Consider the following 144,179-nt stretch of genomic DNA (forward strand, 5'->3'; position numbering starts at 1 on the left):
GATTTTTAAAAGGGGCAGGGTAAAAACAGGTCGCAAAACACCTTTGTGACTCCAGATAAGATGCAAAATGTGTTCCAAAGTTGTATAAGTCAGTGGCGCAATGGAATTTTAGGCTTTGCACTTTTTTGAAAATACACTCGCATTACAGCTTGTTAAGCAATTGAAATTCATAATTGGTTCTACTTTGCAAATAATGCCTTATTTTCAAAAGGTGCAAAATACCAAAATACACTCGCTAATTAAGACGCCCCCTCTCGTGTGTTATTTAAACTGAGACCGCTGACAGGGCTACTGAGCTGTAATCTACAACGGAGGATATCGAAGCGCGGCCAATTCTTCCACTGCAGCACGAGAGGGAAGGGAGGGAGAAAAACCAACCCTACACTAAACCCAGAATATTTCGTCCCCGTCAGACATTTCCAGATCTAACTCTAAAACAAGTTATGTGTAGATACAGGTTGGATATAGGCACTGTAACAGAGCTGGGTGATCTGCTTAAGTCTGATTTAGAATCACAAACAGCCCTCAGTCACGCTGTACCTGTAACGGTTACACCAGCCCTTCATTTTTATGCAACGGGTGCCATCCAGACAACAGCTGGGGACAGATCAGGCATCTGTCAGACTTCTATGTCAAAGATACTGACTGATGTCACAGATGCACAATTAAGGATTGTTTTTTTTTCCTATAGACTCACTATATTATTATTATTATTATTATTATTATTATTATTATTTAGTCATTTAGCAGACGTTTTTATCCAAAGTGACTTACAGAGACTAGGGGGTGCATCACAACTTTAGGTCCCAGAATCTTTTTTGGACTTCTTTATTTGACCTATTTATGAAAGAAGTTTTATCGGTTATATACTTCCGTATTTTAAATTTAGCAGTGGCTCCAGACCTTTTGCTGAAAATAACAGTTTTATGTGCTAAAACATCATTGAGCAAAAGCTCAACTTGGGTGGCTAGAATGTATTTTTCCTTTCTTTTTTCCAATTGATGCGATTACATGTGCACTGCCTCGTTTTTCTCTCTAAAATGCGCCTTCTGAAAATCAGGCTGATTGTGTTGAAAAAAAAAGAGAAAAGATTGTATGGTATCTTATAATGTTCCCCAGATTGTTCTGAAAAAATGACACCATTTCCTAGATGCTACTGTAAAAAAATGATTTTTGGTGAATTTTTATAGGAAGAGAGTCAACTACAGCCAAAAACAGTCTGGTCCTAGGGGAGCCTTTTGGACTGATTAGTTTTCCATAAGCACATCGTGGTTGCTTGCCAGGCCAGGGAAAGGAGGTCAAGGTGAAGAATGTTGAACCAAGACTGGGGGTTCTTAATGGGATACAGTTCAGTTACATACCACCAATCTTTTTTAGCAAGTTTTCTGGGTTAAATTTGATTCATTGGCATTTAAATTTGGTGGTGATGTTCTATGATGTTTTAGGCAGGACCTCTGTCTATCCATGGTTCAGTTTATATCCTGAAATAGCATCACAATGCTAAAGGGCAGAATTGGTGGACTGGGTGGGAGTTCAGTGGGGTGGTGTGACAAAGAGAGAGTGAATTCTTGTTTTAGATCTCCCTTCCGACCGGTGACGGTGCTGGGGAGGAGGAGCAGACATCCCCAGGAGAGGTGGAAGCCGGCCATCTTGGAAGGGGGGCGGGTCCACGGTGCGCAACGTCACCAACCCAGACGGGGAGCGCTGTGGCAATCGTGCATTGGTCAACGGCGGTTGCCCGCGCTGCCCAATGGGAGCGGGACGGAGCGTACAAAAGGGGGCGTGGCCCGGAGTTCTGTTCCTTCTGGCAAGGTACTGCGTGAGAGACGGCAAGAGAGAGAGAGAGAGAGAGAGAGAGAGAGAGAGAGAGAGAGAGAGAGAGAGAGAGAGAGGAAGTAAACGGACGGAGTACAAATAACGAGGGGAAGGGAAATAAGAAGGAAGGTTGTGTGGCACGGAGGTTCCCTGTTAACCCCTTGTTTTATTGCACCCATTAGAGCACTAACGGGACGCTCCGGAGCGAGACGGGAGGAGCGCAAACCCGGAAGTGCTGCACTGGTTCCGCCCTGTGTACCTGGGGGAAAGGAGGAAGGACGGACTGTTGTTTTGTTTTGGTTTATTGACATTCTTTGTTGTTTTTGGTTTTTCCAATTTCCCCCTGTTTGTTTTGCTTTGTGGTTGCCGGGTTACACATCGTTGTGTATCCCGGTTCCATTATTTTTCTGTTGTGGCAAAATAAAGCCGCGGATTATTATAACTAAAAGCCGGGACTGGTCTCTTTTATTCTTCCCACCACCCACTCAGTCATTCCTGTCACACGTGGTGTAAGAAGTGGGATGGACCCCACCACTTTATCCGCGATTCTGGAGGCGTTGGACAGCCGGAGGGAGGCTGAGGAACGGAGGAGGGAGGAGCGGTACACAGCCCTCATCGAAAGGGTCGGGATGGGGATGACGTCGGCGGCAACCGGCCCCGTGATGGTGGCCCCGAAGGCCCGGGCTCAGAAGATGACGGCGGAGGATGACCCCGAAGCCTACCTCGTAGCCTTCGAACGGCTGGCTACCACCGCAGCATGGCCCCGGGAGTACTGGGCAAGCCAACTTGGCCCCTGCTTGATGGGAGAAGCGCAAGCAGCATACCGGGCCATGACTGATGAAGACGCCAGCCAGTACGAGTTAGTGAAGCAGGCTATCCTCCGCCGCCTTAATATCACGGGGGAGACCCACCGAGTCCGCTTCCGGGAGTTCCAGCGACCAGCAAACACCCGGCCCAGGGTGGTGGCCCAACGATTGTGCGACCACATGGCGCAATGGCTGAACCCCAGCCAGAAAACTGGGATCCAGATGGGGGAAGCCATTGTAATGGAACAATTTTGCCATGTGGTCGGGGCGGAGACGCAAGCGTGGATACGCCGGCACAATCCCACCACTCTGGAACAGGCCGTGGCCCTGGCGGAGAATTTTGAGGACTCCCTCGTGTCCGCCCGCACCACATTGCTGGACTGCACCCCTCCCTCCTCTACCAAAGGACCACCACCGAACTTCGCTCCCGGACCACGACCCAGCAAATCACCAGTCCCGTCGGGTCATCCAGCCCCCTTACCGTGGAGGCAGAGGTTGGCCCCCAGCTGGGGTAGAATGGCTCCCCCTGCCCCGCTGACATACCAACAGCGGGACAGATAAGTACCATCCTCACCCTCTGCCCCTCCAATCTGTTTCAGGTGCTAGCAGTCGGGACATATCGCGAGATACTGCCCGGCCGCTATGGAATGCGATGTGGCTGCATGTCACCTGGCGTCTGAGACAGGCAAGAAATGGGGAAATGGTCGGGAGGGCCCGTGTATTGTTGATGTGGCGCTGGGGAATGTGAGTACCCACGCATTAGTGGACACAGGGTGTGAGCAACCTCTGATTCGAACAGCTCTCCTTGGCGGTATGTCGTGGCAGCCACAAGGCCAGGTGGCGATCTCCTGTATCCATGGGGATACGGCGACATACCCCACTCTAAAAGTATACTTATCGGTAGGTCCGATAAAGCGCCACCTAGTAGTGGGGGTGGCCGAGAAGTTACCACACCCAGTTATTCTGGGTCGAGACTGGCTGCAATATAAAGATTTACTAAAAGTATCGGCAGCCTCGACCACACGTGTAAACACGGAAGATTCCCGAGGAAAGGAAGTCATTGGCACCGTTTTTCCTTTCCACGCCGAACTGTTTTCTCCCCTTTTCCGTCCTAGGAAAACACGTAAGGAGAGACGGAAGGAAAAGTGGGAGGGCGCATCGATGAGACACGGATGGGGACTGGCGGGGGAAGGTTCTGATGGTCCCAAACGCGAATCGAAGGGAGTGGGGACACAGTGTGACCGGGCGGGCGAGGTTACTGGACCCTCGAGGGCAGAGACTGCTCCAGCCCCCGTCGATATCCCGGACGTGTGGGCCTCAAGCGCGGACCTAGTGTGGGAGCAAAACAACGACCCCACACTGGTGCACGCTTGGGAACAGGTCCGGTCTATTGAGGGTAAGGATGTTGATGGCATTGGGACGCTGGTATATCCTCATTTCGTTGTAGAGGGGCACTTGCTATATAGAGTAAACCCCGCCCCGGGCACAGGACAGCCTGTCAAACAGTTGATGGTTCCCCCGTCCTGTCGACCAGAGGTCATGAGGCTGGCGCATGACGTCCCCTTTGCAGGACATCTTGGTGTTGACAAGACGAGGGACAGGATACTGGCTCGATTTTATTGGGCAGGGCTCTACACCGAGGTGGCGAAATATGTAGCTACCTGCCCGGACTGTCAGAGAGTAGCGCCGGGTCGAGTGCGCCCCGCCCCTTTGGTCCCACTGCCCATTGTCTCCATTCCCTTTGAACGCGTTGCAATGGACATAGTTGGGCCAGTGCTGCCTTCTGATTCCGGGTACACACACATATTAGTGATGGTGGATTATGCGACGCGGTACCCGGAAGCAGTTCCGCTGCGGTCCACTAGTGCCACTGCAATTGCGAAAGAGTTAAGTCAGATTATGGCTAGAGTAGGGATCCCAAAAGAAATATTAACTGATCATGGAACGAACTTTTTATCGAAAACGCTACAGCAAGTGTATAAAATTCTAAAAATACGTCCCATTAGGACGTCGGTTTATCATCCCCAAACGGATGGACTGGTGGAACGTTTTAACCAAACTTTGAAGCAAATGTTGAGACGGTTTGTGAGTCAGGAGCAGAAACATTGGGCTACTCTTCTCCCTTATCTCCTCTTCGCAGTGAGAGAGGTGCCTCAGAGCTCAACGGGATTTTCCCCCTTTGAGCTGCTGTATGGCCGGCAGCCACGGGGCATCCTCGACCTGTTGAGAGAAGGTTGGGAAGAACACAAGGGCTCCTCTAAAAATGTAGTGCAGCATGTGCTTCTACTGCGGGACCGCCTCGATTTAATTGGTCGATTGGCTCAAGACAATCTTAGATCGGCTCAACGTCGGCAACAGCAGCATTACAATACTAATGCACGAATTCGAACTTTTCGGCCCGGAGATAAAGTAATGCTGCTTCTCCCGTCATTGGAGTCAAAACTGTGTGCTAAATGGCAGGGGCCATATGAGGTGATACGGGCTGTAGGATTAGTGAATTATGAAATTAGACAGCCTGATCGCCAGAATAAAACAGAAATTTATCACGTCAATTTATTAAAGCCCTGGAAGGCAAGGGAGGTCTTATTCATAGCCCCAGGCGAGATGGAGGATGACTTTGGACCCTGTATAGAGGCCCCTAGCCCCAGCCAGATTTCAATGGGGGGACAGTTACTTCCGGATCAGCAAGTAGAATTACGTAAGTTAATCGGGAAATTTGGGGATGTGTTTTCTGATGTGCCCGGCAGGACTAACCTTACCAAATATGCTGTTATTACTCCGCCAGGTGTCACTGTTTGGGAGAGGCCCTACACCGGATCCCAGAAAGTCGACGGAGTGGCGTCCAGAACGAGGTGAGGGCGATGCTTGAACTTGGGGTCATTGAGCCTTCCAGAAGCGAGTGGTGCAGTCCTATTGTTATCGTGGCCAAGAAGGACGGCACTAATCGCTTCTGTGTCGACTTTCGAAAGGTCAATGCTATCGCCAAGTTCGATGCCTACCCCATGCCTCGGATTGACGAACTCCTCGACCGACTGGGAACGGCCAGGTTTATCTCAACTTTGGACCTGACGAAGGGATATTGGCAGATCCCTTTGACTCGTGATTCATGTGAGAAAACCGCATTTTCAACTCCGGATGGTCTGTTCCATTTTAAAACCATGCCGTTTGGGCTACATGGTGCGCCCGCCGCCTTTCAGAGACTGATGGACGAGGTGTTACATCCCCATCGTGAGTATGCAGCAGCGTATATTGACGATGTGGTTATATATAGCTCCACCTGGAGAGAGCATGTAATTCGACTGGAAGCCGTCCTTCAGTCTCTAAGGGCTGCTGGGCTAACAGCTAACCTGAGGAAATGTGCGTTTGCTAAATTAGAAACACAGTATTTAGGATTTATCATGGGGAATGGATGGGTGAAACCCGTAGCCACCAAAGTCCAGGCTTTGGTGGATGCGGCTGTCCCCAAAACCAAATCCCAGGTGAGGTCATTATTGGGATTGGCTGGTTATTACCGCCGCTTTATCCCCGAGTATGCCACCGTGGTCAATCCTTTGGTAGACCTCACTAAGAAATGTGCACCAAATTTAATCAAGTGGTCAGAAGAGTGTCAGGGGGCGTTTGAGACCATTAAACAAAAACTGTGCCAGGCTCCTGCGCTAATAGCACCAGACTTTAGCAAGAGATTCCTCTTCCATACTGACGCGTCAGAGGTCGGTTTGGGGGCGGTCTTGTCCCAGAGAGTTAACGGGGTGGAACACCCCATTCTGTATATCAGCAAAAAAATGCTTCCTCGGGAGCGCAACTATTCGGTTGTGGAGAAGGAGTGTTTAGCCATTAAATGGGCAACTTACTCCCTTAGATATTACTTGCTGGGACATTCATTTGATCTGGTCACGGACCACGCCCCACTCAGATGGTTAAGCACTATGAAGGATAGCAATGCTCGAATAACTCAGTGGTATTTGGCATTGCAGCCTTATATGTATCATATGGTGCATCGTGCGGGGAAAGATCACCAAAATGCGGATTATTTTTACCGGGAGGGGGGAGTAATGGGGATGGTAGGTTTGGCCGAGTGTTCCTTCGGCTCCACTCTGAGCGGTATGTGACAAAGAGAGAGTGAATTCTTGTTTTAGATCTCCCTTCCGACTGGTGACGGTGCTGGGGAGGAGGAGCAGACATCCCCAGGAGAGGTGGAAGCCGGCCATCTTGGAAGGGGGCGGGTCCACGGTGCGCAACGTCACCAACCCAGACGGGGAGCGCTGTGGCAATCGCGCATTGGTCAACGGCGGTTGCCCGCGTTGCCCAATGGGAGCGGGACGGAGCGTACAAAAGGGGGCGTGGCCCGGAGTTCTGTTCCTTCTGGCAAGGTACTGCGTGAGAGACGGCGAGAGAGAGAGAGAGAGAGAGAGAGAGAGGAAGTAAACGGACGGAGTACAAATAACGAGGGGAAGGGAAATAAGAAGGAAGGTTGTGTGGCACGGAGGTTCCCTGTTAACCCCTTGTTTTATTGCACCCATTAGAGCACTAACGGGACGCTCCGGAGCGAGACGGGAGGAGCGCAAACCCGGAAGTGCTGCACTGGTTCCGCCCTGTGTACCTGGGGGAAAGGAGGAAGGACGGACTGTTGTTTTGTTTTGGTTTATTGACATTCTTTGTTGTTTTTGGTTTTTCCAATTTCCCCCTGTTTGTTTTGCTTTGTGGTTGCCGGGTTACACATCGTTGTGTATCCCGGTTCCATTATTTTTCTGTTGTGGCAAAATAAAGCCGCGGATTATTATAACTAAAAGCCGGGACTGGTCTCTTTTATTCTTCCCACCACCCACTCAGTCATTCCTGTCACAGGTGGATAGCAGTGTTTTGACATACCTAGAGCAGTGGTTCCCAACCTGTGGTCCACAAACAACTCCCAAAATTCAGTTACGTATTTCTAAGCAACACAACTGAATCTATTCAGTCTTGAATAAAGAAGACTACACAGCGATCTGATTCAAGCATTCAAAATTCTAACCTGAAAAAAGAAACAAGGACCAGGGGTCACAAATGGAGATTAGATAAAGGGGCATTCAGAACAGAATATAGGAGGCATTTTCTTACCCAGAGAATTGTGAGGGTCTGGAACCAACTCCCCAGTAATGTTGTTGAAGCTGACACCCTGGGATCCTTCAAGAAGCTGCTTGATGAGATTCTGGGATCAATAGGCTAGTGGCCTCTCATTTGTAACCTTTCTTATGTTCTTATGTTCTAAACATCATGAAGTGTCATTCTGGAACCGTGATAATAAAGTGTAATTCTGGGGGCCTGATAATAAACATGTATTATGTCATTCCAATCACACAGGTGAAAACAAATATGTCTTGCAATTTCTCCAAACATCAATTATTATTATTATTATTATTATTATTAATAATAATAATAATAATTTGGACTGCATGGTAAGTTACAACAATGAACACATAGGAAAGAAGAGAAGGTAAGTGGGTATGACATTGTAGCAAAGTTAAGCTGTATTTTCTATATGAAAAAAACAAAAAACAAATGGGAATATTTTTTTTAGTACATAGGAAGTAAATCCCTACAACACAAGTTATCTTAAAACTTGAAGATATGGCAACATCTTTCCAACACCATTTAAAATAAAAAATAGTGCAAATGCAGAAAAGTTATGTTATAATATTACGTGGACTTTTTGATAACACATTGGTGTGTGCTTCCTGCATTTCTCTTTGATCGTAGATAATACTGTGCGTGAGTACAATATGTTATTTATTTCATTTGGTAATTAATAGAAGGCACTGAAATGATTGAAAGTGTGGTCAGACGATGTTAATACCTTAGTTTATTTAAAATCTTGAATATTTATAGTGCCTTGTTCTTGCTGATATTTTTGAGTTTATTTGTTGCGTGTGTTGCATTTGCTGACAATCACGTTTGCTGGTTAGTAGGACAGTTTATATTTAAACAATCATTGTTTAGTAGGGCAGTTTATATTTATTTAATATTCAACTAAGCTGCCCATTGACAGAAAAGTAGTGCTCAGAGAAGTTTGTAGTCCGCTCAATACAAAAAAAAAAAATTAGAGGGAACATTGGTTGTGAGGTCCCTCGGGTTATGGAACAACATGTTTTGATCTCTAAGCAGAATACATGATAATAAAAAAAAATTGTTTAAAAAAATGAAATTTAAAAAAGCCGAAATACCATGTTTATATGGTTTCTGAAGTACTTCATGGTGTTCCCCAGAGTGTTCTGAAAAAAGGACACCCATTCTAAGATGCTACTGTAAAAAACTGATTTTTAGTGATTTTCTATAGGAAGAGAGTCAACTACAGCCAAAACAAACCTGGTCCTGGGGGAGCATCTCACTGAAAAGATCCTTAAAGGGTTAACCACATTATATATAATTATAAGATATATACGTAGTCTGCCTTTTTCCCCTTTATCTGTTTTCTGTAATTACGTATGTGCAATAGTTATTGGCGACTCAGTGAGTGCAATATGTTGCGTTAGTAATGGATAGATTAATTCATGTATTAATGGATCTGAGGACGACCCAAGCTCCAGTGCATTATTTGTCAGCAGGTTTTGTCAAAATTGAGATGCCATTTACTGTATCTACAAAGCATTCAGAATGTGAAAATAAAATAGTTTTTTTAACAAAAGAAATAGTAACTTTGCCATCAGCATTTCAAAACATTAAATGATAACATTCCTTGATGAACTGGTAGTGAATATTCAAGCCTAGGAATCTCATTAAGTTAGGTACCGTGGCAAAGTGGTTTGCAGTGCGCAGGTGTAGACGTGATGCAATGTGTAAACAGATGACAAACAACAAAGTTCACGGTCCAAACAATTCTTTATTTGTTTTTAATCCAAGTCATTTTGGCGACCGTAAATAATAATCCCTGGCAACACACAGCCACCAGGGAGATGGAAGCTCTGTCAAGTTGAATGGGGACCGTTGGTGCAATTTTCAAGTCTTGCCACAGATTCTCAATTGGATTAAGGTCTGGGCTTTGACTGGGCCATTCTAAGACATTCAGGTTCTTGTTTTTAAACCACTCCAGTGTAGCTTTGGCTGTGTGTTTAGGGTCATTGTCCTGCTGGAACGTGAACCTCCGCCCCAGTCCCAGGTCTCTTGCAGACTGAAAAAGGTTTTCCTCTAGAATTTCCCTGTATTTGGCTCCATCCATCTTGCCCTCAATCCTGACCAGTTTCCCAGTCCCTGCAGATGAAAAGCATCCCCATAACATGATGCTGCCACCACCATGCTTCACCGTGGGGATGGTGTTCTCAGGGTGATGAGCAGTATTGGCTTTGCGCCACACATAGCATTTTGCGCTAAGGCCAAAAAGTTCAATTTTGGTCTGATCAGACCAGAGAACCTTTTTCCACATGTTTGCTGTGTCTCCCACATGCCTTTTGGCAAAATCCAAACGGGATTTGATATGGGTTTTTTTCAGCAATGGCTTTCTTCTCGCCACTCTTCCATAAAGCCCAGCTTTGTGGAGCGTCCGGGTTATAGTTGTTCCATGGACGGTTTCTCCCATCTCAGCTGTGGATCTCTCCAGCTCCTTCAGAGTTACCATTGGCCTCTTGGTTGCTTCTCTGACTAATGCCCTCCTTACCGGTCACTGAATTTTGGTGGACGGCCTTCGCTAGGCAGAGTCGCGGTTGTGCCATATTCTTTCCATTTTTTAATAATGGATTTAACGGTGCTCCGGGGGATGTTCAAAGTTTGGGATATATTTTTATAACCCAACCCTGATTGGTGCTTCTCCAGAACTTTATCCCTGACTTGTTTTGATAGCTCCTTGGTCTTCATGATGCTGTTTGTTTAGATATGCACTCTAACAAACTCTGGGGCCTTCCAGAAACAGGTGTATTTAATCTGAGATCATGTGACACTTTAATTCCACACAGGTGGACTCCATTCAACTAATTATGTGACTTCTGAAGGCAATTGGTTGCACAAGAGCTTACTTAGGGGTGTCACAGCAAAGGGGGTGAATGCTTATACAATCAAGACTTTTCTGTATTTTATTTGTAAATAATTTAAAAAAATATGTAGATTTTTTTCCCCACTACGACATTATGGACTATTTTATGTAGATCAGTGACAAAAAATCCTAATTAAATCCATTTTAATTCCAGGTTGTAACACTACAAAATGTGGAAATGTCCAAGGGGGGTGAATACTTATGCAAGGCACTGTACAGTCCTGAAATAATAAACACAGTATAAACACACACAGAACATAAACACGATCACAAGTCCAGAGTGAGTGCTTTGGTACAAGCGATGAAATACAATTTATTTGTGAACAGTAGTGCAGTGCTGTCCGGGTTAGTGCTGGCCTTTAGCTACAGCTCCCGAATGGGTTACCCGTGTAATAATGAGAAATGTGTACAAGTAGAATGGCAAACAAACAAACATGAAACACTCACGTTTACTCTATGGTCCTTCAGCGGTTCTCTCGCAACCATAACAAAGGAGCAGTTCACTCGGCCACATCCCCTTTTGTACCTTCAACCACGCCCCCCTTGGCTAGCGAGTGCAATCGCTTTTCCGCCAATCCTCAATTGCCACATCGCCTCCCGTCTGGGGCGATGACTTGATGTACTGTGGCTCCGCCCCCTTTCTAGATGGCCAACTTCCACCTTTTTCCGGAATTAATTGCCAGACCATCCAGTCTGGGGCACACTGTTCCCTGTACACAGTGCCCTCACAGGTTGGTAGGGAGATTTATAACCAAGATTCATTATTTCTCTGTCACAGGTACGTATATAAATACTTTACTTTCTACATGTACTTACACATATACATATAGAAATGAGTTTCAAAATGCTGTTGTGGTGGTCCCTACATTAAGAACATAAGAAAGGTTACAAAAAAGAGGAGGCCATTCAGCCCATCTTGCTCGTTTGGTTGTTAGTAGCTTATTGATCCCAGAATCTCATCAAGCAGCTTCTTGAAGGATCCCAGGATGTCAGCTTCAACAACATTACTGGAGAGTTGGTTCCAGACTCCCAAAATTCTCTGTGTAAAAAAGTGCCTCCTATTTTCAGTTCTGAATGCCCCTTTATTTAATCTCCATTTGTGACCCCTGGTCCTTGTTTCTTTTTTCAGGTGAAAAAAGTTCCCTGGGTCGACATTGTCCCATCCTTTTAGGATTTTGAATGCTTGAATCAGATCACCGCGTAGTCTTCTTTGTTCAAGACTGATTAGATTCAGTTCTTTTAGCCTGTCTGCATACGACATGCCTTTCAAACCCGGGATAATTCTGGTTGCTCTTCTTTGCACTCTTTCTAGAGCAGCAATATCCTTTTTGTGACCAGAACTGAACACAATATTCTAGGTGAGGTCTTACTAATGCATTGTAGAGTTTTAACATTACTTCCCTTGATTTAAATTCAACACTTCTCACAATATATCCGAGCACCTTGTTGGCCTTTTTTATAGCTTTCCCACATTGTCTAGATGGAGACATTTCTGAGTCAACATAAACTCCTAGGTCTTTTTCATAGTTCCCTTCTTCAATTTCAGTATCTCCCATATTATATTTATAATGCACATTTTTATTGCCTGCCTGCAGTACTTTACACTTTTCTCTATTAAATGTCATTTGCCATGTGTCTGCCCAGTTCTTAATACTGTCTAGATCATTTTGAATTACCTTTGCTGCTGCAACAGTGTTTGCCACTCCTCCTATTTTTGTGTCGTCTGCAAATTACTACAAAGTACATTGTGATATTGAAATAAATTAAGGATTGTTTTTTTTTTCTATAGACACACTATATTATTATTATTATTATTATTATTATTATTATTATTATTATTATTATTATTATTATTATTATTTAGTCATTTAGCAGACGTTTTTATCCAAAGTGACTTACAGAGACTAGGGGGTGCATCACAACTTTAGGTTCTAGAATCTTTTTTGGACTTCTTATTTGACCTATTTATGAAAGAAGTTTTATCGGTTATATACTTCCGTATTTTAAACTTAGCAGTGGCTCCAGACCTTTTGCTGAAAATAACAGTTTTATGTACTAAAACATCATTGAGCTAAAGCTCAACTTCGGTGGCTAGAATGTATTTGTCCTTTCTTTTTTCCAATTGATGCGATTACATGTGCACTGCCTCGTTTTTCTCTCTAAAATGCGCCTTCTGAAAATTAGGCTGATTGTGTTGATAAAAAAGAGAAAAGATTGTATGGTATCTTATAATGTTCCCCAGATTGTTCTGAAAAAAAGGACACCATTTCCAAGATGCTACTGTAGAAAAAATATTTTTAGTGAATTTCTATAGGAAGAGATTCAACTACAGCCAAAAACAGCCTGGTCCTAGGGGAGCCTTTTGGACTGATTAGTTTTCCATAAGCACATCATGGTTTCTTGCCAGGCCAGGGAAAGGAGGTCAAGGTGAAGAATGTTGAACCAAGACTGGGTGTTCTTAACGGGATACAGTTCAGTTACATGCCACCAATCTTTTTTAGCAAGTTTTCTGGGTTAAATTTGATTCATTGGCATTTAGATTTGGTGGTGATGTTCTATGATGTTTTAGGCAGGACCTCTGTCTATCCATGGTTCAGTTTATATCCTGAAATAGCATCACAATGCTAAAGGGCAGAATTGGTGGACTGGGTGGATAGCAGTGTTTTGACATATAAGAACAGAAGAACATAAGAAAGTTTACAAACGAGAGGAGGCCATTCAGCCCATCTTGCTCGTTTGGTTGTTAGTAGCTTATTGATCCCAGAATCTCATCAAGCAGCTTCTTGAAGGATCCCAGGGTGTCGGCTTCAACAACATTACTGGGGAGTTGGTTCCAGACCCTCACAATTCTCTGTGTAAAAAAGTGCCTCCTATTTTCTGTTATGAATGCCCCTTTATCTAATCTCCATTTGTGACCCCTGGTCCTTGTTTCTTTTTTCAGGTCAAAAAAGTCCCCTGGGTCGACATTGTCTATACTTTTTAGGATTTTGAATGTTTGAATCAGATCACCGCGTAGACTGAATAGATTCAATTCTTTTAGCCTGTCTGCATACAACATGCCTTTTAAACCCGGGATAATTCTGGTTGCTCTTCTTTGTACTCTTTCTAGAGCAGCAATATCCTTTTTGTAACGAGGTGACCACAACTGAACACAATATTCTAGGTGAGGTCTTACTAATGCATTGTAAAGTTTTAACATTACTTCCCTTGGTTTAAATTCAACACTTCTCACAATATTTCCGAGCATCTTGTTGGCCTTTTTTATAGCTTCCACACATTGTCTAGATGAAGACATTTCTGAGTCAACATAAACTCCTAGGTCTTTTTCATAGATCCCTTCTTCAATTTCAGTATCTCCCATATGATATTTATAACGCACATTTTTATTGTCTGCGTGCAATACTTTACACTTTTCTCTACTAATTGTCATTTGCCATGTGTCTGCCCCATTCTGAATGCTGTCTAGATCATTTTGAATGCCCTTTGCTGCTGCAACAGTGTTTGCCACTCCTCCTATTTTTGTGTCTTCTGCAAATTTAACAAGTTTGCTTACTATACCAGAATCTAAATCATTAATGTAGATTAGGAATAGCAGAGGACCTAATACTGATCCGTGTGGCACACCACTGGTTACCTCGCTCCATTTTGAGGTTTCTCCTCTAATCAGTACTTTCTGTTTTCTACCTGTTAACCACTCCCTAATCCACGTGCATGCATTTCCTTGAATCCCTACTGCGTTCAGTTTGAGAATTAATCTTTTATGCGGGACTTTGTCAGAAGCTTTCTGGAAATCTAAATAAACCATGTCGTATGCTTTGCAATTATCCATTGTCAATGTTGCATCCTCAAAAAAGTCAAGCAGGTTAGTTAGACATGATCTCCCTTTCCTAAAACCATGCTGACTGTCTCCCAGGATATTGTTACCATATAGGTAATTTTTAGGTCATTTACCTGGTTCGGTTTTGTCTCCCTTTTTGTGGATCGTTATTACGTTTGCAATTTTCCAGTCTGTCGGTACAAGTCAAGAGACTGTTGCATGATCTTGGTTAGCGGTTTGTAAATAACTTCTTTCATTTCTTTGAGTACTATTGGGAGGATCTCATCCGGCCCAGGGGATTTGTTTATTTTAAGAGCTCCTAGTCCCTTTAACACTTCTGCCTCTGTTATGCTAAAGTTATTTAAAACTTGATAGGAACAGGTCGACATGTGGGGCATGTTGTCCGTGTCCTCCTTTGTAAAAACCTGTGAAAAGTAATCATTTAATATATTTGCTATTTTTTTTTCTTCATCTATGATTTTGCCATTTGTGTCTCTTAGACATTTAACCTCCTCTTTTGAATGTTCTCTTGCTGTTATAATATTGGAAAAACATTTTGGAATTGGTTATAGCCCCCTTAGCAATATTGATTTCTATCTCTCTGTTGGCCTTTTTGTCAAAACTTCCTTTTTGACTTGTGTTTGCAGTTCCAAGTACTCTTTCTGTGTACTTGGTTTTTGGTCCCTTTTAAACACTCTGTAAAGTGCCTTTTGTCGCTGAATATTTTTTTTAATTGATCTATTAAATCATTTTGGCCATTTTGTTTTAGATTTAGATTTGTCTACTTTTGGGATGTAATTGTTTTGCGCCTCTAGTACTACATTTTTAAAAAACAGCCCTGTGGATGTTTTCTCTATTTTACTCCAATCTACTTCTGTTAGTCTCTGTTTCATACCTTCATAGCTTGCTTTTGTAAAATTGTATTTAGTTATTCTCTATTTTAGTTATTCTGTCTTCGTTATTTGAAAAGACTAAATCAAGGCATGACTTCCCTCTAGTCGGTGCCTTGACAAATTGCGTTAGGAAGCAGTCATTTGTCATTTCCACCATTTCAATTTCGTCCGTCGTGCTCCCCACCGGGTTTTCCCATTTTATATGGGGGAAGTTGACTATTTCTTATGTATAGCGCTACCCCTTCCGCCTCTTCTGTCCTGCCTGTCTTTCCTATACAGTGTGTACCCACTAATATTATATTCATCTCCATCACTCTCAGACAACCAAGTTTCTGTAACACCTATCACATCGTAGTTACTTGTTAGTGCAGTAGCTTCATGTTCTAACATTTTGTTTCTGAGACTTCTAGCCTTAAGATAAATACATTTAATAGTTGTCTTACCTGAGTTGTTGCCCTTGTTTTGATGTGGTCTCCCTTCTGTTTTTTTGTTTTCTGCCCCCTTCCTTTCTAGTTTAAATGCTTCTGGACCTCCTCAAGGATCCTTTCTCCGAGTAGATTGGTTCCCTTTTTGTTTAAGTGCAGTCCGTCCCACCTGTATAGATAGTCCTTGTTGTAGAATGTGCTTCAATGTTCAAGAAAGGTGAAGCCTTCCTGTGTGCACCACGATTTCAGCCATGCATTTTGATTTTGTATTTCCAGCTGTCCATATGGTCCTTTGCAAGGTGCCGGCAGTATCCCAGAAAATACCACAGTTTTGGTCTTGTCTTTTAATTTCCTTCCTCCATTTGTGACCCCTGGTTTCTTTTTTCAGGTCAAAAAAGTCCCCTGGGTCGACATTCTCTATACCTTTTAGGATTTTGAATGCTTGAATCAGATCACCTCGTAGTCTAATTTGTTCAAGACTGAATAGTTTGTCGCTGGCACGTAGTTTGCTGGACCTGAAAAGTAGCTACTGGCAAGTGGAGCACACCCCTACAGCCCAGCTAGACACTGCCTTCTCCACGGGCTGAGGGTTCTGGCAATTTAAATTCATGCCATTCAGAGTTTGCAATGCTCCTGCCACCTTTGAACGGCTGATGGAGAAGGTACTAAAGGGGTCCTGCCTCAACGCTGCCTGGTGTACCTGGACGATCTGCTGGTGCACAGGCGCTGCACTCACTGCGTTAGGTGCTATAACAGCTGGAGGTGGCTGGCTTGAAGCTCCATTCAGACAAGTGCCGCTTCATGCAAACAACAAATGGCTGTATTTGATATTTAATGTCATGTGTTTTTGGCAAACAATTCATAGATATAATTTAAAAAACTACATTTTTTGTTCTTATTTATGTACGTGGTTGAAATTACTCCTTGACAAACTAAAAAATAATTAATACGGTTTCAATATTGATATATAGACTAATTGCAACTTTCAACTGTATTGAGTAGGGGTCATATAAATTCCTGTTCAATTTTTATAAAAAGATAATACATTTTAACATGAATATAATAGCACATAAAAATAAATCACATGATGAATGCATGATTAATCACTGTGAAAGGGTGTGGGGAATTCAGAAAGTTTCTTTGAAACACCTATGAGGTGCACCGTTTTATTTATTCCCGTAGAGGGCGCTCTTATGGCGTGGCCCAAAATACCGACAACAGTAAATGGGGTAGCACACAGCGATTACCAACAATGGTATATTAAAACACAGTTCAGATTGCACTTGCAGGTGCTGAAAATAATATTCCAAAACCAAAAGGCAAAAGCAAAAAGGAAAATAAAACACAGTAACAAAACTACAAATAAAAGGTGCTGCTTCTTGCAGCGTCCCGCAGCCTGCGCTCTCCGGTACGGCTCGGGTTTCAGAGGCACTTTGCTGGTCCCTCACGAATACTCACAGGGTTGCCCAGACTTCCCCCAGTTAAGCTAATAATGTCCCATTAGGGGTACATGGAAACAAATACACTATTTATGTGCAGCGTCTGTCTTCTTCCGCCGGGCTGGCTTGCCCCTTTCTCTTTTTCCAGACACTGACATTCCATTATGGTTTGTAATCCAGGTTTTCGAACAGAGCTCCCACTGTCATTTCTCCTAGAAGGGCAAGACTGGGGGAACAGCAAAGCATCACTTTTATTGGTTGAGCAACCCCCCAAGACCTGCCCCCCGACCACTCAGAGAGAGAGAGAGATGACACACCCTCACACAACCTCTCTGTGTCATTGCCATGATTGGCAGGCGGATCCCATGGGGCTCGCAACCCCCCCCCCCCCCCCCGCAGGATCATGCAGGTGTCAGATAGCCAGCACAGACCTCACCCTCCTACAGTCACATATACAAAATAATGTATTTATTAATTTTATTTTAATATTTGTACCGTGAAAAATGATAATATACAGTTCCCGGAGTTAAGAAATGTAACTTTTCCTTACCACCCTTTGTAAACAGTATAGTAAAGATAACAACAAAAAATACAGCCTATTAAAATATTAATTAATTTAACGGTATGTCATATTACAAAGTGTTATTATTGAAACGTTGTGATTTATGTCTAGCGTACATTAGCTAAATATTTGTTACTTAAAATGTAGCTTTAAGAAAGATTCTGACATTTTTAAGTTTAAAACAGTTTGCTATATTTTACAATTTTATCGTAACTAATTTAAAAGAAAAACGTTTATATACAGGTGTGGCAGGATGGCTCGCAGTGGTGAGGTGTGGTGACGTCACGTACCAGGAAGTAACTGAATCACAACAATGGATGGGCGGGTGAAACTGAACGCAACGGCGTTCAGCTGATTTTATTAATAAACAAAACAAAAGATTTAAACAAAACAACAAAACAGAAACCAAAGGGCACGAGGGCCAAACAAACCAGACAGACAAACAAGTAAGTGTCGTGCTGGCTAATCCAGCACGTTTTAGCAATTGTTATTTTAAAGTCTGTCTCCTCTCTATCTCCCCGTACCTCCTCTCTGTACACCCAACCCTGCAGCACGGACAGCTGCAGGTTCTTATACTCTGGCCGAGGGGTTAACTAGCTGTTAATTATCTTATTACCCCTCGGCCACAGTCTGCACGCGTTTGGTAAGGATGCGCGACTGTCAGCTAGTTAAATAATCAGTAGCTGATCAGCCACGCATCCTCACAGGGTTCTAAATTATAAATAATAAGAAATACGCTGCGCTGTTATCCGCGCCGCAAACAATAATACAAATAATAATGAATAGGGGCGGGACACTCCGCCACAACAAAGAATAAAGTTTAGATAGAAAATGCCAACTGGCTGAACCCTCCCTTTACCCTCCCTCTACTTTTTCACGGTCTACCAATTTCCTGTGACACTGCGACGAGGAGCAGGAGCAAACAGTGCGAGGGAGCCAGGCGACTTCAGTGACCTGCAGGGAGCTGTATATTGTCATTGTAGTGGAGTGGAGGCGGCAGCAAGACCGGGATCCTGACCTGCAACCAGTGCTGCGCTGGCTGGAAGCGCACCAGCAGCCACCCTGGGACAAGATCGCCCTGCAGTCTACAGCTGCCAAGGGACTGTGGTCACAGTGGAACAGCCTAGCCATCAGAGACGGTGTACTACAGCGGCGGTAGTGAGAGCCAGCGGTCCGGGAGGTGATGTGGCAGGTGGTGGTACTAGGCTCTCTGAAAATGGCAGTGCTGCAGGCTCACGGCACCCCTGATCCGGGACATTTTGGAGTCATACTAAGGCAGCTCCAACAAGTTTTTTACTGGGGGTGCTGCCGCCGGGACGTGGAGGACTACTGCCGGTGCTGCGACAAGTGCGTGACACAAAAGGGACCAGTGGGCTGGTTGCATCGACTGCTACAGTTGAGAGCCCCATGGGGGTTAACATATTGGTCTCCTTCCCTTTCTCTTACCAGGGAACCGTGAGCGAGGGGCCTAAACAGGGTACAATGGGGAACAAATCCCCCTCCCCAGCCGTTCTACATTCATTCATCTGTCTCAGCAAGAATTAGCAAGAATTGTGTGAATCTTGGGCCCCAGCACCTTTCCAATTGTGCCTATTTGCTTGATGCTTGACAAAATTGACCTAATTGCTTCTCCTAACTTCGAGTTTTGTGTTTGATATCACCCCTTTAAACGGCTGTTGCATTTTTCTAACTTGTTTTTTTACATTGACAATGTTTTTGTTATAGATATCACTTCTTTTTTTTACTTCATCAAATAATGAATAAAGCGAGTGAAAGATATTTGAGAATGTCTATGGTAAATAGACAGACAGACATTACAAAAGAGTAATAAGTAGAGTAATATAAGAGAAATGAGAAAAGATTTAAAAGTAAAATAATGGTATGTATTTTAATTAGTAGAATTTGCCTAGTGGTTTGGAATGCTCCTGTCTCTGAGAGCCTGCAGGGTGTCAGTGTCGTGTTAATTATTGTACATTCCCTTCCTCTCAACACACCCCTGTAGTTCAGTCAATGCCTGTTAGCCCCAAGGTGGTCCTGGCCCCGAATCAACATGAGCAGAGATAGAAAGTATTTGAGCTGCAAGCTGTGACAGACCCTTCCTGAGCCTGTGCCAGACCATTTTTATAAACACGACACAGAAGGAGGAAATCTTGTAATCACCAAAGGGAATCCTTTCCATTTGTACCTGGAGAGCCTGCTAGCCTTTGCAGTGGTCTCTGGAGAGGCAGGGCGTCTCCTTTGTGTTCTGATGAAGGTCTCATGGGAACAGGATTGTATCAGTCAATCAATCAATCTTTATTTTATATAGCGCCTTTCATAATGGACCACCATCACAAAGTGCTTTACAAGATAAGTAAAAGAACAATGCATAATACATTAAGTACAGTAAACAACAGCTAATAACAGATATCAGGCTTAAAGAGCATGGAAAGCAAGAGAGAACGCAGCTCTCGACGTGCCAGATCAAAGGTTTTGACACGTAACCCCCCCCCCCCACACACACACACATACAGTGAAAACTAGGTGCTCATGATATATTCAGGGATATTTAGACATGAGGTAAAATATTATGGTATGGGGTGAAATGTGCAAATAATAACCCAGCCCCAATGACCCACATACCATGAAAGTTCATAGAGTACTGTAGTTATTCTGTTGTATACAGCTATACACATGCGTGAAATGACTCGATGTACATTCATGGGGTATTCAGTTTATATATATACAATGTTTATAAAGAAAGCATGTTTAAACCTATATTTAAAAGGTGATATCCTGCTTAGCAGTGAGGAGTAATTTGGAACAGTGCGATTCGCAGTCATTCTGTCGCTGGATTTGAATAAATGCCTTCACTGCTTCAACATTCTTTGGCTTTCTTACAATCGTAATGTGTGTTTTTAAGGGATGCTAAGTTGTATGTGTCCTTTAAGGCCTCCCATCCACTTAACCGCTTGACTGACATAATGAACCGAGACCAATGCAATGCTTTGATCTTTACCAAACAGCTGTGTCATTTAAACATGGTGCTGATCACTTCCCATTAGCGTCCCAGACCTTGCTTCCCATGATCAGCTGTGTCTTACAGACTCCCTGGAAACCTGGTTAAAGTGTATTAGTTCATGTGTCTAGTGTTTATTTTTTTCCTGCTGTTATGTCTGGATGTCTGCCAAGGTATAGTCTTTCCAAAAGTACAAGCTAGGTCTTATCACCTCCACCTAGCCCCTTATAGCTGGGGATGGGGGGTTTGGAGAAGGGGGCTCTCCAGCACTAAGGGAGGAATGGCTCCTGTCTTTTCTGTTTTTAACAGCTTATAAAGCATGCACTATTAAATTAGAGAGCTTGGCAAACGGTAATAACAAAACAGGGCATGCATCTACAGGGGGTCCTCGTAATCACGCAATAATCGCACAGTACTGAAGGGCATGCATCTACAGGGGGTCCTCGTAATCACGCAATAATTGCACAGTACTGAAGGGCATGCATCTACAGGGGGTCCTCGTAATCACGCAATAATCGCACAGTACTAAAGGGCATGCATTTACAGGGGGTCCTCGTAATCACGCAATAATCGCACAGTACTAAAGGGCATGCATTTACAGGGGGTCCTCGTAATCACGCAATAATCGCACAGTACTAAAGGGCATGCATCTACAGGGGGTCCTCGTAATCACGCAATAATTGCATGGTACATAAAAGTTACAAAATATTTGTATAAAATCGAATTCTAGGTAAATGCGAGGCGGTTAGGAGTGTATGATAAAAGTCTGGTGAAGATGACAGGGATGCTGGTAGATGAATAAGTCTCCCCAGTATTTGAATGAGGACCTAAAAACACCTTACCACAATTAGTAGTTATTATAAAGTACCTGTATTTTGTAAAGAACTACCTTTCGTGATTTAACAAATACATTTTACACACAAACACATTCGTATTGCAATAACTATTTACTTTCTTAGTTTATCATTTGTTATTATTATTATTATTGTTATTATTATTATTTATTTCTTTGCAGATGCCCTTATCCAGGGCGACTTACAATCGTAAACAAAAATACGTTTCAAGAATCACAGTTGTTACTTGTCAGCATTATCTTGACCTAGACTAGGTTAGAGCCTGTTTCATTTACATTTACTTTTCAATGTTTTTGTAGAATTATTGTAAAAGGATGTGAATTTTCCAGTGACGCAACAGCACATGTTAAGTGAGGGCTTAGGACAGAGAGAAGGAGACACTTCTTCACACAGAGAGTGGTGAGGGTATGGAATGGGCTGCCTAGTCATGATGTTGAGGCAGGAACACTTGGATCCTTTAAGACCCGACTTGACAAAGTTCTGAGATCAATCAGCTACTAGGAACAGGATGATTAGATGGGCCAAATGGCCTCCTCTGGTTTGTAAATGTTCTTTTTTTCTTATGTTTCTTAAAAATGTCAACATCAGTGGTCAGCTCTGAGTTGATCTTAGCTGAGATAATAGACATAACTAGGCCATAAAAACTGAGATGAATTCAGTTGTGAATCACAGCACTCATTGTGGTAGAAAACTCCTAGTCCTAGACTCCTAGTGGAGGGGCGGTCCAAAAGCATGTCTGTCTCTCTCTGTTAGAAACCCCACAGATTCGGAGTTCCTCAGCCTTCAACAACAGGAAGACAGGCAAAGCAATCCCCATGGCCTTGTTACTTCCACCACATGTTTTGCATCAAAAGGTTGTAAAATTGATTCTTGGCAGTCTCTTTTTATTTTCTCCATGTGATTATGAACTATTATTTCTGCACTTGCAATACCTGTGGACTATACCATTGTTGGTAGCAACCCTGAGAGTGCCCATGGCAAGAAGCAGCTGTGTGTTTGTTCCCCACCCCCTAGGGATACTATTGCTGATACTCTAGTGGCAGCCACCTCAGAAACACTTTCTGACTCCTGTGTAAACAGTGAACCACCCACACACCCTCTTACAGCATCTGTTATGAATCCAGTTTAAATACGAAAATTCAAGTATTCTTGAATTAATCTGAAAAACACTGTTGGCTTTGTCTAGAGAGAGAGAGAGAGAGAGAGAGAGAGAGAGAGAGAGAGAGAGAGAGAGAGAGAGAGAGAGATGGGGGTAATTAGAGGGCTGTTAAAAACAAGTAAATCAACAATGTATTTTACACGCAAAGCCTGTCAGCATGTTGTATTATATTAGAGTTGAATTACAAACATGCCCATCTGCCTCTAATTAGACATGAGGGGAAAAACAACCTTTCCCTGAAATTTATTTTTTAAATTCCATTTAATTCCTGAGTCATTCCCAGATACTTATCTGATGACAGAGTGATTTATATGCTTGAACTAGCTATAGACTTGAAGACCATAACCTTACAGCTCACTCCCCTCCCTTTCCTTAGACATTGTAATTCTGCCCTGTTTTAAAGTCTTGTTAAATGAGTCAGGGGCTGGGCTTCGGGTTTCCTGCAGTATTAAAGACATGTGCAGCTGCCACAGCATTGCAGACGAGCACTGCTGCAAGAGGACTAAGGAAAGACAGACGGATTTGGCAGTTCTCTTATCAGCTCCTCCTAAATACTTCTCCAGCTTTCTTGTTATCTTTGATATTCAAGCAGGGAGTGCCTTTTAAAGAAAAAACAGAAAAAAACTAAAAAGTATAAAGATAGCCCTAAAAAAGCTGGGGAAAATTGCTAGAACAACAAATAACTGCAGACTCTGCATAAACTGGAACTTTCTCTACTTTTCTCTGCAATATCTGCCTGGATATCTCCCTGCCGCCATTTTAACCTGGAGTCCTGCTGTATTTGGGATTATTAAACTTTTTTTTAAGAATCTTAAGCCTAGTGCATTGCAACAGAGATTTACATTTTCTTTTCTTTCCAACTATAGCCAACACCTTTACTTCAAGCTTCAGGAATTTCCTTGGAGTGAGCGCTCGGGCGACAGTGATTCATTTAAAGTTCTGGGGAAAGTTGCAGAATCGGCAGATTAACTACTTTAATTTCCCCAGGGGTCTACACTGTATTGTCACTAGAGATCATATCATAGTCTAAGCATTTGACTCCCACCAGTCTGTTTCCTTTCCCAGCTTTCGCTCTGACTGTTTTTCCTGCTGGTGTGGACTACTATAGGAAAGCCTCCAGAACCACCAGTCTTTAGTCACACATATTGACTGCTTCCAAATGGACTTTGCAGGACTGCTGTGAGGGGCTTCGTCGATCTGTACCAGTGTGTGTGAGAAGTTTGGGGTCATCACATCAGTTGGTATTGTATATATATATTTTATAAGTGAGCTGCCTTATTTCATGTGTTTGAAATAAGTTTACCTGAAATGATATTTCATAGAAGTCTATGATATCAGTCCAATTTATGTTCAGGGATTGTTAGTTGATTTTTTCTTTTTTCTTTTTTAATATGCATGGACTTTATTTTGAGAGTGAATATTTAAAGTACTGTTATATAAAATATAATACATTGAACATACAGTTGTAGTCTAAAGTTTACATACCCCAATGGAAATTTATAATTTCTAGAAATTTCTTGAAAACATATAATTATAGGAAAAATCTTTTGTAGCAAAAGTTTGCTTTTGTGGATGAAGAAAAAAGTTACAAAAAATAGATATCTACAATTATTATTTCAGCAATTTCTTTCGCAAAACTCCAAAAATGCTAATTTAAAAGTATTCATACCCTGACAAGGAAAATTAAATTAATAGCTTGTTGAGACACCTTTAGCAAAAATAACTTATTTTAAATGATTAGAATATTTGTCAATGAGCTTTTGGCATGATTCTTTAGTGATTTTTTGACCATTCCTCAATGCAAAATTGTTCCAGTTCATTCAAATTCCGAGGACTTCTCTTGAGCACAGCCTTCTTCAACTCATACCAAAGATTCTCAATCGGATTTAGATCGGAACTTTGACTAGGACATACAAGAACCTTGATTTTATTTTTCTTTAACCATTCTGAAGATTTTGATGTGTGCTTTGAATTGTTGTTGTGTTGGAACGTCCAGTTGTGCTGATTGGCCAATATCTTTTGGTATGCTATGGAATCCATTTTACCATGTATTGGAAATACATTTCCTGTGCCATGAGAGGAAAAACAGCCCCATAGAAGGATATTACCACCTCCATACTTGACAGTCGGTATGGTGTTCTTTTCTTTGTACGCCTCACCAGACTTTCTCCAAACGTAACGAATATCAGCGTGACCAAATAGCTTGCATCACTCCACTAATCCATAATTTAAATGCCATTTTGCAAACTTTAAGTGTTTGTCCTTGTGACATTTTACTAAGAGTGGCTTTTTCCCTGGCCTGCGACCATTGAGACCTTCACCATGCAATACTCAACCTATGGTTGAAATGGAAACCCCAGTCCCACTTGCAGCCAATTCACTTTGAATATCTTTGGCAGTCAATCTCAGAATGTTATTAACCTTCCTCACAATTCTTCTACTTCTCGGTGAAAGAATCTTCTTTCTTCCAGACCAAGGGAGCGTTGACAGTACCATGAGTCTTGTACGTCTTGATAATAGAAACAATAGTTGAAATTGGGATACTCAGATGCTCGTAATGTTCTTGTATCCTTCTCCAGCTTTATGACAATAAATCATTTTCTGCCTAGGTCTTCAGATAGCTCTTTACTTTTTTCCCATATTGACTTATTGGTAATGACAGCAATCATCTTATGCCTAACCCTTCTATACTCTAAGAATGTTCACCTACAATCCAGCATCTTCTAGACTTTTCTAGAATTAGATTCTGCACTTCATATTGAAATTTCTAGCAACTTTTTTCCCTCATCCAAAAAAGCAAAACTTTTGCTACAAAAGATTTTTCCGAAAATTGTTTGTTTTTGAGTAATTTCTAGAAATTATAAATTTCCATCGGGGTATGTAAACTTTTGACTACAACTGTACCGGTATATTGAAAATTACATTGGTTTTACATGATAATAGTGTTAGACAATATTTAAGTGTTGAATATGTACATGATTGGATCATTCACGATTCAGTTCATTCACAGTTAGGCCATGTTGGCAGCAAGTTGTACAGTACATGTATTATCCGGTACTGGAAAGGGCCCTGCACTTATTCACGGTTTTCAGTATTTCACTGTTATTTTGATGTCAAATCAGTGAGATAAAGAGTTAGTATTTATATAGCCATATTTTCCCACAATCTCAAGGAGTGTTAAAGTGAAGATGGAGTGGAAAGCTACAGTGTGCACCTGTGCCCTGCTCTGCCTCGGGGTCCTCCTGACATGGAGTGCTCCTGCTCGCTCGCAGGCTGTCCTCACAGATTATGACATCACAGAGTTCCAAAAGGGCTTCCTCACGGAGGGGACGGAGGGGGAGGTCCAGGAGTATACCGGCCTGGACACTGGGGAGAAGGCCATGAAGACAAAATCTAAGAAGTCTCCCGAAGAAATCCTTGCAGGTAGGAGAAACTTTAACTTGAGATCTGCTTACTTCTGGTATTAGGCTAATCAAAACTCTCATTAAACGTTGAACCATCTATTCAAGTAATAAACATCTTGCGTTATCTTTCAAATGCCTTAAGCAAAATTAATCAAACAGATGTTTCCTGTGTGAAAATATAAGCCTGTTTGATGCCAAGTTTGAGCACAAACCTGCTAACTAGCTCACTAACATATTAACAGCATTAATAAATACTAGGTTTAGCCACATTGTCATACTTCCCATATCACAGTAGTGAAGCATTGGCAAATAATGATGCTTGCAGTATAATTAATGCAATAAAATGCAGTACTATGGGATAGACCTCTCAAAATATGTATCCAATTTCTAGGAATGACAAACTACTGAGGAAGGGTCATGTATTCCCCTTTTAATATGTTGGTGTCCCTGAATAAATTATGACCCCTCATCAAAATAGACAACAGATTTGAATAAGCTAGATGTCCCCACAATAGAAAAAAGACAGCATGGCCTTGAAGAGAGCAAAGAGCAGCCAGACTAATCTCAGGGCCTAAAGGAATGAGCTTTGAAGACAGGCTGAAATAACTGCACCTTTATCCTGGAACAAAGAATAAGGGGGGACTTGATTGAAGTTTAAAATGTTAAAAGGAGTTGAAGTTAACCCCAGTCAATACGAGCAGAGCAGACACCAGGGCTGGGGGGGGCCCAGTTGGAAATTAGGTGGAGATGGAGAACAGGGTATGGGATGAATTACAGTACCTAGCCATTCAAAAGATGTTGGAGACAGGTGAGCCTTTTGTTTATTCCTAATTACTGGCAGGTCAGGATCTTTCCTGTGCCTACAGGCTGTGAGGTCTATAATTCAGCTCCATTGTAAAATCCATCCTGACAGATGGAATCTCAGGAGGTCTTGCCACTGACATGTGGGTTCTGACTGGGTGGACACTCTGCTCCAGGGTCAGTTAGTAACCTGATAGTCCATTAAAACACTTACAAACATTTCTCATAGTAAAAGCATGGTAAAGTGTAATAAAGCATAGCGAAAGCATGGTAAAGCATAGGTAACCTCTGTAACGCACAGATAGGTAGGTATAGTAAAGCCTAATAAAAAGATGGCAAATCATGGTAAACAATGGTAAATGCATGGAAAAACAGAAAATGACCATGCTAATTTTCTGTGGTAAACTTTTAGACTGGAAGTATGATTGTTTAACCTCACAACGATTTTTAAAGTTTTTAAAATCCTGTTATAGTTTTTCTTTTATATGTTTTATTTCTGGATGCCCACAGCAGTACCTTTGCAGTAGGCATGCTGTTTGAGTATTTTTTGTATTGAGGAGTAATCATCACTTCTAGTCACCTGCCATAGATATATGTAATGTAAGCTAGATCAGCCAGTGTCTTTATAGTGCTTGAGATAAAGAAAGGATAGGGACTGCACAAGGAAATCCATTAACTGCACGACTCTGTGTGGCTGGACAAAAAAGGGCATTATTAACATTTGTTTGTGTTTTTCTTTTTAATAATACTGTAATTGCATGACATTTTCACTTCAAATATCACATAAATCAATTGGTTTTTATATCATCAAATTATTTTCTGCCAAATACAGGAGCCAACTTTACAAACATTCAACTCATGAGTCTGGAATATTGAAATTAATATGATCTTTTCATACTTTAAAACACATTCCTAATATAATTTACAAGTTAACACACTCCCTGGCTCTTCATAATAGCCCTTCAGCTGGCATAAGGTAACTGGCTGCAGTTCTTTATAAATACTCAAAGAGGGATATGATTTCTAATATATTACTCTAATAATAAACAGATTTTTGGTTCATGTGCAAATCTAAATGCAAGCTTGTGCAATAACGAATATCATCTGACCTTCAGTCTGTTTTGTGATTAATGTTTTTTAGCTGCAGATTGAACGTTATGGACGGGCTCTTATATGATACGTAGCGCAGATAGTATTGTGTGCTGATTCTGTATGTCGCATCCCTGGCATTTATTGTGTAATATATAAGGGCTGCATCTCCCTATTAAATGTCGGTTTCAGTCATGATGGGCAAGACAGCAGATTTCAACAGTGTAGGATCTGGAAACACCTGCCAATTAATATGTAATATTAATATTAACCTACTTTTGGAGCCAGTAATCAGTATTCCCAAGTAATATTAACATCTGTCATGTTATACATAGTACAGCCAACATATACAGAGCCTGCTTGCTTTAAAGCGTGCTTGTCTTTACACTTTTTCATAAGTTTTCACCAGAACAAACAGCTTTAAAATTGCACAAGGTAAGGCAAACGTCTGCATTAGCTGAACATTAGTAAAATTGCTAGTTTATTGTATGTTACATGAAACAAGAACAAACAGGCTTAGTAGTCACTGCAACTCACTGATTTCATAATTGCATAATTGCATAATTGCATACATTATCTCTCCATATGGAAATGCTTAAACATGACAAACGTGGAACACTGCTGGAAAGAAATGTCTACAATTGTTAGTTTTTTTAATTGTCTAAATAGATTTTCCTTTGTGATTTTTTTTTACTATTATTATTACAATTGAGGTTGTTCATGTGCTTATAATGTAAAATACCATTTGGATACTGTGGAAGGGTGGTGAGTAATTCACTGCACACATGGGAGACAGAAGTTTTATTTGAAAACACCGCACTGGTGCCCAGTTTTATTATTTCAGATGTTTTTTTCTTATTGCCCACAGAGGGCGCTGTTGTCCGTGGCCTGAGTACCGACAACGGTACACAGGACCACAGGAATACCAATACTAGTAAACAGTGAAACACTGGCGCACTCACAGGTGCTCAAAATAATAATGAAAACAAAAGGCGAAATGAAAAGGAAAAATAAAACACAGTAATAAAACTACAAAATAAAGGTGCTGCTTACGCAGTGCCCCCACTGCCACTAAGCCGGTCAGCTCGGGATCTCCGTCCTACGCTGTTATGCACTATACACTGGGGTGGCCATGGTTTCCCTATCACTACACATGTCCCCTTGGGTACGTAACAAGATATTTTAATAAAATTGTTTATTTATTGCTGGCTGTCTTCCTCAGCTGTGCTTGCCTGTTTTGGTCGCTTGTTCCAACCACTGGCCTTCTCAGCCAGCGTCTCTGTGTGTTTCTAATCACAGCCACCCGAATGCATAACCTAGCGCAGTACTTATAGGCCGAGCAATCCCCCAAGGCCCTCCTCTCAGCTACTCAGAGAGAGGGAAAGCCAACACACCCTCTTCCCCACCTCTCCGTGTCACTGCCATGACTGACAGACAGATCTACAAGGCTGCTGCCCCCTTCCTGCAGTACCACGCATGCGCCAGATAGTCAGCACAGATCTCCCCCCATTACATATCCTCCTCCTCAGAATGGCACCACCAGTCCATTAGAAAAATCCTACACCCCCATGCCTTCCCGAGAGAAAAAATCTGCGTTTTGATGTAGTTTCCCTGCTCTGTGGACTACCCTGAAGGCATAGGGCTGCAGGGCCAAGTACCACCGCATGATTCTGGCGTTGTTATCCTTCATCCGGTGAAGCCATGCTAAGGGGGCATGATCTGTAACCAGGGTGAAGTGTCGCCCCAGGAGGTAGTACAGGAGTGACTCGACTGCCCATTTTACTGCGAGACACTTATTCTCGATGGTAATATAGTTTTTCTCGCTGGGAAGGAGCTTCCTGCTGATATACAGGACCGGGTGCTCGCTTCCCCACACCTCCTGAGACAACAGTGCCCTGAGACCAGGCTCTGACGCATCCGTCTGCAGGGTGTACCTCCTACTGAAATCAGGAGTGCATGGTACTGGCTTGCTACACAGCCTTCGCTTCAAAGCGAGAAAGGCTCTCTGGCACGGCTCTGTCCACTGAACCATATTTGGGGCAGCCTTCCAGGTGAGGTCTGTCAAGGGAGCAGCGAGCGTGGCGAAGCTCGGGATGAACTTCTTATAATAGCCCGCTAGTCCCAAGAAAGAGGACACCTTGGTTTTGGTCGTAGGGACCGGCCAGTCAGCCAAGCCTTTCAATCAGCGGTCTGATCTGGCTGCTCCCTACTCGATACCCCAAATACTCCGACTCACTCTTCCCAATGGCACCTTTCTTTGGGTTAGCAGTGAGCCCAGCCTCCCGCAAGGATTGCAGCACCGCCGCTACTTTACACAGATGACTCGGCCAATCCTCACTGTGGATAACCACGTCATCTATGTAAGCAGCGGCGTACTGCTGATGGGGCCGCAAAATGCGATCCATCATCCGCTGGAAAGTGGCTGGTGCTCTGTGCAACCCAAAGGGCATGGTCCTGGATTGGTATAACCCAAAGGGAGTTGAAAACGCCGTCCTGTCTCTAGATTCCAGGGTCAGGGGTATCTGCCAGTACCCCTTTGTTAAATCCAGTGTCGTCATAAAATGAGCCGTACCTAGACGCTCCAGCAAATCATCTACACGGGGCATGGGATAAACGTCAAACTTCGATTTTTCATGAACTCACCTGAAGTCAATGCAAAATCGTGTTGACCCGTCAGGCTTATCCACTAAAACAATCTGACTGTTCCAGTCACTTTGGGACTCCTCTATTACACCCAGTCTGAGCATCTCATCAATCTCCGCCTTTACCACCTGACTTTTGCGCTCAGGTATGTGGTACGGCCTCTGGCAAACTGGCGCCCCCGGCTCAATCTCAATGTGATGGTGGGCTACTTGAGTCTGCCCCGGGATGGGAGAAAACCCATCAGGAAACTCCACCACCAGCGCCTGAGCCTGACATTTCTGTGTTGGTGTCAGATTATCTGCAATCTGTACCAATCCTTTTTCGCCAACACAGAAAGATCAGGTCCCAGGTCTGTGACGTCATCTGCTTGCGCCACTAACAAAGCCTCCTGTTGCAACCAAGGCTTCAAGAGGTTTACATGATAAATGTGCTTTTCTCTCCGTTGCTCCGGCTGACAAATCTCATAATCCACCGTCCCAACCCGGTGTGTAACCTCAAAACGTACTTGCCACTTCGCCAGAAGTTTGGGCTCAGAGCTAGGTAACAATAGAAGCACTTTATCCCCAGGCTGAAACGTGCGTAACCAGGCCCCCAATTGGTCGAATTGTCCTGCTGCTCCTCCCACATCTCTCTCACCAGATCGAGTACACCCTGGGGTCTCCGTCCATACAACAGCTCGAATGGTGAAAATCCTGTAGAAGCCTGAGGTACCTCTCTGATAGCAAAGAGAAGGGGAGGAATCAGCTGGTCCCAGTAGCGCATGTCAATGTCAGTGAATTTGCGCAACATGTTTTTGAGGGTCTTATTAAAACTCTTCACAAGACTATCAGTCTGGGAGTGAAAGACCAAGGTCCTAATGGTCTTAATCCCCAAAAGTTTACATGTTCCGCGGACTAGCCGGGACATAAAGTTGGTGCCTTGATTGGTCAGTATTTCCTTGGGGATCCCCACCCGGGAGAAAACCTTCACGAGCTTGTTGGCAACAGACTTAGCAGCACAGATCGGAGAGGAATGGCCTCTGGATAACGCGTAGCATAATCCAAAATGACCTGCTGCACTCCTTTCTAGCGGTCCCACTATATCTACTCCAATACGCTCAAACTGAGCTTCCACTAGGGGCAATGGCACCAGTGGAGCACGTGGGACGGCTCTAGGGCTAGCTTTCTGACATTCCCCACAGCGTTCGCAAAAACGCCTGATCGCCCGATCCAGGGTGGTGGGTGCCTGCCATTGCACCCACAAGTGCGGTTCCGGAGCCAGGCACTGCAGGAACCGCTCAACTATAATCACCTCCGCCAGCCTGGCAGTGGTGGTCGCCCCTGGGCTCAGCCATCCCTGGGCGTAATCCTGCAAGCGGTGTGCGATGGCCCTGGGGTGTTCCTCCGCAGAGAATCGCTCCTCCCGGAATTTGCAGTGGTAGCCCTCTAGAGTCGCACCCACGTGGTTGAGGATGGCAGCTTTCAGCGTGGGGTACTCCATCATTGCTGCCGGATCCAGGGTCCTCGCCGACGCCTGTGCCTCCCCCGTCAGCTGGGGCAGGAGGTAGCTAGCCCACTGTGCCTGGGCCCACTTGGCAGAGATCGTCATCACCTCGAAGATCTCCAGATAGGCTTCAGGTCGATCCTCTGCTGTCATTCATACATGCTCTAACTGGAAATGTTTCTCCCTCTGGCATCCAACCTGAAGTTACTTTGAGGTGGCCCCGCAGGTTATCCATTCGTCCACTGAAAAGCCTCTGGTACATCCATGGCTCAAGGAATATTTACACCCAAGCTGAACACATCTACTGACATCCTGTGCAAAAACCAATCAACCTCTTCTGAGGATGCTCCCAGTATAAGCTTTAAGGTATAGGCCTAAGTCCAACCCCAAAAGCGATATTCACCTTGTGTTAATACTCCTGGAATTTGAGCAGTTTGAAAACATATGTCAGACTACTATACTAATCCCATGTTGTGTAAACTCAAATCTTTCCTGCTCTCAGTAGCTTCACACCTGTTCTAGACACACCCAGCCTAACCCCCTCCATCACATAGTGAGAGTGGGGAAGGCAGGCCTGCAGTGCAGTGGAATAGCAAGACATCAGGGAATAATTACTTGCTTTGGGGCAAACTAGTATTGAGGGGGGTAGAAATGGAGAGAAAGTAAGATACAGGGGAGCTCAGAACCAGGTAAAACCAGAAAGTGGACCAATGCTTATTCTTTTTTGTGTACTCACTGTATTTGGCGGTATTAGGAAGGGGTAGCCTCTCCCCACAATTGTGAACAGCACCCGTCATTGTGATCAGTCTGTTAATGTAATTGGGAGCAAGGGCAGAGGGGTAAAGACGTGAGAAAGGTGGGGAGGGGTGAAAATGGGGCAGTTTTTAGAATGTGGCTTGGTAAGAGAAAGGAAAGAAAAAAAATGGAAATAGAGAGATTTGGTAGAGAAGATTTTTTGATGAAGCAGTGTGATTTGGTCAGTTCCGTACAGGATAAACTACACTAAGGGTTGAAAATGTTCATTATTTTCTTACCGATTCAACACTTTGAGTTGTTTATGCCACTTAAAAAATGTCTTTGTAATTGATACTTGTTCGATAATGAGATTCAATTGATTGTTAATTTGGTAATTGGATATGGTTTTTGTTCCTTTGTAAACTTAGTTCAAACTGTTAAAATGTTACATCGCAGGAATGTTGTCATGTGTCTCTGTCAGGATGTGCATGTGGTGATAAAGGAATAGAATGTCCAAACAATAATAATGTTCCAAAAGTACCGGTCTTTATTTAAATAAAAAGGATCCCCACTACAAACAATGGTACTGGGAACAGTCTGCTGGTGTGATACAGTCCCAAACAAAACAAAATAATAAACCACAATAATCCAATTACGTCCCGTTCTGTGCTCCCTCAGTGCAAGTGCTCTGGTGCAAGGTCGAGTGGTGGCTGTGTGCAGGGTAGGTGCTCTGGTGCAGGGTCGAGTGGTGGCTGTGTGCAGGGTAGGTGCTCTGGTGCAAGGTCGAGTGGTGGCTGTGTGCAGGGTAGGTGCTCTGGTGCAGGGTCGAGTGGTGGCTGTGTGCAGGGTAGGTGCTCTGGTGCAGGGTTGAGTGGTGGCTGTGTGCAGGGTAGGTGCTGTGGTGCAGGGTCGAGTGGTGGCTGTGTGCAGGGTATGTGCTTTGGTGCAGGGTCGAGCGGTGGCTGTGTGCAGGGTAGGTGCTCTGGTGTAGGGTCGAGTGGTGGCTGTGTGCAGGGTAGGTGCTCTGGTGCAGGGTCGAGTGCTGGCTGTGTGCAGGGTAGGTGTTCAGGGGTGTGTGCTGGCTCCATGATTGTCAGCTCCCAGCATAGTCTTCAGCTGCAACACAAACACAAACCAAAACACAGCAGCGTTCCAGCTGCGTTAGCAATTTCAAAGTAAGGGGCCGTACTCACATAGCTGCATACCCTTTGTACTTCAAAACTCCTCCCTGCAATCAGTGCAGCGCCGCACTCTGTCCAATCGCTGCCCGCAACACAGCTGATCACAATGTAGTTGTTCCGCAGTCATACAGCTACGCCCTTTCCCCAAGATGGCCAACTTCTGGTTTCATCCTATCATCGAGGTGGCCTATCTCGGAGAAGGTGTACCACCCATAGGCGTAATTTACACAGAGGTCACTTTTTTATTATTCCAGATAGAATAATCTTTATGCATGCATCAGCTACAGAAACTGCCCCCCCCCCCCCCCCCAACCTTATCCAGCGCCCTTCCTGGTCGAGAGGCAGACTTGCAGCTCAGATTCCTTCTCTCCCTGTCACATATCCCACCCCTCAGAGTGGGGCCAAAGAAACACTTGGCCACCCCTAACTGCCCTGATTTTCCCCCCTCCCGAGAAAAAAAATACTAATTTTGGTGCTCTTTTCCCATAATGCTTCACTTGGAAGTCAAAGGGTTGCAGCGCCAGATACCACTGAGTTATCTGGGCGTTCATGTCCCTCATCGTATTCAACCACTTAAGAGGGGTGTGGTCCATGACTAGGAGGAAGGAATGTCCCAATAAGTAATACCGAAGAGTGCGTGTAGCCCATTTAACGGCCAAACACTTCTTCTCGATGACGGAGTAGTTTCTCTCCCTAGGTAACTTTCTGTTCTTACAGAATGGGCTGTTCTACTCCATCTACTTCTTGGGACAGGACAGTCCCCAGTCCAATGTCGGAAGCGTCATTCTGAAGGATGAACTCTTTAATGAAGTCTGGTGTAATTAGGGCAGGGGCCTAATTACATTTTCATTCTTAAGAGCAAACTCCTGTTAAAACAGGGCAGCAATACTACCACCTCGTAGGACAGTGGTGCACAAACTTTTGAAATGCCGCCCCCTTTTTTAGCACTTTATGTTTTAGAGGTGGTTTTTTTTCACGATTTCATGTAAATCACATATTTTATCCTAGATGTAACAACAAAAAGTCCAGATTTAGCTAAATACATAAGCGTATCACAAATTCAACATTTACAATCCATCTATAAATCTTTTTTTTTCTTTGCTAGTGAACATTTAACTGACATAAGAACAAAAGAAAGTTTACAAACAAGAGGAGGCCATTCAGCCCATCTTGCTTGTTTGGTTGTTTGTAGCTCATTGATCCCAGAATCTCATCAAGCAGCTTCTTGAAGGATCCCAGGGTGTCAGCTTCAACAACATTACTGGGGAGTTGGTTCCAGACCTTCACAATTCTCTGTGTAAAAAAGTGCCTCCTATTTTCTGTCCTGAATGCCCCTTTATCTAATCTCCATTTGTGACCCCTGGTCCTTGTTTCTTTTTTCAGGTCAAAAAAGTCCCCTGGGTCGACATTGTCTATACCTTTTAGGATTTTGAATGTTTGAATCAGATCACCGCGTAGTCTTCTTTGTTCAAGACTGAATAGATTAAATTCTTTTAGCCTGTCTGCATACAACATGCCTTTTAAACCCGGGATAATTCTGGTTGATCTTCTTTGCACTCTTTCTAGAGCAGCAATATCCTTTTTGTAACGAGGTGACCAGAACTGAACACAATATTCTAGATGAGGTCTTATTAATGCATTGTAAAGTTTTAACATTACTTCCCTTGATTTAAATTCAACACTTCTCACAATATATCTGAGCATCTTGTTGGCCTTTTTTATAGCTTCCCCACATTGTCTAGATGAAGATATTTCTGAGTCAACATAAACTCCTAGGTCTTTTTCATAGATTCCTTCTTCAATTTCAGTATCTCCCATATGATATTTATAATGCACATTTTTATTGCCTGCGTGCAGTACCTTACACTTTTCTCTATTAAATGTCATTTGCCATGTGTCTGCCCAGTTCTGAATGCTGTCTAGATAATTTTGAATGACCTTTGCTGCTGCAACAGTGTTTGCCACTCCTCCTATTTTTGTGTCATCTGCAAATTTAGCAAGTTTGCTTACTATACCAGAATCTAAATCATTAATGTAGATTAGGAATAGCAGAGGACCTAATTCTGATCCCTGTGGTACATCACTGGTTACGTCGCATGTTAAGTCTGGGTTTTCTAATAAATACATTTAAATCTTTTTTTTTTTTTTTGGTTGTCGATTCAACATTTACCTAACAGATAAATCTGAAAAACATGATCGTTCAGCAATTAAATCTAAAAAAATAAATCTGGGTTTTCACAAAAATAAAACAAACAAAAAAAAACTTTTATTTTGCCAGCTAAATCTGAAGCTAAAGGGCTATGCACACCGGACGCCAGCGAGCGAATTCGAGGCAAATAAAGTATGCACACCGGGAGCAAAGCAAACAATGCGAATACTGCACGACTACATAGAAAATGACAAAAAAGAAAATACATTTAATTGGCAGCGATCGGTTGTTCTGACTGTGGTTTTGTAGCACAAACTGTGGTTTCGTTAATCAACAATATATCTGCCCCTCATCTCACCAGCAGGGGTCCCAATACGCAACACCAGTGCATCACACAACGCTGCCGTGACTCATTATCCTAGCTCTTGTTTTTATCCCTTGTTTATTAAGTTGCTGTTGCTGCCTGGTACCTAAACTCTTCCCATATTGATGTCAATAAAGGACATCCTTCACGCACCATACTAACTTATAAATCACAAACAAGGAATTGCTAGTATACCTTACTTTAACTTAATTTTTCCATTTTATATTTTTTCCATTTTCTCATTGTTAAATTATTTAGATTCTTCTAACGACTTTGGTCAAACCTCCAGAACTTCAAAACACTCAATCAGAATTCTACGGTAAAACCAGCACTCCAGATAAGGTTTTAACACTGAGAAAGTAAAATGTATTTTCAGGGGGTAAAATGCAACATTACCTTGAAGTGATGCGTAATCTCGATAAATGCTGTACAATGTTTAATGGTAATGGGGTAGGCATTAAAAAAGAGCCTTCCATTTTAACTGCAATGTTAATTTGAATTACTGTACCATGCATGTGTTCTACAAGGTTCTTTATAAACTCAGCACATTTTTTTCGAGGTATCACACTGACTCCAAATTAATTACGTTACTTATATTTTAACATTAAATTCTTAAACTCGGTGAACATGTTAAAACATCAGTATAACACATGTTTTGTCTTGAGGATGTGTCACTTGGTGCAGCACTGACTCCAGGTGGAGCTGCAGCACTCTGCTGCTCTGCAGTTTTCTGATTGAAATGTTTCTGCTGAAGTGCTAGCTTCAATGTGAAATCTCTCCTACTGATATTTTCCCCGGTGCATTCCTTGTACAAAACGAAGGAATTGAGGGCTGCCCGGTCCAGTAGAGATAACAACAGGCTTGTATATTAAAAAAATAGAATATTGTAAGCGATATTCAAAATAAAGACATGTATTGTAAAAGGCAGTAAAAAATGACTGCTTTGCCGGTTCTATGTGGGCGGGATTATAACTTCCTTACTTTCGCGATCCTGCCTTTAAAACGCTGTCAGGGTATTTAATACATGTATTTAGGAAAAGTCATAAACGGACAACCGCATAACTTTCAGACACGCAGAGTAATTTAAATTTGAAAACCTCAAACTGTCAAAATGACTGCCATGGCGGTTCTAGTGTTAATAAGTTATAAAACAGTTTGTTTAATATTATAGGCATCTTTTTTCAGCGCTTGCCTCTGATGATGGTTCCAGTTGGATTTGTAGCTGGACTGGGGTGTTTACACTTCAACCTGTGTAACTTCGAATTGTTCTTATTCTTACTGTGATTGGCTGCAAAGACAGCAGGGCTAGCCAGAGATTGGATAATGTTCGTCGGGTTGGGTTTTCTTGTGTAGTTTCCTAGTAACTGAAGACATTGTATTCTGGGAGATATATTTGTTAGTGAAAGTTTTAGGGGAGGCGGGAGGGGATACAGACAAGCTGTGCAGCAAAATTGCTATGCGTATTTTTACACATTAAATTAAAATTCCAGATTCTTTAATGCGTAAAAATGGCAGGTACGCAGCTTACCTGGACCGCTGGTTAAAACTGTGAGAAGCTTAGTCACATTGACAAACGTTTCGCCTAGTGTCTTCAAGTGTATTAACAGTAGCCTGTATCCGAAATAAATAAAACCAAAAAGATATTTCATAGTTTGAAGAATAGTGTGATATAAAAAGTACAATTTAATATTTGCTTAAATTAGAATATACCATTGACTGTAGTCTAACGAGAGATAAAGACAAACTCATCGATTACCAGAGAAATTTGTTTAGAGAAAATCCTCTGCTGAGCTTGATTTTGTGTTATCAGAACTAAGTATCGAACTTCAAACAAATTTTGGTTTACACCTTGCATCTTGAAAAAGTTTCTCTCAGACATCGTGTCTAAAGGGCAAAATTGTGTCATACTGCCATCTGGTGGACAATGGAGATGGTTCTGTTTGTAAGAAAAATGCTTGCAGCATGGAAAATCGATCTCTCTCAATGAAAAAAAAAAGCTCTCAACAATAACTTCCTGAGGAAATTTCTGTCAAACAAATCAAAAGACAATACTACTGTTGGAAAAGCAACATAGAAACATCTGTCAACATTCTTACTTCAAGGAAGGAAAACTAAAACACAGCTGCTGTACTAAGAAAACTACTTCTTGAAGAAAAGATCTTAATTCAAAAGAGCAATAAAAAGACTGTGTTGCTACTAAATCTAAAAGTATGCTAAAGTAAAGAGAAGAATACTAAAGTTACTTAATACTAAGTGTTTTTTAAATCTACTCAAATTGGCGCTTCCTACAAGCATCATCCAGGGCAACTTACAATTGTTACAAGATATCACATTATTTTTTACATACAATTACCCATTTATACAGTTGGGTTTTTACTGGAGCAATCTAGATAAAGTACCTTGCCCTGCCATGTTGTTTTTTTCTTTACCAACCTTGAATGGGGAGGACTTCACTTCAGATCTCAAGTTTCTAAGTGGAAACTTTTTAACCACAAGGAGAAAGCTATATATAGTAATTCTTCATTGCGAGACTCTTTCTGCTTTCTTCACATATAAGGATAGGTAACTAAACCACTTATGAATTTCCATGGTCCTCTGCTCTTCCAAATCTACATTAATGACTTAGATTCTGGTATAGTAAGCAAACTTGCTAAATTTGCAGATGACACAAAAATAGGAGGAGTGGCAAACACTGTTGCAGCAGCAAAGGTCATTCAAAATGATCTAGACAGCATTCAGTACTGGGCAGTCACATGGCAAATGATTTTTAATATAGAAAAGTGTAAGGTATGGTAGACAGGGAATAAAAATATCCATTATAAATACAATATGGGAGATACTGAAAATGAAGAAGGAATCTATAAAAAAGATCTAGGAGTTTATGTTGACTATGAAATGTCTTCATCTAGGCAATGTGGGTAAGCTATAAAAAGGCCAACAAAATGATCAGATATATAGTGAAAAGTGTTGAATTTAAATCAAGGGAAGTAATGTTAAAGCTTTACAATGCATTTGTAAGACCTCATCTAGAATATTGTGTTTAATTCTAGTCATCTCACTACAAAAAGGATATTGCTGCTCTAGAAAGAGTGCAAAGAAGAGCGAGCAGAATTATTCCAGGTTTAAAAGGCATGTCGTATGCAGACAGGCTAAAAGAATTGAATCTATTCAGTCTTGAACAAAGAAGACTATGCGGTGATCTGATTCAAACATTCAAAATCCTAAAAGGTATAGACAATGTCGACCCAGGGGACTTTTTTGACCTGAAAAAAGAAACAAGGACCAGGGTCACAAATGGAGATTAGATAAAGGGGCATTCAGAACAGAAAATAGGAGGCACTTTTTTACACATAGAATTGTGAAGGCCTGGAACCAACTCCCCAGTAATGTTGTTGAAGCTGACACTCTGGGATCCTTCAAGAAGCTGCTTGATGAGATTCTGGGATCAATAAGCTACTAACAACCAAACGAGCAAGATGGGCTGAATGGCCTCCTCTCGTTTGTAACCTTCTTATGTTCTTATGTTCATAAATCGATTGTATGATTATTTATGTTTAAATTGACTATAAATTAATATTAACCTATTTTGAATTACATGATAGAATATGAATGCATTGTTGAATGTTGAATATATTTAGAATCTTAATTATAACTGAATATATGGTTAATTTGTCTTGAACATACTTAGTATAATACAATATAATACATTGAAAATGTATTACTACAATCTAATGCAATCTACTTAATCTCATTTTTGTAACTTTTCAAATAAAAGAAGGTATTTACTTTCAACAAGATTTGTCCTTTTGTTTTTGAATGTTGAAACAAGCACTGATATATGATAAAATTGAATTGAATCACAGTTGAATATTGTCTAAACTTTAAATCATATGCCGAATGAATCAATCCTATGATTACTGTAAAATATATATTCATATGTTTAAGTAACGTTTGATTGCACTTGGATATGAATGTAGTTTTGATGTTAAAATAGAAGGATATTGTGGTTACACCCTAGAATATTTTATAGTAAAATATTGTTTATACATAGCTAAAGGCAGGTCTTGAGAAGGTATCCAAATACATGCTTACCTGTCTCGAGATAGATTAGGATTTATGTTACAATTACTTTATCATAACTGTTATCACCACAATAATATTCAACTGAATTTATACCGATTTGATTAGCTTTTCAAATGAATAGATTTGAATAGCTTTTCTTACATACAGCTTTTGTAACAACATAAGAAGCACAGGGAGATGTAAAAGGGCAGTTATTAATTTGCTGCCTGGCTGGCATGTCTAATGAGACACTGATAGAGCTAATGCCACCATGGTATCATGGAATTCTTCTGTACGAGCATACACTGTTCCTTCAGACAAGAACAAGGTGAGTTCTGTCTGTAAACATGTGTCTGCTGAATCAAACACTGCAAAACGCTGAGACTCTCCCTGCAATCGAGTAGAGAGGAACACTTCCCTAAAGGCTATTTGAACAAGCTCTCTTTGTTAGTTTTTCTTCTTTCTTTTTTCCTGGCAAACAGTTTTGTTTAAACTGTGCCGCTCAAATAGTGACCGAAAATATGTGCTTTAAATGAGGGAACGTGGAATGCTCGATTCCACGGTGGAGTGTTTTAGATCTACATGTTCTGTTGTTGGTAATGTTATAAAATGTAAATGATCCTTCAGGATAATTTGGCCAGATCTTGATATCCAGGATAATTTGGCCAGATCCTGATATCCAGCTCTGCATATTAAAATAGACACGTCATGCCTCATTTTGACACTGCTGATGTGGACCCAACCTAAACAATTACAGAACAGCTGGACTTGGCTTGCGAAGTTCTGAAAAAACTTGTTTAACTTGACTGTACCCTCCAAAGATACTGTGTATAAAATAGGAGCTTGTTTAAATGTAGTTGCACATTAAATCATGAGTCAGATCACTAGACAGCTTTAGTTTTCCGCAAACTTGCGTTGGTTTGCAAAATACAAGTTTATGCCAATTTGAGATGTGGTATTGTCTGCAACAAGCTAGTGTATGCATATAGCATTCAAAAATGAGACATGACGTTCAAAAGGATCTTAGTCCTTATTCACATAGCTTTAAAGAATGTTTTTCAAGTCTGTTGCTATGACAGAGAATAGTGCCTGGAATGTGTTACCAAACCAAGTGGTTGAGCTGAATCATTGGGACCCTTTAAAAAAACAAAGAGTTTGGAGATCAATGCATGGAACTGTTATAGACTGCAGCTGTCTTTTTAATAACACTCTGGAACAGTTTCATGACATTGAAACTTAATTTGAATCCACACACTTACTTAAATAGCTCCCGATTTAAAGCACTGTGAATTCACTGGAATGAAAGCACAGTAAGTTATAACTATCATCTGACTTATCGTTGGAGAGTCATTAATTTAATTTGGTGAATATTTACATTGTCTGATTCTGTAGAAGCTGCCAGCACAAATAAATAACATTTCATTGATTATCACCACCAGATTTTGTATAATTGTTTCTAAACACACCCAACTTTTATATCTCTTTTATATCTCTGAAGCGTTGGAAAGCATTACGTCAGTTTGGCAGGCTCTTGCTCCAGTTTTATTCGTGGCATGTAAAAGATTATTTTTGAGAGCTTCAGCTTTTTGTCAAGGATCTTTGAGCATGAATTCCAAAGTTGTGATTCAGCTAGGTTCAAGGGCCTGCTTTGCACTCTGGTCTGGAATACACATTCTAGATCTGCAGTAAATTAACCCCTTGTATGGTGCTTTTTAAAATAAATAAGTGAGCTACTATATTTATATGTTTGCAACCAGGGTCTGCCGATCTTCGGTGTGGAAAATATGATATGCTAGTTATTTGTGGAGATCGTGTTTTTTCTTTAATGTTGTGTAGCTATTATAACAAATGCAGAAATTATCATGATTATTTTTATAACTATCTTAAGTATATTCAAATGTTTTATTTGCTAAGAGTATTATAATGTTTCATTGTTTTTAATTATTACTGCTTTAAAAATAACTGGAATTCTATCCCTCATATCTATCATGTTTATAATCTCCTGAATTGTTTTTGACCAGTGGCCATTCTAAACTCTTGACATTTCTAATGCATGAAATTGTACTAGTAGTGTACAGTATTGAAGATAAATTAGTTTTTAGATTGAGATGTGTAAACGAATACTAGTATCAGCAACCACATTATAAAGATTCATGTATTGTATTAGAACATAAGAACATAAGAAAGTTTACAAACAAGAGGAGGCCATTCAGCCCATCTTGCTTGTTTGGTTGTTAGTAGCTTATTGATCCCAGAATCTCATCAAGCAGCTTCTTGAAGGATCTCAGGGTGTCAGCTTCAACAACATTACTAGGGAGTTGGTTCCAGACCCTCACAAATCTCTGTGTAAAAAAGTGCCTCCTATTTTCTGTTCTGAATGCCCCTTTATCTAATCTCCATTTGTGACCCCTGGTCCTTGTTTCTTTTTTCAGGTCAAAAAAGTCGCCTGGGTCGACATTGTCTATACCTTTTAGGATTTTGAATGTTTGGATCAGATCGCCGCGTAGTCTTCTTTGTTCAAGACTGAATAGATTCAGTTCTTTTAGCCTGTCTGCATACTACATGTCTTTTAAACCCGGGATAATTCTGGTCACTCTTCTTTGCACTCTTTCTAGAGCAGCAATATCCTTTTTGTAACGAGGTGACCAGAACTGAACACAATATTCTAGGTGAGGTCTTACTAATGCATTGTGAAGTTTTAACATTACTTCCCTTGATTTAAATTCAACATTTCTCACAATATATCCGAGCATCTTGTTAGCCTTTTTTATAGCTTCCACACATTGTCTAGATGAAGATATTTCTGAGTCAACATAAACTCCTAAGTCTCCTAAGTTTCATAGTTCCCTTCTTCAATTTCAGTATCTCCCATATGATATTTATAATGCACATTTTTATTGCCTGCGTGCAATACTTTACACTTTTCTCTATTAAATGTCATTTGCCATGTGTCTGCCCAGTTCTGAATGCTGTCTAGATCATTTTGAATGACCTTTGCTGCTGCAACAGTGTTTGCCACGCCTCCTCTTTTTGTGTCGTCTGCATATTTAACAATTTTGCTTACTATACCAGAATCAAAATCATTAATGTAGATTAGGAATAATCAGTACTTTCTGTTTTCTACATGTTAACCACTCCCTAATCCATGTGCATGTATTTCCTTGAATCCCTACTGTGTTCAGTTTGAGAATTAATCTTTTATGCAGGACTTTGTCAAAAGCTTTCTGGAAATCTAAATAAACCATGTTGTATTCTCAAAAAAGTAAAACAGGTTAGTTAGACACGATCTCCCTTTCCTAAAACCATGCTGACTGTCTCCCAGGATATTGTTACCATATAGGTAATTTTCAATTTTATATAGGTAATTTTCCATTTTATATTTATCGCAGTCATACTTATCTACTAAAAATGGTACTAATCTGTACTAAAGTGAGTGTTTTATTTTGATGTGCTGTTCTCCATCTTCATTGTCACTTCTCAATTGAGGACTCTGGTGGAAAAACATTCCACTAGGCCCAAAACAACATTCAACACAGAAATAGATTATAGATTATTTTAAATACTGAACAACAATAATAATAATACTGTCCACAGGTCAGTAAACCCTTGCTTATCATTTTTTGATTATAGCTTTTAATTGATACCCAACCCCCCCCCAAAAAAAACAAAAACAAAACATAAGCCTGTGTTTCTCACAAAGAGCAGCGGTATAGTGATCACTGCACATCTCAGCGCTGCTGTTAATTGATTTGAGAAGTTCTCAGAATACCTCAACACATTCATGTTACGTGCCGGTCGCACAAATGTAAGAGCCACATTTCTGCACATTTCTTGGTTCCGTTTATACAAACGGATAACAATGTTTTTCCACCAATCCTGTCAAGTATTATACCCTGCCTGTTTTAAAAACATCTTTTCCTGTTTCTTGGATGGTGGTCCTGTAATATAGGCTTCTGGCGTCGGATGGCTATCAGTTGAGACTGTCAGTACTGAATGGTATTAGTTCTAAATTAATTTATATTTTTCAGCAGACGAAGCTTCTGAAATTCTTAATGATCCGGAGGGTATACCAGCAACTTACACACACACACACACACACACACATACACACACACATCCCATAACCATAACACTGTTACGAGTGGCAATACTTACACTGTAATCAAAAACACTTTCATGAAACTCTGTGGTAATGCAACAGTTGTATGGGAACACAATGGTTCTCCACTATGGTAGAAGCCCTGGCCTTGGCATTTCCTTATTTTGACATAACAATGATGTCAAATTGGTATGAATCAATACACACATGAAGGAAAACTTCCCGCTAAAGACTATTTAAAATGTCTCTCCCATTTTCCCTAGTGCTAAGTAACTTATAAACGAGTTGTATAATTTGAAATCCAAATTCCTATCTATTTTAGATTATTTTTTAACAAATGAAATGTAAATTATATAAAAAATCATTATCTTTTTTATGGATTGTCAGATATTTCATTATAGCACTTTAATAAAAACCTCTTCACTAAATAAATTGTATGAGCCTGTAACTAGATACTCGGTCCATGAAGAGCCATAAATGAAGCAGTTTTCATCTTGATCACTTTGAACTAAGCAGCCAATCATGCTTTCTTTGTTAAGTCATTTCCTGCCCAAATGCAAAGACACACACGCTTTAGGTAATGCATTTTAGACAGAGGGTAGGTGTAAATGTATTCTTCAATTTCAATGGTTTCTTAAATGAACTACTCAATGTGCTGGATAGTTTGCATATTACATAAAACTGTAACTTGGTAAAGCAAATAAGGGAGCCTTGGATAATTTGCATATTAGCTAACTAATGTCTGAGATTTCACACAGTACATTTCTTTATAGATAATGTGTGAATTAACTAGTTATAACGTAAATTATTATGCAAATACACAAATTAGTATGCATCTAATTATGGACTTTAAAAGCCCAATGCAATTGAACATTTGGTTTACAGGGGTGTTCTGTTGACTGTCAATACAAAAAGTTAGTGTACAATAAGCAGAAGACAAATACAAAAACAAACATATAATTGGACTGTCATACGAGTCATACAATTACAGTGTGAATAATGCCACTTTCGATTATGGTTCTCAGCTCTCCACTGTCCCTCACTTCCTCTGTTTTTCTCTCTACAGCCAAGGCCAAGAAAGCAGCCGAGAAGGAGGCCAAAGCCAAGAAAGAGAAACAGCCCAAACCCACGAAGAAACCGAAACCCCCCAAACCCACGAAGAAACCGAAACCCCCAAAACCAACCAAGAAACCGAAACCCCCCAAACCGACAAAGAACCCTAAACCTCCGAAACCAACGAAGAAACCTAAAGGCAAGAAAAAAACAGAGGCGAAGATACTGGAGGAGAAGATACCAGAGGAACCTGAGAAGAAGCCAACACTAGAGGAGGAAGAAGAGCGAGTTCTGACTGAGCTTGGCTGGGACAAATGTAAGTATTAGTGTTATATCCAAATCGGAACATTATTTGCACAGGACAAAAAATCAGTGTCCTTATAGATAGTCAAAAGCAGAGGAGGTCTAGTAACCTCCCAGATGTGGATTAGTTTTCATCAAGGAAAGTCGGTAAATTCAAAATGAAATGCGATGTTGTGGCCAGAGAAGGCACTTTTGTGCATGATTTGTAAACAATGAACTGGATGTAAATAACTTGTGCAAGATGGAGGAAGAACGAAGTGGATCAACCTAGCGCCTTGTCATTGATTTGAGTATCTTTTAGTATTTCTAAGTATAAGTATCAATATAAGATAGACAGTCAGACTACATAAACCAGCCTATAAAGAACACTTGCAGTTTGTTATAAGGTTGTTATGCAAGTTTGACTGTAAATTGTGAAGTTTGATAAACATTTATCTTTTGGGTTAGTACTGGAGTAGAACCCTTCCTCCAACTGGAGAGGGTCTATCATGGGAAGCCTGTTTTTGCAACACAGCTGCTACCTCCTGAGACCATAACGCGGCGTCCTGTGGGTCTGTGACTGATGTTACATTCACACCCCGAAATGGAGGGGACCGTGCTTGAACAGCAGTGAGTATCCGGTCTGAACGGTAGTAAGCATCCAGATGTCTGGTGCACTGATGCCTTTGAGGCTGCTGGGGCCTAGGGTGCCAGTTTGCAGCTGGTTTGTGCACTGGGGATGGTCACTTGGGAAGCAAGCGAACCAGCTCCTTCATGGATGCCCGCACACGGTGAGAGCGCTGCAGCATCTCGTCCACCATGGGACCAAACGTATGCCCTGGTGTAATAGGGGCATCCAACAGCGGTGCTTTGTCCCCATCAGGCACGTGTGCCTGGGAAAGCCAAAGCTGTCTATGTGCAGCTACCAGAACAGCCAGGTTCCTGCCTACAGCCTGCCCATTGAGCTTTGACACACGGAGCAGGTTCTTATTAACCAGGCATTGCTCCTCCAGCTGTTGTGGTGAGGGCCTGTGAGACAGAAAATAGGACAGGTAAGCTACCAGAATACTATTATACTTGCCCAGCCATGTGGCGAATGCACTTGCTGAATAGGCATGCTTGAGGATCACCTCCGAGACCTGGCACTGCTTGTTGGGACAGATAGCGTCCTTGGACAGGAGCTCTAAATTAGGTGCCTGTACCAAAGCAGCAAGTGAGGCGTCCACTGGCAGAAAATGGGTCAGGCCCAGCTCCTCTGCATTATGCAACCTATATAGGGTATCCATTGACCGGGAAACAGCCAGAGCTGTAGCTGGATGATCCCAGGACTGGATTTCAAAAAGAAAATCCAGCTGCATTGGGAGGACACGGGAGAGGTGGTAGGTTCATCATCAAAGATAGCCTTGTTGCACCTTCTGTAGGCCAGGGCACTTGCGAGATGGCAGTGGCCCTCTTGATCAGCGATAGAAGCTCTGCTGACAGGGAACGTCAGCTCCTGTTCGCCCACCTCATCAGAGGCGGCGATGGATAGCATGTCCTCTTGTGGCCAATCTGTGCTCGTAGCCCCCTTGGGCCCCAAGGGGACAGACAGGGCAGGCTGCGCCGAACGTTCACACAGTAACTCTGCGAGCACTGTTCCTTGGTGGGAAACAGCTGCCCAGAGCTGTTCCATCTGCTCTGAGTCTGCCGATTGTTTGGAACGGCGGCCGTGCTTGTCCTCAACAGGCAGACTGGCCTTGCATGTGTCGCAGGGGTAAAACCCAGGCATGATGCAAGAAACAAGCAATGTAGTGTACAGTATACAGATGTACAGGGGCTGCCTCAATCTGCTTATAGACAGCAACCGGGTCTTGAGCTGCTCGGTCGCCGGCCATGTAGAATCGGGTAGAAACCATGTCGGTTCGGTACCGGTTCGGTGACTTTAGCACCGGGTCGGTACGGTTCCAGATTGGAACCTTGACAGCACTGGTTTGGTTCGGTGCAGTGACTTTAGCACGGTGTAGGTACGGTACCAGATCGGTTCAGTACCAGTTTGGTGACTTTAGCACAGTCAGCACACAAGACTGAGGGAAGCCTGCTTGTCAGAATAAACTAACAACCTTCATAATGGTAATGCTAAAGCTGTCACCAGAATGGCATCAAGATACTGTGGGAGAGATTGCAAGCAACCACAACCAAAGCAAGTACCGTGGTCCAGCGCAGTGTGCTGAACCCAGCAGCTGCTATCGCTACACATGTGCTCGCAGCACCGTGTTGCTGACAGGTCTGCGCTTAGTCTGTGAAAACAGAAAAAACAGCATGAGAAATTTCTCTCAACAAAATACAGTATGTAACAATTTGTGATGGAGAGAAACCCGTTCTCCTTCACTAATCCTGAACCCTGACATTTTAAATATGCGCTGGACTTTCCTGCTCATATTAAAACTGTTGATGTGTTTATGTTAATATATCTTTACCATTGTGTTTTAAAACTAAAGCAAAACAAATAATAATGAGGAATAACTTACCTGGGGTGAGGGGTGCTGTGTGCTCTCACACAGACTGTAACCTGTAAAAGAAAAGAGAAAAGTTATTCACAGATATAGCGGCAGTTGACATTGGTGTTTATTTTACAGAATAGGTGCACATATTTTGTGATATAACCCCTTAGTCTGCTGTAGTGACAGTTGAGCCAGTTCTAATATAAAAACTAAACGCAAACTAGAAAATGGTTACCTTGTCCTTTCCAGCAGTCTGCAGGCGATCGGTCAGTTTTAGTCAATGGGGGTAGCGCAAGCAGATTTGTGCTGGAAACTATTTAGCAATATAAGTAGGGGATATGGCAAAATAAGGTGAACATATCCATGGTAGATTAAAAGCATTTGTGGTAATGATTAACTCAGAGATGAGAAAGATACCAGGTGAATGCAGGAATTTTCCCCCAAGTTAATTTTGGTTAGTTACCGCCCCCCACCCAACTTTTCTTTTTAGAAGCACCCAAGGGGAGAGTCTAAATTACTTAAGGTTATGAAAATGGAGAGGTACCTCATATGCAGAGAAAGAGAGACAGAATGAGTACAGGGGGTAGTGGTGTACCCTCAATGTTAACAGCCATTACAGGCAGGCTAACAGTGGGGATAGCTGAGTATCTGGGGAATTAGGATATCTTTTTTTAAAATTTTCTTAATTTTATTTTTGTTTTTGTTAAAATTAAAATAATTTTTTTGCACATTACTTTATTTTTTGATTGATTCTTGCTAAACACTCAACGTCTGGAACACATTACCCTATCACAATTGCATAAAACATACAAACTGTCATAATTTTAGTGTAAGCCAAAACGAGAAATAAATAACTCCAGCTGGAGCTATTGCAGCTCGGGGGGAGAGCACAAAGTCAGCCAACGTATGTGCTGGATCCCTGGGAAGGAACGACTCACACGGGGCAAAGGTCGCAGTGAGATGTAACAAACAACAGGCTGTAGTGCACAAATACACGTAGTTAGTAAAACAAATACAGAGATTATTTTTAATATCACATATAAATTGTGTAAAACATAATAAATGCGAAATATATAGCAGAAAAGGTAACAAGTACTTATCTGAAACAGCTCTCCTGTCAGGTCAGTTCTTGTCCTCGGGGGAGGGCCATGACTGCGTCACAGGTCGCCGAGCAGCTTTGATATATCTTATTCAGGTTTCGGGTCTTTAGGAGGTAAATACACATACAGTACAGTAATGGTACATTTTGTACTTCAAAGGGAACCAGAAAGGGTCAGATTCTGTCTGGGTCCACTTTCTTTTGTCATTTCCATATTCAATATCTTTATGTTTGTGTAATTTATTTTTGTATTTAATATTATGGTAGTGTGTTGTTAGTCTGTATACCAAAACTATGTATGAGTCAAGTTCAGCGGTATGTCCTGTCCATATGACAACACAAAAAAATATATAGTGTTAATAAAATGTTCTTTTTCAAATATCCTTATAGTTTGGGAAGCGATTTAATTTATAATCCAAGTTTAAAAAAAAAACAAAAAAACATGACTGAAACAAACAATGCAGTCAATCATTATCATGTAATTTATGCATATTTTCGTTATTTATTGATTTTATTAATATTTTTTATTTACAATAATTGAGATTCATTACTGTGTACCTTATTATAGTATGTTCACGTATTCTGTCTATGCTGCTAGTTTAAAAGCGAATCTGTCTGAACTATTGTTTATACTCGATCAGACTGTGAGTGACTTGAATGTCCCGGCTCTTTTAGATATTAGAACTGGTTTAATTGAAATGCACCGTGTTGATGTGTTCACAGCCAGCAGCCAGAGCAGCAATTCAGAACCGTCGCTTTCACAGGTTATGGATCCATCCACTTTGTTGTATATTTTACGTATTCAATGGGGCTTCGATGATTATCCTCTACACTATTTTATAGTACAAACAATGTGCCACAGACAAGCAATATATACACACAAAAATGAGATATTGTAAGTACACAGGGACGATCATTGTACATAACAAGGTAGACGTTTTATCCAGTAAATATTGGGTTTACTGAAGACTTTACATTTTGTTATTTAAAACAGAGCGTTTTAAGAGATTATTTTCAATTTTTTCTTCTAACCCCAAGTATAGGGGAATCTGCCCCCTCACTTGGGCACCACCAAAAATGTATCAAACCTGGTGCCATTGGTTGAAACGGTAATGTAGAGATAACACACAGTTAAGAAAACACCACTATAAGAAAAACATTGAATATCTGCAGTTGGCAATTTATTCTAAGGCTTGCATTCTTTAAGTGTAATTGCCTCTGTTTAATTTGATCGAAGTGAAAGAGTGTGTTCTCTAATTTAAATCAGTTTTTCCATAGTCGAAGCCACAGAACCCCCGACTGAAGCCGACAAGGACAAGATTTACACAGAGAAAGGTAAGAAGAATAATTTAGAAATTGATTTTTCCCTATAGTTATCTAAACCTCTGCTATACTTCAAGTCAACACTGATATGTTCACAAAAAGAACCTCCTCTTTTTGTAACCCTCATAAGATGGATCGAGTGATTCGCTGTTGTTGCTGATGCTGCTGACTCATCGTTTACTTCTTCTAAGAAACAGACGTTAAATACATTTAACAAAAATTACAATTTAGCAAAAGAAAAGAACACCATTCAGATATTTCAGAGCAGTGTCGTTGCTCAGATGCAATTTGGACACATGTGACGCGCACATTGAAGACAGATTGGATTTTTGCATGAGGTGCAGGAGACGTTTGTGAGGGTGAGGGTGCAATCCATGATACTTGTCTCGCACACTGAATGCACGCCTGCCACAGGACTCCCCTGGGTCCTAAACCTTGCTATGTACAGACGGGGATTGCAATGTAGGAACAATTCAATAATTGATAATTTAATGTTTATATGGGTTGATTAGTTCTCTTATTATAATATTTAATTGACGTGTTACAAAAATCGAGGATTTAATGAACACACATACACACGCTAGACACAATGAATGTTTAATCAATAGTAGTATTTTATTAAGTACACAAACATTAAACAGAAATCAGAAAAATCTCTGAGCGCCAAACACAAGTCAAAAACTCTCACTGCACTCATGCATGCTAGCAGGCAATTGAAATATGACACCGCCTGTCTCTGCACACACAAAGCAGCCACTGCAGCAGCTCAAGCAAGCTGTGACATAGCTAGTAAATTACTCACACACACACACACACGCATCCACATAAGAACATAAGAACATAAGAACATAAGAAAGTTTACAAACGAGAGAAGGCCATTCAGCCCATCTTGCTTGTTTGGTTGTTAGTAGCTTATTGATCCCAGAATCTCATCAAGCAGCTTCTTGAGGGATCCCAGGCTGTCAGCTTCAACAACATTACTGGGGATTTAGTTCCATACCCTCACAATTCTCTGTGTAAAAAAGTGCCTCCTATTTTCTGTTCTGAATGCCCCTTTATCTAATCTCTATTTGTGACCCCTGGTCCTTGTTTCTTTTTTCAGGTCAAAAAAGTCCCCTCGGTCGACATTGTCAATACCTTTTAGAATTCTGAATGCTTGAATCAGATCGGCGCGTAGTCTTCTTTGTTCAAGACTGAATAGATTAAATTATTTTAGCCTGTCTGCATATGACATGCCTTTTAAACCCGGAATAATTCTGGTCACTCTTTTTTGCACTCTTTCTAGAGCAGCAATATCCTTTTTGTAACGAGGTGACCAGAATTGAACGCAATATTCTAGATGAGGTCTTACTAATGCATTGTAAAGTTTTAACATTACTTCCCTTGATTTAAATTCAACACTTTTCACAATATATCCGAGCATCTTGATGGCCTTTTTTTATAGCTTCCCCACACTGTCTAGATGGAGACATTTCTGAGTCAACATAAACTCCTAAGTCTTTTTCATAGATTCCTTCTTCAATTTCAGTATCTCCCATATGATATTTATAATGCACATTTTTATTGCCTGTGTGCAGTACCTTACATTTTTCTCTATTAAATGTCATTTGCCATGTGTCTGCCCCGTTCTGAATGCAGTCTAGATCACTTTGAATGACCTTTGCTGCTGCAACAGTGTTTGCCACTCCTCCTATTTTTGTGTCGTCTGCAAATTTTAAGAAGTTTTCTTACTATACCAGAATCTAAGTCATTAATGTAGATTCAGAATAGCAGAGGACCTAATACTGATCCCTGTGGTACTCCACTGGTTACCTCGCTTCATTTTGAGGTTTCTCCTCTAATGAGTACTTTCTGTTTTCTACATGTTAACCACTCCCTAATCCATGTGCATGCATTTCCTTGAATCCCTACTGCGTTCAGTTTGAGAATTAATCTTTTATGTGGGACATTAATAAGTTTAATGTGATCGTGACAGGGATGGACGAGTGGTGACGTCAGGCCAGAAGCAGGAACAAGCGCACTGAGGCAGTACTGCAGTTCAAAAAGACTGGGCCGTTTATTTAAATAATATAAAAATAAAATAAATATTTTTACACAAAACACTGCGCTCACAGAGCATAAATAAAAGTTAAAACAAAATAATCATGAGCACAAAAACTAAACACAGGTCAGGCTGGGCAATCGCTTTCACTGATCCTGTATTTTTTCTATTCTCAATTCCTCTCGCTCTTCGCTCGCTCTCATTGCTCCTCTGAACACCCACCCCAAAGTGCACAGAGCTGCAGGTTTATATATCGTGGCCAAGGGGTTTAACTGGCCAGTAATTATTCTATTACCCCTCTGCCACAATCTGCACAAGTTTATTAATTACTCCTGGCAGAGGACGAGCACTAATCTCGTCGTCATATTAACAAACATAAATCATAAAACAAAAATACAAAAGAACACAGGGACGGAGGGGGAAACACTGTTCTAAAAATAAATAAACAAATAACTGTACAGGGATCCTCGCCCTGTTACAGTGATATAGTCAAGCACAGCCTCAACTGAAACGATGCAGACAATCTTAGAATATATCACATTGAACTTATTAATGGTATATAGATTAAGGATATGGCAAATTTACTTTTAAAGAAATTCTTCATAAAACAATATGAGGTAAATTACTTATAGTTACTTCATCAAGTTTCACTAAAAGTTATTTCACACACAAAGTGTGCAAACTAAATCATTAACAGTTCAATTCTATGTGAATGTGTTACAATTAATTAATTTAGTTCCATAAAAGGAAAATGCAACTGGAATTATACTCAACGATTCCTTGAAGCTTAGACTTTTGGTCTGCTGGTTTGGAAACTCAATCCAGTACAAAAGGCTCTCCTCTCAGCAACAAAGTCTTCAATCTCACGTTGGATCAAACTCAGCAACAAAGATTTCAATTCTCGATAGAATCAACAAACAGCTGCAACAAAGTCTTCAGTCCTCGGTATAGGATCCACAACAGCGTCTGTCCGCTCTGTCCTCTTTGCTGAATCTTTTAGCTATGCAGGTAGCAGGACACAGTTTCTTTTGGATACTGTGGTTTTAGGTGTACAGCAGACCTAGACTGGTTTGCTGATAACAGTCTCTGTAAGTTTACGGCAGTCCTTCAGCCGGGCCTCAGTCTCGTTGCATGTGGTCGTTGACTTGCTTGCAGCTTGCTTCTCCGTGTTGGGTCTGTTTCAGGCAGAGTCCCGTCTTGGGTCCCGGCGTTGCAGCTTTGCTTAGCAGAGTGACAGCACCTTGTTTAGCATTCGATGTGGAGTGCAAAATGTTTGGTTTTGCTTGGATATTTATAGTCTTTTCACTCTGCTGAGTAGCCACTTTCATGAGATCATTTGTGTATCTTGCCTTTTTAAACTCCAGTCCTTTAATGTTTTAATGTCCTTTCCACTGGGACATCACTAGTTTATGTCTTCCTTGTGTCAAAATGATTGTTGTTGCACATGTGAATTATCTGTACATAATTCAACTGGTCTTTCTGCCTAATCCAGTTCAGGCGCCACCTAGCCCCAGTCACCTCGTTCAGTAGGTCACAAAGTTCAGTATGTCTGCAAGAAAGAGGCCATCTTCTCAATACACAGCAGTTTGCCCTGTTTCTCAAGACACACAGTTTCATTAATTAATCCAGTTACATTTCCAATACACGTTCATTTATTATTATCATATTCAGGGAATATTTATTTATTTATTTATTTATTTATTTATTTCTTAGCAGACGCCCTTATACAGGGCGACTTACAATTGTTACAAGATATCACATTATTTTTACATACAATTACCCATTTATACAGTTGGGTTTTTACTGGAGCAATCTAGGTAAAGTACCTTGCTCAAGGGTACAACAGCACTGTCCCCCCGCTGGGATTGAACCTACGACCTTCCGGTCAAGAGTCCAGAGCCCTCACCACTACTCCACACTGCTGACAATATGTGCCACAGCAGTAATCACACACTGGCCATGAATTTTGTAAACATTAAAGGTTTGCTCACATAAGGGGGTTTAACAGTAGAATACGGGAGAAAATCTGTCCTGGGAGATGTCCGGGAGAAGGGTCCAAAATACGGAAGACTCCTGGTGAATACGGCAGACTCCCGGTGAATACGGTTGAGTTGACAGGTCTGCATCTGCAGGGATTGGGTCAGCAGGCAGCAGAGTTCTTAGAATATCCTCTGTAAGGGAGCAGAGTTCTTAGAATATCCTCTGTAAGGGAGCAGAGTTCTTAGAATATCCTCTGTAAGGGAGCAGAGTTCTTAGAATATCCTCTGTAAGGGAGCAGAGTTTCGAGTGACTTTGGTGTTGGTCATTCTGCACTTAATCGAGGGATGAGCTCTGGCTTTTCCAAGAGCCTTGAGCAATTCAAAGCATGTTACACTCTCATTGGAGCTGCAGACATGTAGAAAATGTGACTGTTTATCCAGGCAATGTTTAGAATGGCATGAAATAGTGCCACTGGTCAAACTGGAAAAGCTTTGTTCTTTCCTTTTGCAACATATCAGCTTCAAATGACTCTTGAAATAGCTCCTAGTAGCTAAAAAAATTATTAATTCTAAATCACATGATTGATCAAAAAATGTCAACAAGTATTAGCCAGGTGTCCCCTGGACCCAAATACCCAGCGGTGCAGAAACACAGAGCAGCCAGCCCAACAAGAACGCCACCATACAGCTGGCGCTGACTTCACATGAAACTACTACGAGGGCACAGTGAGTGGCTGAGGGTAGCAGAAGAGCAGTGGGCATTTTAAAGTGCTCTGGGTCCACAGGACCCATGGATAGGTTACGGATTAAACATTTCAAAACCCAATTTTTTTAAAGAAACTCTGTGTGTGTTGTGTCTAGTCATGTTGATGCTTTATCGTCACAATAATTCTGCTCTTCGATTTTAGTTACGAAAAAAACTATTTTTGATTGATAGCCTGTCAGCCGTACCATTTTTGTTTTGTGAATAGAACTCCAACTTTATTTTTCTCCTTTTTTTAAGTTGATATTTACCCACCACCAGAGATCCCTGTAACAACTGCTATTGAACAAGAGAGAGAAGAGAGGAGAGAAGACGATGATGACTATTGGGATATAAAATGTGAGTAACGTTATGCATTCGTTTCTCTTTTTCACACCCTATAAACAGATTTCAAAAGCTTTTGCTTTATTGGCATTAACCATGTCATTAAAAATGCTACAAAATTACAGATGAGCTGTCAAATTAGCTTCAGAAGCTGTCTTTGTTGCTTTTTAATATTTCCTTTATTATTTTATGATGTTTGCTATCATTTGAGTAGCTCTTGGTATTGTTGCTCCAAAATTGAGTTATTATCATTTTTCTCTAAATCTGCCTCGCTTCAAACTTGTCTGTAGAATACTAAGTGCCAGGATGGAAGAACCTTCAACATTCCATTTAAATCATGTGACAGTGTGACTTTCAGCTTTGTCTTTATATTTATCTGTGGGGCTGGCAGAGTTGAAAAATCATATTGTCTCATGCTTTGAATAGAATGAGGAAGGGGGTTCCGTTCCGGCACTTAGGAATCTCCAGACAAGCTCAAAGCTCAAAGAGTATAGGCAGAGTTAGAGAAACAATGATAATAACTGAATATTGAGAGCAACACAGAAAGTATAAAAAAGGCATTTGAAGCTCTTACAGCAAATTCTGATTTATAGTTTGGTTACATTTAGTTTTTTTCTTTTTTATAGCGACTGTAGTGCAATGTTTAAATGTTAGCTTGCGTAGTTCAGGGGGCGTGGAGCTGGGGGCTTCTAATTTCCTGTTAATTAGTATCTATTTTCTATTTAATCCCTGATCACTTGCACCTTCACTGTCTAGTGTTTCGTTTTGTAGCAAATGTTCAGACGCTGTCATTTCGTGCCTAATCGCTAATATCTAAATTTCATTGCCTCGCTCCTTTCACTGCAGGTCACTTCTCTGCGTAGGGCTGCCAATATATTATCAGTCATTTTCCTACCTGCTCAGGTGATTCTTCTTTTCATTCAGCTTCTCTTTTCGGCTCCAGGAGCTCCAACGTTAGTCTTTCCTGCCCGCAACAGCGCCATCCAAAGCACAGCTCCATTACTCAACTTGTCTGTGACTTTATCAGAAAGACTGGTCCTCCGCTAAACTTTCAAAGCTCCTTCGACAAGACATCGACATTCCTTTTGTCAGTGATTGCCTTACTTTAGCTCTATTAAATCCACCTGTGGCAAAGACGGGCTGCAGTGGGTGACGTCAGACCAGAAAACAGGAACACACACAGAGACTTGGGGTTTAATAATTAAACAAAACAGAAAATAAAAAGGTTGTAACAAAAACACACAGGACACGGCACTGGTAGCCAAAATAAACAGACAAACAAACATGGTGAGTACAAAACATTTATTATATTATTTTACTTTACTTTAACGTTCTCCTTCTCTTTCTCACCCGTTCTCCACTCTCGAACACCCAACCCTGAGTGAGTGAAACGTGCACCTATATATACTGTTGTGCTGGGATTCAATTACTAATTAATTATTCACTTGAATCCCAGCACGTGAATTAATTATGTGCAACCTCGTGCTCACATATTATATACTTTAAATGCACGTGAAGTGATTTGTGCCATCCTCGTGTCTAAATACAAATCTACATTTTTAAATACACGTGAAACACAGACCCGTTTATATCCCGTGTACCAATGACTATACACCAACATTAACACACCACACGCAACATACAACACAGAAATGCACACAGGGGCGGGGCACATTGCCACACCACCACAAAGCTTTGTCTGCGGAATCTCTCTTTACTCCTCGCCTGCAATCAGATGCCCCTCCCCCGCTCCCACAGAGCCAGCACAATTACCGTTCTATCAGAAGATCCTGCTGTGGACCTCCATCAGCTACATTCAACCTTTTAAAGACCCTCTGTTCATTGATTCCTCTCGCTCCCATCATCACTCGTCACTGGTTCTCAACCCACCTCTCCACCCTCTCCTCCAGAGCAGGCCTCCCCCCCCCACATCATTCTGTATAGGCACAGCCACCTCCACTGCGAGGGCCAACATCAATCGCAGCTGGATCATGAATGTGGGGAGCTGGTCCTCTTCTGCGGTGGAGTCTTACGTTCATTAATCCTCCTCTGATATAGTTGCTGCTCATTTTAAAATTGCTAGTATGCCCGGAGTGGGGGCTTCCTGTCTGCCGGGGCCACCAGAGGTTTTCCCCTAATCAGCCTCAAGGGTTTTTTCCTCTCCACTGAGCAGCAGGTATACACATGTTCACATCCTACTAAATCACTAACCATCCCTCTGTTTGTCCCGTTTTGTCCTTCTGGTCTTTTGTTTATATTATGCGTTGGCATGGGCTGTCTTTTGTTTGTCTCACGGTGTGGGGGATTTCGTGAGGTGCCGGGGGTCCATCCTTTGGGGGGCAAGTTAGTCTCACTTCCCCGACCTCAGGGCTAGGCATCCGCCTGCCTTACCTTCAGGGGGGTTCTCACCATGCGATTCAGAACGAACCCCCGGCCACACTCTGTCCTTTCGCAGCTCCTGTGCTTATCTTACCTCACCTCGAGGCTCTGTTCTGTATTCTGCCTTTCTTTCAGGACGTGGCCGCTGTCAGTGCTCGAGTCCCATACTAACCTCCATGCTTTGTCCTTATTTCAGGTCCCAGGCAGCGTGAAGTCTCGGCCAATCAGGGGTTTAATGAGTGCCCCTTTACAGATGCTTGGTACCTCTCTCTATCTCCTTCGTGTCCCGGTTTACCGGGACTAACTTCCTCTCGAGGGGCGGCTCCCCGAGTCATAACCCTCGTATGTGTTTTCGGTCGCTGGGTCCTTTGCTCCCGGGATGTGTCGGTATCTTTGCCCTCAGTCAGCAACCATCTTTCTATCTTGTTTTGGTTGCTGGGTCCTCTGCTCCTGGGATATGTCGGCATTGTCGTCCTCAGTCAGTGACCACTTTCTATCCTCGTTTCCACGTCCAGCTCTGCTGGTTTGCTACTAGAGTCAGGGCCTCGCCCGCTCCTCTATCCTAAGTTCAGTCCTTTCTAGCCGGCACTCTGTCCAACTAACTGCTCCTTTCTGCTTCTTCTGCCCTATCCTTACACGCCCAGTGAAATTATATTTCAAGTTTGTTTACAGCCCCCTTACCTTTTTGAAGATGTTTGAAATTCTTCTGAGTAATTGCTATTCCAATTATAATGTATTTTATTTTATTTCTTTGCTGTTAAGGTGCTTGAGCCCCTTTTCAATTCTAGTTGCCTCTCTTTTATTAAAGAGATGCAAAAAATCAAAACACTCTCCTCCTGTCATTATCAACCAGCTGCTTCATGCTTTGACCCCAAAATGCACTGCTGAAGTTAAATAACCTGGGAGGTGCAAATGTATCAGACTACCTGAAAGTAGGTCATGCAAGAGAGAGTTAACCTCTATGGAACAAGATATAATTTTTATTACTTAAAGTATAACAGGTGCTTCTTTCAAAACTATAAGGATTATTTATTTATAAATCATTGCTGAATTTTGTTAGCCAGTTGGGTGCAATTACCTAAAGCAGTAATTGTGTGCTCCAATTAATTTCAAACTATTGCTGGTCAGCAGTACACCATGAGTGGATAGGTATTTGAGCAGAGATGCCATGCTGTTGTCAATGTGCGGTGTGTGATTTTCTCCTAACAGATGAGCTTCCAGAGCCTCCTACTGATGGAAAGAAGGACTTCAATGAGCCCTACACTGAGGACTGGAGACTCTACCCAACAGGTACACAGCGGCTGTGCCAGCCACACAGGGAGCCTGTAGAACTGATGAAGGGGGCTAGACATTAGAGCTGAGACACTGGATGCAGAGGGGAGAACATAGAGTTGATAGACTATAAAAATGTGTGGTCCAGTGAGAAGCAGGATGGTCTAGTGGTTGGATCTTTGGGACTAGGTAGCAGTGTGGCTTAGTGGTTAGAAATGTGGGAATCTGAAGTAGGATGGTCTGGTGGCTGGAGCTGTGGGAAAAGAAGGCAAGCAGTGTGGCCTAGTGGTTAGAGCTGAGGGACTGGGAGGGAGGGAGGCAGTGTGGCCTACTTTTACTATGCTTTATTAAACTTTGTTGTGCTTTTACTATTATAAACTAACAGTAGTAGATCTGAGGATCATGGAGGGCCCAGTGTGCCCAACTAGTTGGAGCAGTGGGACTAGGAGGCACTTTGGCCTTGAGCTAAAGGCTGGGATGCAGTGCCTTAGCAGTCAGAGCTGAGGGACGGAGGTAACATGGCAAAGTGATTAGAGCTGAGGGACTGGGAGGTAGTTTTCAACATTTTGTTTTCCTTTCTCCACAGTGGAACGTGAGGAACCCACCCCTCCTCCAGAGGAAGACACATGGTTTGATGAGTATGACTATGGAGACAGTACGTACCTCACAGAATTTTAAAACTTGTGTTCCATGATAGCTTGCAATAAAAAACACTGAGGGTGAAGAAAACCTATCTGAATTGGATCCATTAATTTATCAAAACCACATTGGTTATGAAAACTGTAACAGTGCAATAGTTTTATTTTCAGTGTATTTCTGCCTGTAAAAAAACACCAGAATTGTATTTGAATAATCTACAGTAATTGATATCAGTGCTGTATTTAGATAGACTGATATGAGTTGTGCTGGCTGTTTTAACTGCACTTTCATTGAGTAAGGAAGGCAAACATTTAGTCAAATAACTTTTGGATGTCCAGCTTCCAAACTGTAAGAGAGGATGAGAGAACAACACATCTGTGATCTATAATGAAGCTCTGCCTCCTCCTAACCCCACAGGAAAGAAGGAAGAGGAGGAAGCTGAGGAGAGAAGGAGAGAGGAGGAGAAAGGTAAATGTAAGAAACATGATAAAAACAACAGCTGGAATCAGATGTGAACTGTCAGAAAAGCCAGAAAGAGGAGGAAGTATTGAGCCAGTTCAAACAACGATGGCTATTACTGTATTCCTTCAAATTTAAGATGCATTTTCTGAACCATGTTTTGCTTCTCAAAAATAGCCTGCATCTTAAATTCCAGTACAGTACAGTGATTACCTGAGTATATAAACAGCAACGTGACGGACTGTCGAGAAAAGACGAACAAAGACGTCACTGCCCGAATACACAAGCAGCAACGTGACTTACTGCTGAGAGAAAACAAACCAAAATGTTACTGCCTGATCTTGAATCATTCATGACATACAGGCAGCCATTTTCAAAGAGTCATTCGCTTTCAGTACCAGCTTGGATAGATCGGAGATGCTGATCAGACTCCCGTATTTTTCTACATGCCAAGAAATACCACAGTTCACAAATTGGGAGAAAAACACAGGTGTAAGTAATCTCCATATCCATATATTATGTTCTGATAGTTGGTAGTGTGCATATCGTTCTGACTGTTGCGATCACTGCTGTTGTGGTTTCTGGGTTACATGTTGCCTGATGTAGTGAAGTGTTGTGTTGTGCTTGCTGTTGCCAAGATGCATGATGCCGTAAGTGAGTGAGGTTGAGGTTGTATCTTTGTAAATGCCTATTTATTTGATGTTTTATTCTTTCCTCAAATTGAGGTTGGTAAATTTGGGCTCTGTCTTAAATTCAAGGGTGTGTTAAATTTGAAGGAATACAGTATTCTCCTCTGTGCTGGGGGATAGAGTGGAGGTGTAGGTACATACAGTACACTGCCTGGAAACTTAGCTAGGACCTGTACTTTATATCGGGTTGGGCCCATGTTACGGCATAGACTTTGCTAGTCATGAATATTTCAAACACTAATGTCACAATATAATACTGTACCGCAGTACGCTGGCCCCGATACAGTATACAGTGCCCTTTGTAAGTATTGGACGTTTTCCAGTTTGTTGTGTTGCAACCTGAAATCTTGATGCATTCAAATGGGAACACTTTGAAGAGGCAAGAAAATTTTTTATTATGAAACAACAGTTAATGAAAAATAAAAAAACTGAAATGTCTTGATTAGATAAGTATTCACCCCCCCCCCCCCCCCCCCCCCCAAGTCAATACTTGGTAGAACCACCTTTGGCAGCAATTACAGCTGTGAGTCTTTTGGGGTAAGTCTCTACCAGGTTTGCACATCTGGACTGTGCAATATTCACCCATTCTTCTTGGCAAAATTGTTCAAGCTCTTGTCAGGTTGGATGGGGATCGTTGGTGGACAGCAATCTTCAAGTCTTGCCACAGACTCTCAATCGGATTCAAGCCCGGGCTTTGACTGGACCACTCTAGGACATTCACTTTCTTGTTTTTAAGCCACTCCAGTGTTGCTTTGGCTGTGTGCTTGGGGTCATTGTCCTGCTGAAGGTGAATCTCTGTCCCAGTCGTAGGTCTTTTGCAGACTGAAACAAGTTTTCCTCAAGGATTTGCTTGTATTTAGCTCCAACCATTTTGCCCTCTATCCTGACAAGCTTCCCAGTCCCTGCCGATGAAAAGCATCCCCATAGCATGATGCTGCCACCACCATGCTTCACAGAGCTCAATCAAGTTTGTGTAAAGTGCCACACGATCCAGGACTTGCTTCAGCGATTAAGCCTGCTAGAAAAGGAGCTGGAGGAAATGAGACAGCAACAGGAGCTTGAGGAGCTGACACACCCACAATTCATGGAAGTCTGCACCCCTAGCAGACTGAAAGCCACCAGGGAGATGGAAGAGAGTCGAAACAGCTGGGTTCAGATAGGCAGAAGCAGGGAAAAAAAGAAACTTCGTCAAACACAACCACCAGAAATCCAGACATCCAACACATTTGAGCCACTTCAACATTTAGATGACCAAAACAAACATCAAGAGAATGAAAGAAACAACATCCAAGACCCTATACACAGTGCTGGCCAGGCAGCAAAAAGAAGGGAGGTCATGATTGTTGGGGACTCCATATTGAGAAACACAGCAAGTTCAGTTTGCAGTTTGGACCCCCTTACTACAACAGTGTGCTGCCTTGTCACACACATCACAGAGAACGTGGACAGGCTCCTAGAACGAACAGGAGATGACCCGGTAGTAGTCATCCACATCGGTACAAACAACATTGGAAGAGACAGACCAAGATCCCTGCAAAACAAATTCAGAGACCTAGGAAGGAAATTAAAAGACAAGACCAAAACTGTGGTATTTTCTGGGATACTGCCGGTGCCTTGCAAAGGACCATATGGACAGCTGGAAATACAAAATCAAAATACATGGCTGAAATCGTGGTGCACTCAGGAAGGCTTCTCCTTTCTTGAACATTGGACCACATTCTACAACAAGGACTATCTATACAGGTGGGATGGACTGCACTTAATCAGAAAGGGAACCAATCTACTCGGAGAAAGGATTCTTCAGGCGGTCCAGAAGCATTTAAACTAGAAAGGAAGGGGGGAGAAAACAAAAAAACAGAAGGGAGACCACATCAAAACAAGGGCAACAACTCAGGTAAGACAACTATTAAATGTATTTATCTTAATGCTAGAAGTCTCAGAAACAAAATGTTAGAACTTGAAGCTACTGCACTAACAAGTAACTACGATGTGATAGGTGTTACAGAAACTTGGTTGTCTGAGAGTGATGGAGACGAATATAATATTAGTGGGTACACACTATATAGGAAAGACAGGCAGGACAGAAGAGGCGGAGGGGTAGCGCTATACATAAGAAATAGTCTTCAAGCCCAGGTGTTAAATCAGGACAAAGAAAACAATGCAGAATTAATATGGGTCAGAATAATGGACACAAATTCAAAGGGCATAATAATAGGAGCATGCTATAGACCGCCAAATTCAGACGCTGAGCAAAATAATCTGTTATACAATGTTCGAAATGCGATTTCAACTTCCCCCATATAAAATGGGAAAACCCGATGGGTGGCACGACGGACGAAATTGAAATGGTGGAAATGAAAAATGACTGCTTCCTAACGCAATTTGTCAAGGCACCGACTAGAGGCGAGGCATGCCTTGATTTAGTCTTTTCAAATAATGAAGACAGAATAACTGAGAGAGCCATTGGCAAACTCAGACCACAACATGGTGTCATTTGAAATATTTTTTAAAACCCCAAAAGTAATGACTAAAGCTAAGGTTTACAATTTTAGAAAAGCAAACTATGAAGGTATGAAACAGAAACTAACAGAAGTAGATTGGAGTAAAATAGAGAAAACATCCACAGAAAAGGGATGGCTGTTTTTTAAAAATGTAGTATTAGAGGCGCAAAACAATTATATCCCAAAAGGAAGACAAATCTAAACATAAAACAAAAAATAGCCAAAATTGTTTAATAGATCAATGAAAAAAAATATTCAGCGAAAAAAGGCGCTTTACAGAGCGTGTAAAAGGGACCAAAAACAAAGTACACAGAAAGAGTACTTGGAACTGCAAACACAAGTCAAAAAGGAAATTAGAAAGGCCAAGAGAGAGATAGAAATCAATATTGCTAAGGGGGCTAAAACCAATTCCAAAATGTTGTTCCAATATTATAACAGGAAGAGAACATTCAAAGAGGAGGTTAAATGTCTAAGAGACACAAATGGCAAAATCATAGATGAAGAAAAAAAAATAGCAAATATATTAAATGATTACTTTTCACAGGTTTTTACAAAGGAGGACACGAACAACATGCCCCACATGTCAACCTGTTCCAATCCAATTTTAAATAACTTTAGCATAACAGAGGCAGAAGTGTTAAAGGGACTAGGAGCTCTTAAAATAAACAAATCCCCTGGGCCAGATGAGATCCTCCCAATAGTACTCAAAGAAATGAAATAAGTTATTTACAAACCGCTAACCAAGATCATGCAACAGTCTCTTGACACAGGGGTTGTACCGACAGACTGGAAAACAGCAAACGTAATACCGATCCCCAAAAAGGGAGACAAAACCGAACCAGGTAACTACAGACCAATAAGCCTGATTTCTATTATATGTAAACCTATGGAAACTATAATAAGATCCAGAATGGAAAATTACCTATATGGTAACAATATCCTGAGAGACAGCCAGCATGGTTTTAGGAAAGGGAGATCGTGTCTAACTAACCTACTTGACTTTTTTAAGGATGCAACATTGAAAATGGATAATTGCAAAGCATACGACATGGTTTATTTAGATTTCCAGAAAGCTTTTGACAAAGTCCCGCATAAAAGATTAATTCTCAAACTGAACGCAGTAGGGATTCAAGGAAATGCATGCACATGGATTAGGGAGTGGTTAACATGTAGAAAACAGAAAGTACTGATTAGAGGAGAAACCTCAAAATGGAGCGAGGTAACCAGTGGTGTACTACAGGGATCAGTATTAGGTCCTTTGCTATTCCTAATCTACATCAATGATTTAGATTCTGGTATAGTAAGCAAACTTGTTAAATTTGCAGATGACACAAAAATAGGAGGAGTGGCAAACACTGTTGCGCAGCAAAGGTCATTCAAAATGATCTAGACAGCATTCAGAACTGGGCAGACATGTGGCAAATGAAATTTAATAGAGAAAAGTGTAAAGTATTGCATGCAGGAAATAAAAAATGTGCATTATAAATATCATATGGGAGATAATGAAATTGAAGAAGGGAACTATGAAAAAGACCTAGGAGTTTATGTTGACTCAGAAATGTCTTCATCTAGACAATGTGGGGAAGTTATAAAAAAGGCCAACAAGATGCTTGGATATATTGTGAGAAGTGTTGAATTTAAATCAAGGGAAGTAATGTTAAAACTTTACAATGCATTAGTAAGACCTCACCTAGAATATTGTGTTCAGTTGTAGTCACCTCGTTACAAAAAGGATATTGCTGCGCTAGAAAGAGTGCAAAGAAGAGCAACCAGAATTATCCCAGGTTTAAAAGGTATGTCGTATGCAGACAGGCTAAAAGAATTGAATCTATTCAGTCTTGAACAAAGAAGACTACGCGGCGATCTGATTCAAACATTCAAAATCCTAACAGGTATAGACAATGTCGACCCAGGGGACTTCTTTGACCTGAAAAAAGAAGCACGGACCAGGGGTCACAAATGGAGAGTAGATAAAGGGGCATTCAGAACAGAAAATAGGAGGCACTTTTTTACACAGAGAATTGTGAGGGTCTGGAACCAACTCCCCAGTAATGTTGTTGAAGCTGACACCCTGGAATCCTTGAAGAAGCTGCTTGATGAGATTCTGGGATCAATAAGCTACTAACAACCAAACGAGCAAGATGGGCTGAATGACCTCCTCTCGTTTGTAAACTTTCTTATGTTCTTATGTTCTTATGTTCTAGGGATGGTGTTACCTGGGTGATGTACTGTGTTGGGGTTGCGCCAGACATAACGCTTTGCATTTAGCCAAATAGTTCCTTTTTTGTTTCATTGGACCACAGAATCTTTTGCCACATCTTTTCAGTCTCTCACGTGCCTTTTTGCAAATTCCAAGCGGGGTTTTACATGGACTTTTTTCAGAAATGGCTTCCTTCTTGCCACTCTTCCATACAGGCTAGATTTGTGGAGTACCTGAGCTATTGTTGACACATGGACAGTTTCCTCCATCTCAGCCATGGAACGCTGTCTTTCAGAGTTGTTATTGTCCTCTTGCTGGCTTCTCTGACCAATGCCCTTCTTACCCGGCTGCTCAGTTTGGGAGGATGGCCTGATCTAAGCAGATTCTGGGTGGTGCTGTATACCTTCAACTTCTTAATGATCGACTTGACTGTGCTCCAAGGGATATTCAATGCCTTTGAAATCTTTTTATACCCCTCCCCTGATCTGTGCCTTTCTACAACTTTATCCCAAAGTTGTTTTGAAAGCTCCTTCGTCTTCATGGTAGTACCTTTGCTTTGAATGTACTACCCAACAGTGGGGCCTTACAGAGGCAGGTCTATTTAATCTGAAATCACGTGAACCACTTTCTTTGCGCTCAGATGGACTCCATTTAACTTATTGTGTGAATTCTGAAAGCAATTGGTTGCACCTGAGCTTATTTAGGAATGTCATAGCAAAGGGGGTGAATACGTATCTAAAGAAGTCTTTTCAGGTTTTTGTTTTTAATTGATTTTTTTTTTCACCCCCCCCCCCCCCCAATTTTTTCACACATTGAAAGTGTTGAGTAGGTTGTGTAAATCAAAGGGAAAAAAAAACATTTAAATGCATCAAGATTTCAGGTTGTAACACAACAAACTGTTAAAATGTCCAAGGGGGGGTGAATACTTACTATCGGCACTGTATATCACAATACAAGTGATTGCCTGATTGGCTACTTGATGATGCATAATAAGATCAAATGATCATTTAATGAAGTGCTATTTTGTTAAAAGACAAAAAATAAATAAGTTAGGGAAACTGTGCATTAATACCAACTATAAAACACACTTCTTTATACAAGAACCACTTGGTGAACTACAACATGCTCTGCTTTTGGTCTTGTATCACGATACAAACAATACATACCTCTATTACGAGACGGAGTATGTAAAGAATGTATCAGGATTCATCGATACAGTGCCATAGCTGACTGTGCCTTTCCCTTCTTGTTGTTCAAACAGCCAAACCAAAGAAAGAGAAAAAGGAGGAGAACGAGCCAGAGCCAGTGGATCCACTCTACAGTACACCACAGAGTAAGGCTCTTAACAAACCTAACTGACTTGTTGTGACGAGGTACCCCCACCCCTGGGTATATTTTTGGTTTATTTTGTATAGTTGCGGTTATGTATCACAGGGGAGTTAATGTATAGTATGTGAGCACGGGGATGTGGGTTTGTGTGTGTGTGGAATAGTGGTGTAAACACATGGTAATGTGACTGGACCCGTGAATTGAATAAATGATTACATGATTAATTAAGGCTCCAGCCACAGGTGTATAAATAGGGTGATCACGGGTGAGAAAGTGGTTGGTGTGTTTAGAGACGGAACGTGAGTCGTGAGGAGGAGTAAAAGTAAAAGTAAAACTAAATATAAACAATTGCTACGATTGCTGGTTTTAAACCAGCACGATACTTGTTTGTTTGTTCCGTGTTCTGTTTGTTTGTTTTGGCCATCATGCCATTTGCTTTGTATCAGTGTGTGTTTTTGTTCAACCTTTCTATTTACTAAAGAAATGAGCGTGTTTGCGTCTCGCACTGCATTACTTGCCTGTTATGGTTTCATTTCTGGTCTGACGTCATCCACCCAAGCTATCCTGCCGCACTTGTGTATGGAAACCTTTCCCTTATCTTGCCATCTTGTATCAGGACAGAGACCTTTCAGGAACATTTGCTCGGAGAAAGATAATTTTGCTTCACAGTGTATCCAGACCATGCTCCCTCCTGCCATTTTAAGGGAACAGATGATCTGGATACACTGCGATTCTTATAACAGGAATTCTCTTTCTCCTGAATAGCACTGCTGAGTACAAGTTGAGAAATGTATTATTCAAGTTATTTATGACCCATGATGTGTAATTAAAAATGTCAAAACAGTTGGCAATATGTTTCAAAATATATTGTTGCGATACAGACAATATGGGACACAGCAAAGATAACGCAACGTGTTTCTTGTAAACACTGCAGTGTTCTGTAACACCTTAACCTCATCTCACCAACCGGTCAGGGGTCAGACCAACGACCTTAACCTCATCTCACCAACAGGGGACAGGGGTCAGACCAACAACCTTAACCTCATCTCACCGATGGGTCAGGGGTCAGACCAACATGGAGGGCAGCTCTATATTGTTGTGGATGTTTCAAAGTTATAATTATAAGGATAGTGCGCTGATAGGAAGTAGTAAACTACAGCTTTTATTCTACTGATTCATTCAACTTTCTCTGCAGCTGGTTGGTTTTGCACTTTTTTGGGATAATTACAAAGAAAAACTTGTTACCAGACAGCATGGTAGGTACAGACACTCCCTAATCCATCCGCAGAGAGAAAGCATGTCTTTTGTTGTTCCTAGGAAAGAGAAAGCTTGCATAAAATTACAAAAAGTATCCAAAGTCAATACTGCACCTAGACCCTTGGATGTGGTGCTGTTATTTCTGGCATTAGCTCTTGCTTGTGCAACATTCCAAAAACAACAAATTACAACCAGCCCTTGACCAGATCAGATGAAGCGACCCCCATTATACTGACCTGGCTGCCTCACAGATTGCCTGCAAATACAGTAATGCTCTATTACTGTATCAAGATGCTGGTTCATGGATTCCCTGGACTCGTTTCTATTTTCTGGGTTAGATTTCCAAGCCCTCAGATCCCTAGTTCTGTTATTTCTCACTACTATGCTGTATTCAATTTGTTGACTCAGATCTCCAGTACTGAGTTCTTAATGCTATGCAGAATGGTCTGGTTTCTAAGTGGTAAGGGCACTACTGCAAGGAATGTAGGGTGAATAATGCAGCCCTAATCCTGATAGTTTCAATCCAGGTTTCGCTGAGTTGTGATCTTGGCTGGGGCCCCTTAGGTTGCACCTCGTTGGCCTTTGTGATCCCACAGGCTATGGAGATCCCACAGAGATGGAAAATCCCCTGGGGTTGTTCACCTCATCTCGTCACAGTTACTGAATCAGGTGCATGAGCTGAATGCCCTCCACCAGGCCTCTGCAGCTTGGATACATTTGCTGCTTCTGTTTTCTGGTTAAGAAGATTGCTAGACATTGGAGGAAGCCTGCTAATCTAAAGTCATTCAGAGCTGTAGGTTGTTATTGAATAGTGCAGAGAAGATGCAGGTGACTTTTGTTTAGAGTGAATAAGAAGATCTGACTCCACACAGAACACACTCTGGCAGGATGTGCAGATATACACATTGCTATGATTTCTCTTGGTCCTCTTCTAAAGGTGTTTCTCTTAAAGGAGCTAATGGGAAGAGATGAGTGCAGGTGAGCCACAGACACCATTGTAAGACCACACTTTGCATTCCACTGGTGGTGTATTTAGTTCTACACGGAGGTGTTACTGAGGTGGACTACAAATGAATGTAACTGTAGACAATGCAGTACTGGGAATCAGAGAGCCAGCATATTCAACAGTGTTCAGTAAAGAAAGGATTATGATTCTGACTGATAACTGTTTGCCCCAGAATGCCCGCCCCTTGGCTTGGAGTCCCACCGCGTGGAAGATGACCAGCTGCTGGCCTCCTCGATGTTACGGCACGGCCTGGGTCCACAGCGTGGCAGGCTAAATATGCAGGTATGGCACAGGTTGGATTGAGCGAGTTTTAAATCTGACATCCCTAGGTCTAGCTGCAGAAGATACTACCATACAGTACATACTCCATACCGCTCACTGCATGGAGCTGAGGACTAGGTCACCATCTTAATCTCTCATCTGCTTAATGATTTCATGGTAAATGAAGTCAACTTTTCAGGCTGGCAAAGAGGAAGAAGATTACTATGATGGGGCCTGGTGTGCTGACAGTGAGGAAACACAGCACTGGTTTGAGGTGGACACGAGGAGGAACACCAAATTCACTGGAGTGATCACTCAGGGCAAAGACTCTCAGACACAGTAAGTATCACTGGACAATCTTAGGATTCTAAATGTCTTTCTGATGTTTAGGCCAGACAACTGGAAGACCCAGTTTCCAGTGGTTGATTGTGGATTACCCTGAAGAAACTAATAACAGGACCATTAGCAAACAAGTATTACCAGCAATGGCAACACAATGATATAACTTTTTATTACTCTATTAATAATGGTTGCTCAGTGATCTGTCATGATCACCGGTGATACGAATATAGTGGAGGTGACAATACTTATGTCAGCAAATATCTAGAACTGCTTATCCAATTGTAATGAAACTTGCTAAGGTCTTATGATAAGATTTATCATAATCTATGAGTATATACTGGCATGTGTCTGAGTCCCTGGCTGGAGTGTGGTGCAACAAAGTTTTACTTGGTATCCGTGATAACACAACACAAGGTACCCCACAGTCCTGTTCACCTCCACACACAACAATGTTCGCTCCTGGTGGGAAGGAAACGTCCGCCTCCTGCTGCTGTCTCACTCAGGTGCTAGTGCCCCATTCCCTGGTAGGCTCGTCGTGGCACTGCTCTCTGCTCCGTCCAGAAGAGCTCCACTCCCAGCGTCCACACTCTCCTACTTCCTGGACTCCTGGGTTACCGCTTAGTGGTCCATTTATTCAGTGCATCTCAGGCGTGTCAGGTCCAATTTATTTTCACACTCGCAGTTTATTTTAGACGTGCTGTTTAAAAGTATTTTTTTTCACAGTTAAACAGGTTTAAAAGGCACTGCATATCAACAGGACACTCAGTACTGCATCTCCAGCCCCACCCCACCCCTTGTTCTCTATATTTTTCAAATACCTCTTAATAATAGTATATACCGATAAATCATCTCTTGACCACTTGTTTTATTACCAAACTCCTCAATAATGTGATCCAAGTTGTTATTTTCTTACTATAACATCTAAAAAAAAGCTCTGCAAATGTCTGTGATATTCTCTGAGCGCTGGATGCAGATGCAGCTATCTTGTTTGTTTATGTCCGTGTTATCTATGTGATGAATATGTATCAGTATTCATGAGATACGCCCTTTTTTTTCAGCTTCTGTCGGCTCCTATCGGTCTCACTCGGCCATTGAATGGTTTTCTTGGCTTTTTCCAGAGAAAAAACGATAGAGACCTGTTTTTTGCATCTTTTTCAGGGTCCGACATTGGACGGGAAAGGGAAAATTGCGATGTCAGACCAGGTCCGACATAGGACCAAAAAGGGTTAAAGCACAAGTCAGGACGTCACGTCACGTCACGCCACGTCACGTCTTTCCAGGCAGTGTTTCTCTGTCTGTCTCCCCAGGCACAGTTAACCTTTATGGTCCAAGCCACATCCCCAGCAATCCTCCATGACCAATCACTAGTTGATTGTGTCCATGGAAAAACACTAGCTTTGTGGAATGTGCAACTCGAAACACCTGAATGATTGTCCTTCCCAAGATGGCTGCTGCAAGCTGACTCTATACTTAATGTATGTCCCATCTTGGTGAGGACCCGTGGGGCGATTGCTCTAGTGCAGTGGTTCCCAACTTTTTTCAATGTAGGGACCACCTTGGTGTTTGGATTTTTCCCACGGACCAGCATTTTTTCACAACAGCATTTTGAAACTACTTTTTATGTGTATATGTATAAGTACATGTAGAAAGTAGTTATATAATTCCTGGGCTTGAATCTTTGCTACCAGGTCAACAAGCAATGTTGTTATTTTGCGCTGATGACAAAGTTCACATTCTGAATGCTTTGTAGATAAATGGTGTCTCAATTTTGCAAGTTTAAGAGTTGTGTTTGACAAAACCTCCCGACAAATAATGCACTGGGGCTTGGGTCAGCCTTGGATCCAATAAATGTAAATAGTGCTTGTCCCCGCAACCATTACCTTGTGTAGCAAATTAATCTATCAATTTCTAACAACTTATTGCATTCACTGTCACCAACTTCGCACATAGAAAAAACACATCAGAATATGAAGATGAGGTAGGTGGGAAGCAATTTGAAAAATGTAAAAACGATTGGAGAGTATACAGGATGTTACCTAATACTTCTGGTGATGTGTAAATTAAACGGGATTGGTGGCACACGGTCGATAGGATTTATAGCATTTTGATTAAATATGACAGCATCAGGAACAGACTGTACACATTATTTCCAGAAGTAGTTTTAAGAGAATTTCCTTTTGGCATACAGTCTTGTAAAATATTATACCTGGTGGAATAAACCCATATAATAACATGGAGCTAAAATCGATCGTTCACACTACAGCACAGTTCACAAGTCAAGTTACAAATACAGCTTCTCTGTTTCACACAACTTCTGTTACTATGCAGCTAACCTCTCCAAAAATATATGGAAATAATAGAAATATTCATGTATCCCGGGCAACTGGAGCACATATTTTATGACCATTCATTTTTTTTTCCTGAAAAATGAGCACAGATTAAAGAACCATGCTTTAGCTTCACCACCTTCTTACCTTCACCCTGCTACAGTCTTTGTCACATTTACAGTATGTATGTGCATACATTGTATGTGCTGTAGGTCCTAGTGATTATGTTACCAATAGCTCTGTATTCACAGACATAGAATGGTGACATACTATTTATAACAGATAGTGTTTCAATTGAGAACTGCTATGCTGTCTTGTATGATAGCTGACAATGTACACACATTTTTTTCTTTTGTTCTTCCAGCAACGATTTTGTCACCTCGTACTTTGTGGCCTTCAGCAATGACAGCACCACATGGACAGTGATCCACGATGGCTACGCAGAGTGGGTAAGTAGGGTGTAAAGGCCAGATTAGATTTCTCAGGGGTCCCTGAATGACTCACCTGGCTCAAGCATGACCTAGGGATTCCACAGGGAGAGTAGCAGTGGCTCAGCGGGTTAGAGAGACTAAAAGGTCTTCAGCATGCTATAGGAGACCCTACTGGCCAGAGCTTTTGTACTGATTTACTGCAGAGGGGAAGCATGACTGGACAGTCTAAACAGTGAAAAACTAGAGTAAAATAATAAAATAAAATTACATTCATAAATCCATTATTACACAGTACAGTATATCTATCTGTAAAAGGGTAGTTTGTGGGTATTCACTGGGCAAGGACAGACAGTAAATTGGCATTGCCACGCTGGCACGCAGATTTATTCACATTTACACAATTTAAATTCCAGTGCAGTGGTAGGTGGCAGCCACTAGGGTACCAGACAGTGAAAAGAATGTCCTAAAACAAAACACATTAAAAAACCACAGCTAAAGAAAATAAAAGTTGGCACAGATCGGGCCGTGCGCTATCTAATTGGGGATCTGTATCTGGATCCACACACACGTCCTGGTTCACGTACCTGCCAATCTCAGCTCTGGTGATCCCGGGTATACACATGGCCATACCAGTTATTATTATTATTTGTTTATTTAGCAGAAGCCTTTATCCAAGGCAACTTACAGAGACTAGGGTGTGTGAACTATGTCAGCTGCAGAGTCACTTATAATTACATCTCACCCGAAAGACGGAGCACAAGGAGGTTAAGTGACTTGCTCAGGGTCACACAATGAGTCAGTGGCTGAGGTGGGATTTGAACCGGGGACCTCCTGGTTACAAGCCCTTTTCTTTAACCACTGAACCACAGAGTTCCGATGATCTTAGGGTTCAGACTGGGCGACACCGTCACTGATCCCTCTCTTGAGCCGAATGCTGATCCTTCAACCAGACCTGGATGCACACAGCAGACGCATGGAAGCGATTTGGAGGCGAGCGAGTGTTCAGCATAGTCCCTCCCTTTATGGTCGGGTGTGCCTCAAGAAACGCCCCTCCAGCCAATCAGGGACTGCCAATCAATCAAACCTTGACTGAGCCCCCTGTCAATCAATTGGCTGTCAGTGCATCTCCACTGAACACCCGAGTTGCACGGCAGGAAGTGACAATAATGAATAAACGTAAATTTAATACACAAAACCAAACAAAGCATTAATCCCCTGTGCAGGGCTTCTGCCCTGCCACCATCCATCACAGCCAATACTGTGACCCAATCCTTAAGGGGTTACTAGAGACCTAGACTGACAGAAAGGCATAAGTCCAGGTTTGTTTATAGATGTCTCTTTCTCTCTTGTCCCTGGGAAGTTGTTTTTCGGGAATGTGGATAAGGACACGCCTGTGATCTCAGAATTCGTTGAGCCAGTGGTGGCTCGGTACATCCGAATCCTTCCTCAGAGCTGGAACGGGAGCCTGTGCATGCGCCTGGAGGTCCTGGGCTGCCCGGTGTACTGTAAGTGCTTCTATACCCAGGGAGAGGAAGAAGGGGTAATAGACTGGTACAGCAAAGTGTAATAAAGGATATCATTGTAATGGATGATAAAGTGTACTGAAAAATATGGCAAACCAAAGTAAATTCATAGTATAACCATGGGAAAAAAATACCAATCACTGTGGTAAACTTTTATAAGGGCGTTTAATAGGCTACCAGACAAGTTAATTTGTTATTATATCTTCTGTTGTATAATAAATGCCTTCTCGTGCCATTTGGGTGAGAGTATTGTGTGGAACTCTTTTACAATAACATATTATATTTTAAATCACAAAAGTTTACTATAAATCATAAACATGTTTAACTTTGAAAATCTGCTCTCAGGAAGACACCTTTACGATGGTTACGGAATTGTGTAGTAATTATATAAAAAAGCAATGATTCTATGAAGCTGATAGTCAAGGTAATATACTGCTCGTGTAATATGTTTGCAAGGATTTTCCTGTCAGTGAAATGATCATATTTGCAGGTGTATTTAGAGTTTACTGCCTGAAACTTTGCATTGCTTTACATTCAAATTTGTTTTATTATTTCAGCCCCAAACAGCTACCAGTACAGGCAGAATGAAGTAACTTCATTGGACGACTTGGACTTCCGGCATCACAACTATAAAGAGATGAGACAGGTAGATGAAACTGTTAACCAATTCAGACACACTTTTGATTCCTTAAGTTAACAATCAGAGTTGCTTGTTACTAATTTAATATATTCTAAATGTAAATAAATCATGAATAGAAGTGAAATATGTTTAAGGAATAGAAATGAAAAGGAGAAAACAAACAAAAACTAAAAAGGTAAAAAATATAAAAACAGCACTATTGGATGGAGTGCAGGGAGAGTCCTGTGAATGTGGTTCGAATCACGCTTGAGTTGCTGATCTTGGCTGGGGGGCCCACAGGGAGCTCTGCATTGGGGTAAGGAGAGCACTACTGGGGGTAGTTCATCTCATTAGACCCCTACTGGTCAGGCTGCTGGTGAGGACAGGCAGATTCAGTAGATATTAGTGAAGAAAAATAATCAATCGAAGTACAGATATTTCAATGCTTCAGTGTCACAAGTCAGTCATGCAGCAATGGGTTACTGGAAAGGCAAGTCAGGAGTTTTTGTAAGGAAATAAATGGCACACAGTTTAATATATATATATATATATATATATATATATATATATATATATATATATATGAGTGACAGGATGGTCAAGATGGTGTAAATTATTACAATGTCCACAACTACAGTATATTTGCTGTACATCAGCTGCTGGCAATATTTATTTTTAACGTTTAAAGCAACACAAATGAAAGCAACACAAAATCTTCACTACCACCCAGTGGCAGACTTTAAACTGTCTGTGTGGAAATGTCTCACCGCCAGTCTGACACCATTACCTCCACCAGAGTATCCTTACCTACAAGGGGAGTTACGTACGATTCTGGTGTACCATACCTTTATTTTATTAATTCTACAAAGACCACTATAAGACTCTTTTTGACCAAACACCAATTCTTTTTGTTCCAACTCTTGACTGCAAAACCTCTTCACTCACTCTCCCCTGTGCAAACTCACTCTGCCCCTTTCAAAGATGGCCACCTTTCAGATCCGGGTCACAGTTCAATGATACAGAGTTCTCTTTCTCTTCCGTGATAAGTCTGTATCCTTTCCCACATCTCTATCTGAAGTGGTCACTCCAATAAATATTTTTTTTCAAAAATAACATTACCCAGCAGTGTGGAGTAGTGGTTAGGGGTCTGGACTCTTGACCGGAGGGTTGTGGGTTCAATTCCAGGTGGGGGGCACCGCTGCTGTACCCTTGAGCAAGGTACTTTACCTGGATTGCTCCAGTAAAAACCCAACTGTATAAATGGGTAATTTTATGTAAAAAATAATGTGGTATCTTGTAACAATTGTAAGTTGCCCTGGATAAGGGCATCTGCTAATAAATAAATAATAATAATGACCCATTACTTACATCTCCCAATCTATCACACTATATATATATTATATATATATATATATATATATATATATATATATATATCTCAAGATGTAGTATAACAAATAAACAAGAACTTGAATGCTTCTTTTGTTCCTTCGTGACGAAAAGTGCAGCATTCAAAACATTGTGAAAGGCATTTGCCAGCGTTTAATATAATGTGTGCATCTTTCATATTCAGAACTACAAAGGGTTGGTTATACATGTTAGATTCACTGGAATTGTTTGGTTAGCTCCTTGTACTTCACATGTGTTGCAGCAGTGGGTTGATGTTCAAATCTGGCATTTCACGTGCTGGGTAAAATAAATGTTCCACCCCGTCTCTTTGAATTTGTCCCCAAGATGATGAAGGTGATCAATGAGGAGTGCCCCTCCATCACACGCATCTACAACATCGGCAAGAGCTCCCAGGGGCTGAAGCTGTACGCCATGGAGATCTCAGACAACCCTGGAGAACACGAGACAGGTACCGACAGGACCACAGGCTGAGCCCTGCACCAGCTCAGGCATCATTACTTAACTTAATTGAGTTACCCTCACTGTCTCCTGAGTTGTGCCTCTAACAAAATCTCTTTCATTGCTTTGATATGTGTTTATGATTGATATGTATTATCCCTCCCTGACAGGCGAGCCGGAGTTCCGGTACACAGCCGGTCTCCATGGCAATGAGGTGCTGGGGCGGGAGCTGCTGCTCTTGCTAATGCAGTTCATGTGTAAGGAATACAATGACGACAACCCGCGAGTGCGCCGTCTAGTGGAGGAAACGCGGATCCACTTGGTACCCTCCTTCAACCCTGACGCCTACGAGCTTGCCTATGAGATGGTCTGTAGCCTTTCAGCTTTATCTAAGATAGTAGCTTGTAATTTGATTACAACATATGTGTGACAATTATTCAGAGATAGCAAAATATTTAGTGAGCAAGTAATCTGAGTGAAATTATCTGGTAATAAACTCACCACCCCCAGTTTTACAGCTTTCTAAGAAAAAGTAGAACACTGGGGACTATTATACTTGTGAGATGAATATTATTAAGATATTTTGATATATCTATTCAGAGATACCAAGGTACAGTATTTGGTAAGTAAAGGCACTAAGTGAGGAAAATAGGCACCACTTATCTTGCTGTACATCACTTGTTGTTTACATACTTTGTGTCAGTATTGTATATCCCCAGAATCTGATACTTATGATACATAATGTAACTATCACGTTTCATGACAATTGGATAAGTGGTTCTCTAGATATATGCAATATTGTGTGAAGCGTGACCTATGTAATGACTGCCTCCACAATATCCTCTTTGCAGGGTACAGTTAAGGGGAGGAAAATGGATTCTGAAATCTATTAAAACACAAACTACAGAACAAATTCCCACTGTCAGCTCCCTGGTAGTTTATTTTACTTCCTGTTTTCAGGGGTCCGAGCTGGGTAACTGGGCACTGGGCCACTGGACAGAGGAAGGCTATGACATCTTTGAGAACTTCCCCGATCTTAACACCATCCTGTGGGGCGCGGAGGAAAGGGGGTGGGTCCCCCGCATTGTGCCCAATCACCACATCCCTATCCCAGACAACTTCCTATCAGAGAACGCCTCGGTGAGTCAGACTGCCAATGGGAACGGTAGGGGTCTAAAAGGAACCAACCCTCGCCAACTATTTGTTATACTCTTTGACAGAAAATCCACCTTGCTTTACTTTTTTGTGTATATATATATATACACACACATTAAGGTCCGAATTAAAATAAGTCACTTACCATTATTATTGTGTGTTATCCCCCCAAAAAAGCATGTTTTATCTATAAAAGCTGTTTACAATCGGTGTTATCAGGGGCTGCTGTGTCACCCAGCTCCCTCATGAGTTACTGCAGTGCCAAGGTAGTTAAAACAAGCAGTTCCAAGCAGTGCAATGGATGATACTGAAGAAAAAAGCATCAGCACTTCTGAGATTCAATTGCGTTTTTTCCACACCGAGTCTGTAAACATAGAAGCATTTTGGAACAAGCCATGTGGTTTTACTGATATGATAATTCCAGCCTTGCCTTTGCCTCTGGAAAAACAGGGTGATTTCTGAAGCAATCCTGACGATGTGCAGCTGGAGCTAATAACCTGAACTGATTTACGAAGAAAAATGTCTTACTCTGATTCATGCTATAAAAATCCTCATGAACATTCGCCTATATTAAAAATCATATTTAAAGAAACAAGAGATTTACATTTGAATTGGTGGTACTAAATGATTAGGTATCCTCAGAACAGCAATTGTTAAAGGGTAAGTATTGTTGCTTTTTAAGACTAATTATAAAATGTACGACATATAACTTTGTAATCGCAAATAAAATCCCTGAAGAGCGTGCTGCCTACAGGTTCCAGCTCTCCTCATGTTCTGACTGTTGTGCTGTCGGTACCCTGCGCCAAAACTAGAAAGCGCCTTATAGAAGTCAGCGAACAGATTTTTAATTTACTATTCTTAAAACTTATATGGAGGATTGAACTGCGACCAAACCAACTTCTCACGAATTCTGCTGTGACTATGGCTGTTAATAATCCAAGTGTGTTCTGCTGTGGCTATAGCTGTTAATAATCCCAATGTATTCTGACCAGTTTGATGGGATTATGTGCCCTGGCAGGTTGCCGTGGAGACGCGAGCCATCATTTCTTGGATGGAAAAGACCCCGTTCGTGCTGGGGGCGAATATCCACGGGGGAGAGCAGCTGGTGACCTACCCCTTCAACATGGTGCGTCCGTCTGTAGGCTCACCGGGGTCTCGACGCGAGAGGCAGCACAATGAGGAGGAGGAGGAGGGGGGGCAGTACGAGAACCTCTCGCTCCGGGAGACTCCGGACGACTCAGTATTCCGCTGGCTGGCCATCTCCTTCGCCTCCTCCCACCTAACCATGACCGAGACCTACCGGGGGGCCTGCCACACGGACGACCTCACAGGGGGGCTGGGCATCCTCAACGGGGGAGCCTGGAAACCCACCATCGGCAGTAAGTAGTGGTGCAATCGACAACCTAACTTCGTAATCGATTATCACATACGCATTTAAATCGACAATAATCGATGCATCAACAACTTTTTTTTTCAAAATCAAGAACAAATATTAAGATTTTTCTCAGAAGATAACTGCTGTGCTTAATAGTTAAATGGCAAAGCACAATTTACATTCAAATTAGAACACTTGAGTCAAAGAAAAAAAATCTGAAGGATTTGACTTCAGTTAAAAGAAAGTGTGCATCAGTACCATGTGTCCCTTTAAGACTTTATTATACTATAATAATAATAATAATAATAATAATAATTACAAAAATCTATATTACATTTGAAATATGCTTATTAATTAACATTACTGTTAACATTGTGTCAAAAGTATTTACCCTCTACACAAAATCCAATAAATTGCCATCACTTTTCCGTCCTCCGTTTCCTTTTCCCTAAAAATTACCAATCATCCTGTCCGATATTTCCATTTTATAAATAAAATAATTCTATAGCTTTCATTTTTAAATCAGGAAAATGTAAATAAAATATTTTCAGGGGGCTCCCGAGTGGCGCATCCGGTAAAGACACTCCGCCCAGAGCACAGAATGTGCCCTATAGCTTGGAGATTGGCAGTTCGAATCCAGGCTAGGCCACTGTTCCCAGGGGGCAGCGCACAATTGGCCAGGCACTGCTCAGATGGGGAGGGTTTAGGTCGGCTGGGGAGTCCTTGGCTCACCACACACAAGCGACCGCTGTGTGCAATTCAGAACAGTGTGGACCTCCAACGTTGTATTATTATTATTATTATTATTTGTTTATTTAGCAGACGCCTTTATCCAAGGCGACTTACAGAGACTAGGGTGTGTGAACTATGCATCAGATGCAGAGTCACTTACAATTACATCTCACCTGAAAGAAAGAGCACAAGGAGGTTAAGTGACTTGCTCAGGGTCACACAATGAGACAGTGGCTGAGGTGGGATTTGAACTGGGGACCTCGTGTTTAAAAGCCCTTTTCTTTAACTACTGGACCACACAGCCTCCTCCTCAATGTAGTTCTGCAATGGCTTCACGGCGTGCTCGCAGTGCGAAAAAAAGCGGGTGGCTGACGGCACATGTTTCGGAGGATGCGAGTGCTCATATTCGTCTCGTCTGAGTTAGTGCGGGGGTTGCAGCGGTGCGCTGGGTTGAATAATTGGGCATTCCAAATTGGGAGATAATTGGGGGTAAAATAATTGCCAATTCCAAATAAAAAAAAATAAAAAAACCTTTTTTTAACTGAAGCAATCCAGAAGCAAAAAAAGGTTTGTATCCCAGCAATGCGCTAACGTTAGCTACCTACCGTACTAGCACTAGCACATCATTAATGTTTAATGCAAACTGGCAATGGGAGACTTCAAACTGGGCTCAAATTGTATGCACCGATTCAACACCATGTAATCGAAGCGGCAGGAAATTGAAGTACGGATGACTAATACCGATGCATCAAATCATTTTTGCATCCCCTGCCGCTCACTCATCAAACTGCAGGGAAGATGTGGTAAAACCATAAGAAACTAAGTCAAGTAGATAGACAAACTGTTCAGCTCGTGCCTCCTTCAGGTGTTAATTTACTTGACTCAGTTTATTTTAGTTTTACTACAAAAGCTGTGGTCTTGCTTTCCTTTAATTTAGAGTGGTAAACCAACATTTTAAAATTCTTCATTTAATTTGGGCAAAACCCACACAGGCAACCTATTTTATATCCCTTGTCCTTTTTAAAATGTTGGTTAGCATTCAAAACTTTTACCCTCTAAGTTTAAATAACGAATTTACTGTACCATGACAAGACTGTTAAAAGTACAAGGTAGTCACCTGGTGGCAGTGCTGTATCTTTCTGTACTTCATACAATGTTATCAAGGTTTAATCACAATTTGTTTAACATTTTAAACCCAAAGCAAAACTTCTGTTACTGTGGATAACTGGTTTCGTATTGCTAACCCTAATATGTGAATTTTAATGCCATGCTATTTTTACTGTAAAACCTTAATTAACAGAACTTGAATTTGACCTCTTGTTCTCAGAACAACCCCCTGGTACAGTCATGTCTTGTGCAATGCTTTGAGAGAAAATGTGCCAACCAGTCCTCTCTTTATGTTATTAAATCAGTAATATTAAAAGAAACGTTTCAAAATAAAGTGTCTTCAGCCTGAGAAACACTACATATTGGGCTAAAAATTCTCGGTTATTAACTTAAAATCCTCTTTTTTTTTCTCAAAAGAAAGACAATTACAGTTCCCAAATGAATAAACTACTGAAAACCGTTTACATGTACATGTATTACATGTTTCAGTTGTTTATCTCTGTTTTTTCTTTCCGTAAAAAAAAATGGAGCCAATGACAATTTGGTAAACAGCTACAGTGCCTTGCAAAAGTATTCGGCCCCCTTGAACTTTGCGACCTTTTGCCACATTTCAGGCTTCAAACATAAAGATATGAAACTGTAATTTTTTGTGAAGAATCAACAACAAGTGGGACACAATCATGAAGTGGAACGAAATTTATTGGATATTTCAAACTTTTTTAACAAATAAAAAACTGAAAAATTGGGCGTGCAAAATTATTCAGCCCCTTTACTTTGAGTGCAGCAAACTCTCTCCAGAAGTTCAGTGAGGATCTCTGAATGATCCAATGTTGACCTAAATGACTAATGATGATAAATAGAATCCACCTGTGTGTAATCAAGTCTCTGTATAAATGCACCTGCACTGTGATAGTCTCAGAGGTCCGTTTAAAGCGCAGAGAGCATCATGAAGAACAAGGAACACACCAGGCAGGTCCGAGATACTGTTGTGGAGAAGTTTAAAGCCGGATTTGGATACAAAAAGATTTCCCAAGCTTTAAACATCCCAAGGAGCACTGTGCAAGCGATAATATTGAAATGGAAGGAGTATCAGACCACTGCAAATCTACCAAGACCTGGCCGTCCCTCTAAACTTTCAGCTCATACAAGGAGAAGACTGATCAGAGATGCAGTCAAGAGGCCCATGATCACTCTGGATGAACTGCAGAGATCTACAGCTGAGGTGGGAGACTCTGTCCATAGGACAACAATCAGTCGTATACTGCACAAATCTGGCCTTTATGGAAGAGTGGCAAGAAGAAAGCCATTTCTTAAAGATATCCATAAAAAGTGTCGTTTACAGTTTGCCACAAGCCACCTGGGAGACACACCAAACATGTGGAAGAAGGTGCTCTGGTCAGATGAAACCAAAATCAAACTTTTTGGCAACAATGCAAAATGTTATGTTTGGCGTAAAAGCAACACAGCTCATCACCCTGAACACACCATCCCCACTGTCAAACATGGTGGTGGCAGCATCATGGTTTGGGCCTGCTTTTCTTCAGCAGGGACAGGGAAGATGGTTAAAATTGATGGGAAGATGGATGGAGACAAATACAGGACCATTCTGGAAGAAAACCTGTTGGTGTCTGCAAAAGACCTGAGACTTGGACGGAGATTTGTCTTCCAACAAGACAATGATCCAAAACATAAAGCAAAATCTACAATGGAATGGTTCACAAATAAACATATCCAGGTGTTAGAATGGCCAAGTCAAAGTCCAGACCTGAATCCAATCGAGAATCTGTGGAAAGAACTGAAAACTGCTGTTCACAAATGCTCTCCATCCAACCTCACTGAGCTCGAGCTGTTTTGCAAGGAGGAATGGGCAAAAATTTCAGTCTCTCGATGTGCAAAACTGATAGAGACATACCCCAAGCGACTTACAACTGTAATCGCAGCAAAAGGTGGCGCTACAAAGTATTAACTTAAGGGGGCTGAATAATTTTGCACGCCCAATTTTTCAGTTTTTTATTTGTTGAAAAAGTTTGAAATATCCAATAAATTTCGTTCCACTTCATGATTGTGTCCCACTTGTTGTTGATTCTTCACAAAAAATTACAGTTTCATATCTTTATGTTTGAAGCCTGAAATGTGGCAAAAGGTCGCAAAGTTCAAGGGGGCCGAATACTTTCGCAAGGCACTGTATGTATAGAATTAGTTCAGTGCATTATATTGAAAGTAACTGGAGTTGGATTGTAATTACAGTCTTGATGGAGGTTTCTTGACAGTTGTAAACACATTGGTTTTACAAACAGCTCTAATTATTTTGGATAATAGACTGTGGTCACTGAGAATGCCAGTTACTTGAAGGTTAATACATGTTTAAAGCAATTCTATTTGAAGAGTTTGAAAGTGTTACTGAACAAGCTGTAGGGTTTAAAACACAACACATTACTTTCCCTAGCTGTGCCGGAGTGAGCAAGTATGGCAGATGAACCAATCAAAATGTTGAACTTTGGGAGAGGAGTTCTGATTTAACTGCTTGGATTTTAGCAGCCAGTGTTTTTAATTAAGGCGACATTTTTACGGGACGCTGTGAAACAAAAATAACTGTAAAAACTGAGTTATGACCAGTGATGTTAATAAAAATATCAAAACAATTGCAATTATGTTGAAAAAGATATTGCAAGAATATGTACAACAAAGCAGAAGGCTGGGGAAAGTGATGCACTGTGCTTTAAACCCGACAGTCTGTTCAGCAGCACTTTCATTCGTGCTTTTCTTTGAATGTAGGTATGAATGACTTCAGCTATCTGCACACCAACTGCTTTGAACTGTCCATCTTTGTGGGCTGTGACAAGTTCCCTCACGAGAGCGAGCTGCCGCAGGAATGGGAGAACAACCGGGAGGCACTCCTGATGTTCATGGAGCAGGTAACCAGGCGGAGATTCTCTGCCTCCTTTAGGGCTCCCAAACTCAGTCATGTCATAACAATAGGCATCCTGACTGAGGGCATACAGATGCCCTTTGGAAAAGACTGTCCTACTAAGTGTGAGTCTAGGGGGGCAACAATGCTGACATTACAGCTATCCAAGGCAGGTAACTAGACCTGGAGAGTAGTTCCTGAACTCTTACAGCTGGTTTCAGAACCCGATTAGCACAAATCCTGGACTATCCAATGTGGTAAACTGGGATATGTGACCCCAGCTGATAAGATAAAGCACCTTAACAAAAATACTCAAGATTCGAGCAATTGCAAAAGAACAACTCAGAAAGATTGTCATGAAAGGGTTATGGAACAGTAAAACAACAACAAAAAGTTAGGCTAGTACCATAACCCTGGTTCCCTGAAATATAAATGTAACCATTAACGTATGGGTATTTATCTCATAAATACCCTGTAACCTGAATAGATATAACAAAGACTGCTCGTCATAATTCTTCCTTCAAGACTGCTGCAATCATGGATGCAGCGACCTTGAAGGTTAATGGTTACATTTCTATTTCAGGGAACCAGGGCTATTATTATTATTATTATTTATTTATTTATTTCTTAGCAGATGCCCTTATCCAGGGTGACTTACAGTTAAATATCACATTACAAAGTGTCACATTACAGATAACAGCAGTTACAGAATACAATAATATCAGTAGTAAGTAAGAGCAAGTTCAAATGAGAGAAAATAAAAATGACAGTAAATAATTGCGTTTGAGAGTGATTACGACTAAGAGCAGTTAAACTTACAAATATTTGGATATAAGTTGGCTTGCTATTATTCGATTTGTATTTTTTTGCCAAAATCGATGATTAACATCAACGTTTATTTTAGAAAGAATTAACTGTTTTTTTCGATCTTTATGTTAAAAAAAGCTTAAAAGTCTCATTTAGCGAACCCCCTTTATCATATTCAACATGCAACAAAACTAACTTGCACTTATTATTCAGAGTCTGAGCTCCCCCTCTCCTGCTTCAGCACAGCTGGACTCAGAGTCACTGGAAGGCAAGGCAGACGGGCCCGCTTTGTCATTGCACCTCATTTTCAAATCAAACTAATAACTGTCACCGTATACCTATAGCAAAAGCTTACCTACACCTTAATCTGCTAATTTCAAAGTAGGCGCTTTGAATGACAGGTGCTGTAGCTGGCAAATGAAAGTGCACAGTCAGTGCAGGTCTTGATGATTGACAGTCATTTAAATGAATGAGAGCATTCTAGCGCTGCTTCAGTCAACGAGATGTGTCAGAACTGGGTGAAATGACGGTGACAGTGAAACCACAGTACTAACGACCCCCAGCCATTCAGAGTGGAACGGAGACGGGACAGACAGCAAGTATAAAAACTACACAAACTAGAGAGGATTTCTAAATGATTATTTTTGGTAATAAAAAATAGCGACTGGTTTTACAGACGTTTATCCTATATACATTTATTTCAGTCAAACTCAAATTTTTTATGAATTTGACGTTTAACGAGCTTTACTGATTAATATCGGAAAGTAGCAAGCCTGGTTGAGAGTAAATTCCATTAACAGCAAGTACAATAAGTGGATAAGAATGATTTTAATTAAGAACAATTACAAAAAAAAATGTCAATATGGTTAATATCAAGTACAAGATACAGAAAGTATAATTATGATTGAGAGCAGTAGTAGAATACAGCAATGTGTGGAGCAGTTAAGTGCAAATACAAGATGATGCCAGTACTGCTACAGTTAGGTGTCATATAGTCCAGTATAGTTGAGAGTTGTGAGGTTTACAGATGCCGTCTGAACAGGTGTGTCTTCAGGAGGCGCCGAAAGGTGGTCAGGGACTGACCTAACCTAACGTTCCCTATCAAGTACGAAATGTAACCATTAATGCATAGCTGTCGCAAGGCAATATTGCAGACCAACTAGAATGCCACAAGGCTAAGCCAAGGCTACCTTGCATGTTACCATACAGAAACCCCAGAACTAGGGCTAGAAAATTGAGGGAGAACTCACCTCTATGTTTATGCTGTAAGGGTCGACCCTGAAGCCACCCTTAACACTCTCATTCCAAAGCCAGGGTTTTGAGGATCCACAACATTCTGTTGATAGAATCTTGTAAAAGTATGGGGAGTAGCCCACACCGCTGCACTGCAAATGTCCTTGACAGATGCACCCTGGAACAAAGCCCATGAAGTTGCCATGCCCCTGGTGGAATGGGCAGTGAGCTTTTCTGGAGGAGGAAAGTTGGCTCGCTCATAGGCAGTCTTGACTGTGTCTGTGATCCATTTAGATTCTTCTGCTAAGACAGGGCTTTACCATGGGACCCATAACAGACAAAACATTGTTCAGACTGCCTCCAACTGTGTTCTTTCCACATAATACGCTAGTGCCCGCACAGGGCAGAGCATATGGAGCTGTTCGCTCCCTGTCAGACTGGAAAGGAGGTGGATGGAAGTCCTCCGATTCCACAGTGCCTTGCACAAAATGTCTTCGGCAAAAAAAGCAGGATTGGTACGAAGCGTAACCTTAGTCCTGGCTTCTGCAAAAATTAAGCAGGCTTTCGCAATCAGAAATGCTTGCATCTCACCAACCCGCTAGCGGACGTGATTGCAAGCAAGACAGACGCGTTAAGCGATAAAAATGTCAGCTCAGCTGAATGCAAGGGCTCAATTGGAGGATTCATGCACACAAGCAATACAAATGTACATTACAAATACTATATGGGAGATACTGAAATTGAAGAAGGAGTCTATGAAAAAGATCTAGGAGTTTATGTTGACTCAGAAATGTCTTCATCTAGTGGGGAAGCTATAAAAAATGGCCAACAAAATGCTCGGATATATAGTGAAAAGTGTTGAATTTAAGTCATGTTAAAACTTTACAATGCATTAGTAAGACCTCATCTAGAATATTGTGTTCAGTTCTGGTCACCTCGCTACAAAAAGAATATTGCTGCTCTAGAAAGAGTGCAAAGAAGAGCAACCAGAATTATCCCGGGTTTAAAAGGCATGTCATATGCAGACAGGCTAAAATAATTTAATCTATTCAGTCTTGAACAAAGGAGACTACGCAGCGATCTGATTCAAGCATTTAAAATTCTAAAAGGTATAGACAATGTCGACCCAAGGGACTTTTTCGACCTGAAAAAAGAAACACGGACCAGGGGTCACAAATGGAGAGGCAGGCACTTTTTTACACAGATAATTGTGGGAGTCTGGAACCAACTTCCCAGTAATGTTGTTGAAGCTGACACCCTGGGATCCTTCAAGAAGCTGCTTGATGTGATGCTGGGATCAATAAGCTACTAACAACCACATGAGCAAGATGGGCCGAATAGCCTCCACTAGTTTGTAAACTTTCTTATGTTCTTATGATTCTTACTAATAGCACCCTGGCCCGGTCCTGACTGATTTTCTCCAAACACAGCAGGATCATGGCGAGCTGTTGGAAAGCATATAGCAGCTGCCTCGGCCACTGGTACGCCAAGGCCTCTATCGCCAGCGGGTCCCCGGCTCCTGTTATGGAGAACCAGAGGGGATAATGGGTAGATTCCTGCAAGGCAAAGAGGTCTATCTCTGCTCTCCTGCACCACTGCCAAATAAGGTTCAACACCTCCAGGTGAAGCCTATTTCTCAACTCACAGGAGCTATAGTCTGTGAATGCCTCGTTCACATGCTCTGGACCCAAACAGGCAGCGCACCTTCCTTGTCTTCCATTGGGAGACCGGTCTTGCACAGGTCACAGGAGTAAAAGGCTGGCACAGCAAGCAGCTGCAGCTACTATATTGTACTTACTGTAACAGGTACAGTATACAGTACTTGTAACCACAGAATAAGCTGTCTCAGACAGCGCAAGCAGCAACGCCGCTTATGATTGAAACAGGGCGAGCCAAGATTAAGACCAAGTCCGCCGTTACTGGACCAGGGATGGTACCACTGTTTAAGGCTGCTTTTTTAACCGAGATTGAACGGTGATGCACCAAGGTTGAACCGTGTAGAACCGGGACGGGCCTGTGTTGGTTTAGTAGTGGTTTGGAGCCTTAGTTCCAGTTTGGTACAATACAGTACCTTATCATGGTGACTTGAACCAGGGTGAACCCCTGTACGGTGCCCTAGTACAGTACGGTATGGTACACATGGTATGGTGCCCACGGTACAGTACCGGTGTGGTAACCTCGCTCGCTGTTCGGTACATGTACCGGGTCAGGAACGGGGTAGATCTGTCACCCACAGTTCCCGTAGAAGCAATATATAGGGGTGCCCGCCTATTAGCTTCAGGCAAACTGACACAGTCCTAATACTGAGGGAAGCCTGCTGTCAGAGCCTTGACAGCCTTTGCAATGGTACTGCAAGCGGAGACAAAGGAGGCAATCAAACACTGCGGGAGGGACTACGAGCAGTCAGACCCGAAATAGAGCTGAACTCAGCAACTGCTAGTGAATTGGAATGGTAACCTTGTTCGTTGTACAGTGTACCAGTGGGAACGGGAGCAAGTCTGGACCTACAGTTACCACGGAAGCAGTCTATAGGGATACCCACCTATAGCGCTCCTGGCTAATCAACATCAACACCTATATAGCTTCAGGCAAACCGACATAGTCCTAATACTGAGGGAAGCCTGCTGTCTGTGCCCTAACAACCTTCTCAATGTTTCTGCAAGCAGAATAGTGTGGCACAAAGATGCTGTGGAGAGATTAATCGTAGTTCTTTTTAAAATGTAACCTGAAGTGCACACTGGGCAACGCAAGCCTGCCGAGTCCAGCAGTTGCGTTCGTGTTTCTGAAAAAAAAAAAAAAACAGAAAAAAGAAACAAACTCTCACACAAAACAGTAATACCATGATTACAGTTCAAACTGTATGACTTTCGTAATAAAAAATTAAACTTAATTTTAAACTTCAAATCGAAGTTAGCAGCCTGAGAGAGAGCACGATGCAGCCTATTTAAGGTTGTTTGATCCCAAGGAAGGGGCGACTGGAGCTGCCGGCTTCACGTGGGGAACTAGGCCGCTGCATGACTGCAAAACAACAGGCGGAGTGCACAATACGTGTAAATAGCAATTACTAAAATCACATAACAATTCACCTTAACTAGTGTAATTACACAAGCAAAAATATGCAGATGTAAGTAACGTGTTACTTAGCTGTTCGTAGTCTCTCCGGTTTTAAATTACCCGACCCAGGTCTCTTTTTACTACCCGGGTATCGATTATTAATTTGAGAATTTAAAGAAAATGTAGAAAATATGACAATGCAGTTGTAAGCGCGGGTCTCTGCCCAGCATAATAAAGACAACGTTAAAACAAGCTTTGCATTAAGCCTTTTCTTAACTGTCAGGATATCAATGTTTTACAGAAAACAATAACACAGCGGTGTACACCTCAATAAATATTAATAACTGCGGCGACTAGTCTTCCCAACAACTAAATCGGAAAGAAAACAACATAACATCCTGTTGGGTTTATGTCACTGAAAACTCTGTGATCCATTAATAATAATAACCATGTGTCTTCCAGTACGGAATGCTTTATCTACAGTTATTGCACAGATATAGTTTCTTACCCATAAAGATCAAATAAATAGCCTTTATTTATAAAGAAAATAAATAAACAAATAAAGTATTGGTGCATCCCAGAAAACAGAATGAAAATCGTAAACATTTTGTAGTAGATTATATAAGAAAAAGCACACACACTCCAAAATGCATAAGGTGCAAAGTACAAAATTAAATCAGTATGAGAAAAACATTACTCACACACTTACGAAATGTTTACCTATTTTGTTTTGGGTTAAATAAAAAACATTAAGTGTGTTAGTGCTTCCTCTTTTGAATAGAATATTTCCTTGGCAGAGTTTGCAAATTCCGTTTTCTCCTGCTTTGGTAAATAAATTCCACAAAATGCTGTGCTTGGAGGCCATGTTAACAACAACAGCGGAATATGGACAATAGATGTTGCAAAGAATCCTGCAGCATGATCTGCATTTAAGATTAATAACTGTATTCAAACTGAGATTTTTTTTATTATTATTACTATTTCGATGTTTCCAAGACTGAAAAATGTTACACAAGTCTACAGATCTGAAGGGACTACTATGTGTACTATGTAGTACTTAAATATGTATCGTGCACTTAAAACATAAACATGTTTTTTTTTCCGGGTATTTTTCACGGCAGGTACCCAGTTCTGGATTTTCTACTCTTGTAAGCCTCTAATAATAATATTAATATATAGTGTTTTGTACGGCTTTAGGGCTGAATGCCATGTGAGGTTTTAGCTGTTCAGGCACTGAAACCCCGCTTGCTGCTCTCTTGCAGGTCCATCGTGGGATCAAGGGGGTGGTGACTGACCGGGAAGGCAACGCAATTGCTAACGCCACCGTCTCTGTGGATGGAGTCAACCATGATGTTAAAACAGGCAAGGACCTGCACTCCATTAACCCAGACCCCACTGCTGCACCACGACAACAGCCTTTCAACCCTCCAGAGTCCAAATACAAACGTCTTTCAGTTATATTAATGATTAGCCAAGCATTTCTCTCCTTGACTTGGGGCCGGGTTGGGGAGTAACACATTACATGTAACCAGTTTGTGTAATCGGATTACATTGTTCAGTCTCTTGTAACTAATTGTTCCTTTTTCAGGTAGGTAGCAAAATGTGGCAACGGTTTAACTTTTGTGTGAACATCGTTAATAGCGCCATAACGCTGCTCCAAAAGCAACATTGCTTTTTCATTGAATCTGAACCTTTTGTGTTTTAAATTGTGGATAAATGGTATTAAAATGAATGAAGGGCTATTTGAAGATTTAAATAATCTGTGCCACTCTCGTTCTCAGCCACCAACGGAGACTACTGGCGTTTGCTGAACCCGGGTGAGTACCGGGTGACTGTGCGAGCCGAGACCTTCTCCTCCAGCACCAAGGTGTGTGTGGTGGGCTATGAGATCGGTGCCAGCCCCTGCAACTTCGTCCTGGCCAAATCGAACTGGAAACGTATCCATGAGATCATGGCGCTGAACAGCGGGAGACCGATCCGACTGTTGAATGGGAACAGCATCAGGAACGGGAAAGGGAAAGGCAATGGAGTGATAAGGCTGGGTCCCAGAGCCCGTAGGATGCGTTTGCAGCGTCTGCGCATGATGAGATTGCGACGGCTACGCCAGCAAAAACTGCTAGCCAATGCCACCACCACCACCACCCTCCCTCCCACCACCCTGCCACCCACAACCACCACACTCCCTCCCACCACTCTGCCCTTCATCGAAACAACCACGGAGCCGGACTACCCTTTCGCTTATAAAGAGGATGATTATCCGGAACCCACTGAGCAGAATTACCATTTCGAATATAAACAAGAGGATTATCCTGATCCCACTGAGCAGAATTACCATTTCAAATATAAACAAGAGGATTATCCTGAACCCACAGAGCAGAATTATCCTTTCGGGTACAAGGAGGACGATTATTAACAACTTTTTTTAATAACTGTCCGGGCCACTTTAGAGATGGGCATATAAATATTAGGGTCCTGATTTACAGGTGTCTGCTGGTTGCTTGTTACATGATGTGCTGAACCATGTCTGCTGGTTGCTTGTTACATGATGTGCTGAACCGTGTCTGCTGGTTGCTTTGTTACATGATGTGCTGAACCATTCCTTAAGCATGCTTTACAGTATCTCTGGATTGGGGGGGCGGGGCGTACAGTGCAGTGGTTGGAATCCTTCTGTCGTATACACAAACAGAAAATAGACAGATATCTAAACATATAAATGCTATTGTTTCTCTGATCTTGTTTAACAATACTGTATTACAGTAATCCTGGTTCCAGATAGTTTGGATAATTGTTATTTGACTGTAACAAAATACATGGTTTATCTTTTTACAAGAGTGTCTTAAGTTTCTTTCTCATCAACCTCTGCAGCTGTATCTCCCTTTTGCAGGTCAATGGCTTCCCTCACCAGCCTTGAATAGCCTCTGACCGCCCTGAGTGGCTCCCCGTAAGGAGAGACCTTGGGCCACAATTTTCAAAAATAACATTACTTAATAAATGGAATTCTTTATTAGAGCAATTTTCTCTTTCATTGAATATATTTTCATTTATTTTCAACCTGAATTGTCTCAAGATTAAAAAGTAACGAGTAAGCTTTACAATTTTAAAAAGGCAAACTATCAAGGAATGAAACGGAGACTAACAGAAGTAGATTGGAGTAAAATCGAAAAAACATCCAGAGAATGTAGTAAAATGTCAAAAATGTAGTACTAGAGACGCAAACAAATACATAATCTAAAACCAAATGGCCAAAATGGTTTAATAGAACCATTTAAAAAAATATTCAGAGAAAAAAGGCTCTTTACAGAGCGTTTAAAAAGGACCAAGAACAAAGTACACAGAAAGAGTACTTGAAACTGCAAGCGCAAGTCAAAAAGGAATTAGAAAGGCCAAGAGAGAGAAATGAACATTGCCAAAGAGGCCAAAACCAATTCCAAAACGTTTTTCCAATATTATAACAGCAAAAGAACATTCAAGGCGGAAGTAAAACGTCTAAGAGATACAACTAGCAACCTCATAGATGAAGAGAAAAAAATAGCAAATATATTAAATGATTACTTTTCACAAGTTTTTACAAAGGAGGATACGGACAACATGCCCCACATGTCGACCTAAGACTATAAATACTAAAATCGAGCACTGAACATATGTATGATAAACATCCGTTTGTAGGTTTAAAAACATATATGTTTCACAGACATAACATCAGGTAGTCTACTAATCTATTTAAAAAAAATTGAGATTGACAACCTTAATAAAGAATAAACACTGGAATAAAGAAGAGTCTTTCTTATAAGAAAATCACAAGATCCTAGTTTATTTACAAGTGTCTTCAGTAAAACAAACACAGATACAGTACATCAGGGAGGGGCATGGGAAGGGTATATAGCTTTTCTTTCAAAATGTATCTGAGTCTGTCTTTCGCGACCCCACAGCAGTTATCAAGTCACAATTTCGAGTCCAAGGCCTGACGATGCAAGTTCAAGTCCAGTCGAAGCACAAAATGCTTCTTAAAATAGTGATTGTTAAACACAAGAGTCTGATGTTTTGCCAATAAACTGGAATAATGTACTTGCTTCCCAAGGATGCCAGTTCATGATGCAGGGACTGGCATAAATAGATCTGCAGGGTCATTGGAGTATGGTTTCTGGGGTATGGGGGGTGGAATGACAACAATACCGACCGCTATCTATATCTCTACCAGCAGATGGTGTATTCCAGTCCAAATTTCATTTAAGAAAAGCTTCTTGGATAAGCTGCAAGGGTTCAGCTTATGGTGGCTGCACCAGAGAATTATCAGGTTGCAATGGAAACTCTTCCTTGTTAGTGCTGGAAAAGAGCGTTTCAAAAGGACATGAAGCAAATACAATAAATCCAGTAAATATCATCCACATGTATTAGAGCTCACTTCATATTTCACTAATTTTATAGAATTTTAATCTTAGCAATTAGGGAAAGTGGGGGCTACTTGTATTCATTGTGGAGGTCAGTTACTGGGAGGGGTTGTCATGGCCTCTGGGAACTACAGTTCTTGTTTAGTTTTTTCTTGAGGGTAAAAAAATGGTTTAAAAAAAAAAAAAAAAAGTTCTGACTTTCTGCCATTTATTCATTATACAACGACTCTACTCCCTGAAGGCAATGCAATCTCAACAATTAACCAGCCACTGTTTTTCATGAGACTCATGTACTTTGAAGGTCTCTGCAATAGGCACAGGGTTGCCAACTGGCTCCAGAATTTATGGACACTTTAAGCCAGGTCAGGTTTTTTAACTCGCCTCTAACCGCAAATTAATTGATTTTACTGAACATGTAACATGAGTGTAAATTGTGTGAGCGGCTTCAATAAAAGTGTTCAATTATTTAATTGCGGTGGCAATTCTTTCCGGAGACCATCATAACGTATTAAAATCATATTGCTTGAAATGTTATATGGTAAACAATATGTATCAAAATAGTGCAATTCTGTTGTAATAGAGAATTCTGCACTAACCCGCACTCTTTCTTGTTTAACCTTGGGGCTAAGTTTCTATTAATGTAATACTTATTTTTGCTTCGCACAGTCCCGCCTCAATCACACAAATACAGCAAATCAGCAAGCTGTATAGGTCTGATTGATGGAAAAGATCCTCACAGGAAGTAATTCTCGCCCCCAGACAGTTCTGGTCACCTTGTTACAAAAAGGATATTGCTGCTCTAAAAAGAGTGCAAAGAAGAGCAACCAGAATCATCCCGGGTTTAAAAGGCATGTCGTATGCAGACAGGCTAAAAGAATTGAATCTATTCAGTCTTGAACAAAGAAGACTACGCAGCGATCTGATTCAAACATTCAAAATCATAAACAATATAGACAATGTCGACCCAGGGGACTTTTTTGACCTGAAAAAAGAAACAAGGACCAGGGGTCACAAATGGAGATTAGATAAAGGGACATTCAGAACAGAAAATAGGAGCCACTTTTTTACACAGAGAATTGTGAGAGTCTGGAACCAGCTCCCCAGTAATGGTTGTTGAAGCTGACACCCTGGGATCCTTCAAGAAGCTGCTTGATGAGATTCTGTGATCAATAAGCTACTAACAACCAAACGAGCAAAATGGGCTGAATGGCCTCCTCTCGTTTTTGTAAACTTTCTTATGTTCTAATAGTTAGCAAAATAATTACATTCCTTTAGCGACAGCTCACGCAAATTACACTCACGTTGCATGTTCAAATTAAAATCAATTAATATGCGGTCAGAGGCGAGTTAAAAGACCTGACCTGGCTTAAAGTGTCCGTAAATTCTGGAGCCAGCTGGCAATCCTGAATGGGCATTAACATGACATCCTCATGCAGGAACACTGGAGCTTTTACATCTTCACAAACTAAACATCAAAGTACAGGCTGGGAATATGTGCAGCACAATACATTTTTTTCACTAATTGCTACAAAATAAATTAAAACTTGAAAATATAGGTTTACCAAAAATGTGTGAACCTTCTATATCAGAAAATGCAAGATCTGCATAATACAATTATTACTAGAAATATTTTATTAGATTTAACCTACATTTATTTATTTTTCATTTTTTTTAAAAATAAGTTTTTCCATGTTAGCCTGAAGCAGCTGGTACTGAGTGCAGGTAATGTAGCAACTTATCAGTCTGACAACTGTATTACAGACCGACAGACTTGGGCCTGGCCTTGGTCTTATACCCCCAGGCTGAGCTTCTCTCTTCAGCTGCTAAGCTTGCGTTCAGTGGCTGATATCCATCTCACTCTCTTCCTCCGCCTCGGCTGAGAAAGCGGAGAAGCTGATTGGCTGGCACTCCAGGTTGCGCAGGTTTACCAGGCAGGCAGTCTGCGTCGAGCTGAACTCTGGGATAGCGACAAGGAGGACATCTTGGCCGTCAGCACCTAGAGACCAAGATCCAGACACCAGGTCAGTGAACCTGCTTCGCAGCAGCACACTATTTATTTTGCCAGAGTCGAATAGTTGAGGTAAAAATAGCTGACTAGTTTTAATAAATCACGCATCTGATCCTTTCTGGTGCTCTATTTGTGAACATACTGTTTCATCAATCAATCAATCAAATTATATTGCGCCTTTCATAGTGGACCATCATCACAAAGAGCTTTACAAGATGCAGTTTTATAACACTGCTGTTTGTGAAATGCATTTTAAGGCTGCTTGGAATTTTTTTCAACTAAATTATTAAATGTTCTAAAATGTCAGTACATATTAAATGGAAGGCAACTGCACTCATCTGAAACCGCACACTTCACAATTACTTACAATTTCAATTTGACAAAACAATTTGCTACTAGAATACACTTTAAAACACACAAAAACATGACGCTGCTTCTGTTGTAAACTAACTAGGCAGTGCAACTTCTATTATGTTGTTTATCTATTTACTTTCTCATTTCCATTAACAATCAGTGGTGGTTCTGAGTTCCTTTTTTCTAATACTGAATGTTATTCTTTTTCCTCTGCATCAGGATCATCTCAAATCACATGATGCAGTCCTCTCTGCTAGACACAAAGGATCATACAGGCTTGGACAATAGAAAGTGGATTCTGATCCAGATAAAAATTAATGCAATTCAGTACTGGAGCCACAGAACCACTCAGAATGATACTTAAACTGACATGACGCAGGAAAAAACTGACATGTCAAGAGTAAAACCCATGGCGAATATCCCTTTCCCACGAACCCATCACAGTGTGTTCGTTCTCCCTCACCTATGACTCGTTTGGACTGGAAGGCCGGTGCGTTGCCACAGAAGTAGACATGAGGACACTCCTCCAGAATGAATGGGTCGCGCTGGTAGAATGGGTAGCAGCCTACACAGGACACACACAGCATCAGTCTCAATCCTACCACATACACTTTAGAAGATGCTGGAATTCCTTCTTGGTTTTACATTGTGTTTTTTTTTATTATTATTTATTTAACACCCAATTATTTTACCCTTATTTTTCTCAATTCAGAACATCAAAATATGTTGCCGGAGCAGTTCCCCATGACAGCTCAGAACAACTAAAGGGCAGTTCCCCGATCCACTGCCCAGCCACTTGCCTCTTTTGCACCTAGGAGTTCGGGCAGTCCTCCGATCCACCGCCCAGCCACTTGCCTCTTTGCACCCAGCAGTTCGATGGCATATGTAGGCAAGCTACTAGTGCTTTGAGGACAAAGGCCAGCCCTGCAGGTGTCAGCTTTCAGCTTGAACCAGGACTCAAACCTTGACTGTAGGAGTCACCCCTCACACCATGTTGTAGTGCTTTTATAAGATGAGCTACTTTGGGACCCAATTGTTTTTCAATTTTTTTGTTGTTCTTCCCAGTTTGAAATGTCCAATTTGAATAGTGCCTCACCGCTGCAACCCAGGATAAAGACCTGCTGTCAAGCCAAGCAATGGATGTTTACAACTACCGAACCCTGAAGGCAAGGGCCCAGCTTGGGGAGTCTCCACCGAATCAGTTGGGGATGTGATGAGGTAAACCATCCCCACCTACCTAACCCTGGGGGTCTCAAACCAAGATCTGCAACTCAACGCGAGCAGGATTAGAATGATCCTACCCTTCGGACATCCCAAAGCCCCTGTATCCCTCAGCACCTTACCAAGCGTGTCTGGAGCAGTGGGGGTCAAGTGGCTCAGTCTCAGGGTGCTCTCCAGGATCTCAATGTAGTCCTCCTGCCCGCTGTACTTGTAGATATCGCTCACATTCTGTCCCGACGTCCCCAGGAACCTGAGTGGAAACAACACTGGTCATAGGCAGCAGCTTTAAAAGAGGCTGCATTTCCACGATTATATAGACAGGATAATATTCCAAGGATCTAGATTGTTAACGCCTAAATGCTTCTGAGAAAGTGATGTAGAAATAATTGCACAGCCCACATTGCTGTGGCTCTTTAAAGAGCAAGTAGCAGGTTCTGAAAAATATAGCGTTACATGTCCCCACGTGTTGCTACAACTGTGTAAATAATGTACCTGTAATTTCTTTTCATTTTTAACATCCTGACAACTTATTACACTAATAAGTTTAAAGTCTGTTCCAAAGCTCTTTTCAAAATGACTGCTCTTTATTTGTTATTGCTGTGTTACCTGTTTGACAATGTGGGCAATAATCCTTATACTATGAGTGCACTAGACCGGACATTTTGAAAACAGCTTTGAAACAGACTAAGGTTATAAGTGTAAAAAGCTGTCCGGCTGTTAAAAATGAAAAGACAAAATACAGGTACGCCATTTAAACAGTTGTAGCAACACGTGAGGACGTGTAACGCTATATTTTTTGGAACCCCACTACTTACTCTTTAAAGGAGTACCCCAGAACCTTTGACATTCCATGGTAATGAAATTACCATTAAATAATTAGCCTTAACACCAAACTAATAATATGCTGCATTATAATTTTAGACTGCAGCTTGTGTGGACTATTTGTTATCATCAAGCATTTAAGATTTGGCTCAGTAGTGCTAATAGCCGACGTTCAGTATTAAATAAATAACTGATATGTTTTTACCATTTATTTTTTACTGTGGACTGTTATGTAATTAAAAATTAATACAACCAACAATAAATATACTGACTTGTATAACAGTTTCAAATTAAAAGTGCTTCATGTCAAGTAATAAGTAGAAACATTGGAAAACAACAGAAAGGAGTATTTTGTAAAAAGGAGAACATTCATTTTGCCGTTAAAGTCTTATGGCTGGTTTCACAGGCTTGGATTAGAATTAATCTTGGACACTTTAGCTGGGGTAACATTAGGTAGTCCAAGACTAGTGCTCAACAAGGGCTGTGGAACCACTGATGTATTAGCCAAAATGTTTGTCTACTTGACTTTCTACAACTTGAAAAGTTTAAATGTGTAAATGTTAAACAAAAAAAGGTTCTACATTATTGTTTTCAATAAAGAAAGAAAACACACTACTCTATTCATTACAAAAAAAAAAAAAAAAAAACACCATAAAAAAAAAAAAAGTGTCATCACCAACTGTCCTGTATGAAGGTTAAATTCATGCAAACACAGATTTCCAGCCTGGGTAAGGTCCCCCAGCCCGATGCTCACCGGAGCCCGTCGATGTCTGCCTGGAAGGGGTTGCTGACCAGCTGCAGGGTGGGGTATGCGGAGGACAGTGGGAACATGCACTGGTGTAGAGGCTGCTGGGGCAGGGTGTAGTTAGTGGGGTCAAACTCCCCAGGCATGAGGTCCACTGGAACAGAGGCCTAGAGGGGGACAAAGGAATCAAGATCGTTGAGAACAGGGATCACATAATTCAATTTGTCTTCACCAGCATAGTTCAGTCAGTCAACCGATTTTTCCGTAGAGAAACTCACCGCCAGCTGTACCAGAATCTCATCCAGCATCCGGATAGCCTCCACACTGCCGGCCTGCGTCTTCTTGGTCAGGTACTTAGCCTGCCAGGAATCAACAAGAGCGGGAGATGAGCAGAGGAGCAGGGGGCAAGCCAAGAGCATGGAGCCAGTGACAGCGAACTTTATCAGATGTGTTTTAAGCTATATTATCGCAAATACACAGTAACTGCATGTACCTACACTTTTATTATTTGTTTATTTAGCAGAAGCCTTTATCCAAGGCAACTTACAGAGACTAGGGTGGGTGAACTATGCATCAGCTGCAGTCACTTACAACTACGTCCCACCCAAAAGACGGAGCACAAGGAGGTTAAGTGACTTGCTCAGGGTCACACAATGAGTCAGTGGCTGAGGTGGGATTTGAACCGGGGACCTCCTGGTTACAAGTCCTTTTCTTTAACCACTGGACCACACAGCCTCCTACACTACACATTACACACTAGTAAGTGGCTCACTGATGCCAGTCTTTGTGATGGATTAACCCAGAATGATTCTCCCAATACAGAGGTTCAGTTTAATGCCAACACTTTATTAAACTCAGTTAACAGCAAGCAATGCAGAATGGCTAGTTACCAGTTCTGGAGATGCAGAGTGTAACAGCCTTCTCTTCTTCCTCTGATCTAACAAAGAATCAGCCTGTTTTATACCTAACTATTACATCAGTCTTCAACAATCCTCTCCTCAGTATCACTGCCCTGGTTACATCGCTCCTCAATAATGATTTCTTCATTATAAAATTTCTCACAGCTGGACATGGCACCTTCCAGTACTCCATTTCCTCTAGTCACACACACACACACACACACACACACACACACACACACATCCTGCTATTAAAGTACATTGGTACAAAAGGTTACAAGACACAGACAACCTCCATATATCATACCCAGATAAGGAATGTATTTCCTTCTCAGTAACTTTCCACTGCGGAAGGTCAAAGAAAACTGTCACCCACATCCTAATACAACCTTAAGTGATGCTAGCATAGCAACACACAAAATAGCAAACAACCTTTCATATTATAACAGTGCGAAAAAAAACTTTCCAACCCAAAGAGCTTTTTAAAGGGTACATTTATTTTATTGTGTTACATGTTCCCATGTGTTGCTACAACTGTTTACGGAAGATGTGTGCATGGTTTTAATTTTTTACGTAAACAGTTGTAGCAACACATGGGAACATGTAACAATAAAATAAAAAGGTCCTTATGTACCCTTTAAATTCACACACAAGCGCATGGATTTGACCCATAGCAGAGTAATGATGTTATTAGGTTTTTTCTTATGCTTATACCCACATTTTGTACACCAAACCTGGTACACCATTACCTACTGTAGAAAGGAGAAAAACACTATTACGCACAGTTAAATATGTGTTATTTATTGCAGATGCCATTTATGCATTGGTTTCGTTTGCATGGTATTTTTTGTTCCAGTCATTTATGAGTTCTGTTATATAAACGTTCTGTTATATGAATACATTTCAAGTTGTGTTTGTCTGAATATCTGTCCCAGCACTACCTTTCCGGTCACCCCCCCTCACCTTGTTGATGGAGTCCTTGTCCTGTGTGCTCTGACTCAGCAGATTCCCAGCCAGCAGCACCCTGGAGATTCGGGCCACCCCACTCTGCTCACCCTCGTCCCCCAGCTGCCCCGTCACCATGTCCACCAGCAGCTGCAGACCCAGGAGACAGTCCGCATTGCCACCCCCCAAACCCAGCCCCGAGGCCAGGAGCACGAACCTGAGAGGGAGAGAGAGGTAGTGTCAACTAGAAGACTTTTTTAAACTGGTTGTAGCTAACAAAATAACTTCACAAACCATGAACTTTTCCTCATTATATGGGTTTCAATGTGCCGTTTCAAAAGAAACACATCTTATAGAAAACTATACTATTTTCCCAGTTCCCAGTTTTCTTGGCTTGCCTTCCATGAAGTCTTTATTGCTTTAATTCCTCTGTAATTTCACCCCAGCAGTGTCTTTGGGGTCAAAGCACCTTACTGGCTGCAAAGTATGTCCGTCATTAGATAAAAAGTAGCTGGTTGGTTACTAGCAAGAAAGAACAAATTTCATGCTCTAGGTGAAATGACCCAGGAAGTGCAAGACCATCTGAAAGCATGTCTTGCTAACAGAGATTTGTTAAACCTACTGTGGTACAGATATCATGTTTTAAAATAAACAATCATTTTTGCTAAAAATGTGTTTCTTTCTAATCTAGTAAACTGACAGAAATATTTATGGAAGTATTTTGTTAGCTACAAACACTTTAATAGCGGTGTATCATACAGCAGACGCATTTTACGGACATAAGTCTGTCCATAATTACATCACATTTTTACATAAATCTACAGAACTGCTTCTCAAAGTTCATTCTTGATCAGTAATTATTGAGAATCATCATCTGAGGATTTATGGAGGTACAAAACACAATATTTTTACATGGTATTGACTTTATGCTATGTAGTGGCAACTGATGTTATTCCATCAATCTAATCAAGCTACCAAAACTTGTACAATGTACATAACTTAATATCAACGTACAGTAAAACATCCCCAAAATACCATTACCAAGATTTGAATCTTGTAGACAATACCGTGTTGAAATGTTTGTCTCCTGGTCTATAAAAGTTCGTTAAATAGAGATGTTATGATCTGAATGTTTGAAGTTATGGATGAATTGCAGTTAAACTCAATTCTACAGCCTGTTCACAATTTCTTAATACTTCACATTTGAACTGGATTGCTACATGATGGTTAGACACAAACATTGCTGTTTATTTATTTGTTCTTAATTTGAAACAGAATGACTTTGAATTGATGATTTTGCAATATTAACTGCCTCAAACCCACTTGGGTCCAACTGGACCAGATAAAAGACCCCCGAGATTAAGGGGTAGTTAGAAGGGTGGAGATGGAGGAAGTTTGAGCGTGGGCTGCTCAGCTATCCTCACCTGTCAGCATGGGGGCCTCTCCGTGGGGACTGTGGGGGCAGCTCGGCTCTGCAGTATTCCTCCACCATGAACTTCCCATCGTTCTTCTCAGCTCCGTAAACAGCAATCACACTTCCTAAAGGAGGGGAGGCTGGTCAGTAGCATAGGCTAGGGTTAACTTTACAGGTACAGTTTTGTAACATGTGGAGCCGGAAAAGTTGTTTTTTAGAATGATCTACAATACGGCCTTCACTCTCCTAAGATACACTAATTTGAAATGACACATAATAGCCTTTTGAAAATAGAATATCTTTTATTGACTCTACATTACTATCTTTGGGTTTTTTTCACAGCTAAAAAATGACTTTTATTCTAAATTCCTGAAATCCAAAGAGACCAGAGGCAGCTTTTGGGAATGTGTTTTTGTATTCTGCGTCAGTACATTTTCTGTGTGTAACGTAGTGGTAGTTCCCATTTCTATCTAAAGACCTTACAGTGTTTTTATTAACAGTATTAACAGTATAAAATTCCTGGACTCAAAAGGGATACTGGTTTCCTACCTCATTGCAACTTATAATACGTGTGTGTGTGTGTGTGTGTGTGTATATATATATGTATTAGGGCAGTGTTCGAAGGTTCGTTCACTAGACAGGAATTCGAAGATTGTTATAAACCTTCAAAGGTTCGTCAGACAGCATTCACGCACCGTTTTTCTTTTCCTTTCTGTTAACAGAAACCGTTTGACAGTGTGTGAATACTATTAATCACACATTAACCCTTTCGGTGCAAGGGCATTTGGAACCCTCAGTGCTGGAGGATTTTCTTGAATTTGCGACTGAAAAAGACGTTATTTCTTAACATGGTAATAAGACAAACTATATATTTTCTAAAACTAGATAAATACAAAATTCAAACTATACGACATTATTTGTGCCTGGAATAAAAGTACAGCACGTGACTGCCTTACACACACACACTATATATATATATATATATATATATATATATATATATATATATATATATATATATATATATATATATATGACACACACACACACACACACACACAGTGGTTTGCAGAAGTATTCAACCCCTTTTGCTAAATCAGCTCAGGAGCAAATAATATGTTTGAAAGGTCACAAAAGGAAGGGGGGGGGGGGGGGGGGGAACAAAAAAAAAAAAGAAGGGAGACCACATCAAAACAAGGGCAACAACTCAGGTAAGACATCCACTAAATGAATTTATCTAAATGGTAGAAGTCTCAGAAACAAAATGTTAGAACTTGAAGCTACTGCGCTAACAAGTAACTACGATGTGATAGGTATTACAGAAACTTGGTTGTCTGAGAGTGATGGAGACGAATATAATATTAGCGGGTACACACTGTATAGGAAAGACAGGCAGGACAGAAGAGGCGGAGGGGTAGCGCTATACATAAGAAATAGCCTTGAAGCCCAGGAGTTAAATCTGGACGAAGAAAACAAAGCCGAATCAGTAAGGGTCAGAATAATGGACAAAATTCAAAGGGCATAATAATAGGAGCATGCTATAGACCGCCAAATTCAGACGCTGAGCAAAATAATCTGTTATACAATGATATTAGAAATGCGTGTAGCAAAAGAGAAGCCATACTAATGGGGGATTTCAACTTCCCCCGTATAAAATGGGAGAACCCGATGGGGAGCACGACGGACGAAATTGAAATAGTGGAAATGACAAATGACTGCATCCTAACGCAATTTGTCAAGGCACTGACTAGAGGGGAGGCATGCCTTGATTTAGTCTTTTCAAATAACGAAGACAGAATAACTAAAACAGAGGTCAGAGAGCCATTGGCAAACTCAGACCACAACATGGTCTCATTTGAAGTGATTTATAAAACCCAAAAAGTAGTGACTAACACTAAGATTTACAATTTTAGAAAAGCAAAACTATGAACGTATGAAACAGAGACTAACAGAAGTAGATTGGAGTAAAATAGAGAAAACATCCACAGAAAAAGGATGGCTGTTTTTTTAAAAATGTAGTACTAGAGGCTCAAAACAATTACATCCCAAAAGTAAACAAATCTAAATCTAAAACAAAATGATAACCAAGATCATGCAACAGTCTCTTGACACAGGGGTTGTACCGACGGAAACGTAATACCGATCCACAAAAAGGGAGACAAAACCGAACCAGGTAACTACAGACCAATAAACCTGACTTCTATTATATGTAAACTTATGGAAACTATAATAAGATCCAAAATGGAAAATTACCTATATGGTAACAGTATCCTGGGAGACAGTCAGCATGGTTTTAGGAAAGGGAGATCTTGTCTAACTAACCTGCTTGATTTTTTTGAGGATGCAACATCGACAATGGATAATTACAATGCCTACGACATGGTTAATTTAGATTTCCAGAAAGCTTTTGACAAAGTCCCGCATAAAAGATTAATTCTCAAACTGAACGCAGTAGGGATTCAAGGAAATGCATGCACATGGATTAGGGAGTGGTTAACATGTAGAAAACAGAAAATACTGATTAGAGGAGAAACCTCAAAATGGAGCAAGGTAACCAGTGGTGTACCACAGGGATCAGTATTAGGTCCTCTGCTGTTCCTAATCTACATTAATGATTTAGATTCTGGTATAGTAAGCAAACTTGTTAAATTTGCAGATGAAACAAAAATAGGAGGAGTAGCAAACACTGTTGCAGAACCAAAGGTCATTCAAAATGATCTAGACAGCATTCAGAACTGGGCAGACACATGGCAAATGACATTTAATAGAGAAAAGTGTAAGGTACTGCACGCAGGCAATACAAATGTGCATTATAAATATCATATGGGAGATACTGAAATTGAAGAAGGAATCTTATGAAAAAGACCTAGGAGTTTATGTTGACTCAGAAATGTCTTCATCTAGACAATGTGGGGAAGCTATAAAAACAAGATGCTTGGATATATTGTGAGAAGTATTGAATTTAAATCAAGGGAAGTAATGTTAAAACTTTACAATGCATTAGTAAGACCTCACCTAGAATAATGTGTTCAGTTCTGGTCACCTCGTTACAAAAAGGATATTGCTGCCTAGAAAGAGTGCAAAGAAGAGCAACCAGAATTATCCCGGGTTTAAAAGGCATGTTGTATGCAGACAGGCTAAAAGAATTGAATCTATTCAGTCTTGAACAAAGAAGACTAGGCGGTGATCTGATTCAAGCATTCAAAATTCTAAAAGGTATTGACAATGTCGACCCAAGGGACTTTTTCGACCTGAAAAAAAAAACAAGGTCCAGGGGTCACAAATGGAGATTAGATAAAGGGACATTCAGAACAGAAAATAGGAGGCACTTTTTACACAGATAATTGTGAGGCTCTGGAACCAACTCCCCAGTAATGTTGAAGTATTGTTGAAGCTGACACCTTGGGATCCTTCAAGAAGCTGCTTGATGAGATTCTGGGATCAATAAGCTACTAACAACCAAAACGAGCAAGATGGGCCGAATGGCCTCCTCTCGTTTGTAAACTTTCTCATGTTCTTAAAGTGGGGGTGCTGAAAGCCACTGAACAAAACTATAACCCCTGTACATGGAAGCCATGCAAAGCCAGGGGCTGCACCCCCAGCACCCCTAGTTCCAGCGCCCCTGCTCCTATGCACTCACCAGCTGTATAGCTGGCTCATTGATTTGAGTGTCTCTCGTGGTGACACGTCTGGCAAAATTGAGCTACAACAGTATTACACTTAAAGTCGTAAATAGTGTATACAATCTATGTCAATAACTTTTACCCTTTTCCAGGGTGCTACATAAACAATGTGATTTCTACAGTAAGTAGTTGTATTTCAATTTAATACAAATTAAAGCTAGTAAGCAATGAATTACAGTGTTTTGTGGCAGACTGCAATTACCAGCCAAAATGGGAAGCTGCTCCAGATTTCCTGTAGTAGCTCATGCTAATCTCCTAAGAAGCGGTATGTTGGTTTGTGCTAATCTGTATTAATAAAATGAATAAGAAATATCCAAAACCATTTGTGTGTAATTTGTACACCAAAGTCATTTTCCGTTTCAACATTACTCTTTTCCATTTGAAGTAGTTTCATTGGTGGCGTTTACATGCATAAGTCATGACAGTTTTCCTCAACATGTTTGCCGTACTTTTCAGGAAATGCATTGCTGTGCTGTTGTGATTTAGGAAAAAAATTTGTCCGTACCAATGCAGATTACTCAATTCATAGTCATTTAGGGGAGGGGATATTTAAATGTCTGTGTCTGCTTACTAAGTAGGAATCATGAGGAGAGCTTCATGCGTTGCCATGAAGATAAAAACACTTAAACAAGAGAAATGAATTCACGTGTTGTAGCGCACTTTCTGAATTACACCACGCATTAGCTACACGTTTGTCTGGTTACCTTTCCAACACACACACACACACAAACCTCACCGTGAAGAGAAAGACCACTTGCTGCACAAATGAATATAAGCTGGAAACATTTAGACAAGACAAAGTAAAGTGTTAGTAGGACGACTATGGATTGGAGGCCATCTGCGCTGTGGAGAAGAAAAAAACCAAACCTTTTCTTTAATTTTTTAAATGGGGGGAAAACCTCTGTTCCTGGCCAGCCCAATCTCCAGACCTGAACCCCATTGAAAACCTCTGGAATGTGATCAAGAGGAAGATGGATGGTCACAAGCCATCAAACAAAGCCAAGCTGCTTGAATTTTTGCGCCAGGAGTGGCATAAAGTCACCCAACATCAATGTGAAAGACTGGTGGAGAGCATGCCAAGACGCATGAAAGCTGTGCTTGAAAATCAGGGTAATTCCGCCAAATATTGATTTCTGAACTCTTCCTAAGTTAAAACATTAGTATTGTGTTGTTTAAAAATGAATATGAACTTATTTTCTTTGCATTATTCGAGGTCTGACAACACTGCATCTTTTTTGTTATTTTGACCAGTTGTCATTTTCTGCAAATAAATGCTCTAAATGACAATATTTTTATTTGGAATTTGGGAGAAATGTTGTCAGTAGTTTATAGAATAAAACAAAAATGTTCATTTTACCCAAACACATACGTATAAATAGTAAAACCAAAGAAACTGATAATTTTGCAGTGGTCTCTTAATTTTTTCCAGAGCTGTATGTGGTGAAATCTGGTGGATGGAGCCAGTGCTGCAGCCATGTATTGGTAAGCTGACTGAAGCAAGTTGGATAATGTTGAGTTGCTCATAACGTCAGATGGCTGAAGGTGGGGACTTGCAGAGGTATAGGTTCAGCTGCTGGTACCAGGTTGTGAAACTTGCAGATCTGTAGCTGTAACTTAAGTCAGGTTGAAAGCCGGTGCTGATTCTGCTGTGATGGTAGATAAGGCAGGAGTGCTGGTTGAGGGTAGGAGAGAGTTTAACTGGGCTTCCATCGTGTCCAAACAAGTGTTGATTGGTGCAATGCTGTCTGCAAATGTCTGCAAAAAATTATTTAATTTCTTTAAATATCTCTTGAGTGATGGAAGTGACTGCAGCGCTGCCTGGAGGTGGTGTCTCAGTTTGCAGTTTGAAATCGAAATCTGATGTGTTGCTCTGTTGATACCTTGAAATCCTGCTATGTGAAGCGCTGCTGGAAGGTGCTACTGATGCTAAATCCACTGCTAGGCCCGGTTTAGATACAGAGGGCTTACTTAAAACATCCAGTGCCAGTATGATTCCTAGAAATTGCAGTGGCTAAACAGATTGTTTCCATCACTAGATCCTGAGAGATTAAAGTATTTGAGAACGGGAAAAATGGCAAACAAGGAAAGGTAGATGATGACTCTTAAAGGTCCCACACAGGCGAAGATGAACAGCTGGAATGGAGTGTAGTGTTGAAGGAACGGATATCACATAATACTGATGTTGGGTTCCAGAAAGGTAGACTCTGATAGTGAAAGAGTCCTTGGAATGAATAATAAAAAATGAGAAACCAATCTTGATTGAAAGGGGTTGAGGAAATCCATTTTTAGTTCAGAAATTTTTGAGAAAAGTACTCCAGCCGACGGTGTAGGATGATCTAGTTGAAGGGCGAGAGCAGATGCCATGTATCCTGGACTGAATCCAGGCGATTACTAAGGAGAGATTTAGTTGAATAGATGATATGATTGCAAAGCTTCCAGAGGAGTTGGATGAGCTGCAGACTTTATGATGGAATCTGGATATCTGTATCTGAGCTAACGCACCGGCCATGTTATTATGAGTATCGGGATAGTGGTGTCTTGAATAAAAAGGACTAGAAACTGAAATCCATATTAGATGACAGAGAGGCTGCATGACCAGGGACAAAGAGGACCGGGCAAGAGGGCTGAAGAGAGATACATTATACAAATGTTGGGGCAGATTTAGGAAGATTGATACAAAGTGTGCGGTGGATCATATCCCTACAGGCATTTACTTGGAGGTTGCTGCAAGATGGAGATTTGCTGCAAACCCGTTGAACTGATCGGGAACAGTCTATGAATGCATTATCCACGTTGAGGTAAGAGGCTGCTTTAAATAATATTAATAGTTCTTCAATGTCTGCTGGCAGTTCCACACATTAATTATTAGCCTTTAAAGTAAACATTTCAAACCAAGCTCCAGGTAATAATTATTTGATTGGAAAATACAGGGCTTTCTTACACAATGATACATATACTGTTGTCATACTGCCCTCTAGTGGTTATGATTAAACATGCATGAGTCCACTTCATGAAAGCAAGAGGGTAAACCACAAGAATTCGTTGTAAAACCACAATTTCGCCATGAGTAACTCCCCCCCCCCCCCCCCCCCCCCCCAAAACAAGCTGGGGATCCCGAGATGAATGAGAATTGAATCAAATAATGTCCAACCCATTATGAATTTGTCTCTCAGTCACTGAAAGAAAGTAGCAATGGATCGCTGCACCTGGGAGAGTGTATGGAAATAGTAAAACGTGATGACTGAAAAATCTACTGCCGATATGGGCATGAAGTCGAGGCTGTATTGGCATCTGCATGGCGAGAAAGTAAACAGCATTGGTAATGCTGATGAGTGATTCCAGGTGATTGTGCACCGAAGGGCATCGTTGAGAGCTGAATTAAAGCTTGCTGTCTTTAGATATTATAAAAGTGGAGAAAGATAATCTACGCTACTGGTTCTTGTAACGCAGACAGAGTAAAATGTCGGCGGCTTAAACCACCTGGGGGAGCTTACTTGAGTACTGGATTGCAATAGAAAAGAAAAGAAAATACCTTTTACGAACAGCGCTTTCAGGATTCTGTGAACGTATCGATCTTTACAAAGACGTGCTGGAAACGCACGCCAAGGAAGATTTCTCTAACGTTCAGGATACTAGAGTTGCTGCATGATCGAGTACTGTACTGCTGCAGCTGATATGGAAAGTAGGCGTTGTGCGGAGTCGAAGAGTCGCTATGTTGGTAGGATAAAACGGGATACCGGGCGGATTTCTTTAGCCATTTCATCTGATGAACTTAAATAGATGGGGCGCCATCATCAGAGATTTGTTGATTCTAGAAAGAAAATTGCTGCGGGTGAGTTTTCTTTTGTATTCCAAATCGATTTAGATGTGGGTCTGTGGCGATACATGAAACCAATAAAACACAGAACAACGAAAACAAACACAACACATAACCAGCATTAGAATCATGCTTATATAGGTGAATATAGACCGACAGATAAGATAGCCAAAGAGAAGCTCCCGCTCTGCCGACCCGGGACTGACGAATCGGCGGGGCGCAGCTCTGGAGCCAGGCTTTAAGACGGAGCTCCGGAGTGGAGGCAGAAACGCATTGCCCGAGCTAAGTGTGGCCGCTTTCATCTGGACTAACGGGAGGGGGCAGCAGTGTGGTGTAGTGGTTAGGGCTCTGGACTCTTGACTGGAGGGTCGTGGGTTCAATCCCAGATGGGGACACTGCTGCTGTACCCTTGAGCAAGGTACTTTACCTAGATTGCTCCAGTAAAAACCCAACTGTATAAATGGGTGATTGTATATGAAAATAATGTGATATCTTGTAACAATTGTAAGTCGCCCTGGATAAGGGCGTCAGCTAAGAAATAAATAATAATAATAACAATAATAATAATAGGAAATGGAGATCGTAGTGAGAGAGGGGCCCTCTCCGACACCCCCGTATATTTTTGCCTTAAGGCTGACATATAAAATATAATTTCTGCTAAGTACAAGTTTTACTACTTAGAATTTATATTTGTGCGTGTGGAACATCTAACAGTTAAATTTCATTAAAACTACAACCACCTTTTACAATACATGTTTATTTTGAATATAACCTACAATACTCTATTTTTTAATATATATGCAAGCCTGTTGTTATCTCTGCTGGACCTAGCAGCCATCAATTCCTTCATTTTGTACAAGAAATGCACCGAGGAAAATATCAGTAGGCGAGATTTCATCCTGAAGCTAGCCACAGCGCTTCACAAGAAACATTTTGATCAGAAAATTGCTACAGCAGCTCAACCTGGATTCTGTGCAGCAAGTGACACACACACACACGAGAAATCATATGTTACTTTCATTTTAGATTAAACATTACTTTTGTTTTTACAGTTTTGTATGTACATAAACCTGTTTAGACACTAGTTTCATAACACAAAAGAAACGTGTAAATGATAAGTACATATTTTCATAAAATTTAATCACGAAAAGTAAACATTTCTCCAGTTGAACTTAAAACTACACATTTCTAATTATTTATGTCTAGTCACAGTTTCGGCGAGGTTCCACAGTGCAGCCTACCTCTCGTCTCTTCTCTAGGTTTTTTTTTGTTTTGTCACGCTTACTCTGAAAACGTACATGCTCCATAGTGGGCGGGGAGGTTTTTTACACAAGGGAAAGGCAAAGAACCAAAGGAAAGGCACTGATAGATGCGTTTTTTTTCAACCATCAATGGTTATTTTATCCATCGATGGTTACAGCGATTTGATGCATTGTCCCAGCCCTACAACTTACTGTAGAAATCGATTTAATGTTTACAGAAAATGCAACAGAAACAAACTTCTGAAAACTGTAAAATCAATAGTGTTCGAAATCACAGTTCTTGCAAGTGCATTTTTAAAAATGACCATTATATTGCATATTGCATTATATTATATTGCGCATTCTCGGACTCGGTAGTTAATGAGAAATGGTGACATGGGAAAGTATGTATACTCAGAATCTTGGAAGACTAAAAATAACTGTAAGGAGTGGTTGGTTCTATGAATATTTTAGAAACTTAAAATGTATCTTTTTTGTTTTTTGTATAAAATGCAAAAGATAAAATTGTATACATGAAAAAATAGAAAACAAAACACAGCTCGTGGCTTACCTTTTCTGTATTAAAATGTACTACCAATTAATACTGCTTCTTATCTTTAATTTAGAAATTGCTTCACATTTTTCTCTTCAGTCTCACTTGGTATTATGGTATCTATGTGACATTGTTTGTTTTTACGCTTGAAATATAATTTCTCAGTTTCACTGGTGTCTGATTCTGTCTTCCACCACTTTTTTTTTGTGTGTAATAAATTATTGCAAAACCAAACAGTTTGCTTAAATATGTGGACTTTGAAATTTACTGCGTGCTAAGACAAGTTTGTGGTTTTAAAATTCTACTATAAATAAATGATTTTGGAATTACTTTAGACACAAGTAACTTACTTGGAGGATTTAAAACAGAATTGTGGCGAAAAGTACAAAAATGCGTACACACAAAAACCCCAGAAGAATGTGCCCGTGACCAGAGGGATTTCGTTGTGGAAGACAAAGGAAAGCAAAGGAAAGAAGGTACAATTTAAGCGTGCAAGTACTGTCGAGTTACTAAACATATTTTGACACGCACACACAAAAAACGCTCAAGCATTTTGGAAAGTAACCGAAAACACTAATGTCATACAGTATATAAAAACGAAAGCCCCAAAAAACATCACTCTCTTTTCTACTTTCACCTGAAGAGATCAAAAGGTATCGCCTCTCCTTCTCTGTCTATTAACAATATAAACAGAGACAGAGATCCCTGCTCCTTGCCTGTGACGAAGTTCTGCACTTCAATGGCACCCTCCAGTTTGATCCTCTGTAACTCGTCCTCCAGAATCAGCTCGTCCGATTGGCTGATGTATTTTGCTCGTGGCGGCTGAGGTAGGAGGTTGTGCTGAAACCAAGATGAAGCTTTGTTAAGTAAAACAACACATCCCCCATCCACTGCTGTACATTCACAATGACAGCTATCAGCATGATGACAAAGCTGATGACCAAGACATGCATCAACAGTAATGCAGAATCGTATAGAATAAGAATTAGCAATGAAATGTTTAATCACAATGTAATAACCAATTCACCAGATTAATGCAAAAACATAGAGCCAGACAGATGGAGACACACAAGCACCCACCCCCCATATCCCCAGAATCTGATACTCTCAAAAACTCCAGTTCAATAATGTTACTATCAATTTTAGTAAGAGTGACATACAGATAGGCAGATGAACGGACATACAGGCACCCCACTATATCCCCAGGATTCGACATTGTCAATAACTTATGGCAAACAGTGCCACGTTTCATGACAACTGGATAAGTGGTTCTCCAGATTTATGCAAACATGTGAAGTGTGACGTGCCTCCACTATATCCCCTTCACAGGGATTTATAAAACAAACGGAGGCCTCCCAAACATTGCTGTTACTGTAAAAGTAGAACAAGGTTAGTTTGGTTGAAAGGATCTTACAGCAGCGTGGCTTTCAGCTACAACTCTCAGGGTTGAGTGTCTTCCTGTGTGCTCCGGGAGGTTCTGAATATTGGATCATTTAAGCGATTCTGTTACACAATTGTGCACAAATCTTACATAGGACACAGAGCAAACTGTACCATCTCACACAACACACACACACACACACACACTCACGTACCTCCCTGCTGATCTCTCGAAGAATAGATGGCTGGAGGTCCATGTGCTTGAAGATGGTTCCCACAATGCAACATTGCTCACCCATCTGGATCTCACAGAGTTTCTTTACCGGTATGTCAGCTCCTGCAATGAAATTCTACAGTCAGACAAGAGTAACTGATTTATTTAGCCAAGAACACATAAGATTACAGGGAGGCAGGATTGAAGTCTTTAAAATCTTAAAAGGAGTTGACAAAAATAAACTTTAACCAATATTGTATGAGTTCCAAAGGACTAGTACCTTTTGAAACTTGCTAGTCCTGATGTAAACTTACTAGTCCTTATGTGAAGTGCCTAGGTTGGAATCAACAACAGTTGGGATCCCTAAAAATAGGCTTTGATTTTATTTTGCTAAAAAATAAACACTGTTATAAATTTAGATTTACATTTTTTTTTTTTTTTAACAAAGCACCTTCGTAAACGCTCATACAAATTGTTCAATCACCTGTTTGCACCTCGTTTCTGAGAGACTACTGTACTGTGTGCTGAGAAACTGACACTGATAGCTGTGTTACCTTGCCAACCATGAAGCTCAACCAGAAATTGACACCAATGACACAAATAAAATGTTTATTTTATTGTATAGTACATGTGTTGCTATTTACAAAAATGCTAGCAGACTATGAATTATTATCTACAATAATTAAATAGTCACGTACAAATGCGGTCTTCACTAAAGTCCCAATTTAAAGACAGTACGTTTCACTTTAGCCCTCGGGATGGAGTTGTTAGCTAGGTGGCTTTTTTTTTTTTTAATTAGCAGTGGGAGAAAAACGCTTCAGCAAGTACAGTAGAATCTGCCAGAACTGATGGACGCTGAATCTACTATAGATACTAATGAGAGCATAACAAATACAAAAGAAAAACTAGGGATAAACTTCGCATCCCGCGCAGAGGGAGAACGCAAACCTAAAATGCCATTAAGTGGGGTTGGCATTGCAGGGGAGATGAAGGGAGGTTTCAGTTCCGAGTGACTGTTTTCTAAGCATTACTTGTGAATGCTTATTCACCACTGCTACACCCCGTTAGAAAATTGATTTTCCTGCATTATTTTAACGCAAGACTAAACGTGAGAGTATATGTGTACATTTATTTTAAGTACTCACCCAGAGGACTACTAAGACACAGACATCAACTAGTCCACATCAGATTTAATTCGCCTCGGGCAAGCAGGAGTTTGTAACCCTGGTTCTTAGGTTCTAAGAGCCAGGGAGACAACTCTCTTGGGTTTTCTCCCAGTTTTTTTTTTCTTTTTTTCTGCATCATGAATTTCACTGTAAAAAATAGGATTTAAAGTCTTGATTCATGCTGCAGTATATAAAAAAATGTGTATGTTACTTGCTTTCTAATTACAGAGAACCAAAAATTACATTTAAGAACAAAAGAACATTTACGACCGAGGCCATTCATCCCATCTAAGCTCGTCCGGGTCCTAGTAGCTGATTGATATTAGAACTTTGTCAAGTTGTGTCTTAAAGGATCCAAGTGTTTTTGCCTCAACAACATGACTCGGTAACCCACCATACCCTCACCACTCAATTTCCAACTGTGTCCTCTGGTCCTGGTTTCTGTGCTATGCCTAATGTATTGGTTAGGGTTAACTTTGTCTGCTGCTCTTTGAACCTCTATCTGCTGTTTGAAATAAGACACTCACCCCACATCTGCTGAGCCCTCTTGGTCAGGACGGGTCTCATCTGAAGGAGCCGGGTGGCGTAGATGTGAGCGTACTGGCGGCTGAAGCTCCGCTCCCCGAGTTTGAAGCGCTCCGAGCAGTTGGTGTAGGAGGAGGGGCACACTCTGTCGAAGACCGGGCCCTCAAGGGCAGGCGGGGCCAACAACGTTGCCCCCTTCTGGGCTGTGAGGTCAGAGAACATGGCCAAACACTGGAACAATAAACTGAGGGTTAGCATCTCAATTAACTAGTGGGCTAGATTAAGATAAACTAAAAAAAACATCTCTCTCTCTAAAGTGCTGGGGCAAATGTTTGACATATACTAATAAATACTGTCTGGAATGTATCAGGAATGGAAATAAGGCTCCTACTTCATAGCAGTTTGATCCTTTCCGGATTTTACTACTAACTGGCTTATCAAGCTTGTATTAAAACCTGGAATGGGTGAAACTGCTATGCAATAGGTCTTAATTCCATCCCCTTGTATTCAGTTGCAAAAATAGATAACAATTTGTATTTTTTATATAGCATTGGCCAAAAGTTTTGCATCACCATCTAGAATTAACTAATTTTGCATAAGGTTGAATGAAACCTGCTGAATAACGTTACGTTAACATTGTAGTTTCATATACTTATTGAAAAACTGACAAATTGAAAATACTGCACTACTATTACGTCTTCCAGTATATTTTTGTGATATAATTTTGTAGTTTGTTTGATTACATGATGGTAAATAAAATATCTAATTTTTTTTTTTTAAATTGTGTCTCAATCCTAAAATCCTAGCTGATGCAAAACTTTTGGCCATAGCTGTATAAAATAATTTATGAATCCTTATATCAAAATGATATCTTGCAAAGAAAACCAATGCATACATCACATCTGAAATGAATACCCACACTTTTGCTTTCCAGCTAATTCAAAATGAAGGAATATTAGGATATTCGTTTAAATTTGAACAAATATTTAAAGATGAATGACCCATGTTTGTCTCAGTACTAAACTATTTCAGGAGATAAACATGTATTAGTGGTTTTACCAAGGGCAGGAAGGACCTGCGGGACACTTATGCAAGAGGCAGTTCTGCAGAGACTCTCACTGAACATCCAAACTGTTTAGATAGACTAAAACTGATGACACCTGCCAAACCACTGTCAACAGGGTGCAGGGACACCATGGAAGTCAGGACTGACTGACTCCACACGGCAAGTCAAGGTGTTTAAACTGTCCTGGATGAACACATTCACAATTAATTTAGGGAACTGGAGTGGAAATACAGAAATTAATTGACTGGAATGGCCTACTGCAGTTGAAACATCAGCAATTTGTTTTGGATACGGGATCACCTCTCTGAAATCGACTCGCCACAGGAAGATGTTGAGTATACTGCAGAATACAGGTCAAGGGTGCCAATGCAGGGGTGGAAATAAAGACATAGCAGTTTCACCCATTCCAGTTTTACTACAATTGATTAATCAGTGTATAGGTAACAAGATCAGGTGTGTCTTTTTAAACTAATAGTAAAAAAAGGAATGGATCAAACTGCTATGCAATAGGAGTCTTACTGCCATCCCTGCATATGGGTAACAACTGAATCAGTCATGTGAGATTAGCCCAAAAATCTAAACTACTAAAGCCAGGTGCTTCTATGTTTGTCCTGCTCCTGTATACAGTATACATTCAATGGTATTTCTGCACATAACATTGTTCGTCACCTCAGCATGCATTCGCAGATTTGACATCTGCTAGTAGGGTGTCAATATGCAGCTGGCAAAGACTGAGAGGATTCCACACCTGGGGACTCCGCTAGTGGGAGTAAGGGGTTTAGAGTTCAAACAAAAGGATTGGAAACCCTCCTGAACTACTCCAGAGGCCGGTGCAAAAGAATATGATTTGCTGCTAATACATATATAATATTATTAACAGTACCATAGTTTCGAAATCAATAAAGCATGACTGATTGCCCATAATAATTATTTAATGCGATGCTTCTGTACACCGCTTTGTTATATCTACCTATCCCAGCTGAGTATCGCGTTATTACTTACCTTTATTATCTGAGAACAGGACCACCAGGCACCCACACGTTTAGTCGCTGGTATATTTTGATGTTTCTCTCAGTCGTCCAGCAACCGTATTAATATCTCCCGCCGCCTGAAAGCAAGACAGTAACCTCTCACCCTTCACCTTGCGTACGCGTCAAGCAGTGTCGAGACGCCGCCATGTTAGTGAGGTCATATGTGAACAGTGGTCCTTTAGTAGATTAGGAAATTGGTAAATGCAAAGATTAAGTGCCAACCAACACGTAGAAAAGCGTGGCTCTTTTTCACAAGAAAATAGAATTTAGTGGTGTGTTGCCAATAGTAAAATGTTGCATTTATTTAATTCCATAGATTTCTTTTACCACGTTTCATTAACCACGGAACTCGTACATTTTAGACCAAAACAAAACGTTTTACTTTGATGGTGAATATTAGTACTGAAGCCCTGAACCTCAGATGAATAAATAAATAAATAAAAACACAGAATACACCGCGTACGCACACAGAACAGTTGTAACTACTGCATTTAAATTATTCTACAAATATACTAACTGCATAGGGTAGATATACAAATACTTTGTTCAATAAAGTAACAGTATTATATTCATGATATTGATACTGTAACGATCTGTGCATTTGTGTTGTACTGTACCTCTGTGCATGTGTGTTATGTCGTTCCCCTTGTTTGTAATTGTGTTCCCTCCCCCTCTGTATTTCCCGCCATATAACTGTCTCTGTTGCTGTTTGACCTAGCCTGCGCGCGGGTCATGTTATGTGTCTCCCCTGTGATTGGTCCCATCTGTGAGTCACTGTGTGTTCACGTGTTCAGTGTGTTCCCACTGGCCCGAAGTGTGCAGCTGAGGACCAATGGGATGTGTAAGCTTTGAATAAAGGGGCGGGCTGGGGTTATAAGAGGCGCTGAGACGTCCTGTTTTTGGGGTTGTGTCGTGGTTGCATGGTTGGAGCTGAGGGAGCTGAGGGAGCTGAGGGAGCTGAGGGAGCTGAGGGAGCTGAGGGAGCTGAGGGAGCTGAGGGAGCGACTGAGAGAAAACAGTGCTGAATAAAGCTTTTGGAATGAGAAACAAACGTGTCAGTCTCCTGTTTTCTGGCTGCCTGTGAAATGTTACAATACATATGTGCTTCCGAAGAATAGTGCAAAACACAAAGTTGTTCATTTTGATTCACGAATAAGATGTTGGGTAGATTGATTTGCTTATTGTTGGGTGTTGAGCAGTTTGATCTGTCATATTGGCACTATTGTTTAATTTAAGAGTCCCGATTATTATTATTATTATTATTATTATTATTATTATTATTATTTATTTCTTAGCAGACACCCTTATCCAGGGCGACTTACAATTGTTACAGGATATCACATTATTTTTACATACAATTACATTTTTTTATTATTTTTTTACACATTATTACATTATTTTTTTTACATAAAATTACCCATTTATACAGTTGGGTTTTTACTGGAGCAATCTAGGTAAAGTACCTTGCTCAAGGGTACAGCAGCAGTGTCCCCCACCTGGGATTGAACTCGCAACCCTCCAGTCAAGAGTCCAGAGACCTAACCACTACTCCACACTGTAGTAGTTTATTGAGATAATAGTAGTTTTGTTAGGGTTTTCTCTTAACACACATTTGTTTAGGACTATATCGCTGTATTATTTATGGGTGACTCATGAATACTGGTGGCGGCAGCAGTAGAATCTTACTATTGTATTCTGATGACAACACGTTTCATATTATTATTATTGTTATTGTTATTAATTATTTATTTATTTATTTATTTATTTATTTGGCAGACGCCTTTATCCAAGGTGACTTAGGTGTTACAGGTAGGGTGACCATGACGTCCCGGTTTTCTGAGGTCCTTCTCCTGGCAAAAACACTTGTGTTAAAAAAAACTGCTCGGTTTAGATTGGTTAACTGCATCGCATGAAAAGAAAAAAACAGCTGCATGAGGATTATACGTTAATGGCGAGGGAGTAAGTACAAACCTTTATTATAAAATATAGTACAGTATTTAAGTTTTTCATAAACGCCAGTGTTATGGGCATTAGTTAGTGTTCTTGCTTGGTGCGTATGTAAATGTGTTAAACAGTTTTGAAGAATTTTTTTTTATTTTTTTTTAAAGAAATACTTTTTTTCCTTCTCTAAATTGACATGACATGAAAACCCATGAAAGCATACTGTACAGTAGGATGTCAGTAAAATTGGATTTTATATTTTCAGGAATCTCCTGGTTATCCATATCCCAAAGTTCCCAGTATGTCCATGTATAACCCTGGCTACTTACAGTGCCTTGCATAAGTATTCACCCCCCTTGGACTTTTCCACATTTTGTAGTGTTACAACCTGGAATTAAAATGGATTTAATTAGGATTTTTTTGTCACTGATCTACACAAAATAGTCCATAATGTCGAAATGGGGAAGAAAATCTATATATTTTTCAAAATTATTTACAAATAAAAAACTGAAAAGTCTTGATTGCATAAGTATTCACCCCCTTTGCTGTAACACCCCTAAATAAGCTCTGGTGCAACCAATTGCCTTCAGAAGTCACATAATTAATTGAATGCAGTTCACCTGTGTGCAATTAAAGTGTCACATGATCTCAGATTAAATACACCTGTTTCTGGAAGGCCCCAGAGTTTGTTAGAGAGCATATCTAAACAAACAACATCATGAATACCAAGGAGCTATCAAAATAAATCCAGGATAAAGTTCTGGAGAAGCACCAGTCAGGGTTGGGTTATAAAAAAAATATCCCAAACTTTGAACACCCCCCAGAGCACCGTTAAATCCATTATTAAAAAATGGAAAGAATATGACACAACCGTGACTCTGCCTAGAGAAGGCCGTCCACCAAAACTCAGTGACCAGGTAAGGAGGGCATTAGTCAGAGAAGCAACCAAGAGGCCAATGGTAACTCTGAAGGAGCTGGAGAGATCCACAGCTGAGATGGGAGAACCCGTCCATGGGACAACTATAACCCGGACGCTCCACAAAGCTGGGCTTTATGGAGTGGCGAGAAGAAAGCCATTGCTGAAAAAAAAACATATCAAATCCTGTTTGGATTTTGCCAAAAGGCATGTGGGAGACATAGCAAACATGTGGAAAAAGGTTCTCTGGTCTGATGAGACCAAAACTGAACTTTCTGGCCTTAGCGCAAAACGCTATGTGTGGCGCAAAGCCAACGCTGCTCATCACCCTGAGAACACCATGGTGGCAGCATCATGTTCATCGGCAGGGACTGGGAAACTGGTCAGGATTGAGGGCAAGATGGATGGAGCCAAATACAGGGAAATTCTAGAGGAAAACTTGTTTCAGTCTGCAAGAGACCTGGGACTGGGGCGGAGGTTCACCTTCCAGCAGGACAATGACCCTAAACACACAGCCAAAGCTACACTGGAGTGGTTTAAAAACAAGAACCTGAATGTCTTAGAATGGCCCAGTCAAAGCCCAGACCTCAATCCGATTGAGAATTTGTGGCAAGACTTGAAAATTGCTGTTCACCAACAGTCCCCATCCAACTTGACAGAGCTTGAGCAATTTTGCCAAGAAGAATGGGCAAAAATTGGAGGATACAGATGTGCAAAGCTGGTAGAGACTTACCCAAAAAGACTCACAGCTGTAATTGCTGCCAAAGGTGCTTCTACCAAGTATTGACTCAGGGGGGTGAATACTTATGCAACCAACAAATGTCTTTTTTTGTTTAATTAACTTTGGTGTCACAATAAAAAAATATTTTGCACCTTCAAAGTGTTAAGTATGTTGTGTAAATCAAATAGTAAAAATCCTAATTAAATCCATTATAATTCCAGGTTGTAACACTACAAAATGTGGAAAAGTCCAAGGGGGGTGAATACTTATGCAAGACACTGTATATATATATATATATATATATATATATATATATATATATATATATATATATATACACACACACTGAGTGTACAGAACATTAGGAACACCTTCCTAATATTGAGTTGCACCCCCTTTGGCCCTCAGAACAGCGTCAATTCATTGGGGCATGGACTACAAGGTGTTGATAGCGTTCCACAGGGATGCTGGCCCATGTTGACTCCAATGCTTCCCACAGTTGTGTCAAGTTGGCTGGTAGTGGATCTCTACTCCGAATAGCTCGTTCCATCTCATCCCACAGATGCTCAATTGGATTGAGATCTGGTGACTGGGCAGGCCACTGCAGTAAGCTGAATTCACTGTCATGTTCGTGGAACCATTCCTCGACAATCCTAGCCTTGTGGCATGGGGCATTATCCTGCTGAAAAAATCCATTAGCAGATGGATACACTACTGCGTGAAGGGATGCACCTGATTGGCAATGATGTTCAGATATCCTGTGGCATTCAAACGTTGCTCCATTTTTATCAAGGGGCCCAATGTGTGCCATGAAAACACACCCCACACCATCACACCACCACCAGCCTGCAATGTTGACATGCAGCATGATGGATGCATGTACTCATATGGTTTTCTCCATACCCTAGTCCTCCCATAAGCGTGAAACAGCAGGAACCGGGATAAGAACATAAGAAAATAAGAACATAAGAAAATTTTCAAACGAAAGGAGGTCATTCAGCCCATCTTGCTCATTTGGTTGTTAATAGTTTATTGATCCCAGAATCTCATCAAGCAGCTTCTTGAAGGATCCCAGGGTGTCAGTTTCAACAACATTACTGGGGAGTTGGTTCCAGACCCTCACAATTCTCTGTGTAAAAAAAGTGCCTCCTATTTCTATTCTGGCAGGTGTTAAAGGCTGCTTGTTACACTTCCTACCCCAAACCTCATATCCACTTCCTGCTAGCCTTTGTATAGGTGTCCATTAGGTGACACTGGCACACTACAGTTTCTATAATTTTAACTGAACAGCTGAACTGTGTCAACTGGGAAAGGTAGGTATTTATATAGTGACACTGCAAATGTGTCAGCTAGTACAGGTGTTCATGTACCAACACAGAGTCTGTATCAGTACATAAACGCCTGTATTTGTTGACACAGAGTCTGTGCAGTACACAAATGCAGTGGTTAATTTTGTGCCAGCTGGCCGGCCCTCTGGGTTTGGCGAGGCATAGCCCCGGCACCTCTTCAGCTACTTAAAAATGTCATAGAATGTTTTGCTCGCAAAGGCGTTCTTAATTCTCAATATAGTCCGCTGCCCGGGACATTTATTTTACGATTTCAGCTACGTGCCATAAAGATGACACTTGCTGAGAAAGAGGGACTGCGACTCTATTGACGGTTTTTTATGCACAATGTAACGGGGTGAAAGGTGCAAGCTTACCTCCACCCTGAATCACTTCACACGGAGGTGTTTAAAACGCAGGAAACCGTCACTGCTCGAGTTCATTTATAAATGTTTATTTTGTTCTTTTGCACTGGATACTGCACATAAATTAGCAATGATTAACACAGACTAGCAGGTTGTATCGTCAATAACTGACATTCAACATGACTGACCTAATAATCCTGTCTCTCTCCTAAGGAAAGACACAGCATTATATAATCCCCAACCCCACCTACTCCTGACAGGATTAATTATTCAATAAACATATGCACCTGGAATGATTTTATACAAAAATACTCTTATTTAACAGTTATATTTTTACAATAAAACATTCATGTATTTTATGTTAAACAGGTTTCTTCTCATTTATACATATTTGTTTAACCTGCAGGCACACCATCTTTGTTTACAAACGATTGTTAAACTATAATATTGCTTACTTATTATAATCACTGTCATTATTCTTTTAATCGTTAACTATTACCAGACTGAAAATGAGCATTATTCCTTCTAGTGGAAGATTACTGAACAAATAGCAATAACAAAACCACGGTAGCTACGGTAACTTCCTTAATGGAAGCGCCCTAATCTAATTACAGCAATACAGTGTCATACACCAAACACACTTGATCAACAGCATGCACAACACATAATAAACCCACGGCTCTATCGCCAGTAGGATCACAATCACAATAACAGGCAATTCAATACTACAGTGAGGGTCTGACCCTCTGTGACAGAAATACAATGATTCTTGGTTATAAATCTCCCTCCCAACCTGTGAAGGCGCCAAGCAGCGAGAACAGTTCTTTCCCGTGAATTCTTTGGACGGGCTGGTCTGACAGTTATTTCCCGTAGTCGGGAAGTCGGCCAGTCTGGATGAAGGCGAGAGTCCGTTGCAAGAACGCGTTTACCCAGAAGGGAAATGACACGGCAGCCGCAGATTGGAGAGGCGGTTGCACTCATTTACCAAGGGGTCATGTGTGACGGCATAAAAGGGGACGGAGAATCGCAATCTGTTCCTTTGCTTTGGTTAAAAATGTAATTAACTGAGAAGGACGGAAAATGCCTGTGATTGCTGTACGTGAGTGTTTATTTGTTTTTTGTACTAATTATTGTTATTATTATTAGTAGACACTTAAATAAGTTCCGGAGCTGTCGCCGAGGGCCAGCAAAAAAATACCCAGAACAACACTGCACGGATTGTCACCAAGATAAACTTTATCACCCACGTGGAGCACTACAACGCGCACCCAGGACTGGTGACCGTGATTGTATGTTGTGGGACAGATATTGTTTTTTATTATTTGGGACTGCAACCCGTGTTATTTTCCCTGCGTTGTACACATTGTTGTGTATTGCCAGGGACTTTTCTTTTGGTCACCAGACTTGGACTTTGAAAATAAAAGCTCAGTTTTTTCCCTTGGAATAACTCTCTGTCTGGTTCATTACGCACTGCATCACTCCTGCACCTGTACACAGTAAAGTCACTTTGCCACACGTGGTGTCAGAGATGGGACAATGGACCGCAACACACTGGCAGAGCTGTTGGAGGCGCTGGAGAGCAGAGGGGACGCAGAGGAGAGAAGACGGTGTGGGACATATTCCCTGAATATGATAATACATGAACGGATATGTAACTGGATTCATTAATGAAACTGCGTGTCTTTAGAAACAGCGCAAACTGCTGCGCCTTAAGAAAAAGGGCCCCTTGGTTCCTGGCAGACTTACTAAACTATGTGACCTACTGATTAGAGGACAGGTGCCTGAACTGGATTAGGCTGAGCGGACAGTTGAATTATGTACAAATAATTCACACGTGCAACAACAATTGTTTTGACGCAAGGAAGACATAAACTAGCGATGTCCCAGTGGAAAAGGACATTAAAACATCAGAGGACTGTGAGTTTAAAAAAAGGCAAGATACACAAATGATCTCATGAAAGTGACTATCTAGCAGAGTGAGAAAGACTATAAATATCTAAGAAAACTAAATATTTTGCGCTCCACATCGAATGCTAAACAAGGTGCTGTCACTCTACTACGAAAAGCTGCAACTCCGGGACTCCTAAAAACGGAATCAAGACGGGACTCTGCCTGAAAACAGACCCAAGACGAGGAAGCAAGCTGCAAGCGAGTCAACGACCACAAGCAACGAGACTGAGGCCCACCTGAAGGACTGCCGTAACCTTACAGAGACTTATCAGACAAACCAGTCTAGGTCTGCTGTACACCTAAAACCACAGTATCCAAAAGAAACTGTGCCCTGCTACCTGCATAGCTAAAAGATTCAACGAAGAGGACAGAGCGGACAGGCGCTGTTGTGGATCCTATACCGAGGACTGAAGACTTTGTTGTAGCTGTTTGTTGATTCTATCGAGAATTGAAAGCTTTGTTGCCAAGTTTGATCCAATGTAGGATTGAAGACTTTGTGTGGAGAGGAGAGTTTTGTACTGGACACTTCAACAGATTGAGTTTCTAAAACAGCGGACCAGAAGTCTAAGCTTCAAGGAACCATTGAGTATAATTCCAGTTGCATTTTCCTTTCATGGAACTAAATTAATTAATTGTAACACATTCACATAGAATTTAACTGTTAATTATTTAGTTTGCGGGGACTTCTGGTGAGGTCAGCAAACTAATGGCTGCTCTTTCGGTCTTGATTAGAATTTACCCAATAAACCTGACCAAATATTATTAAAAACCTATACTTCTAATAGTGAATATTGGGTGACTATGGAGACAAGAGGCGGAGGACATTACTGAGGATATAAAACACACCAACAAGAGAATCGACGAAGCAGAGGAACGCATTGTGCAAACTGAAGCCTGGGGTGAAAAAATGGATAACGTAATAGTACACCTGCTTCAAAAACAGACACAGAAGCGAAGCTGACGGATCAAGAAGGGAGATCGAGAAGACAGAACCTGAGGATATACGGTGTACCAGAGGAACTTGAAGAAAACTCGATGACACTATTTGTCGATAAACTCATTAAAAAAGAACTAGACCTGCCTAAGACTTTAATCTAGAAATTGAAAGGGCTCACCGATCTTTTGGCCCTAAGCCCGCAGATTCCAGTGCTAGACCGAGATCTATAGTGATTAAATTCCTGAGATACAAAACCAAAGAAGAAATCCTGATGAAAGCATGGAGGAAAAAGGAAATATTTTATGAAAAGAAAAGAAAAGGATATACTTTGACCATGACTATGCACCCGAAGTTCTACAGAAACGCATGGAATACAAGGAAGTGAAGAAAGTTCTAAAGGAAAACAAAATCAAATTCCAAACCAAACGCCATTTCCAGCAAAACTCAGGGTTTTCTTTGAATCTGGTGTGCAACTGTACTCGTCAGTGGATAATGCGATAAAGGATCTATCAGACAGAGGTTTTGATATCAACGCCCATCTCAAGAAAACTGAAACAGTGATGGATAAGATCAAACGCAATGCCTGGCAGACGGCAGGAGGTCAGCGAGAGAAACGCAAGGGACAGAAAACGAATGACCAATACAAAATAGCACTCCAGGCCTTTCGTCGCCGTACCTCTCCTGAAGACTGAAATAAATGCTTGAACTCTGTTGGACACAAATAGCCCATCGAACAGTGTAATTGAAGGAGCTAACGATATTTTGGCGTGATTGTTCCTATATCTCTCTAATATTTTCAGTAACTCACATAACAATGTAGATCTAAATGGATGTTAAGTTCGGATCAGTAATCTACATAGCGAATTATAGTTTATTTATAATCTGTGGGTAATGGGACCCATAATTTGGGCATGTAATGTATGGTTTTGCACGGGCATAGAAATTAAGAAGTTACTGAACACTTTACCTTAATTTGACAAGTAAATTAATCGTATTTCTTTTAACAATATATAACAGCATAGCCTATTGCATTTGAATTCTCCTTTAAACATTTCTGCAATTTTAGATGACAATTTAGAGTTAAATCAACGATCGGGAGCAGTGACTAAAATTTCATAACCCTGCACCGATGTGTATATATATATATTGTGTATTGCTGCAGCTGCAGTTTTTTTTTTTTTTTTTTTTAAATACGCAAGCCATTTAGGGCCCTCTTCTCTCAATCAGGAGAGGATTTCCCCTAGATATCTAGGCTCCCTGCTGGGCCACAAGGGGTTGATAAGTGTCTGGACCCCCTCTTTGAAGTCCTTATTACAGAATTGTTGTAGTATGTTACTTAGGTTTTTGTTTTACTTGCTGGCATTTTTGTATTCTGAGAAAGAAGAAAGCAATAGTTCAGTATGTGAAAGAGAATTCTTTCAGGTTTATATATTTGACATTAAAATGAATAGGGAGATTAAAATAATATCTTATAATGGGAAAGGTTTAAACAATACTATAAAAAGGAGTAAGATCTTGATAAAAGTTAAAAGGGACAGGGCGCATGCTGTATTCCTCTAGGAGACCCATCTTTCTGACTGTGTACATGTTAAATTGACACGTATGGGATTCCAGAAAACATTCTATTCCTCTCATGGATCTGGACATAGACGTGGTGTTGCCATCTTGATACAGAATAATACTAATTTTGAATACCTGTCAGAAATTAAAGATAAGGAAAGTAGATTCAGTTAAAGGGAGAATGTGGGGGACCTCAGTTACTTTATTTAATATTTATGCCATTCCGGGGAGCCATAGAGTTGTTTTTTTTTTAAATCTTTGATTTAATGGCCCTGGAAACAGTTGGAGTGCTAATCTGTGGAGGTGATTTAAATATTTATATGAAGCCCATTCAGGACTCCTCTAAAAACAATTTAAAAGCCCCTAAACCCTTAATCAAATTTGTTAATAGATCTATGGAAGAGTTAGGCATCCTGGATGTATGGAGGGATCTGAATCCTTCAGGTAGGGACTATACACATTTTTCTGCCCCTCACACATCCTATGGTAGAATAGTTTACTTTTTAATGTATAATAAGGGCAGAGCTAAGATTAAGGATTGTGAGATCGGAACAGTTATCTGACCATGCTCCAATCTATATGATTTTGGAATTAAATTTAAAGAAACAAAAAACTCTATGGAGAATGAACTCTGGCATTCTAAATGACAATACGGTCAAAGAACAAACAAGAAATCAAACTTTATATACAAAATAATGATACAGGCGACGTATCCCCTGCGATATTGTGGGACACAGCTAAAGCTGTGATCAGAGGAAAATGTATTGCGATTAATTCCCATAGAAAAAAATTAAAAGAAGCCAAAATGATTGAACACAATCTGAATTAAAACTTTTAGAACAAAAACATAAAAAGGAACTGGCTACTCACACAAGGGAAAAGCTCCTGAAAATTAGAGCAGAACTAAGTAATCTACAAACCCTTGAGGTGGAGAAAAAATTAAGTTGATAAAGCAAAAATATTACGAATCTGGAACCAAATCTATGAAAATATCAGCAAGAAGACTACATAAACAACAGAGCAGGGCTACAATTCATAAAATACAAGACCCAAAAACCAAGCGGATATGCGCCAAATTAGAGGAAATCCAAACAATCTTTGTAGAATATTATAAAACTTTATATGCACAACCTGAGAATCAGAATAGACAAGATGCTGACTCCTTATTAAATTCTCTTAATCTGCCTGTGACAGGAATGGCTGGGCGGTGACGTCAGACAGAAGCAGGAACTAAACAAACCAGTACTGCAGATCAAAGTAAATGACGCGGCGCGCCGTTTTATTTTTAAATAACAAAAATAAATAAAAAGTTTAAACAGAAAAACTGTGCTCGCAGAGAGAAATAAAAAGGTAAAACAGAACAAATCTCGAACACAAAATAAACAATAAATAATCCAGGTCAGTAGCCTTGAATCCTGAAGTTTTAAGTTTCGTTTTTGGTTTGGTTTGGTTTGATTTGGTTTGGTTTTCTCTCTCGCCGCTCTCATTCCTCCTCTTGAACACCCACACAAAGTGCAGCGAGCTGCAGGCTTTTATATCGTGGCTGAGGGGTTTAACGGTTAGTAATTATTCTATTACCCCTTGGCCACAATCTGCACAAGTTTATTAATTACTGTGGATGGGGCTACCCATCCACGCTACACAAAACAAATCGGCTACACCGTCATATTTATAAACAAAACATACGGGGCTTTGCCGACAAATCTAAATAATAAATACATAAACAAACACAAAATAACACGGGCGGAGGGGGAAACCCAGTTCTAAAAATAAATAAATACATTTAATCAGCAGGGCTTACTACCGCCCCGCTACACTGCCTAATTTGAATATGGAACAAAACACAGATTTGACAAGAGCAATAACTATTGAGGAAATTAATAAAGCTATATCGAATCTTAAATCTCATAACTCCCCGGGTGATGGCTGCTGTCCACGAGCAATTGGTTACAGGAAGGGGGAGAACTCCCACCTTCTTGGAGGGAAGCTATTATTTCTGTAATTCCAAAGGAAGAAAAGGACCAGACTAAATGCAGATCTTTTCGTCCAGTTTCTGTCTTCTGTGTGGACTACAAGATATATGCTTCAATTATAGCCAAGAGATTAGAGAATATTTTACCTCAACTAATACATCTAGATCAAACAGGTTTTATTTTAAATAGACAAACACAGGATAACATTAGGCGTACACTACATATAATGAATCACATACAAACAAAAAAGACAAGTGCGATAATGGTTAGTCTTGATGCAGAAAAGGCCTTTGACCGGGTTTAATGACAAATTCATTAAAGAAATTCAAACAATATACTCAGATCCACATGCACAAATAAATATTATTGGTTACATTTCAGACAGATTGAAATTGAGAAGAGGTACAAGACAGGGTTGCCCTCTGTCCCCTCTTTTGTTTTCTTTATATATCAAACCACTAGCACAATGTATAAGACAGACGCCAGAGATTAAAGGTATAAAATTAAATGGATCATAAAATTACACTCCATGCAGCTGATGTTCTAATATATATGGAGCGACCTGCTGCTTCCCTTGAGGGTGTGATGGCTCTCCTGGAGGAATTTGGTAAGGTCTCGGGATACAGTCTGAATATAGAAAAAAATGACATTTTATCATATAACTTCCATCCATCAGTCCAATTGGAAGAAAAATATAATCTGAAATGGCAGTCAATGTCTATTAAATACTTGGGAGTCCACCTACCAAAAGACCTCTCAAAGTTATTTAATCTAAATTATAACCCCTTGACCTCTAGAATCAAAGAGGATATTACAAGGTGGAATTTGCTTCCTTTTTCTTTGAGTTCTAGAGTGGAGGCTGTTAAAATTAATGTTTTGCCGAGGCTACTGTACCTATTTCAAACTCTACCTATAGAGGTCTCGTTGGGACAGTTTAATGATTGGGATAGACTCATTTCAAGGTTTATTTGGAATGGCAAAAAGCCAAAAGTCAGATTTAAACCCTTCAGTTATCCAAAGAAAAGGGTGGTCTGGCATTGCATTGTCTCCAGTCTTATTATTGTGCTGCTCAGCTGAGGCCTCTGGTATGTTGGTGCAACCCTGGATATGTTGCAAGATGGAAGGATATAGAAACCTCAGTAACACATAGATTCCCAATACAAGTAGTTTTGGGGGATAAATCATTAATAAAGGATCTAAATAAAACTGAAGTGCCATGGGTTATAATGCCTGTTAAAATAAGGTTTAATCTTATAAAGAAATACCACCTGGAGACGGATGTGACATTGTTAAAATGTATTGCTTATGATCCAGATTTCCACCCTGCTCAGCTTGACCAGAGATTTAAATCCTGGACTGCGGGAGGTATTACTGCAATATGCACAATGATGCGGCAGGGTTAGATGGAGAGCTTTGAAGAGCTGACATGGAAGTTTAATTTGGAAAGACAGGATTTTTTTAGATACCTCCAAATACAACACTATTTAGGCAAACATATAAAATCTAGAAAAACAGGGTCTAATACTAATGACATTCTTGATATATTCATTACTGCCTATCAACAAAGCAATCAGAAGAAAATTGTATCTAAATTATACAACAGCATTCGAGACAATAAACAAGCATCAACAATATATATAAAAGCTGAGTGGGAAAAAGAAAACAATATTGTAATATCTGTTGAACAATGGGAAGGAATATGTCAATTTCAACAGAGCTCCACTAATTCACAAATTTGGAGAGAATTTGGCTGGAAAAGCATAACTTGTTTTTTTATTAGTCCCAAAATACAAGCACTACAAAAACACAGAACATCACAGTGTTGGAGACTTTGTGGAGAACAAGTAGAGACTCATACACATATTTTTTTGGTCCTGCCCAAAGATGCAGCAGTTTTGGCACTTCTTAAGTAGCTTTTTAAAAATTAACACATTCTGATATACCATTTGATTTTTTGTCAATGTATTTGGGAAGTTTTCCCAGCAAGGTATTTGAGAGCAGAATAAGATCCATCCTGGGTGTTCTTCTGGTGGCCAATAAAAAAGCCATCAGAAGAAAATGGCTTGCTCAAGAGCCTCCAACATATGAGCAATGGATTGACATTGTAAACGAAATCTATTTAATGGAAAAATGAACCTTTCGCCTCAGACTACAAGCAGACAAATGTATGAGATACTGGGATAATTGGGTTAGCTTTGTAACTACTTTAAGGTCTGATTTTATTCCATAAACACCCATATACAGTAAATTTTACATCTCTATGTATTTTCTTTTCTTCTCTTAAATGCTAGCACTATGTCTATAGTTCTGCCCTCTTTATAACCAAAAAACAAGTGAGAGGTTAATGTGTATTACAGTATGTTTTTTTATATATATGTATACCTTTTTCTTTTAATAAATAAAAAGTTTAAAAAAAAAAAATTATTTAGTTTGCACACTTTGCGTGTGAAATAACTTTTAGTGAAACTTGATGAAGTAACTATAAGTAATTTACCTCATATTGTTTTATGAAGAATTTCTTTAAAAGAAAACTTGCCATATCCTTAATCTATATACCATTAATAAGCTTAATGTGATATATTCTACGATTGTCTGCATCATCTCAGTTGAGGCTGCGTGCTTGGATGTTGGCGTGTGTGTGTGAGCAAGCTACTACGTCACAGCCTGCTTGCTTGCTCGAGTGCTGGTGTGTGAGGAGACAGGTGGTGTCATATTTCAGTTGCCTGCTAGTCAAGTCAAGCAGTGAGAGTTTTTGAAATGTGTTTTGTGCTTAGAGACTAAAACGTGAAGCTGGCCGAGGATTTTGAGGACTCCCTGTTCTCGCCCTTCGGAGCAGCCGAGCACCACCTCCTCTCTCTTCTCCACCTCCACCAACCTCAGCCCCGGGATCGAGACCGCCGACCCCGATGGGCCCCCTTGTCTCCCCTCCATGAAGACCAAGGTAGGCCCCCACCTGGGGTAGAGGTGCTGCAGACCTATTTAACCTATGTTATTTTAAATAACTCGTGCTGCACACACCCATTTATATCCCGTGCAGCCATCTCTATACACCAACATTTACACACGCACCATACAACACATAACACACAAATGCACACAGGGGCGGGGCGCATTGCCACACCCCCCCATCTGTTTTAGGTGCAACCAACCAGACACCTGGCCAGATCATGCCCCACGGCAATGGAGTGTGACGTGGCAGCGTGTAATTGGGCACCTGAAATAGGTAAGCGAGGGGAAAATAGTCAGGAGGGGCCTTGTATGAGTGATGTGGACACAGGATGTGAGCAAACCTTGATTAGAACAGCTCTCTTGGGCGGTGTTTTGTGGCAGCCACGAGGTCAGGTGGCCATCTCCTGTATCCATGGAGACACGGCAGCATACCCCACACTAAAAGTATATTTATCGGTAGGACCGATAAAACATCACCTGGTAGTAGGGGTGGCGGAAAGGTTGCCACACCCAGTTATTCTGGGCCAAGACTGGCCAAAATTCAAAGAATTAATGTAAATAATGGCAGTCTCAGCCACACATGTAAACGTGGCAGAAAAAAAGAAAAGGGAACGAATTGGCGATGTGTTTCCTTTTCAAGCTGAAATGTTTTCTCCTATTTTCCGTCCTAGAAAAACGAATAAAGAGAGAAGGACCACAAAATGGGAGGGAGCATCACTGAGACAAGGCTGGGGTCTGGTGGGAGAGCGCTCGGATGGTAACAAATGCCAGTCAAAGGGACTCAGTATGCAGTGTGATTGAGAGGGCGAGGTTACTGGGCCATCCAGGGCAGATGCTACTCCAGCCCCTCTCAATATACCGGACATGTGGTACTCAAGCACGGACATAGTGTGGGGCCAACATAATGACCCGTCACTAGTGCACGCTTGGGGGCAGGTCTGGTCTATTGAAGGCAAGGATGTTGATGGCGCTGGGGCGCTAGTATATCCACACTTCATTATCAAGGGGCAATTACTGTATAGGGTAAATCTAGCCGCGGGCACAGGACAGCCTGCAACACCATTATTGGTTCCCCCTGTCTTGTCGGACCGAGGTCATGAGGCTGGCGCATGATATCCCTTTTGTGGGGCACCTCGGAGCTGACAAGACAAGGGAACGGATTCTATTGGGTAGGTCTTCATACTGATGTGTCGAGATATGTAGCCACATGCCCAGACTGCCAGTGAGTAGCGCCGGGTCGAGTGCGCCCCACCCCTTTGGTTCCACTGCCGATTTATTTCCACTCCTTTTGAACGCATTACAATGGACATAGTGGGCCCTTTGCTACCTTCTGACTCCTGGTATACGCATATATTAGTAGTGGTAGATTATGCAACGCGATACCCGGAGGCAGTTCCATTGAGGTCCACTAGTAGTTTTTGTGTCTGTGATTTAAAGGCCGGAATGGTATGTCAGATTGTAAAATACACAGAGCACAAAAACATACTTGTAGATCCCACTGATCTACCCCTCTGATCTCACTCTACACACTCATCTAACGCTCTGATCTCTCTCTACACACTGATCTACCCCTCTGATCTCACGCTACACACCGATCTACCCCCCTGATCTCACTCTACGCACTGATCTACCCCTCTGATCTCACTCTACACACCGATCTACCCCCCTGATCTCACTCTACACACCGATCTACCCCCCTGATCTCACTCTACGCACTGATCTACCCCTCTGATCTCACTCTACACACCGATCTACCCCCCTGATCTCACTCTACACACTGATCTACCCCCCTGATCTCACTCTACACACTGATCTACCCCTCTGATCTCACTCTACACACTGATCTACCCCTCTGATCTCACTCTACACACTGATCTACCCTTCTGATCTCACTCTACACACTGATCTACCCTTCTGATCTCACTCTACACACCGATCTACCCCCCTGATCTCACTCTACACACTGATCTACCCTTCTGATTTCACTTAACACACTGATCTATTATTATTATTATTATTATTATTATTATTATTATTATTATTATTATTTATTTCTTAGCAGATGCCCTTATCCAGGGCGACTTACAGTCGTAAACAAAAAAAGAGTGATAAGTGTCCAGAGGGAAAAAAGAGGAGTTCTAAAGGTGCTGTCTGAAGAGGTGAGTCTTGAGGCGGTGCTGGAAGGTGGTCAGGGACTGGGCAGTCCTGACATCTGTAGGAAGGTCATTCCACCACTGCGGGGTGAGAGTGGAGAAGGAGCGGGCTCTGGAGGCAGGGGAACGTAGAGGAGGTACAGCCAGTCTTCTAGTGCAAGAGGAGCGGAGAGGTCGAGTGGGGGTGTAGGGAGAGATGAGAGTCTGGAGGTAGCTGGGTACAGTCTGGTCAAGGCATCTGTAGGCTAGTACAAGAGTCTTGAACTGGATGCGAGCGGTGATCTACCCCTCTGCTCTCACTCTTCACACAGATCTACCCCTCTGATCTCACTCTACAAACTGATCTACCCCTCTGATCTCACTCTACACACTGATTTACAGCAGTCTGGATCCAGCACGGCATCACCAGCTATTCCTGCCAACCTGCTGGACTGATGCATTCTGCAAACTTCTTATTATTAGAATTTTGCTTTTTTATTTATGTATTGTACCATATTTGCTTTATTATATTTGTCACTTACTGCAAAGTAAAACTGTAAGTCACTTTGGATAAAGACTTCTTCTGTATGAATATAAATAATATTAGTACTACTACTACTTCCAATAATAATAATAATCATTTGGAAATCCATCAAGATCTATCCATAGATGTTTTTTTCTTTTGCTAGTGGCTGAGGTGATTGAAATGCCTTTTCTAGTAAGCTGCAAGGTTATTGGCTGAAGCAGTTTTGCTTGAGACTGGATTCTCATTGGTTGAGTACCTGCTTCTTTTGGCTAGAAATAGTTACGCCTTTTTGGCACAGTGCGAGATTGACAGTTGGCAATTCATCTTTCAGTTAATTAATTCACAGGTCAATCGCGGAGCAATCAATTCACCCAGAAGCCTGTCAAGCCTTTCATATGGAATAATTGACATTCATTTATTAATTGCTGCATGTATTGATTAATTCATTTATGAATTGATGGACAAATTGACAAATTTATCTATGAATTTATGTGCAAATTGATGAATTGCCGAATTAATTGATGATAGTTTTGGCACAAATGGCACTACATACTTTTATCATTTTTACTGTCTCTGACCTTTTCTGATGTTTCCATTCATGCAAAGTGGTTCTTATTGCAATTACACAAATATTGTGTTCAATTAATATTATTTTCATATGAACTGTGTTAAATATTTTTGTAGCTAACAAAATATCTTCACTTTTTGACAAAAGAAACATGGTCACAACGGAAAAGACGCTTGCATTGCACACAATGTTAAGTTGTGGTTATACTCTGCGTATACTTACTTTATTTTTATTTTTTTGTAAAAATTTAGAATGACCAATTATTAGTTTTATTTATTTTCCCCCAATTTGGAATGTCCAGTTATGTTTTTTTCTGCTCACCGCAGCGAGTCACCATACAGCACAGACGTTCTGAGGGTGTGTGAGCGTCCACTGATCTTATAAGCCTAAAGCCAGAATCGCTTTTACACCGAGCAATCCAGAGCAGAGGTGGGCGGGCTACCGATCCTGGTGAACAGAGATCAGCCCTGCTTTTTATCCACTCTGAATGTGCTCGGTGTCTGTCCAGTATGGTTCATTTCTGAGCGATGAAGAGAAGCAATCCCTGCTGGTTTCCCATCCCCTACCCCGTGACCTTCAGAGCCAATGTGACGCCCCCTTCGGAGTCCCCAGCAAAGTTCGGTCTCTTTGCACAGCCTGGACGCGACCTGGCGCCGTCCAAGCTGTGTGACTCATCCTGCACTCCCAGCGGCAGCGCTTTCACTGGATGAGCCACTCGGGGACCCCTCTCTGTGTATACTTTTAATTCGTGAGATGTTTGTTCAAAATAAAAGTTCATTCCTGAATACCATTGCAACCCCCTGTTATACAATGACATTAGAAATGCATGTAGAAAAGGAGAAGCCATTAATGGGGGATTTCAACTTCCCGCATATAAAATGGGAAAACCCGGTGGGGAGCACGACGGACAAAATTGAAATGGTGGAAATGACAAATGACAAAAGCAATTTGTCAAGGCACCGACTAGAGGGGAGGCATGTCTTGATTTAGTTTTTTCAAATAATGAAGACAGAATAACTAAAACAGAGATCAGAGCACAACATGGTCTCATTTGAAGTGATTTTGTGTCTAAGAGACACAAATGGCAAAATCATAGATGAAGAAAAAAAATAGCAAATATATTAAATGATTACTTTTCACAGGTTTTTACAAAGGAGGACACATGTCGACCTGTTCTTATCCAGTTTTAAATAACTTTAGCATAACAGAGGCAGAAGTGTTAAAGGGACTAGGAGCTCTTAAAATAAACAAATCCCCTGGGCCAGATGAGATCCTCCCAATAGTACTCAAAGAAATGAAAGAAGTTATTTACAAACCGCTAACCAAGATCATGCAACAGTCTCTTGACACAGGGGTTGTACCGACAGACTGGAAAATTGCAAACGTAATACCGATCCACAAAAAGGGAGACAAAACTGAACCAGGTAACTACAGACCAATAAGCCTGACTTCTATTATATGTAAACTTATGGAAACTATACTAAGATCCAAAATGGAAAATTACCTATATGGTAACAATACCCTGGGAGACAGTCAGCATGGTTTTAGGAAAGGGAGATCGTGTCTAACTAACGTGCTTGATTTTTTTGAGGATGCAGCATTGACAATGGATAATTGCAAAGCATATGACATGGTTTATTTAGATTTCCAGAAAGCTTTTGACAAAGTCCTGCATAAAAGATGACTTCTCAAACTGAACGTAGTAGGGATTCAAGGAAATGCATGCACATGAATTAGGGAGTGGTTAACATGTAGAAAACAGAAAGTACTGATTAGAGGAGAAACCTCAAAATGGAGCGAGGTAATCAGTGGTGTACCACAGAGATCAGTATTAGGTCCTCTGCTATTCCTAATCTACATTAATGATTTAGATTCTGGTATAGTTAGCAAACTTGTTAAATTTGCAGACGACACAAAAAATAGGAGGAGTGGCAAACACTGTTGCAGCAGCAAAGGCCATTCAAAATGATCTAGACAGCATTCAGAACTGGGCAGAAACATGGCAAATGACATTTAATAGAGAAAAGTGTAAAGTACTGCACGCAGGCAATAAAAATACATTGCTTTATAAATATCATATGGGAGATACTGAAATTGAAGAAGGAATCTATGAAAAAGACCTAGGAGTTTATGTTGACTCAGAAATGGCATGTCATATGCAGACAGGCTAAAATAATTGAATCTATTCAGTCTTGAACAAAGAAGACTACGCAGTGATCTGATTCAAGCATTCAGAATTCTAAAAGGTATAGACAATGTTGACCCTGTGAACTTTTTTGACCGGAAAAAAAAAAACAAGGACCAGGGGTCACAAATGGAGATTAGATAAAGGGGCATTCAGAACAGAAAATAGGAGGCACTTTTTTACACAGAGAATTGAGGGGGTCTGGGACCAACTCCCCAGTAATGTTGTTGAAGCTGACACCCTGGGATCCTTCAAGAAGCTGCTTGATGAGATTCTGGTATCAATAAGCTACTAACAACCAAACGAGCAAGATGGGCTGAATGGCCTCCTCTCGTTTGTAAACTTTCTTATGTTCTTATGTTTTACACCCACACCACCCTCACACATTTTAACGCAATCTCAGAATACACTCCTTTATTTTGAGAGAAATGGGACAGCATTTTGATGGAAAACACTAACATGGAATGGCAATAACACTATAAGAAAAAAAAACTAATATAATAGTAGCACAATATTATGACCCATCCTAGGGTATTTATTCTGTACTGAACACTCTGGATGCTGTTTAACAAAACAATTCCATAAACGTACCTGTCACTGTTTAGACAGTTTTGCAGTGCAGTTGTACAGTTTTGAAAGAAACACATGCTGCTACTATTCTCAATTAAATACATCTATTTCTGCAAGCCTTGCTTTCCGCTAGTGTTGCACGTCCTTGGTCATTTCACCTAGAGAGAGAGTGAGATTTTCCCCAACCTTTTTAACACTTTGTTTCCTGTCATTTATAACTGTCTTGCTGTGCAGCAACATACTTTGAAGACACTGCTGAAATGGCCTAGGTCCTAGGAAATTCAGTAGCAGACTTCCTGCAAATAAGGACAAACAACTGAGAAGTTAAGTGTAGCACCAGATATTGTGTTTTAAAATGAAAATACGTGTGTGCAATAACATGTTTCTTTCAATACTGCACGTTTGAGATGTTTATAGTGAAGAATGAAGTGCAGAAAAAAAAATAATGTTTATGGAATTATTTTGTTAGCTACAACCATTCTGAGGCGTCAGTGGTGACAGTTCGCCAGACAGTAGGATTGAATCCTCCAGCACAGTTCGGGTTCCTTGGCTCTCCCACCTTCCAGGTGTGGTCTGTTTTGGGGTGTGTCCCTTCAAGACTCCTCCTTCTCATCCCCGTGAGTGATGATGTAACAAAGGGATTTATAATCGATGTTTCCTGCCACGTCGATGGGTGCGACCGAAAATGCCTGCTCCACCTATAGGGTTGAAAATAAAACGTTTTACCTGGGTGATAAACCATACAGATTCGATTAGGGTTCCTTGTTACAGATACACTGCTTGGCTACTTTATTATTTCTGCCTCTGTGGATTTGGCATCGCCCTGGTAGAGGGCCTCTTCTGCTGGTATTCTCGTTCTTGCTCTGGAAGGCTGAACAAATGCATCTTTGCAGAACGAGTCCACCCAACAATACTGCACCCTGACTGTGATGGCTACTTTCAAGACCAGGAGTGTCCATTCAAAGTCCTGGAGGGCCATTCCCTCCTGGTTTAACAGTTAAAACGAGACAATGAACTACTTCAGGGTCTGGATGGAGGAAACCCAGCCCCAACACAGGACATGAAAGGTGAAACCCAGCCCCAATACAGGAGATGAAAGGTGAAACCCAGCCCCAATACATGAGATGAAAGCAGGTGAAACCCAGCCCCAATACAGGAGATGAAAGGTGAAACCTAGCCCCAATACATGAGATGAAAGCAGGTGAAACCCAGCCCCAATACAGGAGATGAAAGGTGAAACCTAGCCCCAATACATGAGATGAAAGCAGGTGAAACCCAGCCCCAATACAGGAGATGAAAGCAGGTGAAACCCAGCCCCAATACAGGAGATGAAAGCAGGTGCAACCCAGCTCCAATACAGGAGATGAAAGCAGGTGAAACCCAGCCCCAATACAGGAGATGAAAGCAGGTGAAACCCAGCTCCAATACAGGAGATGAAAGCAGGTGAAACCCAGCTCCAATACAGGAGATGAAAGCAGGTGAAACCCAGCCCCAATACAGGAGATGAAAGCAGGTGAAACCCAGCCCCAATACAGGAGATGAAAGCAGGTGAAACCCAGCTCCAATACAGGAGATGAAAGCAGGTGAAACCCAGCTCCAATACAGGAGATGAAAGCAGGTGAAACCCAGCCCCAATACATGAGATGAAAGGTGATACCCAGCCCCAGTACAATTTGCAGTTGATTCTCAGTTCTTATTTTCAGATGCCCACCTCCTCTGCAGTGAATTTGTCAGCCTGGGTCATCAGCAGCCTCTTGAACCTGCAAACCACAAACACTTCCTTAGGTAAACATCCACAGACACTCCCATGGTAGATACCACATACATTATTTTTCTTGAATCATAATTTGCAGCTGACATTCCTAATTAATATGGTTAAAAAAAAAAAAAGAGTACAACCAGTGGTTTGGATATCATTTCATTCCAATCAGGAAAAGCAGAATGTGCCTCAGCAGTGCCCCTCTGTGTTATTGCTAACTTGTTTATACAACCTTCCAAAAGCAGTTGAAAAATATTACCAAACCCCTTTACCCTAATAAATATATATATATAGGTATCCTTGTATAGATTAGAACATATAAACATTTGGGGAATAAGAGGCCATTCAGCCCATCAAGGCTCATGCCTTCCTCGCACACCATTCACCCTGACTATGGGTATATAATTTAATACGACAGATTCTAGATGTCTTTTACATGTTCCCAGTGTTTTAGACCCTATGTGGTGGTAAGGTATTCCATGCATTTATAACTGTGTGAAAAAGTGCTTGCCACTTTCCGTTCTAAATGTACTTTTACTCAGCTTCCATGTGTGCCCTTTCATCTTTATCTCTGTGTTAAATTTGATGTCATGTCTTGGGTTACCTTTATCTGTACCATGTCAAAATATCAATCAAGCCCCATCTTTCCATTCTCTTTCTAGGTAATTGTCCCCTCTTCAAATAAATGCAAAGGATTTCCATAGGTAAGACATCCCATAAGTGGAGTGGTACCCCAATATGATTAATTTACTACCAATGCAGAATACATAGCATTTTACCCCCAGACTGGTATTGTATTTAATATCACGAGAATCATTTTGTAAGTCAGTTAATAAAAGTTCAGTGCAAGCCCCTCTCTCCTCTCGAGTCTCTCTGTACTCACTCGTCCTTGTTTACTGCTCCAGTGCCATTGGGGTCAAAGAGTTTGAATGCATTCAGGATAATGTCTTCCGGATCAGTGCCTGCAAAGAAACAAACACAGCCATTTGCAAACCAATACGGGTGCAGAGTGCCTTTGTAAAATCAAGTTCAGACATCCAGATTATTAGTGTAAAAGTGTAAATATGACTTTCCCAATCAGGACACCTCAAGACAGTACATAAGAACATAAGCACATAAGACAGTAGTACAGTATGACTCCTGTAGCTAAAGGAATAAGTATCTCAGTATTCTCAGAGTTCTTCTTACCATTTACAGTCACTTTGTATACTGTTTTCTGTTTCAGTTCTTCTATGAGATATTTCTTTTATGATGTAGCTACATTAACCTGCCACCCTGTGCATTGCAGGGGTACTGGTTAGTGGTTACATTCTGGCGGACCAGATGTACTTAGAGAAAAGACATCCTTGTGAGTCCTTTTTAGGCCACATGGGTTATTTTGCTCAGTCTTTTTTTCGCTCATCTATTGATCCACAACACTATTAGTTTGATGGTGGCACTTCTCATGAGCAGCATCATTACACTTCAGCCATCAACACCAGGCAGAAGGATATCTACATCATCAGATGGAAAGAAACGCAAATGGATGGAGATGCAGATGGATCACATTAGTTTACTATAAAGCTACATCTTAGTTGGTGCTTATCTTGGTGAGAGCCGAGTTCAAATCAGCATGAAGTTTTAACATCTACTCTCATGTAATGGAAATCATAATTACCAAGCTCAGGTGGGGCCCTGTTGGTGTCAATAGAATGCATCAGGCATTCAAAATATATTATATGCTTAGGAAATAAATCATAACTGTCACCGAAACACAAAAAATTAGAATTTCCTGTTACATACCGTTAAGCTTTTCCCCGAAGAGCGTTAGAAAGACAGTGAAGTTGATGGGACCTTTCCCCTCCTTCAGCATCTCCTCCAGTTCATCATCATTCACGTTGAGTTTCCCTAAAGCACAAACACACTGGCTCACTGTCTTGGATATACTGGCTTCATGCTGGTGCACAGGACAGAGTCAACCTCAAGCACTCAGATTCTAAATCCAGCAGTTCAGAGTGCTAACTGGAACATTAGTTTTAAATATCAAATATAGTATGTAGGCTCTGGGCTACTATATTTGCAAATTCATTCATTCATTCATCTCAGATGTGAAATTTTGAATGAAATCTGTTTTAGCAAACATGTATTTTCATTTAAAAACATGATATCTGGAAGTAAACCAGAAAATAAATCTATTTTAGTGACATCTGAGAACTTCATAGTCAATAGAATTGTATGAAAGGGAAGTATTTTGTTAGCTACAATTTTAATACCGAGCTCAGCACTGGGGTCTCTAAAATACAGACTGCTGAACAATACTGCTGCACAATACCCTAACACTGCTGCAAAATACCCCAACATTGCTCAACAATACCCTAACACTGCTCAACAATACCCCAACACTGCTCAACAATACCCTAACACTGCTGCAAAATACCCTAACACTGCTCAACAATATCCTAACACTGCTCAACAATACCCCAACACTGCTCAACAATATCCTAACACTGCTGCACAATACCCTAACACTGCTGCAAAATACCCTAACACTGCTCAACAATATCCTAACACTGCTGCACAATACCCTAACACTGCTGCAAAATACCCTAACACTGCTCAACAATACCCCAACACTGCTCAACAATATCCTAACACTGCTGCACAATACCCTAACACTGCTGCAAAATACCCTAACACTGCTCAACAATATCCTAACACTGCTCAACAATACCCCAACACTGCTCAACAATATCCTAACACTGCTGCACAATACCCTAACACTGCTCAACAATATCCTAACACTGCTGCACAATACCCTAACACTGCTCAACAATATCCTAACACTGCTCAACAATACCCTAACACTGCTCAACAATATCCTAACACTGCTGCACAATACCCCAACACTGCTCAACAATATCCTAGCACTGTTGCACAATACCCTAACACTGCTCAACAATACCCTAACACTGCTTAACAATACCCTAACACTGCTCAACAATACCTCAACACTGCTCAACAATATCCCAACACTGCTGCACAATACCCTAACACTGCTCAACAATACCCTAACACTGCTCAACAATACCCCAACATTGCTCAACAATACCCTAAAACTGCTCAACAATACCCTAACACTGCTGCACAGTACCCCAACACTGCTCAACAATACTCTAACACTGCTCAACAATACCCCAACACTGCTCAACAATACCCCAACACTGCTCAACAATATTCTAACACTGCTCAACAATACCCCAACACTGCTGCACAGTACACCAACACTGCTCAACAATACCCCAACACTGCTGCACAATACCTTAACTTCGGCCGAGAAAGTGGGAGTTGTTCTTAATTCTATCATGCCTATCCCCAACGATGGAACAATAATAATAATAATAATAATAATAATAATAATAATAATAATAAAGTACCCAGCTGTGCATATGTCTCTTTCAAGTCAGCTTTTTTAATGATTCCATCTCGATCCTGATCGATGCAGCTGAAGGCCTGGAAACAGAATAAGAATAAGAATAGAATAGATACAGTATATATTTTTTAAAGTTGCCAATTAGGTTTTTGTTATTTTGTCCCCAGTTTAGTAGTGTCCAATTATTTTTGTTTAGCTCAGCTCACCGCTACCACCCCTGCGCTGACTCGGGAGGGGCGAAGACGAACACACGCTGTCCTCCAAACTGTGTGCCGTTAGCCGGCCACTTTTTTACACACTACAGACTCACCATGCAGCCACCCAGAGCTACAGCGTCAGAGGACAACACAGCCCTGGGCAGCTTACAGGCAAGCCCGCAGGCACACGGCCTGACCACAGGGGTCACTGGTGCGCGGTTAGCCGACCTAACCCTCCCTCCCCCCGGGTGGCGCTCGGCCAATTGTGCACCACCTCCTGGGAACTTCCGTCATCGGTCAGCAAAGGAATAGCCTGGACTCGAACCGGCGACATCCAGACTATAGGGCGCATCCTGCAATCTTTTGTAGCAAAAATGTTGCTTGTGGATGAGGAAAAAAGATACAAGAAATAGATGTCTACAGTTATTTATTTAAACAATTTTTTTTTTGTTGCAAAACTCAAAAAATGCTAATTCAAAAGTATTCATACCCTTTGATGCTATGATAGTACTGTCTACAAGGTGCTAGAAATTTCAATATGATAATGTAGAACCTAATTCTAGAAAAGTCTAGAAGATGCTGGATTGTAGGTGAATATTCTTAGAGAGTATAAAAGGGTTAGGCATAGGATGATTGCTGTCATTACCAATAAGTCAATATGGGAAAAAGTAAAGAGCTATCTGAAGACCTTAGGCAAAAAATGATTTATTGTCATAAACCTGGAGAAGGATACAAGAAGATTTCCAAACATTTAAGTATCCCAGTTTCAACTATTGTTTCTATTATCAAGAAGTACAGACTCATGGTACTGTCACAACACTCCCTTGATCTGGAAGAAAGAAGGTTCTTTCACCAAGAACAAGTAGAAGAATTGTGAGGAAGGTTAATAACAATCCGAGACTGACTGCCAAAGATATTCAAAGTGAAATGGCTGCAAGTGGGCCTGGGGTTTTCATATGCATACGTTGAGTATTGCATGGTGAAGGTCTCAATGGTCGCAGGCCAGGGAAAAAGACACTCTTAGGAAAACGTCATTTGAATGATGGATATGAGTTCTGGTCAGAGGTTTTGTGGAGTGATAAAACAAAAATCGAGCTATTTGGTCATGCTGATAGTTGCTTTGTTTGGAGAAAGTCTGGTGAGGCATACAA

General features: G+C 41.0%; 3 protein-coding genes across 7 annotated transcripts in view; 1 reads left to right on the forward strand and 2 right to left on the reverse strand.

The window, feature by feature from the left end:
• Nucleotides 1–23,227: 23,227 nt before the first annotated feature.
• Nucleotides 23,228–92,582, forward strand: LOC117397838 (inactive carboxypeptidase-like protein X2). 3 transcript variants are annotated; one of them, XM_059013509.1, is made up of 21 exons: nt 23,228–24,008; nt 25,940–26,190; nt 45,843–46,145; nt 50,969–51,025; nt 56,037–56,135; nt 59,709–59,789; nt 60,358–60,426; nt 60,828–60,878; nt 67,521–67,592; nt 70,024–70,133; nt 70,300–70,451; nt 73,146–73,230; nt 74,573–74,717; nt 75,293–75,381; nt 77,089–77,212; nt 77,373–77,569; nt 78,163–78,342; nt 79,376–79,736; nt 84,347–84,486; nt 90,836–90,935; nt 91,355–92,582. In XM_059013509.1, exons 2-21 carry the CDS (start codon nt 25,956–25,958, stop codon nt 91,984–91,986), a joined length of 3,282 nt encoding a protein of 1,093 aa, XP_058869492.1. In that variant the 5' UTR covers nt 23,228–24,008; nt 25,940–25,955; the 3' UTR covers nt 91,987–92,582. The 3 variants fall into 3 exon arrangements, with proteins under 3 accessions (XP_058869492.1, XP_058869494.1, XP_058869493.1); XM_059013511.1 differs by having other exon boundaries at nt 70,312–70,451; XM_059013510.1 differs by having other exon boundaries at nt 23,228–24,004.
• Nucleotides 92,583–94,120: 1,538 nt separating this feature from the next.
• LOC117397799 (DNA polymerase delta subunit 2) lies at nt 94,121–117,773 on the reverse strand. 3 transcript variants are annotated; one of them, XM_033996667.3, is made up of 12 exons: nt 117,663–117,773; nt 117,017–117,122; nt 114,951–115,179; nt 113,259–113,380; nt 112,380–112,503; nt 102,380–102,494; nt 100,974–101,172; nt 99,390–99,470; nt 99,121–99,278; nt 97,667–97,794; nt 96,787–96,888; nt 94,121–95,957 (listed from the first exon to the last, which is right to left on the reverse strand). In XM_033996667.3, the coding sequence occupies exons 3-12, from the start codon at nt 115,168–115,170 to the stop codon at nt 95,797–95,799; spliced, it is 1,410 nt and encodes a 469-aa protein (XP_033852558.2). In that variant the 5' UTR covers nt 115,171–115,179; nt 117,017–117,122; nt 117,663–117,773; the 3' UTR covers nt 94,121–95,796. The 3 variants fall into 3 exon arrangements, with proteins under 3 accessions (XP_033852558.2, XP_058869496.1, XP_058869495.1); XM_059013513.1 differs by having other exon boundaries at nt 117,017–117,221; nt 117,663–117,717; XM_059013512.1 differs by lacking the exon at nt 117,663–117,773 and having other exon boundaries at nt 117,017–117,656.
• A 19,719-nt stretch (nt 117,774–137,492) lies between these two features.
• The window catches only part of LOC117397746 (myosin regulatory light chain 2, atrial isoform), a 9,382-nt gene continuing 2,695 nt past the window's right edge, over nt 137,493–144,179 (reverse strand). The window contains exons 3-7 of the mRNA XM_033996604.3: nt 142,836–142,911; nt 141,205–141,309; nt 140,306–140,384; nt 139,375–139,423; nt 137,493–138,361 (exon numbers count right to left, since the gene is read on the reverse strand). Coding sequence (XP_033852495.1) covers nt 138,257–138,361; nt 139,375–139,423; nt 140,306–140,384; nt 141,205–141,309; nt 142,836–142,911 — 414 coding nt within the window. The 3' untranslated portion in view covers nt 137,493–138,256. The remainder of the gene's footprint in view (nt 138,362–139,374; nt 139,424–140,305; nt 140,385–141,204; nt 141,310–142,835; nt 142,912–144,179) is intronic.

Source organism: Acipenser ruthenus, chromosome 46, assembly GCF_902713425.1.
Source record: "Acipenser ruthenus chromosome 46, fAciRut3.2 maternal haplotype, whole genome shotgun sequence".
Classification (NCBI taxonomy): domain Eukaryota; kingdom Metazoa; phylum Chordata; class Actinopteri; order Acipenseriformes; family Acipenseridae; genus Acipenser; species Acipenser ruthenus.

Bases quoted from the DNA above. Each gene is read 5' to 3' on its own strand.
- LOC117397838 (XM_059013509.1), top strand. From the start codon at position 25,956: ATGGAGTGGAAAGCTACAGTGTGCACCTGTGCCCTGCTCTGCCTCGGG. The intron at 70,452-73,145 runs GTAAGTATCACT...TTGTTCTTCCAG, and splicing joins GGCAAAGACTCTCAGACACA to CAACGATTTTGTCACCTCGT. The intron at 79,737-84,346 runs GTAAGTAGTGGT...CTTTGAATGTAG, and splicing joins CTGGAAACCCACCATCGGCA to GTATGAATGACTTCAGCTAT.
- LOC117397799 (XM_033996667.3), bottom strand. From the start codon at position 115,170: ATGTTCTCTGACCTCACAGCCCAGAAGGGGGCAACGTTGTTGGCCCCG. The intron at 102,495-112,379 runs GCAAGGAGCAGG...CCCCTCCTTTAG, and splicing joins AGTGCAGAACTTCGTCACAG to GAAGTGTGATTGCTGTTTAC. The intron at 96,889-97,666 runs GTAAGGTGCTGA...TGTCCTGTGTAG, and splicing joins CACTGCTCCAGACACGCTTG to GCTGCTACCCATTCTACCAG.